The sequence below is a fragment of the Heterodontus francisci genome, chromosome 41 (genome assembly GCF_036365525.1).
Source record: "Heterodontus francisci isolate sHetFra1 chromosome 41, sHetFra1.hap1, whole genome shotgun sequence".
Classification (NCBI taxonomy): domain Eukaryota; kingdom Metazoa; phylum Chordata; class Chondrichthyes; order Heterodontiformes; family Heterodontidae; genus Heterodontus; species Heterodontus francisci.
The window spans coordinates 2,601,801-2,736,326 of record NC_090411.1 but is presented as its reverse complement, the minus strand read 5'-3'; positions in this window follow the sequence as shown (position 1 = coordinate 2,736,326).

Sequence of the window (134,526 nt, the reverse complement as noted above, 5' to 3'; positions counted from 1 at the left end):
GATAGAGAGTGTCTGAGAGTGTCAGAGAGTGTCAGAGAGTGTCTGAGAGTGTCTGAGAGTGACAGAGAGTGTCAGAGTTGTCAGAGAGAGCCAGAGAGTGATTGAGAGAGTCTGAGAGTGTCAGAGGGTGTCTGAGAGTGTCAGAGTCTCAGAGAGTGTCAGAGAGTGATAGAGAGTGATACAGAGTGATAGAGAGTGTCTGAGAGTGTCAGAGAGTGTCAGAGAGTGATCGAGAGTGTCTGAGAGTGTCAGAGAGTGTCAGAGAGTGTCAGAGAGTGACAGAGAGTGTCTGAGAGTGTCTGAGAGTGTCAGAGTGTGTCAGAGAGTGATAGAGAGTGTCTGAGAGTGTCCGAGAGTGTCAGAGAGTGTCAGAGGGTGTCAGAGTGTGTCAGAGAGTGTCAGAGAGTGATAGAGAGTGATAGGGAGTGTCAGAGAGTGTCAGAGAGTTTCAGAGAGTGATAGAGAGTGTCAGAGAGTGATAGAGAGTGTCAGAGAGTGATAGAGAGTGATAGTGAGTGTCTGAGAGTGCCACAGGGTGTCAGAGAGTGATAGAGAGTGATAAGGAGTTTCTGAGAGTGTCAGAGCGTGTCAGAGAGTGTCAGAGCGTGATAGAGAGTGATAGAGAGTGTCAGAGAGTGTCAGAGAGTGATAGAGAGTGATACAGAGTGATAGAGAGTGTCTGAGAGTGTCAGAGAGTGTCAGAGAGTAATAGAGAGTGTCTGAGAGTGTCAGAGAGTGTCTGAGAGTGTCTGAGAGTGTGAGAGAGTGTCAGAGTTGTCAGAGAGAGCCAGAGAGTGATTGAGAGTGTCTGAGAGTGTCAGAGGGTGTCTGAGAGTGTCCGAGAGTGTCAGAGAGTGTCAGAGAGTGGTAGAGAGTGTCTGAGAGTGTCAGAGAGTGTCAGAGAGCGTCAGAGAGTGATAGAGAGTGTCTGAGAGTGTCAGAGAGTGTCAGAGAGTGATAGAGAGTGTCTGAGATTGCCCGAGAGTGGTAGAGAGTGTCAGAGGGTGTCAGAGTGTGTCAGAGAGTAATAGAGAGTGATAGAGAGTGATAGAGAGTGATAGAGAGAGTCAGAGAGTGATAGAGATCGTCTGAGAGTGTCAGAGAGTGTCAGAGAGTGTCAGAGAGTGATAGAGAGTAATAGGGAGTGTCAGAGAGTGTCATTGAGTGTCAGAGAGTGTCAGAGAGTTTCAGAGAGTGATAGAGAGTGTCAGAGAGTGATAGAGAGTGTCAGAGAGTGATAGAGAGTGATAGTGAGTGTCTGAGCGTGCCACAGAGTGTCAGAGAGTGATAGAGAGTGATAGGGAGTTTCTGAGAGTGTCAGAGAGTGTCAGAGAGTGTCAGAGCGTGATAGAGAGTGATAGAGAGTGTCAGAGAGTGTCAGAGAGTGATAGAGAGTGATACAGAGTGATAGAGAGTGTCAGAGAGTGTCAGAGAGTGATAGAGAGTGTCTGAGAGTGTCAGAGAGTGTCTGAGAGTGTCTGAGAGTGTGAGAGAGTGTCAGAGTTGTCAGAGAGAGCCAGAGAGTGATTGAGAGTGTCTGAGAGTGTCAGAGGGTGTCTGAGAGTGTCCGAGAGTGTCAGAGAGTGTCAGAGAGTGATAGAGAGTGTCTGAGAGTGTCAGAGAGTGTCAGAGAGCGTCAGAGAGTGATAGAGAGTGTCTGAGAGTGTCTGAGCGTGTCAGAGAGTGTCAGAGAGTGTCAGAGAGTGATAGAGAGTGTCTGAGATTGTCCGAGAGTGTCAGAGAGTGTCAGAGGGTGTCAGAGTGTGTCAGAGAGTAATAGAGAGTGATAGAGAGTGTCATAGAGTGATAGAGAGTGTCAAAGAGTGTCAGAGAGAGATAGAAAGTGATGGAATGTGTCAGAGAGTGTCAGAGAGTGCCAGAGAGTGATAAGGAGTGATAGAGAGTGTCTGAGAGTGTCAGAGTGTGTCAGAGTGAGTCAGAGAGTGTCAGAGAGTGTCAGAGAGTGATAGAGAGTGTCAGAGAGTGATAGAGAGTGTCTGAGAGTGTCAGAGAGAGTCTGAGAGTGTCAGAGAGTGATAGAGAGTGTCAGAGAGTGATAGAGAGTGTCTGAGAGTGTCAGAGAGAGTCTGAGAGTGTCTGAGAGTGTGAGAGAGTGTCAGAGTGTGTCAGAGAGAGCCAGAGAGTGATTGAGAGTGTCTGAGAGTGTCAGAGGGTGTCTGAGAGTGTCAGAGAGTGTCAGAGAGTGTCAGAGAGTGATAGAGAGTGATACAGAGTGATAGAGAGTGTCTGAGAGTGATAGAGAGTTTCAGAGAGTGATAGAGAGTGTCTGAGAGTGTCAGAGAGAGTCTGAGAGTGTCAGAGAGTGATTGAGAGTGTCTGAGAGTGAAAGAGAGAATCTGAGATTGTCTGAGAGTGTCAGAGAGTGATAGAGAGTGTCAGAGAGTGATAGAGAGTGCCTGAGAGTGTCAGAGAGAGTCTGAGAGTGTCTGAGAGTGTGAGAGAGTGTCAAAGTGTGTCAGAGAGAGCCAGAGAGTGGTTGAGAGTGTCTGAGAGTGTCAGAGGGTGTCTGAGAATGTCAGAGAGTGTCAGAGAGTGTCAGAGAGTGATAGAGAGTGATACAGAGTGATAGAGAGAGTCTGAGAGTGTCAGAGAGTGTCTGAGAGTGTCAGAGAGGGTCAGAGAGTTTCAGAGAGTGATAGAGAGTGTCAGAGATTGATAGAGAGTGATAGAGAGTGTCAGAGAGTGATAGAGAGTGATAGTGAGTGTCTGAGAGTGCCACAGAGTGTCAGAGACTGATAGAGAGTGATAGGGAGTTTCTGAGAGTGTCAGAGAGTGTCAGAGCGTGATAGAGAGTGATAGAGAGTGTCTGAGAGTGTCAGAGAGAATCTGAGAGTGTCAGAGAGTGTCAGAGAGTGATAGAGAGTGTCAGAGAGTGATAGAGAGTGTCTGAGAGAGTCAGAGAGAGTCTGAGAGTGTCAGAGAGTGTCAGAGAGTGATAGAGAGTGTCAGAGAGTGATAGAGAGTGTCAGAGAGTGATAGTGTCTGAGAGTGTCATAGAGAGTCTGAGAGTGTCTGAGAGTGTGAGAGAGTGTCAGAGAGAGCCGGAGAGTGATTGAGAGTGTCTGAGAGTGTCAGAGAGTGTCAGAGAGAGTCTGAGAGTGTCAGAGAGTGTCAGAGAGTGATAGAGAGTGTCAGAGAGTGATAGAGAGTGTCAGAGAGTGATAGTGTCTGAGAGTGTCATAGAGAGTCTGAGAGTGTCTGAGAGTGTGAGAGAGTGTCAGAGAGAGCCGGAGAGTGATTGAGAGTGTCTGAGAGTGTCAGAGGGTGTCTGAGAGTGTCAGAGAGTGTCAGAGAGTGATAGAGAGTGATACAGAGTGATAGAGAGTGATAGAGAGTGTCTGAGAGTGTCTGAGAGTGATACAGAGTGATAGAGAGTGTCTGAGAGTGTTAGAGAGTGTCAGAGAGTGTCAGAGAGTGATACAGAGTGATAGAGAGTGTCAGAGAGTGTCAGAGAGTGTCAGAGAGTGATAGAGAGTGTCTGAGAGTGTCAGAGAGTGTCAGAGAGTGTCTGAGAGTGACAGAGAGTGTCAGAGTTGTCAGAGAGAGCCAGAGAGTGATTGAGAGAGTCTGAGAGTGTCAGAGGGTGTCTGAGAGTGTCAGAGTCTCAGAGAGTGTCAGAGAGTGATAGAGAGTGATACAGAGTGATAGAGAGTGTCTGAGAGTGTCAGAGAGTGTCAGAGAGTGATCGAGAGTGTCTGAGAGTGTCAGAGAGTGTCAGAGAGTGTCAGAGAGTGACAGAGAGTGTCTGAGAGTGTCTGAGAGTGTCAGAGTGTGTCAGAGAGTGATAGAGAGTGTCTGAGAGTGTCCGAGAGTGTCAGAGAGTGTCAGAGGGTGTCAGAGTGTGTCAGAGAGTAATAGAGAGTGATAGAGAGTGTCATAGAGTGATAGAGAGTGATAGAGAGTGTCAGAGAGTGATAGAGATCGTCTGAGAGTGTCAGAGAGTGTCAGAGAGTGTCAGAGAGTGATAGAGAGTGATAGGGAGTGTCAGAGAGTGTCATTGAGTGTCAGAGAGTGTCAGAGAGTTTCAGAGAGTGATAGAGAGTGTCAGAGAGTGATAGAGAGTGTCAGAGAGTGATAGAGAGTGATAGTGAGTGTCTGAGAGTGCCACAGAGTGTCAGAGAGTGATAGAGAGTGATGCAGAGTGATAGAGAGTGTCTGAGAGTGTCAGAGAGTGTCAGAGAGTGATAGAGAGTGTCTGAGAGTGTCAGAGAGTGTCTGAGAGTGTCTGAGAGTGTGAGAGAGTGTCAGAGTTGTCAGAGAGAGCCAGAGAGTGATTGAGAGTGTCTGAGAGTGTCAGAGGGTGTCTGAGAGTGTTCGAGAGTGTCAGAGAGTGTCAGAGAGTGGTAGAGAGTGTCTGAGAGTGTCAGAGAGTGTCAGAGAGCGTCAGAGAGTGATAGAGAGTGTCTGAGAGTGTCAGAGAGTGTCAGAGAGTGATAGAGAGTGTCTGAGATTGTCCGAGAGTGTCAGAGAGTGTCAGAGGGTGTCAGAGTGTGATAGAGATCGTCTGAGAGTGTCATAGAGTGATAGAGAGTGATAGAGAGTGTCAGAGAGTGATAGAGATCGTCTGAGAGTGTCAGAGAGTGTCAGAGAGTGTCAGAGAGTGATAGAGAGTGATAGGGAGTGTCAGAGAGTGTCATTGAGTGTCAGAGAGTGTCAGAGAGTGATAGAGAGTGTCAGAGAGTGATAGAGAGTGTCAGAGAGTGATAGAGAGTGATAGTGAGTGTCTGAGAGTGCCACAGAGTGTCAGAGAGTGATAGAGAGTGATAGGGAGTTTCTGAGAGTGTCAGAGAGTGTCAGAGAGTGTCAGAGCGTGATAGAGAGTGATAGAGAGTGTCAGAGAGTGTCAGAGAGTGATAGAGAGTGATACAGAGTGATAGAGAGTGTCTGAGAGTGTCAGAGAGTGTCAGAGAGTGATAGAGAGTGTCTGAGAGTGTCAGAGAGTGTCTGAGAGTGTCTGAGAGTGTGAGAGAGTGTCAGAGTTGTCAGAGAGAGCCAGAGAGTGATTGAGAGTGTCTGAGAGTGTCAGCGGGTGTCTGAGAGTGTCCGAGAGTGTCAGAGAGTGTCAGAGAGTGATAGAGAGTGTCTGAGAGTGTCAGAGAGTGTCAGAGAGCGTCAGAGAGTGATAGAGAGTGTCTGAGAGTGTCTGAGAGTGTCAGAGAGTGTCAGAGAGTGATAGAGAGTGTCTGAGATTGTCCGAGAGTGTCAGAGAGTGTCAGAGGGTGTCAGAGTGTGTCAGAGAGTAATAGAGAGTGATAGAGAATGTCAGAGAGTGTCATAGAGTGATAGAGAGTGTCAAAGAGTGTCAGAGAGTGTCTGAGAGTGTCAGAGAGTGTCAGAGAGTGATAGAGAGTGTCTGAGATTGTCCGAGAGTGTCAGAGAGTGTCAGAGGGTGTCAGAGTGTGTCAGAGAGTAATAGAGAGTGATAGAGAATGTCAGAGAGTGTCATAGAGTGATAGAGAGTGTCAAAGAGTGTCAGAGAGAGATAGAAAGTGATGGAATGTGTCAGAGAGTGTCAGAGAGTGCCAGAGAGTAATAAGGAGTGATAGAGAGTGTCTGAGAGTGTCAGAGTGTGTCAGAGTGAGTCAGAGAGTGTCAGAGAGTGTCAGAGAGTGATAGAGAGTGTCAGAGAGTGATAGAGAGTGTCTGAGAGTGTCAGAGAGAGTCTGCGAGTGTCAGAGAGTGTCAGAGAGTGATAGAGAGTGTCAGAGAGTGATAGAGAGTGTCTGAGAGTGTCAGAGAGAGTCTGAGAGTGTCTGAGAGTGTGAGAGAGTGTCAGAGTGTGTCAGAGAGAGCCAGAGAGTGATTGAGAGTGTCTGAGAGTGTCAGAGGGTGTCTGAGAGTGTCAGAGAGTGTCAGAGAGTGATAGAGAGTGATAGAGAGTGTCTGAGAGTGTCTGAGAGTGATAGAGAGTGATACAGAGTGATAGAGAGTGTCTGAGAGTGTCAGAGAGAATCTGAGAGTGTCAGAGAGTGTCAGAGAGTGATAGAGAGTGTCAGAGAGTGTCATTGAGTGTCAGAGAGTGTCAGAGAGTGATAGAGAGTGTCAGAGAGTGATAGAGAGTGTCAGAGAGTGATAGAGAGTGATAGTGAGTGTCTGAGAGTGCCACAGGGTGTCAGAGAGTGATAGAGAGTGATAAGGAGTTTCTGAGAGTGTCAGAGCGTGTCAGAGAGTGTCAGAGCGTGATAGAGAGTGATAGAGAGTGTCAGAGAGTGTCAGAGAGTGATAGAGAGTGATACAGAGTGATAGAGAGTGTCTGAGAGTGTCAGAGAGTGTCAGAGAGTAATAGAGAGTGTCTGAGAGTGTCAGAGAGTGTCTGAGAGTGTCTGAGAGTGTGAGAGAGTGTCAGAGTTGTCAGAGAGAGCCAGAGAGTGATTGAGAGTGTCTGAGAGTGTCAGAGGGTGTCTGAGAGTGTCCGAGAGTGTCAGAGAGTGTCAGAGAGTGGTAGAGAGTGTCTGAGAGTGTCAGAGAGTGTCAGAGAGCGTCAGAGAGTGATAGAGAGTGTCTGAGAGTGTCAGAGAGTGTCAGAGAGTGATAGAGAGTGTCTGAGATTGCCCGAGAGTGGTAGAGAGTGTCAGAGGGTGTCAGAGTGTGTCAGAGAGTAATAGAGAGTGATAGAGAGTGATAGAGAGTGATAGAGAGAGTCAGAGAGTGATAGAGATCGTCTGAGAGTGTCAGAGAGTGTCAGAGAGTGTCAGAGAGTGATAGAGAGTAATAGGGAGTGTCAGAGAGTGTCATTGAGTGTCAGAGAGTGTCAGAGAGTTTCAGAGAGTGATAGAGAGTGTCAGAGAGTGATAGAGAGTGTCAGAGAGTGATAGAGAGTGATAGTGAGTGTCTGAGCGTGCCACAGAGTGTCAGAGAGTGATAGAGAGTGATAGGGAGTTTCTGAGAGTGTCAGAGAGTGTCAGAGAGTGTCAGAGCGTGATAGAGAGTGATAGAGAGTGTCAGAGAGTGTCAGAGAGTGATAGAGAGTGATACAGAGTGATAGAGAGTGTCTGAGAGTGTCAGAGAGTGATAGAGAGTGTCTGAGAGTGTCAGAGAGTGTCTGAGAGTGTCTGAGAGTGTGAGAGAGTGTCAGAGTTGTCAGAGAGAGCCAGAGAGTGATTGAGAGTGTCTGAGAGTGTCAGAGGGTGTCTGAGAGTGTCCGAGAGTGTCAGAGAGTGTCAGAGAGTGATAGAGAGTGTCTGAGAGTGTCAGAGAGTGTCAGAGAGCGTCAGAGAGTGATAGAGAGTGTCTGAGAGTGTCTGAGCGTGTCAGAGAGTGTCAGAGAGTGTCAGAGAGTGATAGAGAGTGTCTGAGATTGTCCGAGAGTGTCAGAGAGTGTCAGAGGGTGTCAGAGTGTGTCAGAGAGTAATAGAGAGTGATAGAGAGTGTCATAGAGTGATAGAGAGTGTCAAAGAGTGTCAGAGAGAGATAGAAAGTGATGGAATGTGTCAGAGAGTGTCAGAGAGTGCCAGAGAGTGATAAGGAGTGATAGAGAGTGTCTGAGAGTGTCAGAGTGTGTCAGAGTGAGTCAGAGAGTGTCAGAGAGTGTCAGAGAGTGATAGAGAGTGTCAGAGAGTGATAGAGAGTGTCTGAGAGTGTCAGAGAGAGTCTGAGAGTGTCAGAGAGTGATAGAGAGTGTCAGAGAGTGATAGAGAGTGTCTGAGAGTGTCAGAGAGAGTCTGAGAGTGTCTGAGAGTGTGAGAGAGTGTCAGAGTGTGTCAGAGAGAGCCAGAGAGTGATTGAGAGTGTCTGAGAGTGTCAGAGGGTGTCTGAGAGTGTCAGAGAGTGTCAGAGAGTGTCAGAGAGTGATAGAGAGTGATACAGAGTGATAGAGAGTGTCTGAGAGTGATAGAGAGTTTCAGAGAGTGATAGAGAGTGTCTGAGAGTGTCAGAGAGAGTCTGAGAGTGTCAGAGAGTGATTGAGAGTGTCTGAGAGTGAAAGAGAGAATCTGAGATTGTCTGAGAGTGTCAGAGAGTGATAGAGAGTGTCAGAGAGTGATAGAGAGTGCCTGAGAGTGTCAGAGAGAGTCTGAGAGTGTCTGAGAGTGTGAGAGAGTGTCAAAGTGTGTCAGAGAGAGCCAGAGAGTGGTTGAGAGTGTCTGAGAGTGTCAGAGGGTGTCTGAGAATGTCAGAGAGTGTCAGAGAGTGTCAGAGAGTGATAGAGAGTGATACAGAGTGATAGAGAGAGTCTGAGAGTGTCAGAGAGTGTCTGAGAGTGTCAGAGAGGGTCAGAGAGTTTCAGAGAGTGATAGAGAGTGTCAGAGATTGATAGAGAGTGATAGAGAGTGTCAGAGAGTGATAGAGAGTGATAGTGAGTGTCTGAGAGTGCCACAGAGTGTCAGAGACTGATAGAGAGTGATAGGGAGTTTCTGAGAGTGTCAGAGAGTGTCAGAGCGTGATAGAGAGTGATAGAGAGTGTCTGAGAGTGTCAGAGAGAATCTGAGAGTGTCAGAGAGTGTCAGAGAGTGATAGAGAGTGTCAGAGAGTGATAGAGAGTGTCTGAGAGAGTCAGAGAGAGTCTGAGAGTGTCAGAGAGTGTCAGAGAGTGATAGAGAGTGTCAGAGAGTGATAGAGAGTGTCAGAGAGTGATAGTGTCTGAGAGTGTCATAGAGAGTCTGAGAGTGTCTGAGAGTGTGAGAGAGTGTCAGAGAGAGCCGGAGAGTGATTGAGAGTGTCTGAGAGTGTCAGAGAGTGTCAGAGAGAGTCTGAGAGTGTCAGAGAGTGTCAGAGAGTGATAGAGAGTGTCAGAGAGTGATAGAGAGTGTCAGAGAGTGATAGTGTCTGAGAGTGTCATAGAGAGTCTGAGAGTGTCTGAGAGTGTGAGAGAGTGTCAGAGAGAGCCGGAGAGTGATTGAGAGTGTCTGAGAGTGTCAGAGGGTGTCTGAGAGTGTCAGAGAGTGTCAGAGAGTGTCAGAGAGTGATAGAGAGTGATACAGAGTGATAGAGAGTGATAGAGAGTGTCTGAGAGTGTCTGAGAGTGATACAGAGTGATAGAGAGTGTCTGAGAGTGTTAGAGAGTGTCAGAGAGTGTCAGAGAGTGATACAGAGTGATAGAGAGTGTCAGAGAGTGTCAGAGAGTGTCAGAGAGTGATAGAGAGTGTCTGAGAGTGTCAGAGAGTGTCAGAAAGTGTCTGAGAGTGACAGAGAGTGTCAGAGTTGTCAGAGAGAGCCAGAGAGTGATTGAGAGAGTCTGAGAGTGTCAGAGGGTGTCTGAGAGTGTCAGAGTCTCAGAGAGTGTCAGAGAGTGATAGAGAGTGATACAGAGTGATAGAGAGTGTCTGAGAGTGTCAGAGAGTGTCAGAGAGTGATCGAGAGTGTCTGAGAGTGTCAGAGAGTGTCAGAGAGTGTCAGAGAGTGACAGAGAGTGTCTGAGAGTGTCTGAGAGTGTCAGAGTGTGTCAGAGAGTGATAGAGAGTGTCTGAGAGTGTCCGAGAGTGTCAGAGAGTGTCAGAGGGTGTCAGAGTGTGTCAGAGAGTAATAGAGAGTGATAGAGAGTGTCATAGAGTGATAGAGAGTGATAGAGAGTGTCAGAGAGTGATAGAGATCGTCTGAGAGTGTCAGAGAGTGTCAGAGAGTGTCAGAGAGTGATAGAGAGTGATAGGGAGTGTCAGAGAGTGTCATTGAGTGTCAGAGAGTGTCAGAGAGTTTCAGAGAGTGATAGAGAGTGTCAGAGAGTGATAGAGAGTGTCAGAGAGTGATAGAGAGTGATAGTGAGTGTCTGAGAGTGCCACAGAGTGTCAGAGAGTGATAGAGAGTGATGCAGAGTGATAGAGAGTGTCTGAGAGTGTCAGAGAGTGTCAGAGAGTGATAGAGAGTGTCTGAGAGTGTCAGAGAGTGTCTGAGAGTGTCTGAGAGTGTGAGAGAGTGTCAGAGTTGTCAGAGAGAGCCAGAGAGTGATTGAGAGTGTCTGAGAGTGTCAGAGGGTGTCTGAGAGTGTTCGAGAGTGTCAGAGAGTGTCAGAGAGTGGTAGAGAGTGTCTGAGAGTGTCAGAGAGTGTCAGAGAGCGTCAGAGAGTGATAGAGAGTGTCTGAGAGTGTCAGAGAGTGTCAGAGAGTGATAGAGAGTGTCTGAGATTGTCCGAGAGTGTCAGAGAGTGTCAGAGGGTGTCAGAGTGTGATAGAGATCGTCTGAGAGTGTCATAGAGTGATAGAGAGTGATAGAGAGTGTCAGAGAGTGATAGAGATCGTCTGAGAGTGTCAGAGAGTGTCAGAGAGTGTCAGAGAGTGATAGAGAGTGATAGGGAGTGTCAGAGAGTGTCATTGAGTGTCAGAGAGTGTCAGAGAGTGATAGAGAGTGTCAGAGAGTGATAGAGAGTGTCAGAGAGTGATAGTGAGTGATAGTGAGTGTCTGAGAGTGCCACAGAGTGTCAGAGAGTGATAGAGAGTGATAGGGAGTTTCTGAGAGTGTCAGAGAGTGTCAGAGAGTGTCAGAGCGTGATAGAGAGTGTCAGAGAGTGTCAGAGAGTGATAGAGAGTGATACAGAGTGATAGAGAGTGTCTGAGAGTGTCAGAGAGTGTCAGAGAGTGATAGAGAGTGTCTGAGAGTGTCAGAGAGTGTCTGAGAGTGTCTGAGAGTGTGAGAGAGTGTCAGAGTTGTCAGAGAGAGCCAGAGAGTGATTGAGAGTGTCTGAGAGTGTCAGCGGGTGTCTGAGAGTGTCCGAGAGTGTCAGAGAGTGTCAGAGAGTGATAGAGAGTGTCTGAGAGTGTCAGAGAGTGTCAGAGAGCGTCAGAGAGTGATAGAGAGTGTCTGAGAGTGTCTGAGAGTGTCAGAGAGTGTCAGAGAGTGATAGAGAGTGTCTGAGATTGTCCGAGAGTGTCAGAGAGTGTCAGAGGGTGTCAGAGTGTGTCAGAGAGTAATAGAGAGTGATAGAGAATGTCAGAGAGTGTCATAGAGTGATAGAGAGTGTCAAAGAGTGTCAGAGAGTGTCTGAGAGTGTCAGAGAGTGTCAGAGAGTGATAGAGAGTGTCTGAGATTGTCCGAGAGTGTCAGAGAGTGTCAGAGGGTGTCAGAGTGTGTCAGAGAGTAATAGAGAGTGATAGAGAATGTCAGAGAGTGTCATAGAGTGATAGAGAGTGTCAAAGAGTGTCAGAGAGAGATAGAAAGTGATGGAATGTGTCAGAGAGTGTCAGAGAGTGCCAGAGAGTAATAAGGAGTGATAGAGAGTGTCTGAGAGTGTCAGAGTGTGTCAGAGTGTGTCAGAGAGTGTCAGAGAGTGTCAGAGAGTGATAGAGAGTGTCAGAGAGTGATAGAGAGTGTCTGAGAGTGTCAGAGAGAGTCTGCGAGTGTCAGAGAGTGTCAGAGAGTGATAGAGAGTGTCAGAGAGTGATAGAGAGTGTCTGAGAGTGTCAGAGAGAGTCTGAGAGTGTCTGAGAGTGTGAGAGAGTGTCAGAGTGTGTCAGAGAGAGCCAGAGAGTGATTGAGAGTGTCTGAGAGTGTCAGAGGGTGTCTGAGAGTGTCAGAGAGTGTCAGAGAGTGTCAGAGAGTGATAGAGAGTGATACAGAGTGATAGAGAGTGATAGAGAGTGATAGAGAGTGATACAGAGTGATAGAGAGTGTCTGAGAGTGTCAGAGAGAGTCTGAGAGTGTCAGAGAGTGATTGAGAGTGTCTGAGAGTGAAAGAGAGAATCTGAGATTGTCTGAGAGTGTCAGAGAGTGATAGAGAGTGTCAGAGAGTGATAGAGAGTGTCTGAGAGTGTCAGAGAGAGTCTGAGAGTGTCTGAGAGTGTGAGAGAGTGTCAAAGTGTGTCAGAGAGAGCCAGAGAGTGGTTGAGAGTGTCAGAGAGCGTCAGAGAGTGATAGAGAGTGTCTGAGAGTGTCTGAGAGTGTCAGAGAGTGTCAGAGAGTGATAGAGAGTGTCTGAGATTGTCCAAGAGTGTCAGAGAGTGTCAGAGGGTGTCAGAGTGTGTCAGAGAGTAATAGAGAGTGATAGAGAGTGTCAGAGAGTGTCATAGAGTGATAGAGAGTGATAGAGAGTGTCAGAGAGTGATAGAGATCGTCAGAGAGTGTCTGAGAGTGTCTGAGAGTGACAGAGAGTGTCAGAGTTGTCAGAGAGAGCCAGAGAGTGATTGAGAGAGTCTGAGAGTGTCAGAGGGTGTCTGAGAGTGTCAGAGTCTCAGAGAGTGTCAGAGAGTGATAGAGAGTGATACAGAGTGATAGAGAGTGTCTGAGAGTGTCAGAGAGTGTCAGAGAGTGATCGAGAGTGTCTGAGAGTGTCAGAGAGTGTCAGAGAGTGTCAGAGAGTGACAGAGAGTGTCTGAGAGTGATAGAGAGTGTCTGAGAGTGTCAGAGAGTGTCAGAGAGTGATAGAGAGTGTCTGAGAGTGTCAGAGAGTGTCAGAGAGCGTCAGAGAGTGATAGAGAGTGTCTGAGAGTGTCAGAGAGTGTCAGAGAGTGATAGAGAGTGTCTGAGAGTGTCAGAGAGTGTCAGAGAGTGGTAGAGAGTGTCTGAGAGTGTCTGAGAGTGTCCGAGAGTGTCAGAGAGTGTCAGAGAGTGGTAGAGAGTGTCAGAGAGAGCCGGAGAGTGATTGAGAGTGTCTGAGAGTGTCAGAGGGTGTCTGAGAGTGTCAGAGGGTGTCAGAGGGTGTCTGAGAGTGTCCGAGAGTGTCAGAGAGTGTCAGAGAGTGGTAGAGAGTGTCTGAGAGTGTCAGAGAGTGTCAGAGAGCGTCAGAGAGTGATAGAGAGTGTCTGAGAGTGTCAGAGAGTGTCAGAGAGTGATAGAGAGTGTCTGAGAGTGTCAGAGAGTGTCAGAGAGTGGTAGAGAGTGTCTGAGAGTGTCTGAGAGTGTCCGAGAGTGTCAGAGAGTGTCAGAGAGTGGTAGAGAGTGTCTGAGAGTGTCAGAGAGTGTCAGAGAGCGTCAGAGAGTGATAGAGAGTGTCTGAGAGTGTCAGAGAGTGTCAGAGAGTGATAGAGAGTGTCTGAGATTGTCCGAGAGTGTCAGAGAGTGTCAGAGGGTGTCAGAGTGTGTCAGAGAGTAATAGAGAGTGATAGAGAGTGTCAGAGAGTGTCATAGAGTGATAGAGAGTGATAGAGAGTGTCAGAGAGTGATAGAGATCATCTGAGAGTGTCAGAGAGTGTCAGAGAGTGTCAGAGAGTGATAGAGAGTGATAGGGAGTGTAAGAGAGTGTCATTGAGTGTCAGAGAGTGTCAGAGAGTGATAGAGAGTGTCAGAGAGTGATAGAGAGTGTCAGAGAGTGATAGAGAGTGATAGTGAGTGTCTGAGAGTGCCACAGAGTGTCAGAGAGTGATAGAGAGTGATAGGGAGTTTCTGAGAGTGTCAGAGAGTGTCAGAGCGTGATAGAGAGTGATAGAGAGTGTCAGAGATTGATAGAGAGTGATAGAGAGTGTCAGAGAGTGATAGAGAGTGATAGTGAGTGTCTGAGAGTGCCACAGAGTGTCAGAGACTGATAGAGAGTGATAGGGAGTTTCTGAGAGTGTCAGAGAGTGTCAGAGCGTGATAGAGAGTGATAGAGAGTGTCTGAGAGTGTCAGAGAGAATCTGAGAGTGTCAGAGAGTGTCAGAGAGTGATAGAGAGTGTCAGAGAGTGATAGAGAGTGTCTGAGAGAGTCAGAGAGAGTCTGAGAGTGTCAGAGAGTGTCAGAGAGTGATAGAGAGTGTCAGAGAGTGATAGAGAGTGTCAGAGAGTGATAGTGTCTGAGAGTGTCATAGAGAGTCTGAGAGTGTCTGAGAGTGTGAGAGAGTGTCAGAGAGAGCCGGAGAGTGATTGAGAGTGTCTGAGAGTGTCAGAGAGTGTCAGAGAGAGTCTGAGAGTGTCAGAGAGTGTCAGAGAGTGATAGAGAGTGTCAGAGAGTGATAGAGAGTGTCAGAGAGTGATAGTGTCTGAGAGTGTCATAGAGAGTCTGAGAGTGTCTGAGAGTGTGAGAGAGTGTCAGAGAGAGCCGGAGAGTGATTGAGAGTGTCTGAGAGTGTCAGAGGGTGTCTGAGAGTGTCAGAGAGTGTCAGAGAGTGATAGAGAGTGATACAGAGTGATAGAGAGTGTCTGAGAGTGTTAGAGAGTGTCAGAGAGTGTCAGAGAGTGATACAGAGTGATAGAGAGTGTCAGAGAGTGTCAGAGAGTGTCAGAGAGTGATAGAGAGTGTCTGAGAGTGTCAGAGAGTGTCAGAGAGTGTCTGAGAGTGACAGAGAGTGTCAGAGTTGTCAGAGAGAGCCAGAGAGTGATTGAGAGAGTCTGAGAGTGTCAGAGGGTGTCTGAGAGTGTCAGAGTCTCAGAGAGTGTCAGAGAGTGATAGAGAGTGATACAGAGTGATAGAGAGTGTCTGAGAGTGTCAGAGAGTGTCAGAGAGTGATCGAGAGTGTCTGAGAGTGTCAGAGAGTGTCAGAGAGTGTCAGAGAGTGACAGAGAGTGTCTGAGAGTGTCTGAGAGTGTCAGAGTGTGTCAGAGAGTGATAGAGAGTGTCTGAGAGTGTCCGAGAGTGTCAGAGAGTGTCAGAGGGTGTCAGAGTGTGTCAGAGAGTAATAGAGAGTGATAGAGAGTGTCATAGAGTGATAGAGAGTGATAGAGAGTGTCAGAGAGTGATAGAGATCGTCTGAGAGTGTCAGAGAGTGTCAGAGAGTGTCAGAGAGTGATAGAGAGTGATAGGGAGTGTCAGAGAGTGTCATTGAGTGTCAGAGAGTGTCAGAGAGTTTCAGAGAGTGATAGAGAGTGTCAGAGAGTGATAGAGAGTGTCAGAGAGTGATAGAGAGTGATAGTGAGTGTCTGAGAGTGCCACAGAGTGTCAGAGAGTGATAGAGAGTGATGCAGAGTGATAGAGAGTGTCTGAGAGTGTCAGAGAGTGTCAGAGAGTGATAGAGAGTGTCTGAGAGTGTCAGAGAGTGTCTGAGAGTGTCTGAGAGTGTGAGAGAGTGTCAGAGTTGTCAGAGAGAGCCAGAGAGTGATTGAGAGTGTCTGAGAGTGTCAGAGGGTGTCTGAGAGTGTTCAAGAGTGTCAGAGAGTGTCAGAGAGTGGTAGAGAGTGTCTGAGAGTGTCAGAGAGTGTCAGAGAGCGTCAGAGAGTGATAGAGAGTGTCTGAGAGTGTCAGAGAGTGTCAGAGAGTGATAGAGAGTGTCTGAGATTGTCCGAGAGTGTCAGAGAGTGTCAGAGGGTGTCAGAGTGTGATAGAGATCGTCTGAGAGTGTCATAGAGTGATAGAGAGTGATAGAGAGTGTCAGAGAGTGATAGAGATCGTCTGAGAGTGTCAGAGAGTGTCAGAGAGTGTCAGAGAGTGATAGAGAGTGATAGGGAGTGTCAGAGAGTGTCATTGAGTGTCAGAGAGTGTCAGAGAGTGATAGAGAGTGTCAGAGAGTGATAGAGAGTGTCAGAGAGTGATAGAGAGTGATAGTGAGTGTCTGAGAGTGCCACAGAGTGTCAGAGAGTGATAGAGAGTGATTGGGAGTTTCTGAGAGTGTCAGAGAGTGTCAGAGAGTGTCAGAGCGTGATAGAGAGTGATAGAGAGTGTCAGAGAGTGTCAGAGAGTGATAGAGAGTGATACAGAGTGATAGAGAGTGTCTGAGAGTGTCAGAGAGTGTCAGAGAGTGATAGAGAGTGTCTGAGAGTGTCAGAGAGTGTCTGAGAGTGTCTGAGAGTGTGAGAGAGTGTCAGAGTTGTCAGAGAGAGCCAGAGAGTGATTGAGAGTGTCTGAGAGTGTCAGCGGGTGTCTGAGAGTGTCCGAGAGTGTCAGAGAGTGTCAGAGAGTGATAGAGAGTGTCTGAGAGTGTCAGAGAGTGTCAGAGAGCGTCAGAGAGTGATAGAGAGTGTCTGAGAGTGTCTGAGAGTGTCAGAGAGTGTCAGAGAGTGATAGAGAGTGTCTGAGATTGTCCGAGAGTGTCAGAGAGTGTCAGAGGGTGTCAGAGTGTGTCAGAGAGTAATAGAGAGTGATAGAGAATGTCAGAGAGTGTCATAGAGTGATAGAGAGTGTCAAAGAGTGTCAGAGAGTGTCTGAGAGTGTCAGAGAGTGTCAGAGAGTGATAGAGAGTGTCTGAGATTGTCCGAGAGTGTCAGAGAGTGTCAGAGGGTGTCAGAGTGTGTCAGAGAGTAATAGAGAGTGATAGAGAATGTCAGAGAGTGTCATAGAGTGATAGAGAGTGTCAAAGAGTGTCAGAGAGAGATAGAAAGTGATGGAATGTGTCAGAGAGTGTCAGAGAGTGCCAGAGAGTAATAAGGAGTGATAGAGAGTGTCTGAGAGTGTCAGAGTGTGTCAGAGTGAGTCAGAGAGTGTCAGAGAGTGTCAGAGAGTGATAGAGAGTGTCAGAGAGTGATAGAGAGTGTCTGAGAGTGTCAGAGAGAGTCTGCGAGTGTCAGAGAGTGTCAGAGAGTGATAGAGAGTGTCAGAGAGTGATAGAGAGTGTCTGAGAGTGTCAGAGAGAGTCTGAGAGTGTCTGAGAGTGTGAGAGAGTGTCAGAGTGTGTCAGAGAGAGCCAGAGAGTGATTGAGAGTGTCTGAGAGTGTCAGAGGGTGTCTGAGAGTGTCAGAGAGTGTCAGAGAGTGTCAGAGAGTGATAGAGAGTGATACAGAGTGATAGAGAGTGATAGAGAGTGATAGAGAGTGATACAGAGTGATAGAGAGTGTCTGAGAGTGTCAGAGAGAGTCTGAGAGTGTCAGAGAGTGATTGAGAGTGTCTGAGAGTGAAAGAGAGAATCTGAGATTGTCTGAGAGTGTCAGAGAGTGATAGAGAGTGTCAGAGAGTGATAGAGAGTGTCTGAGAGTGTCAGAGAGAGTCTGAGAGTGTCTGAGAGTGTGAGAGAGTGTCAAAGTGTGTCAGAGAGAGCCAGAGAGTGGTTGAGAGTGTCAGAGAGCGTCAGAGAGTGATAGAGAGTGTCTGAGAGTGTCTGAGAGTGTCAGAGAGTGTCAGAGAGTGATAGAGAGTGTCTGAGATTGTCCAAGAGTGTCAGAGAGTGTCAGAGGGTGTCAGAGTGTGTCAGAGAGTAATAGAGAGTGATAGAGAGTGTCAGAGAGTGTCATAGAGTGATAGAGAGTGATAGAGAGTGTCAGAGAGTGATAGAGATCGTCAGAGAGTGTCTGAGAGTGTCTGAGAGTGACAGAGAGTGTCAGAGTTGTCAGAGAGAGCCAGAGAGTGATTGAGAGAGTCTGAGAGTGTCAGAGGGTGTCTGAGAGTGTCAGAGTCTCAGAGAGTGTCAGAGAGTGATAGAGAGTGATACAGAGTGATAGAGAGTGTCTGAGAGTGTCAGAGAGTGTCAGAGAGTGATCGAGAGTGTCTGAGAGTGTCAGAGAGTGTCAGAGAGTGTCAGAGAGTGACAGAGAGTGTCTGAGAGTGTCTGAGAGTGTCAGAGTGTGTCAGAGAGTGATAGAGAGTGTCTGAGAGTGTCAGAGAGTGTCAGAGAGCGTCAGAGAGTGATAGAGAGTGTCTGAGAGTGTCAGAGAGTGTCAGAGAGTGATAGAGAGTGTCTGAGAGTGTCAGAGAGTGTCAGAGAGTGGTAGAGAGTGTCTGAGAGTGTCTGAGAGTGTCCGAGAGTGTCAGAGAGTGTCAGAGAGTGGTAGAGAGTGTCAGAGAGAGCCGGAGAGTGATTGAGAGTGTCTGAGAGTGTCAGAGGGTGTCTGAGAGTGTCAGAGGGTGTCAGAGGGTGTCTGAGAGTGTCCGAGAGTGTCAGAGAGTGTCAGAGAGTGGTAGAGAGTGTCTGAGAGTGTCAGAGAGTGTCAGAGAGCGTCAGAGAGTGATAGAGAGTGTCTGAGAGTGTCAGAGAGTGTCAGAGAGTGATAGAGAGTGTCTGAGAGTGTCAGAGAGTGTCAGAGAGTGGTAGAGAGTGTCTGAGAGTGTCTGAGAGTGTCCGAGAGTGTCAGAGAGTGTCAGAGAGTGGTAGAGAGTGTCTGAGAGTGTCAGAGAGTGTCAGAGAGCGTCAGAGAGTGATAGAGAGTGTCTGAGAGTGTCAGAGAGTGTCAGAGAGTGATAGAGAGTGTCTGAGATTGTCCGAGAGTGTCAGAGAGTGTCAGAGGGTGTCAGAGTGTGTCAGAGAGTAATAGAGAGTGATAGAGAGTGTCAGAGAGTGTCATAGAGTGATAGAGAGTGATAGAGAGTGTCAGAGAGTGATAGAGATCATCTGAGAGTGTCAGAGAGTGTCAGAGAGTGTCAGAGAGTGATAGGGAGTGTCAGAGAGTGTCATTGAGTGTCAGAGAGTGTCAGAGAGTGATAGAGAGTGTCAGAGAGTGATAGAGAGTGTCAGAGAGTGATAGAGAGTGATAGTGAGTGTCTGAGAGTGCCACAGAGTGTCAGAGAGTGATAGAGAGTGATAGGGAGTTTCTGAGAGTGTCAGAGAGTGTCAGAGAGTGTCAGAGCGTGATAGAGAGTGATAGAGAGTGTCAGAGAGTGTCAGAGAGTGATAGAGAGTGATACAGAGTGATAGAGAGTGTCTGAGAGTGTCAGAGAGTGTCAGAGAGTGATAGAGAGTGTCTGAGAGTGTCAGAGAGTGTCTGAGAGTGTCTGAGAGTGTGAGAGAGTGTCAGAGTTGTCAGAGAGAGCCAGAGAGTGATTGAGAGTGTCTGAGAGTGTCAGCGGGTGTCTGAGAGTGTCCGAGAGTGTCAGAGAGTGTCAGAGAGTGATAGAGAGTGTCTGAGAGTGTCAGAGAGTGTCAGAGAGCGTCAGAGAGTGATAGAGAGTGTCTGAGAGTGTCTGAGAGTGTCAGAGAGTGTCAGAGAGTGATAGAGAGTGTCTGAGATTGTCCGAGAGTGTCAGAGAGTGTCAGAGGGTGTCAGAGTGTGTCAGAGAGTAATAGAGAGTGATAGAGAATGTCAGAGAGTGTCATAGAGAGTCTGAGAGTGTCTGAGAGTGTGAGAGAGTGTCAGAGAGAGCCGGAGAGTGATTGAGAGTGTCTGAGAGTGTCAGAGGGTGTCTGAGAGTGTCAGAGGGTGTCAGAGGGTGTCTGAGAGTGTCCGAGAGTGTCAGAGAGTGTCAGAGAGTGGTAGAGAGTGTCTGAGAGTGTCAGAGAGTGTCAGAGAGCGTCAGAGAGTGATAGAGAGTGTCTGAGAGTGTCAGAGAGTGTCAGAGAGTGATAGAGAGTGTCTGAGAGTGTCAGAGAGTGTCAGAGAGTGGTAGAGAGTGTCTGAGAGTGTCTGAGAGTGTCTGAGAGTGTCCGAGAGTGTCAGAGAGTGTCAGAGAGTGGTAGAGAGTGTCAGAGAGAGCCGGAGAGTGATTGAGAGTGTCTGAGAGTGTCAGAGGGTGTCTGAGAGTGTCAGAGGGTGTCAGAGGGTGTCTGAGAGTGTCCGAGAGTGTCAGAGAGTGTCAGAGAGTGGTAGAGAGTGTCTGAGAGTGTCAGAGAGTGTCAGAGAGCGTCAGAGAGTGATAGAGAGTGTCTGAGAGTGTCAGAGAGTGTCAGAGAGTGATAGAGAGTGTCTGAGAGTGTCAGAGAGTGTCAGAGAGTGGTAGAGAGTGTCTGAGAGTGTCTGAGAGTGTCCGAGAGTGTCAGAGAGTGGTAGAGAGTGTCTGAGAGTGTCAGAGAGTGTCAGAGAGCGTCAGAGAGTGATAGAGAGTGTCTGAGAGTGTCAGAGAGTGTCAGAGAGTGATAGAGAGTGTCTGAGATTGTCCGAGAGTGTCAGAGAGTGTCAGAGGGTGTCAGAGTGTGTCAGAGAGTAATAGAGAGTGATAGAGAGTGTCAGAGAGTGTCATAGAGTGATAGAGAGTGATAGAGAGTGTCAGAGAGTGATAGAGATCGTCTGAGAGTGTCAGAGAGTGTCAGAGAGTGTCAGAGAGTGATAGAGAGTGATAGGGAGTGTCAGAGAGTGTCATTGAGTGTCAGAGAGTGTCAGAGAGTGATAGAGAGTGTCAGAGAGTGATAGAGAGTGTCAGAGAGTGATAGAGAGTGATAGTGAGTGTCTGAGAGTGCCACAGAGTGTCAGAGAGTGATAGAGAGTGATAGGGAGTTTCTGAGAGTGTCAGAGAGTGTCAGAGAGTGTCAGAGCGTGATAGAGAGTGATAGAGAGTGTCAGAGAGTGTCAGAGAGTGATAGAGAGTGATACAGAGTGATAGAGAGTGTCTGAGAGTGTCAGAGAGTGTCAGAGAGTGATAGAGAGTGTCTGAGAGTGTCAGAGAGTGTCTGAGAGTGTCTGAGAGTGTGAGAGAGTGTCAGAGTTGTCAGAGAGAGCCAGAGAGTGATTGAGAGTGTCTGAGAGTGTCAGCGGGTGTCTGAGAGTGTCCGAGAGTGTCAGAGAGTGTCAGAGAGTGATAGAGAGTGTCTGAGAGTGTCAGAGAGTGTCAGAGAGCGTCAGAGAGTGATAGAGAGTGTCTGAGAGTGTCTGAGAGTGTCAGAGAGTGTCAGAGAGTGATAGAGAGTGTCTGAGATTGTCCGAGAGTGTCAGAGAGTGTCAGAGGGTGTCAGAGTGTGTCAGAGAGTAATAGAGAGTGATAGAGAATGTCAGAGAGTGTCATAGAGTGATAGAGAGTGTCAAAGAGTGTCAGAGAGAGATAGAAAGTGATGGAATGTGTCAGAGAGTGTCAGAGAGTGCCAGAGAGTAATAAGGAGTGATAGAGAGTGTCTGAGAGTGTCAGAGTGTGTCAGAGTGAGTCAGAGAGTGTCAGAGAGTGTCAGAGAGTGATAGAGAGTGTCAGAGAGTGATAGAGAGTGTCTGAGAGTGTCAGAGAGAGTCTGCGAGTGTCAGAGAGTGTCAGAGAGTGATAGAGAGTGTCAGAGAGTGATAGAGAGTGTCTGAGAGTGTCAGAGAGAGTCTGAGAGTGTCTGAGAGTGTGAGAGAGTGTCAGAGTGTGTCAGAGAGAGCCAGAGAGTGATTGAGAGTGTCTGAGAGTGTCAGAGGGTGTCTGAGAGTGTCAGAGAGTGTCAGAGAGTGTCAGAGAGTGATAGAGAGTGATACAGAGTGATAGAGAGTGTCTGAGAGTGATAGAGAGTGATACAGAGTGATAGAGAGTGTCTGAGAGTGTCAGAGAGAGTCTGAGAGTGTCAGAGAGTGATTGAGAGTGTCTGAGAGTGAAAGAGAGAATCTGAGATTGTCTGAGAGTGTCAGAGAGTGATAGAGAGTGTCAGAGAGTGATAGAGAGTGTCTGAGAGTGTCAGAGAGAGTCTGAGAGTGTCTGAGAGTGTGAGAGAGTGTCAAAGTGTGTCAGAGAGAGCCAGAGAGTGGTTGAGAGTGTCAGAGAGCGTCAGAGAGTGATAGAGAGTGTCTGAGAGTGTCTGAGAGTGTCAGAGAGTGTCAGAGAGTGATAGAGAGTGTCTGAGATTGTCCAAGAGTGTCAGAGAGTGTCAGAGGGTGTCAGAGTGTGTCAGAGAGTAATAGAGAGTGATAGAGAGTGTCAGAGAGTGTCATAGAGTGATAGAGAGTGATAGAGAGTGTCAGAGAGTGATAGAGATCGTCAGAGAGTGTCTGAGAGTGTCTGAGAGTGACAGAGAGTGTCAGAGTTGTCAGAGAGAGCCAGAGAGTGATTGAGAGAGTCTGAGAGTGTCAGAGGGTGTCTGAGAGTGTCAGAGTCTCAGAGAGTGTCAGAGAGTGATAGAGAGTGATACAGAGTGATAGAGAGTGTCTGAGAGTGTCAGAGAGTGTCAGAGAGTGATCGAGAGTGTCTGAGAGTGTCAGAGAGTGTCAGAGAGTGTCAGAGAGTGACAGAGAGTGTCTGAAAGTGTCTGAGAGTGTCAGAGTGTGTCAGAGAGTGATAGAGAGTGTCTGAGAGTGTCAGAGAGTGTCAGAGAGTGTCAGAGGGTGTCAGAGTGTGTCAGAGAGTAATAGAGAGTGATAGAGAGTGTCATAGAGTGATAGAGAGTGATAGAGAGTGTCAGAGAGTGATAGAGATCGTCTGAGAGTGTCAGAGAGTGTCAGAGAGTGTCAGAGAGTGATAGAGAGTGATAGGGAGTGTCAGAGAGTGTCATTGAGTGTCAGAGAGTGTCAGAGAGTTTCAGAGAGTGATAGAGAGTGTCAGAGAGTGATAGAGAGTGTCAGAGAGTGATAGAGAGTGATAGTGAGTGTCTGAGAGTGCCACAGAGTGTCAGAGAGTGATAGAGAGTGATAAGGAGTTTCTGAGAGTGTCAGAGCGTGTCAGAGAGTGTCAGAGCGTGATAGAGAGTGATAGAGAGTGTCAGAGAGTGTCAGAGAGTGATAGAGAGTGATGCAGAGTGATAGAGAGTGTCTGAGAGTGTCAGAGAGTGTCAGAGAGTGATAGAGAGTGTCTGAGAGTGTCAGAGAGTGTCTGAGAGTGTCTGAGAGTGTGAGAGAGTTTCAGAGTTGTCAGAGAGAGCCAGAGAGTGATTGAGAGTGTCTGAAAGTGTCAGAGGGTGTCTGAGAGTGTTCGAGAGTGTCAGAGAGTGTCAGAGAGTGGTAGAGAGTGTCTGAGAGTGTCAGAGAGTGTCAGAGAGCGTCAGAGAGTGATAGAGAGTGTCTGAGAGTGTCAGAGAGTGTCAGAGAGTGATAGAGAGTGTCTGAGATTGTCCGAGAGTGTCAGAGAGTGTCAGAGGGTGTCAGAGTGTTTCAGAGAGTAATAGAGAGTGATAGAGAGTGTCAGAGAGTGTCATAGAGTGATAGAGAGTGATAGAGAGTGTCAGAGAGTGATAGAGATCGTCTGAGACTGTCAGAGAGTGTCAGAGAGTGTCAGAGAGTGATAGAGAGTGATAGGGAGTGTCAGAGAGTGTCATTGAGTGTCAGAGAGTGTCAGAGAGTGATAGAGAGTGTCAGAGAGTGATAGAGAGTGTCAGAGAGTGATAGAGAGTGATAGTGAGTGTCTGAGAGTGCCACAGAGTGTCAGAGAGTGATAGAGAGTGATAGGGAGCTTCTGAGAGTGTCAGAGAGTGTCAGAGCGTGATAGAGAGTGATAGAGAGTGTCAGAGAGTGTCAGAGAGTGATAGAGAGTGATACAGAGTGATAGAGAGTGTCTGAGAGTGTCAGAGAGTGTCAGAGAGTGATAGAGAGTGTCTGAGAGTGTCAGAGAGTGTCTGAGAGTGTCTGAGAGTGTGAGAGAGTGTCAGAGTTGTCAGAGAGAGCCAGAGAGTGATTGAGAGTGTCTGAGAGTGTCTGCGGGTGTCTGAGAGTGTCCGAGAGTGTCAGAGAGTGTCAGAGAGTGATAGAGAGTGTCTGAGAGTGTCAGAGAGTGTCAGAGAGCGTCAGAGAGTGATAGAGAGTGTCTGAGAGTGTCTGAGAGTGTCAGAGAGTGTCAGAGAGTGATAGAGAGTGTCTGAGATTGTCCGAGAGTGTCAGAGAGTGTCAGAGGGTGTCAGAGTGTGTCAGAGAGTAATAGAGAGTGTCTGAGAGTGTCAGAGAGAGTCTGAGAGTGTCTGAGAGTGTGAGAGAGTGTCAAAGTGTGTCAGAGAGAGCCAGAGAGTGGTTGAGAGTGTCTGAGAGTGTCAGAGGGTGTCTGAGAATGTCAGAGAGTGTCAGAGAGTGTCAGAGAGTGATAGAGAGTGATACAGAGTGATAGAGAGAGTCTGAGAGTGTCAGAGAGTGTCTGAGAGTGTCAGAGAGGGTCAGAGAGTTTCAGAGAGTGATAGAGAGTGTCAGAGATTGATAGAGAGTGATAGAGAGTGTCAGAGACTGATAGAGAGTGATAGGGAGTTTCTGAGAGTGTCAGAGAGTGTCAGAGCGTGATAGAGAGTGATAGAGAGTGTCTGAGAGTGTCAGAGAGAATCTGAGAGTGTCAGAGAGTGTCAGAGAGTGATAGAGAGTGTCAGAGAGTGATAGAGAGTGTCTGAGAGTGTCAGAGAGAGTCTGAGAGTGTCAGAGAGTGTCAGAGAGTGATAGAGAGTGTCAGAGAGTAATAGAGAGTGTCAGAGAGTGATAGTGTCTGAGAGTGTCATAGAGAGTCTGAGAGTGTCTGAGAGTGTGAGAGAGTGTCAGAGAGAGCCGGAGAGTGATAGAGAGTGTCTGAGAGTGTCAGAGGGTGTCTGAGAGTGTCAGAGAGTGTCAGAGAGTGTCAGAGAGTGTCAGAGAGTGATAGAGAGTGATACAGAGTGATAGAGAGTGATAGAGAGTGTCTGAGAGTGTCTGAGAGTGATAGAGAGTGATACAGTGTGATAGAGAGTGTCTGAGAGTGTCAGAGAGCATCTGATTTTGTCAGAGAGTGTCAGAGAGTGATAGAGAGTGTCAGAGAGTGATAGAGTGTCTGAGAGTGTCAAAGAGAATCTGAGAGTGTCAGAGAGTGTCAGAGAGTGATTGAGAGTGTCTGAGAGTGAAAGAGAGAATCTGAGAGTGTCAGAGAGTGTCAGAGAGTGATAGAGAGTGTCAGAGAGTGATAGAGAGTGCCTGAGAGTGTCAGAGAGAGTCTGAGAGTGTCTGAGAGTGTGAGAGAGTGTCAAAGTGTGTCAGAGAGAGCCAGAGAGTGGTTGAGAGTGTCTGAGAGTGTCAGAGGGTGTCTGAGAATGTCAGAGAGTGTCAGAGAGTGTCACAGAGTGATAGAGAGTGATACTGAGTGATAGAGAGAGTCTGAGAGTGTCAGAGAGTGTCAGAGAGTGATAGAGAGTGTCAGCGAGTGATAGAGAGTGTCTGAGCGTGTCAGAGAGAGTCTGAGAGTGTCTGAGAGTGTGAGAGAGTGTCAGAGTGTGTCAGAGAGAGCCAGAGAGTGATTGAGAGTGTCTGAGAGTGTCAGAGGGTGTCTGAGAGTGTCAGAGAGTGTCAGAGAGTGTCAGAGAGTGATAGAGAGTGATACAGAGTGATAGAGAGTGTCTGAGAGTGTCTGAGAGTGATACAGAGTGATACAGAGTGATAGAGAGTGTCTGAGAGTGTCAGAGAGAATCTGAGAGTGTCAGAGAGTGTCAGAGAGTGATAGAGAGTGTCAGAGAGTGGCATTGAGTGAGAGAGAGTGTCAGAGAGTTTCCGAGAGTGATAGAGATTGTCAGAGAGTGATAGAGAGAGTCAGAAAGTGACAAAGATTGATAAAGAGTGTCAGAGATTGATAGAGAGTGATAGAGAGTGTCAGAGTGTGATAGAGAGTGATAGTGAGTGTCAGAGAGTGATTAAGAGTGATAGGGATTTTCAGAGAGTGTCATTGAGTGTCAGCGAGGGTCAGAGAGTTTCAGAGAGTGATAGAGAGTGTCAGAGATTGATAGAGAGTGATAGAGAGTGTCAGAGAGTGATAGAGAGTGATAGGGAGTTTCTGAGAGTGTCAGAGAGTGTCAGAGCGTGATAGAGAGTGATAGAGAGTGTCAGAGAGTGTCAGAGAGTGATACAGAGTGATAGAGAGTGTCTGAGAGTGTCAGAGAGTGTCAGAGAGTGATAGAGAGTGTCTGAGAGTGTCAGAGAGTGTCAGAGAGTGTCTGAGAGTGTCTGAGAGTGACAGAGAGTGTCAGAGTTGTCAGAGAGAGCCAGAGAGTGATTGAGAGAGTCTGAGAGTGTCAGAGGGTGTCTGAGAGTGTCAGAGTCTCAGAGAGTGTCAGAGAGTGATAGAGAGTGATACAGAGTGATAGAGAGTGTCTGAGAGTGTCAGAGAGTGTCAGAGAGTGATCGAGAGTGTCTGAGAGTGTCAGAGAGTGTCAGAGAGTGTCAGAGAGTGACAGAGAGTGTCTGAGAGTGCCTGAGAGTGTCAGAGTGTGTCAGAGAGTGATAGAGAGTGTCTGAGAGTGTCCGAGAGTGTCAGAGAGTGTCAGAGGGTGTCAGAGTGTGTCAGAGAGTAATAGAGAGTGATAGAGTGTGTCATAGAGTGATAGAGAGTCTCAGAGAGTGATAGAGATCGTCTGAGAGTGTCAGAGAGTGTCAGAGAGTGTCAGAGAGTGATAGAGAGTGATAGGGAGTGTCAGAGAGTGTCATTGAGTGTCAGAGAGTGTCAGAGAGTTTCAGAGAGTGATAGAGAGTGTCAGAGAGTGATAGAGAGTGTCAGAGAGTGATAGAGAGTGATAGTGAGTGTCTGAGAGTGCCACAGAGTGTCAGAGAGTGATAGAGAGTGATAAGGAGTTTCTGAGAATGTCAGAGCGTGTCAGAGAGTGTCAGAGCGTGATAGAGAGTGATAGAGAGTGTCAGAGAGTGTCAGAGAGTGATAGAGAGTGATACAGAGTGATAGAGAGTGTCTGAGAGTGTCAGAGAGTGTCAGAGAGTAATAGAGAGTGTCTGAGAGTGTCAGAGAGTGTCTGAGAGTGTCTGAGATTGTGAGAGAGTGTCAGAGTTGTCAGAGAGAGCCAGAGAGTGATTGAGAGTGTCTGAGAGTGTCAGAGGGTGTCTGAGAGTGTCCGAGAGTGTCAGAGAGTGTCAGAGAGTGGTAGAGAGTGTCTGAGAGTGTCAGAGAGTGTCAGAGAGCGTCAGAGAGTGATAGAGAGTGTCTGAGAGTGTCAGAGAGTGTCAGAGAGTGATAGAGAGTGTCTGAGATTGCCCGAGAGTGGTAGAGAGTGTCAGAGGGTGTCAGAGTGTGTCAGAGAGTAATAGAGAGTGATAGAGAGTGATAGAGAGTGATAGACAGAGTCAGAGAGTGATAGAGATCGTCTGAGAGTGTCAGAGAGTGTCAGAGAGTGTCAGAGAGTGATAGAGAGTAATAGGGAGTGTCAGAGAGTGTCATTGAGTGTCAGAGAGTGTCAGAGAGTTTCAGAGAGTGATAGAGAGTGTCAGAGAGTGATAGAGAATGTCAGAGAGTGATAGAGAGTGATAGTGAGTGTCTGAGCGTGCCACAGAGTGTCAGAGAGTGATAGAGAGTGATAGGGAGTTTCTGAGAGTGTCAGAGAGTGTCAGAGAGTGTCAGAGCGTGATAGAGAGTGATAGAGAGTGTCAGAGAGTGTCAGAGAGTGATAGAGAGTGATACAGAGTGATAGAGAGTGTCTGAGAGTGTCAGAGAGTGATAGAGAGTGTCTGAGAGTGTCAGAGAGTGTCTGAGAGTGTCTGAGAGTGTGAGAGAGTTTCAGAGTTGTCAGAGAGAGCCAGAGAGTGATTGAGAGTGTCTGAGAGTGTCAGAGGGTGTCTGAGAGTGTCCGAGAGTGTCAGAGAGTGTCAGAGAGTGATAGAGAGTGTCTGAGAGTGTCAGAGAGTGTCAGAGAGCGTCAGAGAGTGATAGAGAGTGTCTGAGAGTGTCTGAGCGTGTCAGAGAGTGTCAGAGAGTGTCAGAGAGTGATAGAGAGTGTCTGAGATTGTCCGAGAGTGTCAGAGAGTGTCAGAGGGTGTCAGAGTGTGTCAGAGAGTAATAGAGAGTGATAGAGAGTGTCATAGAGTGATAGAGAGTGTCAAAGAGTGTCAGAGAGAGATAGAAAGTGATGGAATGTGTCAGAGAGTGTCATTGAGTGCCAGAGAGTGATAAGGAGTGATAGAGAGTGTCTGAGAGTGTCAGAGTGTGTCAGAGTGAGTCAGAGAGTGTCAGAGAGTGTCAGAGAGTGATAGAGAGTGTCAGAGAGTGATAGAGAGTGTCTGAGAGTGTCAGAGAGAGTCTGAGAGTGTCAGAGAGTGATAGAGAGTGTCAGAGAGTGATAGAGAGTGTCTGAGAGTGTCAGAGAGAGTCTGAGAGTGTCTGAGAGTGTGAGAGAGTGTCAGAGTGTGTCAGAGAGAGCCAGAGAGTGATTGAGAGTGTCTGAGAGTGTCAGAGGGTGTCTGAGAGTGTCAGAGAGTGTCAGAGAGTGTCAGAGAGTGATAGAGAGTGATACAGAGTGATAGAGAGTGTCTGAGAGTGATAGAGAGTGATACAGAGTGATAGAGAGTGTCTGAGAGTGTCAGAGAGCATCTGAGAGTGTCAGAGAGTGTCAGAGAGTGATAGAGAGTTTCAGAGAGTGATAGAGAGTGTCTGAGAGTGTCAGAGAGAGTCTGAGAGTGTCAGAGAGTGATTGAGAGTGTCTGAGAGTGAAAGAGAGAATCTGAGATTGTCTGAGAGTGTCAGAGAGTGATAGAGAGTGTCAGAGAGTGATAGAGAGTGCCTGAGAGTGTCAGAGAGAGTCTGAGAGTGTCTGAGAGTGTGAGAGAGTGTCAAAGTGTGTCAGAGAGAGCCAGAGAGTGGTTGAGAGTGTCTGAGAGTGTCAGAGGGTGTCTGAGAATGTCAGAGAGTGTCAGAGAGTGTCAGAGAGTGATAGAGAGTGATACAGAGTGATAGAGAGAGTCTGAGAGTGTCAGAGAGTGTCTGAGAGTGTCAGAGAGGGTCAGAGAGTTTCAGAGAGTGATAGAGAGTGTCAGAGATTGATAGAGAGTGATAGAGAGTGTCAGAGAGTGATAGAGAGTGATAGTGAGTGTCTGAGAGTGCCACAGAGTGTCAGAGACTGATAGAGAGTGATAGGGAGTTTCTGAGAGTGTCAGAGAGTGTCAGAGCGTGATAGAGAGTGATAGAGAGTGTCTGAGAGTGTCAGAGAGAATCTGAGAGTGTCAGAGAGTGTCAGAGAGTGATAGAGAGTGTCAGAGAGTGATAGAGAGTGTCTGAGAGAGTCAGAGAGAGTCTGAGAGTGTCAGAGAGTGTCAGAGAGTGATAGAGAGTGTCAGAGAGTGATAGAGAGTGTCAGAGAGTGATAGTGTCTGAGAGTGTCATAGAGAGTCTGAGAGTGTCTGAGAGTGTGAGAGAGTGTCAGAGAGAGCCGGAGAGTGATTGAGAGTGTCTGAGAGTGTCAGAGAGTGTCAGAGAGAGTCTGAGAGTGTCAGAGAGTGTCAGAGAGTGATAGAGAGTGTCAGAGAGTGATAGAGAGTGTCAGAGAGTGATAGTGTCTGAGAGTGTCATAGAGAGTCTGAGAGTGTCTGAGAGTGTGAGAGAGTGTCAGAGAGAGCCGGAGAGTGATTGAGAGTGTCTGAGAGTGTCAGAGGGTGTCTGAGAGTGTCAGAGAGTGTCGGAGAGTGTCAGAGAGTGTCAGAGAGTGTCACAGAGTGATAGAGAGTGATAGAGAGTGTCTGAGAGTGTCTGAGAGTGATACAGAGTGATAGAGAGTGTCTGAGAGTGTTAGAGAGTGTCAGAGAGTGTCAGAGAGTGATACAGAGTGATAGAGAGTGTCTGAGAGTGTCAGAGAGTGTCAGAGAGTGATAGAGAGTGTCTGAGAGTGTCAGAGAGTGTCAGAGAGTGTCTGAGAGTGTCTGAGAGTGACAGAGAGTGTCAGAGTTGTCAGAGAGAGCCAGAGAGTGATTGAGAGAGTCTGAGAGTGTCAGAGGGTGTCTGAGAGTGTCAGAGTCTCAGAGAGTGTCAGAGAGTGATAGAGAGTGATACAGAGTGATAGAGAGTGTCTGAGAGTGTCAGAGAGTGTCAGAGAGTGATCGAGAGTGTCTGAGAGTGTCAGAGAGTGTCAGAGAGTGTCAGAGAGTGTCAGAGAGTGACAGAGAGTGTCTGAGAGTGTCTGAGAGTGTCAGAGTGTGTCAGAGAGTGATAGAGAGTGTCTGAGAGTGTCCGAGAGTGTCAGAGAGTGTCAGAGGGTGTCAGAGTGTGTCAGAGAGTAATAGAGAGTGATAGAGAGTGTCATAGAGTGATAGAGAGTGATAGAGAGTGTCAGAGAGTGATAGAGATCGTCTGAGAGTGTCAGAGAGTGTCAGAGAGTGTCAGAGAGTGATAGAGAGTGATAGGGAGTGTCAGAGAGTGTCATTGAGTGTCAGAGAGTGTCAGAGAGTTTCAGAGAGTGATAGAGAGTGTCAGAGAGTGATAGAGAGTGTCAGAGAGTGATAGAGAGTGATAGTGAGTGTCTGAGAGTGCCACAGAGTGTCAGAGAGTGATAGAGAGTGATAAGGAGTTTCTGAGAGTGTCAGAGCGTGTCAGAGAGTGTCGGAGCGTGATAGAGAGTGATAGAGAGTGTCAGAGAGTGTCAGAGAGTGATAGAGAGTGATGCAGAGTGATAGAGAGTGTCTGAGAGTGTCAGAGAGTGTCAGAGAGTGATAGAGAGTGTCTGAGAGTGTCAGAGAGTGTCTGAGAGTGTCTGAGAGTGTGAGAGAGTGTCAGAGTTGTCAGAGAGAGCCAGAGAGTGATTGAGAGTGTCAGAGAGTGTCAGAGGGTGTCTGAGAGTGTTCGAGAGTGTCAGAGAGTGTCAGAGAGTGGTAGAGAGTGTCTGAGAGTGTCAGAGAGTGTCAGAGAGCGTCAGAGAGTGATAGAGAGTGTCTGAGAGTGTCAGAGAGTGTCAGAGAGTGATAGAGAGTGTCTGAGATTGTCCGAGAGTGTCAGAGAGTGTCAGAGGGTGTCAGAGTGTTTCAGAGAGTAATAGAGAGTGATAGAGAGTGTCAGAGAGTGTCATAGAGTGATAGAGAGTGATAGAGAGTGTCAGAGAGTGATAGAGATCGTCTGAGAGTGTCAGAGAGTGTCAGAGAGTGTCAGAGAGTGATAGAGAGTGATAGGGAGTGTCAGAGAGTGTCATTGAGTGTCAGAGAGTGTCAGAGAGTGATAGAGAGTGTCAGAGAGTGATAGAGAGTGTCAGAGAGTGATAGAGAGTGATAGTGAGTGTCTGAGAGTGCCACAGAGTGTCAGAGAGTGATAGAGAGTGATAGGGAGTTTCTGAGAGTGTCAGAGAGTGTCAGAGCGTGATAGACAGTGATAGAGAGTGTCAGAGAGTGTCAGAGAGTGATAGAGAGTGATACAGAGTGATAGAGAGTGTCTGAGAGTGTCAGAGAGTGTCAGAGAGTGATAGAGAGTGTCTGAGAGTGTCAGAGAGTGTCTGAGAGTGTCTGAGAGTGTGAGAGAGTGTCAGAGTTGTCAGAGAGAGCCAGAGAGTGATTGAGAGTGTCTGAGAGTGTCAGCGGGTGTCTGAGAGTGTCCGAGAGTGTCAGAGAGTGTCAGAGAGTGATAGAGAGTGTCTGAGAGTGTCAGAGAGTGTCAGAGAGCGTCAGAGAGTGATAGAGAGTGTCTGAGAGTGTCTGAGAGTGTCAGAGAGTGTCAGAGAGTGATAGAGAGTGTCTGAGATTGTCCGAGAGTGTCAGAGAGTGTCAGAGGGTGTCAGAGTGTGTCAGAGAGTAATAGAGAGTGTCTGAGAGTGTCAGAGAGAGTCTGAGAGTGTCTGAGAGTGTGAGAGAGTGTCAAAGTGTGTCAGAGAGAGCCAGAGAGTGGTTGAGAGTGTCTGAGAGTGTCAGAGGGTGTCTGAGAATGTCAGAGAGTGTCAGAGAGTGTCAGAGAGTGATAGAGAGTGATACAGAGTGATAGAGAGAGTCTGAGAGTGTCAGAGAGTGTCTGAGAGTGTCAGAGAGGGTCAGAGAGTTTCAGAGAGTGATAGAGAGTGTCAGAGATTGATAGAGAGTGATAGAGATTGTCAGAGACTGATAGAGAGTGATAGGGAGTTTCTGAGAGTGTCAGAGAGTGTCAGAGCGTGATAGAGAGTGATAGAGAATGTCTGAGAGTGTCAGAGAGAATCTGAGAGTGTCAGAGAGTGTCAGAGAGTGATAGAGAGTGTCAGAGAGTGATAGAGAGTGTCTGAGAGTGTCAGAGAGAGTCTGAGACTGTCAGAGAGTGTCAGAGAGTGATAGAGAGTGTCAGAGAGTGATAGAGAGTGTCAGAGAGTGATAGTGTCTGAGAGTGTCATAGAGAGTCTGAGAGTGTCTGAGAGTGTGAGAGAGTGTCAGAGAGAGCCGGAGAGTGATTGAGAGTGTCTGAGAGTGTCAGAGAGTGTCAGAGAGAGTCTGAGTGTGTCAGAGAGTGTCAGAGAGTGATAGAGAGTGTCAGAGAGTGATAGAGAGTGTCAGAGAGTGATAGTGTCTGAGAGTGTCATAGAGAGTCTGAGAGTGTCTGAGAGTGTGAGAGAGTGTCAGAGAGAGCCGGAGAGTGATTGAGAGTGTCTGAGAGTGTCAGAGGGTGTCTGAGAGTGTCAGAGGGTGTCAGAGGGTGTCTGAGAGTGTCCGAGAGTGTCAGAGAGTGTCAGAGAGTGGTAGAGAGTGTCTGAGAGTGTCAGAGAGTGTCAGAGAGCGTCAGAGAGTGATAGAGAGTGTCTGAGAGTGTCAGAGAGTGTCAGAGAGTGATAGAGAGTGTCTGAGATTGTCCGAGAGTGTCAGAGAGTGTCAGAGGGTGTCAGAGTGTGTCAGAGAGTAATAGAGAGTGATAGAGAGTGTCAGAGAGTGTCATAGAGTGATAGAGAGTGATAGAGAGTGTCAGAGAGTGATAGAGATCGTCTGAGAGTGTCAGAGAGTGTCAGAGAGTGTCAGAGAGTGATAGAGAGTGATAGGGAGTGTCAGAGAGTGTCATTGAGTGTCAGAGAGTGTCAGAGAGTGATAGAGAGTGTCAGAGAGTGATAGAGAGTGTCAGAGAGTGATAGAGAGTGATAGTGAGTGTCTGAGAGTGCCACAGAGTGTCAGAGAGTGATAGAGAGTGATAGGGAGTTTCTGAGAGTGTCAGAGAGTGTCAGAGAGTGTCAGAGCGTGATAGAGAGTGATAGAGAGTGTCAGAGAGTGTCAGAGAGTGATAGAGAGTGATACAGAGTGATAGAGAGTGTCTGAGAGTGTCAGAGAGTGTCAGAGAGTGATAGAGAGTGTCTGAGAGTGTCAGAGAGTGTCTGAGAGTGTCTGAGAGTGTGAGAGAGTGTCAGAGTTGTCAGAGAGAGCCAGAGAGTGATTGAGAGTGTCTGAGAGTGTCAGCGGGTGTCTGAGAGTGTCCGAGAGTGTCAGAGAGTGTCAGAGAGTGATAGAGAGTGTCTGAGAGTGTCAGAGAGTGTCAGAGAGCGTCAGAGAGTGATAGAGAGTGTCTGAGAGTGTCTGAGAGTGTCAGAGAGTGTCAGAGAGTGATAGAGAGTGTCTGAGATTGTCCGAGAGTGTCAGAGAGTGTCAGAGGGTGTCAGAGTGTGTCAGAGAGTAATAGAGAGTGATAGAGAATGTCAGAGAGTGTCATAGAGTGATGGAGAGTGTCAAAGAGTGTCAGAGAGAGATAGAAAGTGATGGAATGTGTCAGAGAGTGTCAGAGAGTGCCAGAGAGTAATAAGGAGTGATAGAGAGTGTCTGAGAGTGTCAGAGTGTGTCAGAGTGAGTCAGAGAGTGTCAGAGAGTGTCATAGAGTGATAGAGAGTGATAGAGAGTGTCAGAGAGTGATAGAGATCGTCTGAGAGTGTCAGAGAGTGTCAGAGAGTGTCAGAGAGTGATAGAGAGTGATAGGGAGTGTCAGAGAGTGTCATTGAGTGTCAGAGAGTGTCAGAGAGTGATAGAGAGTGTCAGAGAGTGATAGAGAGTGTCAGAGAGTGATAGAGAGTGATAGTGAGTGTCTGAGAGTGCCACAGAGTGTCAGAGAGTGATAGAGAGTGATAGGGAGTTTCTGAGAGTGTCAGAGAGTGTCAGAGAGTGTCAGAGCGTGATAGAGAGTGATAGAGAGTGTCAGAGAGTGTCAGAGAGTGATAGAGAGTGATACAGAGTGATAGAGAGTGTCTGAGAGTGTCAGAGAGTGTCAGAGAGTGATAGAGAGTGTCTGAGAGTGTCAGAGAGTGTCTGAGAGTGTCTGAGAGTGTGAGAGAGTGTCAGAGTTGTCAGAGAGAGCCAGAGAGTGATTGAGAGTGTCTGAGAGTGTCAGCGGGTGTCTGAGAGTGTCAGAGAGTGTCAGAGAGTGATAGAGAGTGTCAGAGAGTGATAGAGAGTGTCTGAGAGTGTCAGAGAGTGTCAGAGAGCGTCAGAGAGTGATAGAGAGTGTCTGAGAGTGTCTGAGAGTGTCAGAGAGTGTCAGAGAGTGATAGAGAGTGTCTGAGATTGTCCGAGAGTGTCAGAGAGTGTCAGAGGGTGTCAGAGTGTGTCAGAGAGTAATAGAGAGTGATAGAGAATGTCAGAGAGTGTCATAGAGTGATAGAGAGTGTCAAAGAGTGTCAGAGAGAGATAGAAAGTGATGGAATGTGTCAGAGAGTGTCAGAGAGTGCCAGAGAGTAATAAGGAGTGATAGAGAGTGTCTGAGAGTGTCAGAGTGTGTCAGAGTGAGTCAGAGAGTGTCAGAGAGTGTCAGAGAGTGATAGAGAGTGTCAGAGAGTGATAGAGAGTGTCTGAGAGTGTCAGAGAGAGTCTGAGAGTGTCAGAGAGTGTCAGAGAGTGATAGAGAGTGTCAGAGAGTGAGAGAGAGTGTCTGAGAGTGTCAGAGAGAGTCTGAGAGTGTCTGAGAGTGTGAGAGAGTGTCAGAGTGTGTCAGAGAGAGCCAGAGAGTGATTGAGAGTGTCTGAGAGTGTCAGAGGGTGTCTGAGAGTGTCAGAGAGTGTCAGAGAGTGTCAGAGAGTGATAGAGAGTGATACAGAGTGATAGAGAGTGTCTGAGAGTGATAGAGAGTGATACAGAGTGATAGAGAGTGTCTGAGAGTGTCAGAGAGAGTCTGAGAGTGTCAGAGAGTGATTGAGAGTGTCTGAGAGTGAAAGAGAGAATCTGAGATTGTCTGAGAGTGTCAGAGAGTGATAGAGAGTGTCTGAGAGTGTCAGAGAGAGTCTGAGAGTGTCTGAGAGTGTGAGAGAGTGTCAAAGTGTGTCAGAGAGAGCCAGAGAGTGGTTGAGAGTGTCAGAGAGCGTCAGAGAGTGATAGAGAGTGTCTGAGAGTGTCTGAGAGTGTCAGAGAGTGTCAGAGAGTGATAGAGAGTGTCTGAGATTGTCCAAGAGTGTCAGAGAGTGTCAGAGGGTGTCAGAGTGTGTCAGAGAGTAATAGAGAGTGATAGAGAGTGTCAGAGAGTGTCATAGAGTGATAGAGAGTGATAGAGAGTGTCAGAGAGTGATAGAGATCGTCAGAGAGTGTCTGAGAGTGTCTGAGAGTGACAGAGAGTGTCAGAGTTGTCAGAGAGAGCCAGAGAGTGATTGAGAGAGTCTGAGAGTGTCAGAGGGTGTCTGAGAGTGTCAGAGTCTCAGAGAGTGTCAGAGAGTGATAGAGAGTGATACAGAGTGATAGAGAGTGTCTGAGAGTGTCAGAGAGTGTCAGAGAGTGATCGAGAGTGTCTGAGAGTGTCAGAGAGTGTCAGAGAGTGTCAGAGAGTGACAGAGAGTGTCTGAGAGTGTCTGAGAGTGTCAGAGTGTGTCAGAGAGTGATAGAGAGTGTCTGAGAGTGTCCGAGAGTGTCAGAGAGTGTCAGAGGGTGTCAGAGTGCGTCAGAGAGTAATAGAGAGTGATAGAGAGTGTCATAGAGTGATAGAGAGTGATAGAGAGTGTCAGAGAGTGATAGAGATCGTCTGAGAGTGTCAGAGAGTGTCAGAGAGTGTCAGAGAGTGATAGAGAGTGATAGGGAGTGTCAGAGAGTGTCATTGAGTGTCAGAGAGTGTCAGAGAGTTTCAGAGAGTGATAGAGAGAGTCAGAGAGTGATAGAGAGTGTCAGAGAGTGATAGAGAGTGATAGTGAGTGTCTGAGAGTGCCACAGAGTGTCAGAGAGTGATAGAGAGTGATAAGGAGTTTCTGAGAGTGTCAGAGCGTGTCAGAGAGTGTCAGAGCGTGATAGAGAGTGATAGAGAGTGTCAGAGAGTGTCAGAGAGTGATAGAGAGTGATGCAGAGTGATAGAGAGTGTCTGAGAGTGTCAGAGAGTGTCAGAGAGTGATAGAGAGTGTCTGAGAGTGTCAGAGAGTGTCTGAGAGTGTCTGAGAGTGTGAGAGAGTGTCAGAGTTGTCAGAGAGAGCCAGAGAGTGATTGAGAGTGTCTGAGAGTGTCAGAGGGTGTCTGAGAGTGTTCGAGAGTGTCAGAGAGTGTCAGAGAGTGGTAGAGAGTGTCTGAGAGTGTCAGAGAGTGTCAGAGAGCGTCAGAGAGTGATAGAGAGTGTCTGAGAGTGTCAGAGAGTGTCAGAGAGTGATAGAGAGTGTCTGAGATTGTCCGAGAGTGTCAGAGAGTGTCAGAGGGTGTCAGAGTGTTTCAGAGAGTAATAGAGAGTGATAGAGAGTGTCAGAGAGTGTCATAGAGTGATAGAGAGTGATAGAGAGTGTCAGAGAGTGATAGAGATCGTCTGAGAGTGTCAGAGAGTGTCAGAGAGTGTCAGAGAGTGATAGAGAGTGATAGGGAGTGTCAGAGAGTGTCATTGAGTGTCAGAGAGTGTCAGAGAGTGATAGAGAGTGTCAGAGAGTGATAGAGAGTGTCAGAGAGTGATAGAGAGTGATAGTGAGTGTCTGAGAGTGCCACAGAGTGATAGAGAGTGATAGAGAGTGATAGGGAGTTTCTGAGAGTGTCAGAGAGTGTCAGAGCGTGATAGAGAGTGATAGAGAGTGTCAGAGAGTGTCAGAGAGTGATAGAGAGTGATACAGAGTGATAGAGAGTGTCTGAGAGTGTCAGAGAGTGTCACAGAGTGATAGAGAGTGTCTGAGAGTGTCAGAGAGTGTCTGAGAGTGTCTGAGAGTGTGAGAGAGTGTCAGAGTTGTCAGAGAGAGCCAGAGAGTGATTGAGAGTGTCTGAGAGTGTCAGCGGGTGTCTGAGAGTGTCCGAGAGTGTCAGAGAGTGTCAGAGAGTGATAGAGAGTGTCTGAGAGTGTCAGAGAGTGTCAGAGAGCGTCAGAGAGTGATAGAGAGTGTCTGAGAGTGTCTGAGAGTGTCAGAGAGTGTCAGAGAGTGATAGAGAGTGTCTGAGATTGTCCGAGAGTGTCAGAGAGTGTCAGAGGGTGTCAGAGTGTGTCAGAGAGTAATAGAGAGTGTCTGAGAGTGTCAGAGAGTGTCAGAGAGTGATAGAGAGTGTCAGAGAGTGATAGAGAGTGTCTGAGAGTGTCAGAGAGAGTCTGAGACTGTCAGAGAGTGTCAGAGAGTGATAGAGAGTGTCAGAGAGTGATAGAGAGTGTCAGAGAGTGATAGTGTCTGAGAGTGTCATAGAGAGTCTGAGAGTGTCTGAGAGTGTGAGAGAGTGTCAGAGAGAGCCGGAGAGAGTCTGAGTGTGTCAGAGAGTGTCAGAGAGTGATAGAGAGTGTCAGAGAGTGATAGAGAGTGTCAGAGAGTGATAGTGTCTGAGAGTGTCATAGAGAGTCTGAGAGTGTCTGAGAGTGTGAGAGAGTGTCAGAGAGAGCCGGAGAGTGATTGAGAGTGTCTGAGAGTGTCAGAGGGTGTCTGAGAGTGTCAGAGGGTGTCAGAGGGTGTCTGAGAGTGTCCGAGAGTGTCAGAGAGTGTCAGAGAGTGGTAGAGAGTGTCTGAGAGTGTCAGAGAGTGTCCGAGAGCGTCAGAGAGTGATAGAGAGTGTCTGAGAGTGTCAGAGAGTGTCAGAGAGTGATAGAGAGTGTCTAAGATTGTCCGAGAGTGTCAGAGTGTGTCAGAGAGTAATAGAGAGTGATAGAGAGTGTCAGAGAGTGTCATAGAGTGATAGAGAGTGATAGAGAGTGTCAGAGAGTGATAGAGATCGTCTGAGAGTGTCAGAGAGTGTCAGAGAGTGTCAGAGAGTGATAGAGAGTGATAGGGAGTGTCAGAGAGTGTCATTGAGTGTCAGAGAGTGTCAGAGAGTGATAGAGAGTGTCAGAGAGTGATAGAGAGTGTCAGAGAGTGATAGAGAGTGATAGTGAGTGTCTGAGAGTGCCACAGAGTGTCAGAGAGTGATAGAGAGTGATAGGGAGTTTCTGAGAGTGTCAGAGAGTGTCAGAGAGTGTCAGAGCGTGATAGAGAGTGATAGAGAGTGTCAGAGAGTGTCAGAGAGTGATAGAGAGTGATACAGAGTGATAGAGAGTGTCTGAGAGTGTCAGAGAGTGTCAGAGAGTGATAGAGAGTGTCTGAGAGTGTCAGAGAGTGTCTGAGAGTGTCTGAGAGTGTGAGAGAGTGTCAGAGTTGTCAGAGAGAGCCAGAGAGTGATTGAGAGTGTCTGAGAGTGTCAGCGGGTGTCTGAGAGTGTCCGAGAGTGTCAGAGAGTGTCAGAGAGTGATAGAGAGTGTCTGAGAGTGTCAGAGAGTGTCAGAGAGCGTCAGAGAGTGATAGAGAGTGTCTGAGAGTGTCTGAGAGTGTCAGAGAGTGTCAGAGAGTGATAGAGAGTGTCTGAGATTGTCCGAGAGTGTCAGAGAGTGTCAGAGGGTGTCAGAGTGTGTCAGAGAGTAATAGAGAGTGATAGAGAATGTCAGAGAGTGTCATAGAGTGATAGAGAGTGTCAAAGAGTGTCAGAGAGAGATAGAAAGTGATGGAATGTGTCAGAGAGTGTCAGAGAGTGCCAGAGAGTAATAAGGAGTGATAGAGAGTGTCTGAGAGTGTCAGAGTGTGTCAGAGTGAGTCAGAGAGTGTCAGAGAGTGTCAGAGAGTGATAGAGAGTGTCAGAGAGTGATAGAGAGTGTCTGAGAGTGTCAGAGAGAGTCTGAGAGTGTCAGAGAGTGTCAGAGTGTGTCAGAGAGAGCCAGAGAGTGATTGAGAGTGTCTGAGAGTGTCAGAGGGTGTCTGAGAGTGTCAGAGAGTGTCAGAGAGTGTCAGAGAGTGATAGAGAGTGATACAGAGTGATAGAGAGTGTCTGAGAGTGATAGAGAGTGATACAGAGTGATAGAGAGTGTCTGAGAGTGTCAGAGAGAGTCTGAGAGTGTCAGAGAGTGATTGAGAGTGTCTGAGAGTGAAAGAGAGAATCTGAGATTGTCTGAGAGTGTCAGAGAGTGATAGAGAGTGTCAGAGAGTGATAGAGAGTGTCTGAGAGTGTCAGAGAGAGTCTGAGAGTGTCTGAGAGTGTGAGAGAGTGTCAAAGTGTGTCAGAGAGAGCCAGAGAGTGGTTGAGAGTGTCTGAGAGTGTCAGAGGTTGTCTGAGAATGTCAGAGAGTGTCAGAGAGTGTCAGAGAGTGATAGAGAGTGATACAGAGTGATAGAGAGAGTCTGAGAGTGTCAGAGAGTGTCTGAGAGTGTCAGAGAGGGTCAGAGAGTTTCAGAGAGTGATAGAGAGTGTCAGAGATTGATAGAGAGTGATAGAGAGTGTCAGAGAGTGATAGAGAGTGATAGTGAGTGTCTGAGAGTGCCACAGAGTGTCAGAGACTGATAGAGAGTGATAGGGAGTTTCTGAGAGTGTCAGAGAGTGTCAGAGCGTGATAGAGAGTGATAGAGAGTGTCTGAGAGTGTCAGAGAGTGATTGAGAGTGTCTGAGAGTGAAAGAGAGAATCTGAGATTGTCTGAGAGTGTCAGAGAGTGATAGAGAGTGTCTGAGAGTGTCAGAGAGAGTCTGAGAGTGTCTGAGAGTGTGAGAGAGTGTCAAAGTGTGTCAGAGAGAGCCAGAGAGTGGTTGAGAGTGTCAGAGAGCGTCAGAGAGTGATAGAGAGTGTCTGAGAGTGTCTGAGAGTGTCAGAGAGTGTCAGAGAGTGATAGAGAGTGTCTGAGATTGTCCAAGAGTGTCAGAGAGTGTCAGAGGGTGTCAGAGTGTGTCAGAGAGTAATAGAGAGTGATAGAGAGTGTCAGAGAGTGTCATAGAGTGATAGAGAGTGATAGAGAGTGTCAGAGAGTGATAGAGATCGTCAGAGAGTGTCTGAGAGTGTCTGAGAGTGACAGAGAGTGTCAGAGTTGTCAGAGAGAGCCAGAGAGTGATTGAGAGAGTCTGAGAGTGTCAGAGGGTGTCTGAGAGTGTCAGAGTCTCAGAGAGTGTCAGAGAGTGATAGAGAGTGATACAGAGTGATAGAGAGTGTCTGAGAGTGTCAGAGAGTGTCAGAGAGTGATCGAGAGTGTCTGAGAGTGTCAGAGAGTGTCAGAGAGTGTCAGAGAGTGACAGAGAGTGTCTGAGAGTGTCTGAGAGTGTCAGAGTGTGTCAGAGAGTGATAGAGAGTGTCTGAGAGTGTCCGAGAGTGTCAGAGAGTGTCAGAGGGTGTCAGAGTGCGTCAGAGAGTAATAGAGAGTGATAGAGAGTGTCATAGAGTGATAGAGAGTGATAGAGAGTGTCAGAGAGTGATAGAGATCGTCTGAGAGTGTCAGAGAGTGTCAGAGAGTGTCAGAGAGTGATAGAGAGTGATAGGGAGTGTCAGAGAGTGTCATTGAGTGTCAGAGAGTGTCAGAGAGTTTCAGAGAGTGATAGAGAGAGTCAGAGAGTGATAGAGAGTGTCAGAGAGTGATAGAGAGTGATAGTGAGTGTCTGAGAGTGCCACAGAGTGTCAGAGAGTGATAGAGAGTGATAAGGAGTTTCTGAGAGTGTCAGAGCGTGTCAGAGAGTGTCAGAGCGTGATAGAGAGTGATAGAGAGTGTCAGAGAGTGTCAGAGAGTGATAGAGAGTGATGCAGAGTGATAGAGAGTGTCTGAGAGTGTCAGAGAGTGTCAGAGAGTGATAGAGAGTGTCTGAGAGTGTCAGAGAGTGTCTGAGAGTGTCTGAGAGTGTGAGAGAGTGTCAGAGTTGTCAGAGAGAGCCAGAGAGTGATTGAGAGTGTCTGAGAGTGTCAGAGGGTGTCTGAGAGTGTTCGAGAGTGTCAGAGAGTGTCAGAGAGTGGTAGAGAGTGTCTGAGAGTGTCAGAGAGTGTCAGAGAGCGTCAGAGAGTGATAGAGAGTGTCTGAGAGTGTCAGAGAGTGTCAGAGAGTGATAGAGAGTGTCTGAGATTGTCCGAGAGTGTCAGAGAGTGTCAGAGGGTGTCAGAGTGTTTCAGAGAGTAATAGAGAGTGATAGAGAGTGTCAGAGAGTGTCATAGAGTGATAGAGAGTGATAGAGAGTGTCAGAGAGTGATAGAGATCGTCTGAGAGTGTCAGAGAGTGTCAGAGAGTGTCAGAGAGTGATAGAGAGTGATAGGGAGTGTCAGAGAGTGTCATTGAGTGTCAGAGAGTGTCAGAGAGTGATAGAGAGTGTCAGAGAGTGATAGAGAGTGTCAGAGAGTGATAGAGAGTGATAGTGAGTGTCTGAGAGTGCCACAGAGTGATAGAGAGTGATAGAGAGTGATAGGGAGTTTCTGAGAGTGTCAGAGAGTGTCAGAGCGTGATAGAGAGTGATAGAGAGTGTCAGAGAGTGTCAGAGAGTGATAGAGAGTGATACAGAGTGATAGAGAGTGTCTGAGAGTGTCAGAGAGTGTCACAGAGTGATAGAGAGTGTCTGAGAGTGTCAGAGAGTGTCTGAGAGTGTCTGAGAGTGTGAGAGAGTGTCAGAGTTGTCAGAGAGAGCCAGAGAGTGATTGAGAGTGTCTGAGAGTGTCAGCGGGTGTCTGAGAGTGTCCGAGAGTGTCAGAGAGTGTCAGAGAGTGATAGAGAGTGTCTGAGAGTGTCAGAGAGTGTCAGAGAGCGTCAGAGAGTGATAGAGAGTGTCTGAGAGTGTCTGAGAGTGTCAGAGAGTGTCAGAGAGTGATAGAGAGTGTCTGAGATTGTCCGAGAGTGTCAGAGAGTGTCAGAGGGTGTCAGAGTGTGTCAGAGAGTAATAGAGAGTGTCTGAGAGTGTCAGAGAGTGTCAGAGAGTGATAGAGAGTGTCAGAGAGTGATAGAGAGTGTCTGAGAGTGTCAGAGAGAGTCTGAGACTGTCAGAGAGTGTCAGAGAGTGATAGAGAGTGTCAGAGAGTGATAGAGAGTGTCAGAGAGTGATAGTGTCTGAGAGTGTCATAGAGAGTCTGAGAGTGTCTGAGAGTGTGAGAGAGTGTCAGAGAGAGCCGGAGAGAGTCTGAGTGTGTCAGAGAGTGTCAGAGAGTGATAGAGAGTGTCAGAGAGTGATAGAGAGTGTCAGAGAGTGATAGTGTCTGAGAGTGTCATAGAGAGTCTGAGAGTGTCTGAGAGTGTGAGAGAGTGTCAGAGAGAGCCGGAGAGTGATTGAGAGTGTCTGAGAGTGTCAGAGGGTGTCTGAGAGTGTCAGAGGGTGTCAGAGGGTGTCTGAGAGTGTCCGAGAGTGTCAGAGAGTGTCAGAGAGTGGTAGAGAGTGTCTGAGAGTGTCAGAGAGTGTCCGAGAGCGTCAGAGAGTGATAGAGAGTGTCTGAGAGTGTCAGAGAGTGTCAGAGAGTGATAGAGAGTGTCTAAGATTGTCCGAGAGTGTCAGAGTGTGTCAGAGAGTAATAGAGAGTGATAGAGAGTGTCAGAGAGTGTCATAGAGTGATAGAGAGTGATAGAGAGTGTCAGAGAGTGATAGAGATCGTCTGAGAGTGTCAGAGAGTGTCAGAGAGTGTCAGAGAGTGATAGAGAGTGATAGGGAGTGTCAGAGAGTGTCATTGAGTGTCAGAGAGTGTCAGAGAGTGATAGAGAGTGTCAGAGAGTGATAGAGAGTGTCAGAGAGTGATAGAGAGTGATAGTGAGTGTCTGAGAGTGCCACAGAGTGTCAGAGAGTGATAGAGAGTGATAGGGAGTTTCTGAGAGTGTCAGAGAGTGTCAGAGAGTGTCAGAGCGTGATAGAGAGTGATAGAGAGTGTCAGAGAGTGTCAGAGAGTGATAGAGAGTGATACAGAGTGATAGAGAGTGTCTGAGAGTGTCAGAGAGTGTCAGAGAGTGATAGAGAGTGTCTGAGAGTGTCAGAGAGTGTCTGAGAGTGTCTGAGAGTGTGAGAGAGTGTCAGAGTTGTCAGAGAGAGCCAGAGAGTGATTGAGAGTGTCTGAGAGTGTCAGCGGGTGTCTGAGAGTGTCCGAGAGTGTCAGAGAGTGTCAGAGAGTGATAGAGAGTGTCTGAGAGTGTCAGAGAGTGTCAGAGAGCGTCAGAGAGTGATAGAGAGTGTCTGAGAGTGTCTGAGAGTGTCAGAGAGTGTCAGAGAGTGATAGAGAGTGTCTGAGATTGTCCGAGAGTGTCAGAGAGTGTCAGAGGGTGTCAGAGTGTGTCAGAGAGTAATAGAGAGTGATAGAGAATGTCAGAGAGTGTCATAGAGTGATAGAGAGTGTCAAAGAGTGTCAGAGAGAGATAGAAAGTGATGGAATGTGTCAGAGAGTGTCAGAGAGTGCCAGAGAGTAATAAGGAGTGATAGAGAGTGTCTGAGAGTGTCAGAGTGTGTCAGAGTGAGTCAGAGAGTGTCAGAGAGTGTCAGAGAGTGATAGAGAGTGTCAGAGAGTGATAGAGAGTGTCTGAGAGTGTCAGAGAGAGTCTGAGAGTGTCAGAGAGTGTCAGAGTGTGTCAGAGAGAGCCAGAGAGTGATTGAGAGTGTCTGAGAGTGTCAGAGGGTGTCTGAGAGTGTCAGAGAGTGTCAGAGAGTGTCAGAGAGTGATAGAGAGTGATACAGAGTGATAGAGAGTGTCTGAGAGTGATAGAGAGTGATACAGAGTGATAGAGAGTGTCTGAGAGTGTCAGAGAGAGTCTGAGAGTGTCAGAGAGTGATTGAGAGTGTCTGAGAGTGAAAGAGAGAATCTGAGATTGTCTGAGAGTGTCAGAGAGTGATAGAGAGTGTCAGAGAGTGATAGAGAGTGTCTGAGAGTGTCAGAGAGAGTCTGAGAGTGTCTGAGAGTGTGAGAGAGTGTCAAAGTGTGTCAGAGAGAGCCAGAGAGTGGTTGAGAGTGTCTGAGAGTGTCAGAGGTTGTCTGAGAATGTCAGAGAGTGTCAGAGAGTGTCAGAGAGTGATAGAGAGTGATACAGAGTGATAGAGAGAGTCTGAGAGTGTCAGAGAGTGTCTGAGAGTGTCAGAGAGGGTCAGAGAGTTTCAGAGAGTGATAGAGAGTGTCAGAGATTGATAGAGAGTGATAGAGAGTGTCAGAGAGTGATAGAGAGTGATAGTGAGTGTCTGAGAGTGCCACAGAGTGTCAGAGACTGATAGAGAGTGATAGGGAGTTTCTGAGAGTGTCAGAGAGTGTCAGAGCGTGATAGAGAGTGATAGAGAGTGTCTGAGAGTGTCAGAGAGAATCTGAGAGTGTCAGAAAGTGTCAGAGAGTGATAGAGAGTGTCAGAGAGAGTCTGAGACTGTCAGAGAGTGTCAGAGAGTGATAGAGAGTGTCAGAGAGTGATAGAGAGTGTCAGAGAGTGATCGTGTCTGAGAGTGTCTGAGAGTGTGAGAGAGTGTCAGAGAGAGCCGGAGAGTGATTGAGAGTGTCTGAGAGTGTCAGAGAGTGTCAGAGAGAGTCTGAGTGTGTCAGAGAGTGTCAGAGAGTGATAGAGAGTGTCAGAGAGTGATAGAGAGTGTCAGAGAGTGATAGTGTCTGAGAGTGTCATAGAGAGTCTGAGAGTGTCTGAGAGTGTGAGAGAGTGTCAGAGAGAGCCGGAGAGTGATTGAGAGTGTCTGAGAGTGTCAGAGGGTGTCTGAGAGTGTCAGAGAGTGTCAGAGAGTGTCAGAGAGTGATAGAGAGTGTCTGAGAGTTTCTGGGAGTGATAGAGAGTGATACAGTGTGATAGAGAGTGTCTGAGAGTGTCAGAGAGCATCTGATTTTGTCAGAGAGTGTCAGAGAGTGATAGAGAGTGTCAGAGAGTGATAGAGAGTGTCTGAGAGTGTCAGAGAGTCTGAGAGTGTCAGAGAGTGTCAGAGAGTGATTGAGAGTGTCTGAGAGTGAAAGAGAGAATCTGAGAGTGTCAGAGAGTGTCAGAGAGTGATAGAGAGTGTCAGAGAGTGATAGAGAGTGCCTGAGAGTGTCAGAGAGAGTCTGAGAGTGTCTGAGAGTGTGAGAGAGTGTCAAAGTGTGTCAGAGAGAGCCAGAGAGTGGTTGAGAGTGTCTGAGAGTGTCAGAGGGTGTCTGAGAATGTCAGAGAGTGTCAGAGAGTGTCACAGAGTGATATAGAGTGATACAGAGTGATAGAGAGAGTCTGAGAGTGTCAGAGAGTGTCAGAGAGTGATGGAGAGTGTCATCGAGTGATAGAGAGTGTCTGAAAGTGTCAGAGAGAGTCTGAGAGTGTGAGAGAGTGTCAGAGTGTGTCAGAGAGAGCCAGAGAGTGATTGAGAGTGTCTGAGAGTGTCAGAGGGTGTCTGAGAGTGTCAGAGAGTGTCAGAGAGTGTCAGAGAGTGATAGAGAGTGATACAGAGTGATAGAGAGTGTCTGAGAGTGTCTGAGAGTGATACAGAGTGATACAGAGTGATAGAGAGTGTCTGAGAGTGTCAGAGAGAATCTGAGAGTGTCAGAGAGTGATAGAGAGTGTCAGAGAGTGGCATTGAGTGAGAGAGAGTGTCAGAGAGTTTCCGAGAGTGATAGAGATTGTCAGAGAGTGATAGAGAGTGTCAGAAAGTGACAGAGATTGATAGAGAGTGTCAGAGATTGATAGAGAGTGATAGAGAGTGTCAGAGTGTGATAGAGAGTGATAGTGAGTGTCAGAAAGTGATTAAGAGTGATAGGGATTTTCAGAGAGTGTCATTGAGTGTCAGCGAGGGTCAGAGAGTTTCAGAGAGTGATAGAGAGTGTCAGAGATTGATAGAGAGTGATAGAGAGTGTCAGAGAGTGATAGAGAGTGATAGTGAGTGTCTGAGAGTGCCACAGAGTGTCAGAGAGTGATAGAGAGTGATAGGGAGTTTCTGAGAGTGTCAGAGAGTGTCAGAGCGTGATAGAGAGTGATAGAGAGTGTCAGAGAGTGTCAGAGAGTGATACAGAGTGATAGAGAGTGTCTGAGAGTGTCAGAGAGTGTCAGAGAGTGATAGAGAGTGTCTGAGAGTGTCAGAGAGTGTCAGAGAGTGTCTGAGAGTGTCTGAGAGTGTGAGAGAGTGTCAGAGTTGTCAGAGAGAGCCAGAGAGTGATTGAGAGTGTCTGAGAGTGTCAGAGGGTGTCTGAGAGTGTCAGAGTCTCAGAGAGTATCAGAGAGTGATAGAGAGTGATACAGAGTGATAGAGAGTGTCTGAGAGTGTCAGAGAGTGTCAGAGAGTGTCAGAGAGTGATCGAGAGTGTCTGAGAGTGTCAGAGAGTGTCAGAGAGTGTCAGAGAGTGACAGAGAGTGTCTGAGAGTGTCTGAGAGTGTCAGAGTGTGTCAGAGAGTGATAGAGAGTGTCTGAGAGTGTCCGAGAGTGTCAGAGAGTGTCAGAGGGTGTCAGAGTGTGTCAGAGAGTAATAGAGAGTGATAGAGAGTGTCAGAGAGTGTCATAGAGTGATAGAGAGTGATAGAGAGTGTCAGAGAGTGATAGAGATCGTCTGAGAGTGTCAGAGAGTGTCAGAGAGTGTCAGAGAGTGATAGAGAGTGATAGGGAGTGTCAGAGAGTGTCATTGAGTGTCAGAGAGTGTCAGAGAGTTTCAGAGAGTGATAGAGAGTGTCAGAGAGTGATAGAGAGTGTCAGAGAGTGATAGAGAGTGATAGTGAGTGTCTGAGAGTGCCACAGAGTGTCAGATAGTGATAGAGAGTGATAAGGAGTTTCTGAGAGTGTCAGAGCGTGTCAGAGAGGGTCAGAGCGTGATAGAGAGTGATAGAGAGTGTCAGAGAGTGTCAGAGAGTGATAGAGAGTGATACAGAGTGATAGAGAGTGTCTGAGAGTGTCAGAGTGTGTCAGAGAGTGATAGAGAGTGTCTGAGAGTGTCAGAGAGTGTCTGAGAGTGTCTGAGAGTGTGAGAGAGTGTCAGAGTTGTCAGAGAGAGCCAGAGAGTGATTGAGAGTGTCTGAGAGTGTCAGAGGGTGTCTGAGAGTGTCCGAGAGTGTCAGAGAGTGTCAGAGAGTGGTAGAGAGTGTCTGAGAGTGTCAGAGAGTGTCAGAGAGCGTCAGAGAGTGATAGAGAGTGTCTGAGAGTGTCTGAGAGTGTCAGAGAGTGTCAGAGAGTGATAGAGAGTGTCTGAGATTGTCCAAGAGTGTCAGAGAGTGTCAGAGGGTGTCAGAGTGTGTCAGAGAGTAATAGAGAGTGATAGAGAGTGATAGAGAGTGTCAGAGAGTGATAGAGAGTGATAGAGAGTGTCAGAGAGTGATAGAGATCGTCTGAGAGTGTCAGAGAGTGTCAGAGAGTGTCAGAGAGTGATAGAGAGTGATAGGGAGTGTCAGAGAGTGTCATTGAGGGTCAGAGAGTGTCAGAGAGTTTCAGAGAGTGATAGAGAGTGTCAGAGAGTGATAGAGAGTGTCAGAGAGTGATAGAGAGTGATAGTGAGTGTCTGAGAGTGCCACAGAGTGTCAGAGAGTGATAGAGAGTGATAGGGAGTTTCTGAGAGTGTCAGAGAGTGTCAGAGAGTGTCAGAGCGTGATAGAGAGTGATAGAGAGTGTCAGAGAGTGTCAGAGAGTGATAGAGAGTGATACAGAGTGATAGAGAGTGTCTGAGAGTGTCAGAGAGTGTCAGAGAGTGATAGAGAGTGTCTGAGAGTGTCAGAGAGTGTCTGAGAGTGTCTGAGAGTGTCTGAGAGTGTGAGAGAGTGTCAGAGTTGTCAGAGAGAGCCAGAGAGTGATTGAGAGTGTCTGAGAGCGTCAGAGGGTGTCTGAGAGTGTCCGAGAGTGTCAGAGAGTGTCAGAGAGTGTCAGAGAGTGATAGAGAGTGTCTGAGAGTGTCAGAGAGTGTCAGAGAGCGTCAGAGAGTGATAGAGAGTGTCTGAGAGTGTCTGAGAGTGTCAGAGAGTGTCAGAGAGTAATAGAGAGTGATAGAGAGTGTCAGAGAGTGTCATAGAGTGATAGAGAGTGTCAAAGAGTGTCAGAGAGAGATAGAAAGTGATGGAATGTGTCAGAGAGTGTCAGAGAGTGCCAGAGAGTGATAAGGAGTGATAGAGAGTGTCTGAGAGTGTCAGAGTGAGTCAGAGAGTGTCAGAGAGTGTCAGAGAGTGATAGAGAGTGTCAGAGTGTGTCATTGAGTGATAGAGAGTGTCAGAGAGTTTCAGAGAGTGATAGAGAGTGTCAGAAAGTGATAGAGAGTGTCAGAAAGTGATAGAGAGTGATAGAGAGTGTCAGAGAGTGATAGAGATCGTCTGAGAGTGTCAGAGAGTGTCAGAGAGTGATAGCGAGTGATAGGGAGTGTCAGAGAGTGTCATTGAATGTCAGAGAGTGTCAGAGAGTTTCAGAGAGTGATAGAGAGAGTCAGAGAGTGATAGAGAGTGATAGAGAGTGTCAGAGAGTGATAGAGAGTGATAGTGAGTGTCTGAGAGTGTCTGAGAGTGTCACAGATTGTCAGAGTGTGTCAGAGAGTGATAGAGAGTGTCTGAGACTGTCAGAGAGTGTCAGAGAGTGATAGACAGTGATAGAGAGTGTCAGAGAGTGTCAGAGAGTGTTAGAGAGTGTCAGAGAGTGGCATTGAGTGAGAGAGAGTGTCAGAGAGTTTCGGAGAGTGATAGAGATTGTCAGAGAGTGATAGAGAGTGTCAGAAAGTGATAGAGAGTGATAGAGAGTGTCAGAGAGTGATAGAGAGTGATAGAGAGTGTCAGAGTGTGATGGAGAGTGATAGTGAGTGTCGGAGAGTGATTAAGAGTGATAGGGAGTTTCAGAGAGTGTCATTGAGTGTCAGAGAGGGTCAGAGAGTTTCAGAGAGTGATAGAGAGTGTCAGAGATTGATAGAGAGTGATAGAGAGTGTCAGAGAGTGATAGAGAGTGATAGTGAGTGTCTGAGAGTGCCAGAGAGTGTCAGAGAGTGATAGAGATTGATAGGGAGATTCTGAGAGTGTCAGAGAGTGTCAGAGCGTGATAGAGAGTGATAGAAAGTGTCAGAGAGTGTCTGAGAGTGTCAGAGAGTGTCAGAGCGCGTCAGAGAGTGTCAGAGAGTGATAAAGAGTGATAGAGAGTGTCTGAGAGTGTCAGAGAGTGTCAGAGCGTTTCAGAGTGTGTCACAGAATGTCTGAGAGTGTTAGAGAGTGTCAGAGAGTGATAAAGAGTGATAGAGCGTGAAAGAGTGTGTCAGAGTGTGTCAGAGAGTGTCAGAGTGTGATAGAGAGTGATAGAGAGCGTCAGAGAGTGTCATAGAGTGATAGAGAGTGTCAGAGTGTGTCACAGAATGTCTGAGAGTGTCAGAGAGTGTCAGAGAGTGATAAGGAGTGATAGAGAGTGTCTGAGAGTGTCAGAGTGTGTCAGAGAGTGTCAGAGAGCGATAGAGAGTGATAGAGATTGTCATAGAGTGTCATTGAGTGATAGAGAGTGACAGAGAGTGATCGAGAGAGTCAGAGAGTGATAGAGAGTGTCAGTGATTGATAGAGAGTGTCAGAGAGTGATTAAGAGTGTCAGTGAGTGTCAGAGAGTGATAGAGAGTGATAGAGAGTGTCTGAGAGTGTCTGAGAGTGTCAGAGAGTGTCTGAGAGTGTCTGAGTGTGTCAGAGAGTGTCTAAGAGTTTCAGAGGGTGTCAGAGAGTGTCAGAGAGTGATTGAGAGTGTCAGAGAGTGATAGAGAGTGTTAGAGAGTGTCTGAGAGTGTCTGCGAGTGTCTGAGAGTGTCAGAGAGTGTCAGAGAGCGATAGAGAATGATAGAGAGTGTCTGAGAGCGGCATTGAGTGGTAGAGAGTGACAGAGAGTGTCTGCGAGTGTCAGAGAGTGTCAGAGAATGATAAAGAGTGATAAAGAGTGATAGAGAGTGTCTGAGAGTGTCAGAAAGTGTCAGAGAGTGATAGAGAGTGACAGAGAGAGTCAGAGTGTGGCATTGAGTGATGGAGAGTGATAGAGAGTGTCTGAGAGTGTCAGAGATAGTCTGAGAGTGTCTGAGAGTGTCAGAGAGTGATAGAGAGTGTCAGAGAGTGATAGAGAGTGTCTGAGAGTGTCAGAAAGTGTTAGAGAGTGATAGAGAGTGTCAGAGAGTGGCATTGAGTGATGGAGAGTGATAGAGAGTGTCTGAGAGTGTCAGAGAGAGTCTGAGAGTGTCTGAGAGTGTCAGAGAGTGATAGAGAGTGTCAGAGAGTGTCAGAGAGTGATAGAGAGTGTCTGAGAGTGTCAGAGAGTGTCAGAGGGTGTCTGAGATTGTCAGAGAGTGATAGAGAGTGTCAGAAAGTGATAGAGATTGATGGAGAGTGTCAGAGATTGATAGAGAGTGCTAGAGAGTGTCAGAGTGTGATAGACAGTGATAGTGAGTGTCAGAGAGTGATTAAGAGTGATACAGAGTGATAGAGAGTGTCTGAGAGTGATACAGAGTGATACAGAGTGATAGAGAGTGTCTGTTAGTGTCAGAGAGAATCTGAGAGTGTCAGAGAGTGTCAGAGAGTGATAGAGAGTGTCAGAGAGTAGCATTGAGTGAGAGAGAGTGTCAGAGAGTTTCCGAGAGTGATAGAGATTGTCAGAGAGTGATAGAGAGTGTCAGAAAGTGATAGAGATTGATAGAGAGTGTCAGAGATTGATAGAGAGTGATAGAGAGTGTCAGAGTGTGATAGAGAGTGATAGTGAGTGTCAGAGAGTGATTAAGAGTGATAGGGATTTTCAGAGAGTGTCATTGAGTGTCAGAGAGGGTCAGAGAGTTTCAGAGAGTGATAGAGAGTGTCAGAGATTGATAGAGAGTGATAGAGAGTGTCAGAGAGTGATAGAGAGTGATAGTGAGTGTCTGAGAGTGCCACAGAGTGTCAGAGAGTGATAGAGAGTGATAGGGAGTTTCTGAGAGTGTCAGAGAGTGTCAGAGCGTGATAGAGAGTGATAGTGAGTGTCAGAGAGTGATTAAGAGTGATACAGAGTGATAGAGAGTGTCTGAGAGTGATACAGAGTGATACAGAGTGATAGAGAGTGTCTGTTAGTGTCAGAGAGAATCTGAGAGTGTCAGAGAGTGTCAGAGAGTGATAGAGAGTGTCAGAGAGTAGCATTGAGTGAGAGAGAGTGTCAGAGAGTTTCCGAGAGTGATAGAGATTGTCAGAGAGTGATAGAGAGTGTCAGAAAGTGATAGAGATTGATAGAGAGTGTCAGAGATTGATAGAGAGTGATAGAGAGTGTCAGAGTGTGATAGAGAGTGATAGTGAGTGTCAGAGAGTGATTAAGAGTGATAGGGATTTTCAGAGAGTGTCATTGAGTGTCAGAGAGGGTCAGAGAGTTTCAGAGAGTGATAGAGAGTGTCAGAGATTGATAGAGAGTGATAGAGAGTGTCAGAGAGTGATAGAGAGTGATAGTGAGTGTCTGAGAGTGCCACAGAGTGTCAGAGAGTGATAGAGAGTGATAGGGAGTTTCTGAGAGTGTCAGAGAGTGTCAGAGCGTGATAGAGAGTGATAGAGAGTGTCAGAGAGTGTCAGAGAGTGATACAGAGTGATAGAGAGTGTCTGAGAGTTTCAGAGAGTGATAGAGAGTGTCAGAGAGTGATAGAGAGTGTCAGAGAGTGATAGAGAGTGATAGTGAGTGTCTGAGAGTGCCACAGAGTGTCAGAGAGTGATAGAGAGTGATAAGGAGTTTCTGAGAGTGTCAGAGCGTGTCAGAGAGTGTCAGAGCGTGATAGAGAGTGATAGAGAGTGTCAGAGAGTGATAGAGAGTGTCTGAGAGTGTCAGAGAGTGTCAGAGAGTGATAGAGAGTGTCTGAGAGTGTCAGAGAGTGTCTGAGAGTGTCTGAGAGTGTGAGAGAGTGTCAGAGTTGTCAGAGAGAGCCAGAGAGTGATTGAGAGTGTCTGAGAGTGTCAGAGGGTGTCTGAGAGTGTCCGAGAGTGTCAGAGAGTGGTAGAGAGTGTCTGAGAGTGTCAGAGAGTGTCAGAGAGCGTCAGAGAGTGATAGAGAGTGTCTGAGAGTGTCTGAGAGTGTCAGAGAGTGTCAGATAGTGATAGAGAGTGTCTGAGATTGTCCGAGAGTGTCAGAGAGTGTCAGAGTGTGTCAGAGAGTAATAGAGAGTGATAGAGAGTGTCAGAGAGTGTCATAGAGTGATAGAGAGTGATAGAGAGTGTCAGAGCGTGATAGAGAGTGATAGAGAGTGTCAGAGAGTGTCAGAGAGTGATAGAGAGTGATACAGAGTGATAGAGAGTGTCTGAGAGTGTCAGAGAGTGTCAGAGAGTGATAGAGAGTGTCTGAGAGTGTCAGAGAGTGTCTGAGAGTGTCTGAGAGTATGAGAGAGTGTCAGAGTTGTCAGAGAGAGCCAGAGAGTGATTGAGAGTGTCTGAGAGTGTCAGAGGGTGTCTGAGAGTGTCCGAGAGTGTCAGAGAGTGTCAGAGAGTGATAGAGAGTGTCTGAGAGTGTCAGAGAGTGTCAGAGAGCGTCAGAGACTGATAGAGAGTGTCTGAGAGTGTCTGAGAGTGTCAGAGAGTGTCAGAGAGTGTCAGAGAGTGATAGAGAGTGTCTGAGATTGTCCGAGAGTGTCAGAGAGTGTCAGAGGGTGTCAGAGTGTGTCAGAGAGTAATAGAGAGTGATAGAGAGTGTCAGAGAGTGTCATAGAGTGATAGAGAGTGTCAAAGAGTGTCAGAGAGAGATAGAAAGTGATGGAATGTGTCAGAGAGTGTCAGAGAGTGCCAGAGAGTGATAAGGAGTGATAGAGAGTGTCTGAGAGTGTCAGAGTGTGTCAGAGTGAGTCAGAGAGTGTCAGAGAGTGTCAGAGAGTGATAGAGAGTGTCAGAGAGTGTCATTGAGTGATAGAGAGTGTCAGAGAGTTTCAGAGAGTGATAGAGAGTGTCAGAAAGTGATAGAGAGTGTCAGAAAGTGATAGAGAGTGATAGAGAGTGTCAGAGAGTGATAGAGATCGTCTGAGAGTGTCAGAGAGTGTCAGAGAGTGATAGAGAGTGATAGGGAGTGTCAGAGAGTGTCATTGAATGTCAGAGAGTGTCAGAGAGTTTCAGAGAGTGATAGAGAGAGTCAGAGAGTGATAGAGAGTGATAGAGAGTGTCAGAGAGTGATAGAGAGTGATAGTGAGTGTCTGAGAGTGTCTGAGAGTGTCACAGATTGTCAGAGTGTGTCAGAGAGTGATAGAGAGTGTCTGAGACTGTCAGAGAGTGTCAGAGAGTGATAGACAGTGATAGAGAGTGTCAGAGAGTGTCAGAGAGTGTTAGAGAGTGTCAGAGAGTGGCATTGAGTGAGAGAGAGTGTCAGAGAGTTTCCGAGAGTGATAGAGATTGTCAGAGAGTGATAGAGAGTGTCAGAAAGTGATAGAGAGTGATAGAGAGTGATAGAGAGTGTCAGAGTGTGATGGAGAGTGATAGTGAGTGTCGGAGAGTGATTAAGAGTGATAGGGAGTTTCAGAGAGTGTCATTGAGTGTCAGAGAGGGTCAGAGAGTTTCAGAGAGTGATAGAGAGTGTCAGAGATTGATAGAGAGTGATAGAGAGTGTCAGAGAGTGATAGAGAGTGATAGTGAGTGTCTGAGAGTGCCAGAGAGTGTCAGAGAGTGATAGAGATTGATAGGGAGATTCTGAGAGTGTCAGAGAGTGTCAGAGCGTGATAGAGAGTGATAGAAAGTGTCAGAGAGTGTCTGAGAGTGTCAGAGAGTGTCAGAGCGTGTCAGAGAGTGTCAGAGAGTGATAAAGAGTGATAGAGAGTGTCTGAGAGTGTCAGAGAGTGTCAGAGCGTTTCAGAGTGTGTCACAGAATGTCTGAGAGTGTTAGAGAGTGTCAGAGAGTGATAAAGAGTGATAGAGCGTGAAAGAGTGTGTCAGAGTGTGTCAGAGAGTGTCAGAGTGTGATAGAGAGTGATAGAGAGCGTCAGAGAGTGTCATAGAGTGATAGAGAGTGTCAGAGTGTGTCACAGAATGTCTGAGAGTGTCAGAGAGTGTCAGAGAGTGATAAGGAGTGATAGAGAGTGTCTGAGAGTGTCAGAGTGTGTCAGAGAGTGTCAGAGAGCGATAGAGAGTGATAGAGATTGTCATAGAGTGTCATTGAGTGATAGAGAGTGACAGAGAGTGATCGAGAGAGTCAGAGAGTGATAGAGAGTGTCAGTGATTGATAGAGAGTGTCAGAGAGTGATTAAGAGTGTCAGTGAGTGTCAGAGAGTGATAGAGAGTGATAGAGAGTGTCTGAGAGTGTCTGAGAGTGTCAGAGAGTGTCTGAGAGTGTCTGAGTGTGTCAGAGAGTGTCTAAGAGTGTCAGAGGGTGTCAGAGAGTGTCAGAGAGTGATTGAGAGTGTCAGAGAGTGATAGAGAGTGTTAGAGAGTGTCTGAGAGTGTCTGCGAGTGTCTGAGAGTGTCAGAGAGTGTCAGAGAGCGATAGAGAATGATAGAGAGTGTCTGAGAGCGGCATTGAGTGGTAGAGAGTGATAGAGAGTGTCTGAGAGTGTCAGAAAGTGTCAGAGAGTGATAGAGAGTGACAGAGAGAGTCAGAGTGTGGCATTGAGTGATGGAGAGTGATAGAGAGTGTCTGAGAGTGTCAGAGAGAGTCTGAGAGTGTCTGAGAGTGTCAGAGAGTGATAGAGAGTGTCAGAGAGTGATAGAGAGTGTCTGAGAGTGTCAGAAAGTGTCAGAGAGTGATAGAGAGTGACAGAGAGAGTCAGAGAGTGGCATTGAGTGATGGAGAGTGATATAGAGTGTCTGAGAGTGTCAGAGAGAGTCTGAGAGTGTCTGAGAGTGTCAGAGAGTGATAGAGAGTGTCAGAGAGTGTCAGAGAGTGATAGAGAGTGTCTGAGAGTGTCAGAGAGTGTCAGAGGGTGTCTGAGAGTGTCAGAGAGTGATAGAGAGTGTCAGAAAGTGATAGAGATTGATAGAGAGTGTCAGAGATTGATAGAGAGTGCTAGAGAGTGTCAGAGTGTGATAGACAGTGATAGTGAGTGTCAGAGAGTGATTAAGAGTGATACAGAGTGATAGAGAGTGTCTGAGAGTGATACAGAGTGATACAGAGTGATAGAGAGTGTCTGTTAGTGTCAGAGAGAATCTGAGAGTGTCAGAGAGTGTCAGAGAGTGATAGAGAGTGTCAGTGAGTAGCATTGAGTGAGAGAGAGTGTCAGAGAGTTTCCGAGAGTGATAGAGATTGTCAGAGAGTGATAGAGAGTGTCAGAGTGTGATAGAGAGTGATAGTGAGTGTCAGAGAGTGATTAAGAGTGATAGGGATTTTCAGAGAGTGTCATTGAGTGTCAGAGAGGGTCAGAGAGTTTCAGAGAGTGATAGAGAGTGTCAGAGATTGATAGAGAGTGATAGAGAGTGTCAGAGAGTGATAGAGAGTGATAGTGAGTGTCTGAGAGTGCCACAGAGTGTCAGAGAGTGATACAGAGTGATAGAGAGTGTCTGAGAGTTTCAGAGAGTGATAGAGAGTGTCAGAGAGTGATAGAGAGTGTCAGAGAGTGATAGAGAGTGATAGTGAGTGTCTGAGAGTGCCACAGAGTGTCAGAGAGTGATAGAGAGTGATAAGGAGTTTCTGAGAGTGTCAGAGCGTGTCAGAGAGTGTCAGAGCGTGATAGAGAGTGATAGAGAGTGTCAGAGAGTGATAGAGAGTGTCTGAGAGTGTCAGAGAGTGTCAGAGAGTGATAGAGAGTGTCTGAGAGTGTCAGAGAGTGTCTGAGAGTGTCTGAGAGTGTGAGAGAGTGTCAGAGTTGTCAGAGAGAGCCAGAGAGTGATTGAGAGTGTCTGAGAGTGTCAGAGGGTGTCTGAGAGTGTCCGAGAGTGTCAGAGAGTGGTAGAGAGTGTCTGAGAGTGTCAGAGAGTGTCAGAGAGCGTCAGAGAGTGATAGAGAGTGTCTGAGAGTGTCTGAGAGTGTCAGAGAGTGTCAGATAGTGATAGAGAGTGTCTGAGATTGTCCGAGAGTGTCAGAGAGTGTCAGAGTGTGTCAGAGAGTAATAGAGAGTGATAGAGAGTGTCAGAGAGTGTCATAGAGTGATAGAGAGTGATAGAGAGTGTCAGAGCGTGATAGAGAGTGATAGAGAGTGTCAGAGAGTGTCAGAGAGTGATAGAGAGTGATACAGAGTGATAGAGAGTGTCTGAGAGTGTCAGAGAGTGTCAGAGAGTGATAGAGAGTGTCTGAGAGTGTCAGAGAGTGTCTGAGAGTGTCTGAGAGTATGAGAGAGTGTCAGAGTTGTCAGAGAGAGCCAGAGAGTGATTGAGAGTGTCTGAGAGTGTCAGAGGGTGTCTGAGAGTGTCCGAGAGTGTCAGAGAGTGTCAGAGAGTGATAGAGAGTGTCTGAGAGTGTCAGAGAGTGTCAGAGAGCGTCAGAGACTGATAGAGAGTGTCTGAGAGTGTCTGAGAGTGTCAGAGAGTGTCAGAGAGTGTCAGAGAGTGATAGAGAGTGTCTGAGATTGTCCGAGAGTGTCAGAGAGTGTCAGAGGGTGTCAGAGTGTGTCAGAGAGTAATAGAGAGTGATAGAGAGTGTCAGAGAGTGTCATAGAGTGATAGAGAGTGTCAAAGAGTGTCAGAGAGAGATAGAAAGTGATGGAATGTGTCAGAGAGTGTCAGAGAGTGCCAGAGAGTGATAAGGAGTGATAGAGAGTGTCTGAGAGTGTCAGAGTGTGTCAGAGTGAGTCAGAGAGTGTCAGAGAGTGTCAGAGAGTGATAGAGAGTGTCAGAGAGTGTCATTGAGTGATAGAGAGTGTCAGAGAGTTTCAGAGAGTGATAGAGAGTGTCAGAAAGTGATAGAGAGTGTCAGAAAGTGATAGAGAGTGATAGAGAGTGTCAGAGAGTGATAGAGATCGTCTGAGAGTGTCAGAGAGTGTCAGAGAGTGATAGAGAGTGATAGGGAGTGTCAGAGAGTGTCATTGAATGTCAGAGAGTGTCAGAGAGTTTCAGAGAGTGATAGAGAGAGTCAGAGAGTGATAGAGAGTGATAGAGAGTGTCAGAGAGTGATAGAGAGTGATAGTGAGTGTCTGAGAGTGTCTGAGAGTGTCACAGATTGTCAGAGTGTGTCAGAGAGTGATAGAGAGTGTCTGAGACTGTCAGAGAGTGTCAGAGAGTGATAGACAGTGATAGAGAGTGTCAGAGAGTGTCAGAGAGTGTTAGAGAGTGTCAGAGAGTGGCATTGAGTGAGAGAGAGTGTCAGAGAGTTTCCGAGAGTGATAGAGATTGTCAGAGAGTGATAGAGAGTGTCAGAAAGTGATAGAGAGTGATAGAGAGTGATAGAGAGTGTCAGAGTGTGATGGAGAGTGATAGTGAGTGTCAGAGAGTGATTAAGAGTGATAGGGAGTTTCAGAGAGTGTCATTGAGTGTCAGAGAGGGTCAGAGAGTTTCAGAGAGTGATAGAGAGTGTCAGAGATTGATAGAGAGTGATAGAGAGTGTCAGAGAGTGATAGAGAGTGATAGTGAGTGTCTGAGAGTGCCAGAGAGTGTCAGAGAGTGATAGAAAGTGTCAGAGAGTGTCTGAGAGTGTCAGAGAGTGTCAGAGCGTGTCAGAGAGTGTCAGAGAGTGATAAAGAGTGATAGAGAGTGTCTGAGAGTGTCAGAGAGTGTCAGAGCGTTTCAGAGTGTGTCACAGAATGTCTGAGAGTGTTAGAGAGTGTCAGAGAGTGATAAAGAGTGATAGAGCGTGAAAGAGTGTGTCAGAGTGTGTCAGAGAGTGTCAGAGTGTGATAGAGAGTGATAGAGAGCGTCAGAGAGTGTCATAGAGTGATAGAGAGTGTCAGAGTGTGTCACAGAATGTCTGAGAGTGTCAGAGAGTGTCAGAGAGTGATAAGGAGTGATAGAGAGTGTCTGAGAGTGTCAGAGTGTGTCAGAGAGTGTCAGAGAGCGATAGAGAGTGATAGAGATTGTCATAGAGTGTCATTGAGTGATAGAGAGTGACAGAGAGTGATCGAGAGAGTCAGAGAGTGATAGAGAGTGTCAGTGATTGATAGAGAGTGTCAGAGAGTGATTAAGAGTGTCAGTGAGTGTCAGAGAGTGATAGAGAGTGATAGAGAGTGTCTGAGAGTGTCTGAGAGTGTCAGAGAGTGTCTGAGAGTGTCTGAGTGTGTCAGAGAGTGTCTAAGAGTGTCAGAGGGTGTCAGAGAGTGTCAGAGAGTGATTGAGAGTGTCAGAGAGTGATAGAGAGTGTTAGAGAGTGTCTGAGAGTGTCTGCGAGTGTCTGAGAGTGTCAGAGAGTGTCAGAGAGCGATAGAGAATGATAGAGAGTGTCTGAGAGCGGCATTGAGTGGTAGAGAGTGATAGAGAGTGTCTGAGAGTGTCAGAAAGTGTCAGAGAGTGATAGAGAGTGACAGAGAGAGTCAGAGTGTGGCATTGAGTGATGGAGAGTGATAGAGAGTGTCTGAGAGTGTCAGAGAGAGTCTGAGAGTGTCTGAGAGTGTCAGAGAGTGATAGAGAGTGTCAGAGAGTGATAGAGAGTGTCTGAGAGTGTCAGAAAGTGTCAGAGAGTGATAGAGAGTGACAGAGAGAGTCAGAGAGTGGCATTGAGTGATGGAGAGTGATATAGAGTGTCTGAGAGTGTCAGAGAGAGTCTGAGAGTGTCTGAGAGTGTCAGAAAGTGATAGAGAGTGATAGAGAGTGTCAGAGAGTGATAGAGATCGTCTGAGAGTGTCAGAGAGTGTCAGAGAGTGATAGAGAGTGATAGGGAGTGTCAGAGAGTGTCATTGAATGTCAGAGAGTGTCAGAGAGTTTCAGAGAGTGATAGAGAGAGTCAGAGAGTGATAGAGAGTGATAGAGAGTGTCAGAGAGTGATAGAGAGTGATAGTGAGTGTCTGAGAGTGTCTGAGAGTGTCACAGATTGTCAGAGTGTGTCAGAGAGTGATAGAGAGTGTCTGAGACTGTCAGAGAGTGTCAGAGAGTGATAGACAGTTATAGAGAGTGTCAGAGAGTGTCAGAGAGTGTTAGAGAGTGTCAGAGAGTGGCATTGAGTGAGAGAGAGTGTCAGAGAGTTTCCGAGAGTGATAGAGATTGTCAGAGAGTGATAGAGAGTGTCAGAAAGTGATAGAGAGTGATAGAGAGTGATAGAGAGTGTCAGAGTGTGATGGAGAGTGATAGTGAGTGTCGGAGAGTGATTAAGAGTGATAGGGAGTTTCAGAGAGTGTCATTGAGTGTCAGAGAGGGTCAGAGAGTTTCAGAGAGTGATAGAGAGTGTCAGAGATTGATAGAGAGTGATAGAGAGTGTCAGAGAGTGATAGAGAGTGATAGTGAGTGTCTGAGAGTGCCAGAGAGTGTCAGAGAGTGATAGAAAGTGTCAGAGAGTGTCTGAGAGTGTCAGAGAGTGTCAGAGCGTGTCAGAGAGTGTCAGAGAGTGATAAAGAGTGATAGAGAGTGTCTGAGAGTGTCAGAGAGTGTCAGAGCGTTTCAGAGTGTGTCACAGAATGTCTGAGAGTGTTAGAGAGTGTCAGAGAGTGATAAAGAGTGATAGAGCGTGAAAGAGTGTGTCAGAGTGTGTCAGAGAGTGTCAGAGTGTGATAGAGAGTGATAGAGAGCGTCAGAGAGTGTCATAGAGTGATAGAGAGTGTCAGAGTGTGTCACAGAATGTCTGAGAGTGTCAGAGAGTGTCAGAGAGTGATAAGGAGTGATAGAGAGTGTCTGAGAGTGTCAGAGTGTGTCAGAGAGTGTCAGAGAGCGATAGAGAGTGATAGAGATTGTCATAGAGTGTCATTGAGTGATAGAGAGTGACAGAGAGTGATCGAGAGAGTCAGAGAGTGATAGAGAGTGTCAGTGATTGATAGAGAGTGTCAGAGAGTGATTAAGAGTGTCAGTGAGTGTCAGAGAGTGATAGAGAGTGATAGAGAGTGTCTGAGAGTGTCTGAGAGTGTCAGAGAGTGTCTGAGAGTGTCTGAGTGTGTCAGAGAGTGTCTAAGAGTGTCAGAGGGTGTCAGAGAGTGTCAGAGAGTGATTGAGAGTGTCAGAGAGTGATAGAGAGTGTTAGAGAGTGTCTGAGAGTGTCTGCGAGTGTCTGAGAGTGTCAGAGAGTGTCAGAGAGCGATAGAGAATGATAGAGAGTGTCTGAGAGCGGCATTGAGTGGTAGAGAGTGATAGAGAGTGTCTAAGAGTGTCAGAAAGTGTCAGAGAGTGATAGAGAGTGACAGAGAGAGTCAGAGTGTGGCATTGAGTGATGGAGAGTGATAGAGAGTGTCTGAGAGTGTCAGAGAGAGTCTGAGAGTGTCTGAGAGTGTCAGAGAGTGATAGAGAGTGTCAGAGAGTGATAGAGAGTGTCTGAGAGTGTCAGAAAGTGTCAGAGAGTGATAGAGAGTGACAGAGAGAGTCAGAGAGTGGCATTGAGTGATGGAGAGTGATATAGAGTGTCTGAGAGTGTCAGAGAGAGTCTGAGAGTGTCTGAGAGTGTCAGAGAGTGATAGAGAGTGTCAGAGAGTGTCAGAGAGTGATAGAGAGTGTCTGAGAGTGTCAGAGAGTGTCAGAGGGTGTCTGAGAGTGTCAGAGAGTGATAGAGAGTGTCAGAAAGTGATAGAGATTGATAGAGAGTGTCAGAGATTGATAGAGAGTGCTAGAGAGTGTCAGAGTGTGATAGACAGTGATAGTGAGTGTCAGAGAGTGATTAAGAGTGATACAGAGTGATAGAGAGTGTCTGAGAGTGATACAGAGTGATACAGAGTGATAGAGAGTGTCTGTTAGTGTCAGAGAGAATCTGAGAGTGTCAGAGAGTGTCAGAGAGTGATAGAGAGTGTCAGTGAGTAGCATTGAGTGAGAGAGAGTGTCAGAGAGTTTCCGAGAGTGATAGAGATTGTCAGAGAGTGATAGAGAGTGTCAGAAAGTGATAGAGATTGATAGAGAGTGTCAGAGATTGATAGAGAGTGATAGAGAGTGTCAGAGTGTGTCAGAGAGTGATAGAGAGTGTCTGAGAGTGTCAGAGAGAGTCTGAGAGTGTCTGAGAGTGTCAGAGAGTGATAGAGAGTGTCAGAGAGTGTCAGAGAGTGATAGAGAGTGTCTGAGAGTGTCAGAGAGTGTCAGAGGGTGTCTGAGAGTGTCAGAGAGTGATAGAGAGTGTCAGAAAGTGATAGAGATTGATAGAGAGTGTCAGAGATTGATAGAGAGTGCTAGAGAGTGTCAGAGTGTGATAGACAGTGATAGTGAGTGTCAGAGAGTGATTAAGAGTGATACAGAGTGATAGAGAGTGTCTGAGAGTGATACAGAGTGATACAGAGTGATAGAGAGTGTCTGTTAGTGTCAGAGAGAATCTGAGAGTGTCAGAGAGTGTCAGAGAGTGATAGAGAGTGTCAGTGAGTAGCATTGAGTGAGAGAGAGTGTCAGAGAGTTTCCGAGAGTGATAGAGATTGTCAGAGAGTGATAGAGAGTGTCAGAGTGTGATAGAGAGTGATAGTGAGTGTCAGAGAGTGATTAAGAGTGATAGGGATTTTCAGAGAGTGTCATTGAGTGTCAGAGAGGGTCAGAGAGTTTCAGAGAGTGATAGAGAGTGTCAGAGATTGATAGAGAGTGATAGAGAGTGTCAGAGAGTGATAGAGAGTGATAGTGAGTGTCTGAGAGTGCCACAGAGTGTCAGAGAGTGATACAGAGTGATAGAGAGTGTCTGAGAGTTTCAGAGAGTGATAGAGAGTGTCAGAGAGTGATAGAGAGTGATAGTGAGTGTCTGAGAGTGCCACAGAGTGTCAGAGAGTGATAGAGAGTGATAAGGAGTTTCTGAGAGTGTCAGAGCGTGTCAGAGAGTGTCAGAGCGTGATAGAGAGTGATAGAGAGTGTCAGAGAGTGATAGAGAGTGTCTGAGAGTGTCAGAGAGTGTCAGAGAGTGATAGAGAGTGTCTGAGAGTGTCAGAGAGTGTCTGAGAGTGTCTGAGAGTGTGAGAGAGTGTCAGAGTTGTCAGAGAGAGCCAGAGAGTGATTGAGAGTGTCTGAGAGTGTCAGAGGGTGTCTGAGAGTGTCCGAGAGTGTCAGAGAGTGGTAGAGAGTGTCTGAGAGTGTCAGAGAGTGTCAGAGAGCGTCAGAGAGTGATAGAGAGTGTCTGAGAGTGTCTGAGAGTGTCAGAGAGTGTCAGATAGTGATAGAGAGTGTCTGAGATTGTCCGAGAGTGTCAGAGAGTGTCAGAGTGTGTCAGAGAGTAATAGAGAGTGATAGAGAGTGTCAGAGAGTGTCATAGAGTGATAGAGAGTGATAGAGAGTGTCAGAGCGTGATAGAGAGTGATAGAGAGTGTCAGAGAGTGTCAGAGAGTGATAGAGAGTGATACAGAGTGATAGAGAGTGTCTGAGAGTGTCAGAGAGTGTCAGAGAGTGATAGAGAGTGTCTGAGAGTGTCAGAGAGTGTCTGAGAGTGTCTGAGAGTATGAGAGAGTGTCAGAGTTGTCAGAGAGAGCCAGAGAGTGATTGAGAGTGTCTGAGAGTGTCAGAGGGTGTCTGAGAGTGTCCGAGAGTGTCAGAGAGTGTCAGAGAGTGATAGAGAGTGTCTGAGAGTGTCAGAGAGTGTCAGAGAGCGTCAGAGACTGATAGAGAGTGTCTGAGAGTGTCTGAGAGTGTCAGAGAGTGTCAGAGAGTGTCAAAGAGTGATAGAGAGTGTCTGAGATTTGTCCGAGAGTGTCAGAGAGTGTCAGAGGGTGTCAGAGTGTGTCAGAGAGTAATAGAGAGTGATAGAGAGTGTCAGAGAGTGTCATAGAGTGATAGAGAGTGTCAAAGAGTGTCAGAGAGAGATAGAAAGTGATGGAATGTGTCAGAGAGTGTCAGAGAGTGCCAGAGAGTGATAAGGAGTGATAGAGAGTGTCTGAGAGTGTCAGAGTGTGTCAGAGTGAGTCAGAGAGTGTCAGAGAGTGTCAGAGAGTGATAGAGAGTGTCAGAGAGTGTCATTGAGTGATAGAGAGTGTCAGAGAGTTTCAGAGAGTGATAGAGAGTGTCAGAAAGTGATAGAGAGTGTCAGAAAGTGATAGAGAGTGATAGAGAGTGTCAGAGAGTGATAGAGATCGTCTGAGAGTGTCAGAGAGTGTCAGAGAGTGATAGAGAGTGATAGGGAGTGTCAGAGAGTGTCATTGAATGTCAGAGAGTGTCAGAGAGTTTCAGAGAGTGATAGAGAGAGTCAGAGAGTGATAGAGAGTGATAGAGAGTGTCAGAGAGTGATAGAGAGTGATAGTGAGTGTCTGAGAGTGTCTGAGAGTGTCACAGATTGTCAGAGTGTGTCAGAGAGTGATAGAGAGTGTCTGAGACTGTCAGAGAGTGTCAGAGAGTGATAGACAGTGATAGAGAGTGTCAGAGAGTGTCAGAGAGTGTTAGAGAGTGTCAGAGAGTGGCATTGAGTGAGAGAGAGTGTCAGAGAGTTTCCGAGAGTGATAGAGATTGTCAGAGAGTGATAGAGAGTGTCAGAAAGTGATAGAGAGTGATAGAGAGTGATAGAGAGTGTCAGAGTGTGATGGAGAGTGATAGTGAGTGTCGGAGAGTGATTAAGAGTGATAGGGAGTTTCAGAGAGTGTCATTGAGTGTCAGAGAGGGTCAGAGAGTTTCAGAGAGTGATAGAGAGTGTCAGAGATTGATAGAGAGTGATAGAGAGTGTCAGAGAGTGATAGAGAGTGATAGTGAGTGTCTGAGAGTGCCAGAGAGTGTCAGAGAGTGATAGAGATTGATAGGGAGATTCTGAGAGTGTCAGAGAGTGTCAGAGCGTGATAGAGAGTGATAGAAAGTGTCAGAGAGTGTCTGAGAGTGTCAGAGAGTGTCAGAGCGTGTCAGAGAGTGTCAGAGAGTGATAAAGAGTGATAGAGAGTGTCTGAGAGTGTCAGAGAGTGTCAGAGCGTTTCAGAGTGTGTCACAGAATGTCTGAGAGTGTTAGAGAGTGTCAGAGAGTGATAAAGAGTGATAGAGCGTGAAAGAGTGTGTCAGAGTGTGTCAGAGAGTGTCAGAGTGTGATAGAGAGTGATAGAGAGCGTCAGAGAGTGTCATAGAGTGATAGAGAGTGTCAGAGTGTGTCACAGAATGTCTGAGAGTGTCAGAGAGTGATAAGGAGTGATAGAGAGTGTCTGAGAGTGTCAGAGTGTGTCAGAGAGTGTCAGAGAGCGATAGAGAGTGATAGAGATTGTCATAGAGTGTCATTGAGTGATAGAGAGTGACAGAGAGTGATCGAGAGAGTCAGAGAGTGATAGAGAGTGTCAGTGATTGATAGAGAGTGTCAGAGAGTGATTAAGAGTGTCAGTGAGTGTCAGAGAGTGATAGAGAGTGATAGAGAGTGTCTGAGAGTGTCTGAGAGTGTCAGAGAGTGTCTGAGAGTGTCTGAGTGTGTCAGAGAGTGTCTAAGAGTGTCAGAGGGTGTCAGAGAGTGTCAGAGAGTGATTGAGAGTGTCAGAGAGTGATAGAGAGTGTTAGAGAGTGTCTGAGAGTGTCTGCGAGTGTCTGAGAGTGTCAGAGAGTGTCAGAGAGCGATAGAGAATGATAGAGAGTGTCTGAGAGCGGCATTGAGTGGTAGAGAGTGATAGAGAGTGTCTGAGAGTGTCAGAAAGTGTCAGAGAGTGATAGAGAGTGACAGAGAGAGTCAGAGTGTGGCATTGAGTGATGGAGAGTGATAGAGAGTGTCTGAGAGTGTCAGAGAGAGTCTGAGAGTGTCTGAGAGTGTCAGAGAGTGATAGAGAGTGTCAGAGAGTGATAGAGAGTGTCTGAGAGTGTCAGAAAGTGTCAGAGAGTGATAGAGAGTGACAGAGAGAGTCAGAGAGTGGCATTGAGTGATGGAGAGTGATATAGAGTGTCTGAGAGTGTCAGAGAGAGTCTGAGAGTGTCTGAGAGTGTCAGAGAGTGATAGAGAGTGTCAGAGAGTGTCAGAGAGTGATAGAGAGTGTCTGAGAGTGTCAGAGAGTGTCAGAGGGTGTCTGAGAGTGTCAGAGAGTGATAGAGAGTGTCAGAAAGTGATAGAGATTGATAGAGAGTGTCAGAGATTGATAGAGAGTGCTAGAGAGTGTCAGAGTGTGATAGACAGTGATAGTGAGTGTCAGAGAGTGATTAAGAGTGATACAGAGTGATAGAGAGTGTCTGAGAGTGATACAGAGTGATACAGAGTGATAGAGAGTGTCTGTTAGTGTCAGAGAGAATCTGAGAGTGTCAGAGAGTGTCAGAGAGTGATAGAGAGTGTCAGTGAGTAGCATTGAGTGAGAGAGAGTGTCAGAGAGTTTCCGAGAGTGATAGAGATTGTCAGAGAGTGATAGAGAGTGTCAGAAAGTGATAGAGATTGATAGAGAGTGTCAGAGATTGATAGAGAGTGATAGAGAGTGTCAGAGTGTGATAGAGAGTGATAGTGAGTGTCAGAGAGTGATTAAGAGTGATAGGGATTTTCAGAGAGTGTCATTGAGTGTCAGAGAGGGTCAGAGAGTTTCAGAGAGTGATAGAGAGTGTCAGAGATTGATAGAGAGTGATAGAGAGTGTCAGAGAGTGATAGAGAGTGATAGTGAGTGTCTGAGAGTGCCACAGAGTGTCAGAGAGTGATAGAGAGTGATAGGGAGTTTCTGAGAGTGTCAGAGCGTGATAGAGAGTGATAGAGAGTGTCAGAGAGTGTCAGAGAGTGATACAGAGTGATAGAGAGTGTCTGAGAGTTTCAGAGAGTGATAGAGAGTGTCAGAGAGTGATAGAGAGTGTCAGAGAGTGATAGAGAGTGATAGTGAGTGTCTGAGAGTGCCACAGAGTGTCAGAGAGTGATAGAGAGTGATAAGGAGTTTCTGAGAGTGTCAGAGCGTGTCAGAGAGTGTCAGAGCGTGATAGAGAGTGATAGAGAGTGTCAGAGAGTGATAGAGAGTGTCTGAGAGTGTCAGAGAGTGTCAGAGAGTGATAGAGAGTGTCTGAGAGTGTCAGAGAGTGTCTGAGAGTGTCTGAGAGTGTGAGAGAGTGTCAGAGTTGTCAGAGAGAGCCAGAGAGTGATTGAGAGTGTCTGAGAGTGTCAGAGGGTGTCTGAGAGTGTCCGAGAGTGTCAGAGAGTGTCAGAGAGTGGTAGAGAGTGTCAGAGAGTGGTATAGAGTGTCTGAGAGTGTCAGAGAGTGTCAGAGAGCGTCAGAGAGTGATAGAGAGAGTCTGAGAGTGTCTGAGAGTGTCTGAGAGTGTCAGAGAGTGTCAGAGAGTGATAGAGAGTGTCTGAGATTGTCCGAGAGTGTCAGAGAGTGTCAGAGGGTGTCAGAGTGTGTCAGAGAGTAATAGAGAGTGATAGAGAGTGTCAGAGAGTGTCATAGAGTGATAGAGAGTGATAGAGAGTGTCAGAGAGTGATAGAGATCGTCTGAGAGTGTCAGAGAGTGTCAGAGAGTGTCAGAGAGTGATAGAGAGTGATAGGGAGTGTCAGAGAGTGTCATTGAGTGTCAGAGAGTGTCAGAGAGTGTCAGAGAGTGATAGAGAGTGTCAGAGAGTGATAGAGAGTGTCAGAGAGTGATAGAGAGTGATAGTGAGTGTCTGAGAGTGCCACAGAGTGTCAGAGAGTGATAGAGAGTGATAGGGAGTTTCTGAGAGTGTCAGAGAGTGTCAGAGAGTGTCAGAGCGTGATAGAGAGTGATAGAGAGTGTCAGAGAGTGTCAGAGAGTGATAGAGAGTGATACAGAGTGATAGAGAGTGTCTGAGAGTGTCAGAGAGTGTCAGAGAGTGATAGAGAGTGTCTGAGAGTGTCAGAGAGTGTCTGAGAGTGTCTGAGAGTGTGAGAGAGTGTCAGAGTTGTCAGAGAGAGCCAGAGAGTGATTGAGAGTGTCTGAGAGTGTCAGAGGGTGTCTGAGAGTGTCCGAGAGTGTCAGAGAGTGTCAGAGAGTGTCAGAGAGTGATAGAGAGTGTCTGAGAGTGTCAGAGAGTGTCAGAGAGTGTCAGAGAGCGTCAGAGAGTGATAGAGAGTGTCTGAGAGTGTCTGAGAGTGTCAGAGAGTGTCAGAGAGTGTCAGAGAGTGATAGAGAGTGTCTGAGATTGTCCGAGAGTGTCAGAGAGTGTCAGAGGGTGTCAGAGTGTGTCAGAGAGTAATAGAGAGTGATAGAGAGTGTCATAGAGTGATAGAGAGTGTCAAAGAGTGTCAGAGAGAGATAGAAAGTGATGGAATGTGTCAGAGAGTGTCAGAGAGTGCCAGAGAGTGATAAGGAGTGATAGAGAGTGTCTGAGAGTGTCAGAGTGTGTCAGAGTGAGTCAGAGAGTGACAGAGAGTGTCAGAGAGTGATAGAGAGTGTCAGAGAGTGATAGAGAGTGTCTGAGAGTGTCAGAGAGAGTCTGAGAGTGTCAGAGAGTGTCAGAGAGTGATAGAGAGTGTCAGAGAGTGATAGAGAGTGTCTGAGAGTGTCAGAGAGAGTCTGAGAGTGTCTGAGAGTGTGAGAGAGTGTCAGAGTGTGTCAGAGAGAGCCAGAGAGTGATTGAGAGTGTCTGAGAGTGTCAGAGGGTGTCTGAGAGTGTCGGAGAGTGTCAGAGAGTGTCAGAGAGTGATAGAGAGTGATACAGAGTGATAGAGAGTGTCTGAGAGTGATAGAGAGTGATACAGAGTGATAGAGAGTGTCTGAGAGTGTCAGAGAGCATCTGAGAGTGTCAGAGAGTGTCAGAGAGTGATAGAGAGTTTCAGAGAGTGATAGAGAGTGTCTGAGAGTGTCAGAGAGAGTCTGAGAGTGTCAGAGAGTGATTGAGAGTGTCTGAGAGTGAAAGAGAGAATCTGAGATTGTCAGAGAGTGTCAGAGAGTGATAGAGAGTGTCAGAGAGTGATAGAGAGTGTCTGAGAGTGTCAGAGAGAGTCTGAGAATGTCTGAGAGTGTGAGAGAGTGTCAAAGTGTGTCAGAGAGAGCCAGAGAGTGGTTGAGAGTGTCTGAGAGTGTCAGAGGGTGTCTGAGAATGTCAGAGAGTGTCAGAGAGTGTCAGAGAGTGATAGAGAGTGATACAGAGTGATAGAGAGAGTCTGAGAGTGTCAGAGAGTGTCTGAGAGTGTCAGAGAGGGTCAGAGAGTTTCAGAGAGTGATAGAGAGTGTCAGAGATTGATAGAGAGTGATAGAGAGTGTCAGAGAGTGATAGAGAGTGATAGTGAGTGTCTGAGAGTGCCACAGAGTGTCAGAGACTGATAGAGAGTGATAGGGAGTTTCTGAGAGTGTCAGAGAGTGTCAGAGCGTGATAGAGAGTGATAGAGAGTGTCTGAGAGTGTCAGAGAGAATCTGAGAGTGTCAGAGAGTGTCAGAGAGTGATAGAGAGTGTCAGAGAGTGATAGAGAGTGTCTGAGAGTGTCAGAGAGAGTCTGAGAGTGTCAGAGAGTGTCAGAGAGTGATAGAGAGTGTCAGAGAGTGATAGAGAGTGTCAGAGAGTGATAGTGTCTGAGAGTGTCATAGAGAGTCTGAGAGTGTCTGAGAGTGTGAGAGAGTGTCAGAGAGAGCCGGAGAGTGATTGAGAGTGTCTGAGAGTGTCAGAGGGTGTCTGAGAGTGTCAGAGAGTGTCAGAGAGTGTCAGAGAGTGTCAGAGAGTGATAGAGAGTGATACAGAGTGATAGAGAGTGATAGAGAGTGTCTGAGAGTGTCTGAGAGTGATAGAGAGTGATACAGAGTGATAGAGAGTGTCTGAGAGTGTCAGAGAGCATCTGAGAGTGTCAGAGAGTGTCAGAGAGTGATAGAGAGTGATACAGAGTGATAGAGAGAGTCTGAGAGTGTCAGAGAGTGTCAGAGAGTGATAGAGAGTGTCTGAGAGTGTCAAAGAGAGTCTGAGAGTGTCAGAGAGTGTCAGAGAGTGATTGAGAGTGTCTGAGAGTGAAAGAGAGAATCTGAGAGTGTCAGAGAGTGTCAGAGAGTGATAGAGAGTGTCAGAGAGTGATAGAGAGTGCCTGAGAGTGTCAGAGAGAGTCTGAGAGTGTCTGAGAGTGTGAGAGAGTGTCAAAGTGTGTCAGAGAGAGCCAGAGAGTGGTTGAGAGTGTCTGAGAGTGTCAGAGGGTGTCTGAGAATGTCAGAGAGTGTCTGAGAGTGTCACAGAGTGATAGAGAGTGATACAGAGTGATAGAGAGAGTCTGAGAGTGTCAGAGAGTGTCAGAGAGTGATAGAGAGTGTCAGCGAGTGATAGAGAGTGTCTGAGAGTGTCAGAGAGAGTCTGAGAGTGTCTGAGAGTGTGAGAGAGTGTCAAAGTGTGTCAGAGAGAGCCAGAGAGTGGTTGAGAGTGTCTGAGAGTGTCAGAGGGTGTCTGAGAATGTCAGAGAGTGTCTGAGAGTGTCACAGAGTGATAGAGAGTGATACAGAGTGATAGAGAGAGTCTGAGAGTGTCAGAGAGTGTCAGAGAGTGATAGAGAGTGTCAGCGAGTGATAGAGAGTGTCTGAGAGTGTCAGAGAGAGTCTGAGAGTGTCTGAGAGTGTGAGAGAGTGTCAGAGTGTGTCAGAGAGAGCCAGAGAGTGATTGAGAGTGTCTGAGAGTGTCAGAGGGAATCTGAGAGTGTCAGAGAGTGTCAGAGAGTGTCAGAGAGTGATAGAGAGTGATACAGAGTGATAGAGAGTGTCTGAGAGTGTCTGAGAGTGATACAGAGTGATACAGAGTGATAGAGAGTGTCTGAGAGTGTCAGAGAGAATCTGAGAGTGTCAGAGAGTGTCAGAGAGTGATAGAGAGTGTCAGAGAGTGGCATTGAGTGAGAGAGAGTGTCAGAGAGTTTCCGAGAGTGATAGAGATTGTCAGAGAGTGATAGAGAGTGTCAGAAAGTGACAGAGATTGATAGAGAGTGTCAGAGATTGATAGAGAGTGATAGAGAGTGTCAGAGTGTGATAGAGAGTGATAGTGAGTGTCAGAGAGTGATTAAGAGTGATAGGGATTTTCAGAGAGTGTCATTGAGTGTCAGCGAGGGTCAGAGAGTTTCAGAGAGTGATAGAGAGTGTCAGAGATTGATAGAGAGTGATAGCTTGTGTCAGAGAGTGATAGAGAGTGATAGTGAGTGTCTGAGAGTGCCACAGAGTGTCAGAGAGTGATAGAGAGTGATAGGGAGTTTCTGAGAGTGTCAGAGCGTGATAGAGAGTGATAGAGAGTGTCAGAGAGTGTCAGAGAGTGATACAGAGTGATAGAGAGTGTCTGAGAGTGTCAGAGAGTGATAGAGAGTGTCTGAGAGTGTCAGAGAGTGTCAGAGAGTGTCTGAGAGTGTCTGAGAGTGACAGAGAGTGTCAGAGTTGTCAGAGAGAGCCAGAGAGTGATTGAGAGTGTCTGAGAGTGTCAGGGGGTGTCTGAGAGTGTCAGAGTCTCAGAGAGTGTCAGAGAGTGATAGAGAGTGATACAGAGTGATAGAGAGTGTCTGAGAGTGTCAGAGAGTGTCAGAGAGTGATCGAGAGTGTCTGAGAGTGTCAGAGAGTGTCAGAGAGTGTCAGAGCGTGACAGAGAGTGTCTGAGAGTGTCTGAGAGTGTCAGAGTGTGTCAGAGAGTGATAGAGAGTGTCTGAGAGTGTCTGAGAGTGTCAGAGTGTGTCAGAGAGTGATAGAGAGTGTCTGAGAGAGTCCGAGAGTGTCAGAGAGTGTCAGAGGGTGTCAGAGAGTGATAGAGAGTGATAGGGAGTGTCAGAGAGTGTCAGAGAGTGTCAGAGAGTGTCAGAGAGTGATAGAGAGTGATAGGGAGTGTCAGAGAGTGTCATTGAGTGTCAGAGAGTGCCAGAGAGATTCAGAGAGTGATAGAGAGTGTCAGAGAGTGATAGAGAGTGTCAGAGAGTGATAGAGAGTGATAGTGAGTGTCTGAGAGTGCCACAGAGTGTCAGAGAGTGATAGAGAGTGATAAGGAGTTTCTGAGAGTGTCAGAGCGTGTCAGAGAGTGTCAGAGCGTGATAGAGAGTGATAGAGAGTGGCAGAGAGTGTCGGAGAGTGATAGAGAGTGATACAGAGTGATAGAGAGTGTCAGAGAGTGTCAGAGAGTGATAGAGAGTGTCTGAGAGTGTCAGAGAGTGTCTGAGAGTGTCTGAGAGTGTGAGAGAGTGTCAGAGTTGTCAGAGAGAGCCAGAGAGTGATTGAGAGTGTCTGAGAGTGTCAGAGGGTGTCTGAGAGTGTCCGAGAGTGTCAGAGAGTGTCAGAGAGTGGTAGAGAGTGTCTGAGAGTGTCAGAGAGTGTCAGAGAGCGTCAGAGAGTGATAGAGAGTGTCTGAGACTGTCTGAGAGTGTCAGAGAGTGTCAGAGAGTGATAGAGAGTGTCTGAGATTGTCCGAGAGTGTCAGAGAGTGTCAGAGGGTGTCAGAGTGTGTCAGAGAATAATAGAGAGTGATAGAGAGTGTCAGAGAGTGTCATAGAGTGATAGAGAGTGATAGAGAGTGTCAGAGAGTGATAGAGATCGTCTGAGAGTGTCAGAGAGTGTCAGAGAGTGTCAGAGAGTGATAGAGAGTGATAGGGAGTGTCAGAGAGTGTCATTGAGTGTCAGAGAGTGTCAGAGAGTTTCAGAGAGTGATAGAGAGTGTCAGAGAGTGATAGAGAGTGTCAGAGAGTGATAGAGAGTGATAGTGAGTGTCTGAGAGTGCCACAGAGTGTCAGAGAGTGATAGAGAGTGATAGGGAGTTTCTGAGAGTGTCAGAGAGTGTCAGAGAGTGTCAGAGCGTGATAGAGAGTGATAGAGAGTGTCAGAGAGTGTCAGAGAGTGATAGAGAGTGATACAGAGTGATACAGAGTGATAGAGAGTGTCTGAGAGTGTCAGAGAGTGTCAGAGAGTGATAGAGAGTGTCTGAGAGTGTGAGGGAATGTCTGAGAGTGTCTGAGAGTGTGAGAGAGTGTCAGAGTTGTCAGAGAGAGCCAGAGAGTGATTGAGAGTGTCTGAGAGTGTCAGAGGGTGTCTGAGAGTGTCCGAGAGTGTCAGAGAGTGTCAGAGAGTGATAGAGAGTGTCTGAGAGTGTCAGAGAGTGTCAGAGAGCGTCAGAGAGTGATAGAGAGTGTCTGAGAGTGTCTGAGAGTGTCAGAGAGTGTCAGAGAGTGATAGAGAGTGTCTGAGATTGTCCGAGAGTGTCAGAGAGTGTCAGAGGGTGTCAGAGTGTGTCAGAGAGTAATAGAGAGTGATAGAGAATGTCAGAGAGTGTCATAGAGTGATAGAGAGTGTCAAAGAGTGTCAGAGAGAGATAGAAAGTGATGGAATGTGTCAGAGAGTGTCAGAGAGTGCCAGAGAGTGATAAGGAGTGATAGAGAGTGTCTGAGAGTGTCAGAGTGTGTCAGAGTGAGTCAGAGAGTGTCAGAGAGTGTCAGAGAGTGATAGAGAGTGTCAGAGAGTGATAGAGAGTGTCTGAGAGTGTCAGAGAGAGTCTGAGAGTGTCAGAGAGTGTCAGAGAGTGATAGAGAGTGTCAGAGAGTGATAGAGAGTGTCTGAGAGTGTCAGAGAGAGTCTGAGATTGTCTGAGAGTGTGAGAGAGTGTCAGAGTGTGTCAGAGAGAGCCAGAGAGTGATTGAGAGTGTCTGAGAGTGTCAGAGGGTGTCTGAGAGTGTCAGAGAGTGTCAGAGAGTGATAGAGAGTGATACAGAGTGATAGAGAGTGTCTGAGAGTGATAGAGAGTGATACAGAGTGATAGAGAGAGTCTGAGAGTGTCAGAGAGCATCTGAGAGTGTCAGAGAGTGTCAGAGAGTGATAGAGAGTTTCAGAGAGTGATAGAGAGTGTCTGAGAGTGTCAGAGAGAGTCTGAGAGCGTCAGAGAGTGATAGAGAGTGTCTGAGAGTGTCTGAGAGTGTCAGAGAGTGTCAGAGAGTGATAGCGAGTGTCTGAGATTGTCCGAGAGTGTCAGAGAGTGTCAGAGGGTGTCAGAGTGTGTCAGAGAGTAATAGAGAGTGATAGAGAATGTCAGAGAGTGTCATAGAGTGATAGAGAGTGTCAAAGAGTGTCAGAGAGAGATAGAAAGTGATGGAATGTGTCAGAGAGTGTCAGAGAGTGCCAGAGAGTGATAAGGAGTGATAGAGAGTGTCTGAGAGTGTCAGAGTGTGTCAGAGTGAGTCAGAGAGTGTCAGAGAGTGTCAGAGACTGATAGAGAGTGTCAGAGAGTGATAGAGAGTGTCTGAGAGTGTCAGAGAGAGTCTGAGAGTGTCAGAGAGTGTCAGAGAGTGATAGAGAGTGTCAGAGAGTGATAGAGAGTGTCTGAGAGTGTCAGAGAGAGTCTGAGAGTGTCTGAGAGTGTGAGAGAGTGTCAGAGTGTGTCAGAGAGAGCCAGAGAGTGATTGAGAGTGTCTGAGAGTGTCAGAGGGTGTCTGAGAGTGTCAGAGAGTGTCAGAGAGTTTCAGAGAGTGATAGAGAGTGATACAGAGTGATAGAGAGTGTCTGAGAGTGATAGAGAGTGTCTGAGAGTGTCAGAGAGCATCTGAGAGTGTCAGAGAGTGTCAGAGAGTGATAGAGAGTTTCAGAGAGTGATAGAGAGTGTCTGAGAGTGTCAGAGAGAGTCTGAGAGTGTCAGAGAGTGATTGAGAGTGTCAGAGAGTGATTGAGAGTGTCAGAGAGTGATAGAGAGTGTCTGAGAGTGTCAGAGAGAGTCTGAGAGAGCCAGAGAGTGGTTGAGAGTGTCTGAGAGTGTCAGAGGGTGTCTGAGAATGTCAGAGAGTGTCAGAGAGTGTCAGAGAGTGATAGAGAGTGATACAGAGTGATAGAGAGAGTCTGAGAGTGTCAGAGAGTGTCTGAGAGTGTCAGAGAGTTTCAGAGAGTGATAGAGAGTGTCAGAGATTGATAGAGAGTGATAGAGAGTGTCAGAGAGTGATAGAGAGTGATAGTGAGTGTCTGAGAGTGCCACAGAGTGTCAGAGACTGATAGAGAGTGATAGGGAGTTTCTGAGAGTGTCAGAGAGTGTCAGAGAGTGATAGAGAGTGATAGAGAGTGTCTGAGAGTGTCAGAGAGAATCTGAGAGTGTCAGAGAGTGTCAGAGAGTGATAGAGAGTGTCAGAGAGTGATAGAGAGTGTCTGAGTGTGTCAGAGAGAGTCTGAGAGTGTCAGAGAGTGTCAGAGAGTGATAGAGAGTGTCAGAGAGTGATAGAGAGTGTCAGAGAGTGATAGTGTCTGAGAGTGTCATAGAGAGTCTGAGAGTGTCAGAGAGTGTGAGAGAGTGTCAGAGAGAGCCAGAGAGTGATTGAGAGTGTCTGAGAGTGTCAGAGAGTGTCAGAGAGAGTCTGAGAGTGTCAGAGAGTGTCAGAGAGTGATAGAGAGTGTCAGAGAGTGATAGAGAGTGTCTGAGAGTGTCAGAGAGAGTCTGAGAGTGTCTGAGAGTGTGAGAGAGTGTCAGAGTGTGTCAGAGAGAGCCAGAGAGTGATTGAGAGTGTCTGAGAGTGTCAGAGGGTGTCTGAGAGTGTCGGAGAGTGTCAGAGAGTGTCAGAGAGTGATAGAGAGTGATACAGAGTGATAGAGAGTGTCTGAGAGTGATAGAGAGTGATACAGAGTGATAGAGAGTGTCTGAGAGTGTCAGAGAGCATCTGAGAGTGTCAGAGAGTGTCAGAGAGTGATAGAGAGTTTCAGAGAGTGATAGAGAGTGTCTGAGAGTGTCAGAGAGAGTCTGAGAGTGTCAGAGAGTGATTGAGAGTGTCTGAGAGTGAAAGAGAGAATCTGAGATTGTCAGAGAGTGTCAGAGAGTGATAGAGAGTGTCAGAGAGTGATAGAGAGTGTCTGAGAGTGTCAGAGAGAGTCTGAGAATGTCTGAGAGTGTGAGAGAGTGTCAAAGTGTGTCAGAGAGAGCCAGAGAGTGGTTGAGAGTGTCTGAGAGTGTCAGAGGGTGTCTGAGAATGTCAGAGAGTGTCAGAGAGTGTCAGAGAGTGATAGAGAGTGATACAGAGTGATAGAGAGAGTCTGAGAGTGTCAGAGAGTGTCTGAGAGTGTCAGAGAGGGTCAGAGAGTTTCAGAGAGTGATAGAGAGTGTCAGAGATTGATAGAGAGTGATAGAGAGTGTCAGAGAGTGATAGAGAGTGATAGTGAGTGTCTGAGAGTGCCACAGAGTGTCAGAGACTGATAGAGAGTGATAGGGAGTTTCTGAGAGTGTCAGAGAGTGTCAGAGCGTGATAGAGAGTGATAGAGAGTGTCTGAGAGTGTCAGAGAGAATCTGAGAGTGTCAGAGAGTGTCAGAGAGTGATAGAGAGTGTCAGAGAGTGATAGAGAGTGTCTGAGAGTGTCAGAGAGAGTCTGAGAGTGTCAGAGAGTGTCAGAGAGTGATAGAGAGTGTCAGAGAGTGATAGAGAGTGTCAGAGAGTGATAGTGTCTGAGAGTGTCATAGAGAGTCTGAGAGTGTCTGAGAGTGTCAGAGGGTGTCTGAGAGTGTCAGAGAGTGTCAGAGAGTGTCAGAGAGTGTCAGAGAGTGATAGAGAGTGATACAGAGTGATAGAGAGTGATAGAGAGTGTCTGAGAGTGTCTGAGAGTGATAGAGAGTGATACAGAGTGATAGAGAGTGTCTGAGAGTGTCAGAGAGCATCTGAGAGTGTCAGAGAGTGTCAGAGAGTGATAGAGAGTGTCAGAGAGTGATAGAGAGTGTCTGAGAGTGTCAAAGAGAGTCTGAGAGTGTCAGAGAGTGTCAGAGAGTGATTGAGAGTGTCTGAGAGTGAAAGAGAGAATCTGAGAGTGTCAGAGAGTGTCAGAGAGTGATAGAGAGTGTCAGAGAGTGATAGAGAGTGCCTGAGAGTGTCAGAGAGAGTCTGAGAGTGTCTGAGAGTGTGAGAGAGTGTCAAAGTGTGTCAGAGAGAGCCAGAGAGTGGTTGAGAGTGTCTGAGAGTGTCAGAGGGTGTCTGAGAATGTCAGAGAGTGTCTGAGAGTGTCACAGAGTGATAGAGAGTGATACAGAGTGATAGAGAGAGTCTGAGAGTGTCAGAGAGTGTCAGAGAGTGATAGAGAGTGTCAGCGAGTGATAGAGAGTGTCTGAGAGTGTCAGAGAGAGTCTGAGAGTGTCTGAGAGTGTGAGAGAGTGTCAGAGTGTGTCAGAGAGAGCCAGAGAGTGATTGAGTGTGTCTGAGAGTGTCAGAGGGTGTCTGAGAGTGTCAGAGAGTGTCAGAGAGTGTCAGAGAGTGATAGAGAGTGATACAGAGTGATAGAGAGTGTCTGAGAGTGTCTGAGAGTGATACAGAGTGATACAGAGTGATAGAGAGTGTCTGAGAGTGTCAGAGAGAATCTGAGAGTGTCAGAGAGTGTCAGAGAGTGATAGAGAGTGTCAGAGAGTGGCATTGAGTGAGAGAGAGTGTCAGAGAGTTTCCGAGAGTGATAGAGATTTTCAGAGAGTGATAGAGAGTGTCAGAAAGTGACAGAGATTGATAGAGAGTGTCAGAGATTGATAGAGAGTGATAGAGAGTGTCAGAGTGTGATAGAGAGTGATAGTGAGTGTCAGAGAGTGATTAAGAGTGATAGGGATTTTCAGAGAGTGTCATTGAGTGTCAGCGAGGGTCAGAGAGTTTCAGAGAGTGATAGAGAGTGTCAGAGATTGATAGAGAGTGATAGATTGTGTCAGAGAGTGATAGAGAGTGATAGTGAGTGTCTGAGAGTGCCACAGAGTGTCAGAGAGTGATAGAGAGTGTTAGGGAGTTTCTGAGAGTGTCAGAGCGTGATAGAGAGTGATAGAGAGTGTCAGAGAGTGTCAGAGAGTGATACAGAGTGATAGAGAGTGTCTGAGAGTGTCAGAGAGTGATAGAGAGTGTCTGAGAGTGTCAGAGAGTGTCAGAGAGTGTCTGAGAGTGTCTGAGAGTGACAGAGAGTGTCAGAGTTGTCAGAGAGAGCCAGAGAGTGATTGAGAGTGTCTGAGAGTGTCAGAGGGTGTCTGAGAGTGTCAGAGTCTCAGAGAGTGTCAGAGAGTGATAGAGAGTGATACAGAGTGATAGAGAGTGTCTGAGAGTGTCAGAGAGTGTCAGAGAGTGATCGAGAGTGTCTGAGAGTGTCAGAGAGTGTCAGAGAGTGTCAGAGCGTGACAGAGAGTGTCTGAGAGTGTCTGAGAGTGTCAGAGTGTGTCAGAGAGTGATAGAGAGTGTCTGAGAGTGTCCGAGAGTGTCAGAGAGTGTCAGAGGGTGTCAGAGTGTGTCAGAGAGTAATAGAGAGTGATAGAGAGTGTCATAGAGTGATAGAGAGTGATAGAGAGTGTCAGAGAGTGATAGAGATCGTCTGAGAGTGTCAGAGAGTGTCAGAGAGTGTCAGAGAGTGATAGAGAGTGATAGGGAGTGTCAGAGAGTGTCATTGAGTGTCAGAGAGTGTCAGAGAGATTCAGAGAGTGATAGAGAGTGTCAGAGAGTGATAGAGAGTGTCAGAGAGTGATAGAGAGTGATAGTGAGTGTCTGAGAGTGCCACAGAGTGTCAGAGAGTGATAGAGAGTGATAAGGAGTTTCTGAGAGTGTCAGAGCGTGTCAGAGAGTGTCAGAGCGTGATAGAGAGTGATAGAGAGTGGCAGAGAGTGTCGGAGAGTGATAGAGAGTGATACAGAGTGATAGAGAGTGTCAGAGAGTGTCAGAGAGTGATAGAGAGTGTCTGAGAGTGTCAGAGAGTGTCTGAGAGTGTCTGAGAGTGTGAGAGAGTGTCAGAGTTGTCAGAGAGAGCCAGAGAGTGATTGAGAGTGTCTGAGAGTGTCAGAGGGTGTCTGAGAGTGTCCGAGAGTGTCAGAGAGTGTCAGAGAGTGGTAGAGAGTGTCTGAGAGTGTCAGAGAGTGTCAGAGAGCGTCAGAGAGTGATAGAGAGTGTCTGAGACTGTCTGAGAGTGTCAGAGAGTGTCAGAGAGTGATAGAGAGTGTCTGAGATGGTCCGAGAGTGTCAGAGAGTGTCAGAGGGTGTCAGAGTGTGTCAGAGAATAATAGAGAGTGATAGAGAGTGTCAGAGAGTGTCATAGAGTGATAGAGAGTGATAGAGAGTGTCAGAGAGTGATAGAGATCGTCTGAGAGTGTCAGAGAGTGTCAGAGAGTGTCAGAGAGTGATAGAGAGTGATAGGGAGTGTCAGAGAGTGTCATTGAGTGTCAGAGAGTGTCAGAGAGTTTCAGAGAGTGATAGAGAGTGTCAGAGAGTGATAGAGAGTGTCAGAGAGTGATAGAGAGTGATAGTGAGTGTCTGAGAGTGCCACAGAGTGTCAGAGAGTGATAGAGAGTGATAGGGAGTTTCTGAGAGTGTCAGAGAGTGTCAGAGAGTGTCAGAGCGTGATAGAGAGTGATAGAGAGTGTCAGAGAGTGTCAGAGAGTGATAGAGAGTGATACAGAGTGATAGAGAGTGTCTGAGAGTGTCAGAGAGTGTCAGAGAGTGATAGAGAGTGTCTGAGAGTGTGAGGGAAGGTCTGAGAGTGTCTGAGAGTGTGAGAGAGTGTCAGAGTTGTCAGAGAGAGCCAGAGAGTGATTGAGAGTGTCTGAGAGTGTCAGAGGGTGTCTGAGAGTGTCCGAGAGTGTCAGAGAGTGTCAGAGAGTGATAGAGAGTGTCTGAGAGTGTCAGAGAGTGTCAGAGAGCGTCAGAGAGTGATAGAGAGTGTCTGAGAGTGTCTGAGAGTGTCAGAGAGTGTCAGAGAGTGATAGAGAGTGTCTGAGATTGTCCGAGAGTGTCAGAGAGTGTCAGAGGGTGTCAGAGTGTGTCAGAGAGTAATAGAGAGTGATAGAGAATGTCAGAGAGTGTCATAGAGTGTCATAGAGTGATAGAGAGTGTCAAAGAGTGTCAGAGAGAGATAGAAAGTGATGGAATGTGTCAGAGAGTGTCAGAGAGTGCCAGAGAGTGATAAGGAGTGATAGAGAGTGTCTGAGAGTGTCAGAGTGTGTCAGAGTGAGTCAGAGAGTGTCAGAGAGTGTCAGAGAGTGATAGAGAGTGTCAGAGAGTGATAGAGAGTGTCTGAGAGTGTCAGAGAGAGTCTGAGAGTGTCAGAGAGTGTCAGAGAGTGATAGAGAGTGTCAGAGAGTGATAGAGAGTGTCTGAGAGTGTCAGAGAGAGTCTGAGAGTGTCTGAGAGTGTGAGAGAGTGTCAGAGTGTGTCAGAGAGAGCCAGAGAGTGATTGAGAGTGTCTGAGAGTGTCAGAGGGTGTCTGAGAGTGTCAGAGAATGTCAGAGAGTGTCAGAGAGCGATAGAGAGAGATACAGAGTGATAGAGAGTGTCTGAGAGTGATAGAGAGTGATACAGAGTGATAGAGAGTGTCTGAGAGTGTCAGAGAGCATCTGAGAGTGTCAGAGAGTGTCAGAGAGTGATAGAGAGTTTCAGAGAGTGATAGAGAGTGTCTGAGAGTGTCAGAGAGAGTCTGAGAGTGTCAGAGAGTGATTGAGAGTGTCAGAGAGTGATTGAGAGTGTCAGAGAGTGATAGAGAGTGTCTGAGAGTGTCAGAGAGAGTCTGAGAGAGCCAGAGAGTGGTTGAGAGTGTCTGAGAGTGTCAGAGGGTGTCTGAGAATGTCAGAGAGTGTCAGAGAGTGTCAGAGAGTGATAGAGAGTGATACAGAGTGATAGAGAGAGTCTGAGAGTGTCAGAGAGTGTCTGAGAGTGTCAGAGAGTTTCAGAGAGTGATAGAGAGTGTCAGAGATTGATAGAGAGTGATAGAGAGTGTCAGAGAGTGATAGAGAGTGATAGTGAGTGTCTGAGAGTGCCACAGAGTGTCAGAGACTGATAGAGAGTGATAGGGAGTTTCTGAGAGTGTCAGAGAGTGTCAGAGCGTGTCAGAGTGAGTCAGAGAGTGTCAGAGAGTGTCAGAGAGTGATAGAGAGTGTCAGAGAGTGATAGAGAGTGTCTGAGAGTGTCAGAGAGAGTCTGAGAGTGTCAGAGAGTGTCAGAGAGTGATAGAGAGTGTCAGAGAGTGATAGAGAGTGTCTGAGAGTGTCAGAGAGAGTCTGAGAGTGTCTGAGAGTGTGAGAGAGTGTCAGAGTGTGTCAGAGAGAGCCAGAGAGTGATTGAGAGTGTCTGAGAGTGTCAGAGGGTGTCTGAGAGTGTCAGAGAATGTCAGAGAGTGTCAGAGAGCGATAGAGAGAGATACAGAGTGATAGAGAGTGTCTGAGAGTGATAGAGAGTGATACAGAGTGATAGAGAGTGTCTGAGAGTGTCAGAGAGCATCTGAGAGTGTCAGAGAGTGTCAGAGAGTGATAGAGAGTTTCAGAGAGTGATAGAGAGTGTCTGAGAGTGTCAGAGAGAGTCTGAGAGTGTCAGAGAGTGATTGAGAGTGTCAGAGAGTGATTGAGAGTGTCAGAGAGTGATAGAGAGTGTCTGAGAGTGTCAGAGAGAGTCTGAGAGAGCCAGAGAGTGGTTGAGAGTGTCTGAGAGTGTCAGAGGGTGTCTGAGAATGTCAGAGAGTGTCAGAGAGTGTCAGAGAGTGATAGAGAGTGATACAGAGTGATAGAGAGAGTCTGAGAGTGTCAGAGAGTGTCTGAGAGTGTCAGAGAGTTTCAGAGAGTGATAGAGAGTGTCAGAGATTGATAGAGAGTGATAGAGAGTGTCAGAGAGTGATAGAGAGTGATAGTGAGTGTCTGAGAGTGCCACAGAGTGTCAGAGACTGATAGAGAGTGATAGGGAGTTTCTGAGAGTGTCAGAGAGTGTCAGAGCGTGATAGAGAGTGATAGAGAGTGTCTGAGAGTGTCAGAGAGAATCTGAGAGTGTCAGAGAGTGTCAGAGAGTGATAGAGAGTGTCAGAGAGTGATAGAGAGTGTCTGAGTGTGTCAGAGAGAGTCTGAGAGTGTCAGAGAGTGTCAGAGAGTGATAGAGAGTGTCAGAGAGTGATAGAGAGTGTCAGAGAGTGATAGTGTCTGAGAGTGTCATAGAGAGTCTGAGAGTGTCAGAGAGTGTGAGAGAGTGTCAGAGAGAGCCGGAGAGTGATTGAGAGTGTCTGAGAGTGTCAGAGAGTGTCAGAGAGAGTCTGAGAGTGTCAGAGAGTGTCAGAGAGTGATAGAGAGTGTCAGAGAGTGATAGAGAGTGTCAGAGAGTGATAGTGTCTGAGAGTGTCATAGAGAGTCTGAGAGTGTCTGAGAGTGTGAGAGAGTGTCAGAGAGAGCCGGAGAGTGATTGAGAGTGTCTGAGAGTGTCAGAGAGTGTCAGAGAGTGTCAGAGAGTGTCAGAGAGTGATAGAGAGTGATACAGAGTGATAGAGAGTGATAGAGAGTGTCTGAGAGTGTCTGAGAGTGATAGAGAGTGATACAGAGTGATAGAGAGTGTCTGAGAGTGTCAGAGAGCATCTGAGAGTGTCAGAGAGTGTCAGAGAGTGATAGAGAGTGTCAGAGAGTGATAGAGAGTGTCTGAGAGTGTCAAAGAGAGTCTGAGAGTGTCAGAGAGTGTCAGAGAGTGATTGAGAGTGCCTGACAGTGAAAGAGAGAATCTGAGAGTGTCAGAGAGTGTCAGAGAGTGATAGAGAGTGCCTGAGAGTGTCAGAGAGAGTCTGAGAGTGTCTGAGAGTGTGAGAGAGTGTCAAAGTGTGTCAGAGAGAGCCAGAGAGTGGTTGAGAGTGTCTGAGAGTGTCAGAGGGTGTCTGAGAATGTCAGAGAGTGTCAGAGAGTGTCACAGAGTGATAGAGAGTGATACAGAGTGATAGAGAGAGTCTGAGAGTGTCAGAGAGTGTCAGAGAGTGATAGAGAGTGTCAGCGAGTGATAGAGAGTGTCTGAGAGTGTCAGAGAGAGTCTGAGAGTGTCTGAGAGTGTGAGAGAGTGTCAGAGTGTGTCAGAGAGAGCCAGAGAGTGATTGAGAGTGTCTGAGAGTGTCAGAGGGTGTCTGAGAGTGTCAGAGAGTGTCAGAGAGTGTCAGAGAGTGATAGAGAGTGATACAGAGTGATAGAGAGTGTCTGAGAGAGTCTGAGAGTGATACAGAGTGATACAGAGTGATAGAGAGTGTCTGAGAGTGTCAGAGAGAATCTGAGAGTGTCAGAGAGTGTCAGAGAGTGATAGAGAGTGTCAGAGAGTGGCATTGAGTGAGAGAGAGTGTCAGAGAGTTTCCGAGAGTGATAGCGATTGTCAGAGAGTGATAGAGAGTGATACAGAGTGATAGAGAGTGTCTGAGAGTGATAGAGAGTGATACAGAGTGATAGAGAGTGTCTGAGAGTGTCAGAGAGCATCTGAGAGTGTCAGAGAGTGTCAGAGAGTGATAGAGAGTTTCAGAGAGTGATAGGGAGTGTCTGAGAGTGTCAGAGAGAGTCTGAGAGTGTCAGAGAGTGATTGAGAGTATCAGAGAGTGATAGAGAGTGTCTGAGAGTGTCAGAGAGAGTCTGAGAGAGCCAGAGAGTGGTTGAGAGTGTCTGAGAGTGTCAGAGGGTGTCTGAGAATGTCAGAGAGTGTCAGAGAGTGTCAGAGAGTGATAGAGAGTGATACAGAGTGATAGAGAGAGTCTGAGATTGTCAGAGAGTGTCTGAGAGTGTCAGAGAGTTTCAGAGAGTGATAGAGAGTGTCAGAGATTGATAGAGAGTGATAGAGAGTGTCAGAGAGTGATAGAGAGTGATAGTGAGTGTCTGAGAGTGCCACAGAGTGTCAGAGACTGATAGAGAGTGATAGGGAGTTTCTGAGGGTGTCCGAGAATGTCAGAGCGTGATAGAGAGTGATAGAGAGTGTCTGAGAGTGTCAGAGAGAATCTGAGAGTGTCAGAGAGTGTCAGAGAGTGATAGAGAGTGTCAGAGAGTGATAGAGAGTGTCTGAGTGTGTCAGAGAGAGTCTGAGAGTGTCAGAGAGTGTCAGAGAGTGTCAGAGAGTGATAGAGAGTGTCAGAGAGTGATAGAGAGTGTCAGAGAGTGATAGTGTCTGAGAGTGTCATAGAGAGTCTGAGAGTGTCAGAGAGTGTGAGAGTGTGTCAGAGAGAGCCGGAGAGTGATTGAGAGTGTCTGAGAGTGTCAGAGAGTGTCAGAGAGAGTCTGAGAGTGTCAGAGAGTGTCAGAGAGTGATAGAGAGTGTCAGAGAGTGATAGAGAGTGTCAGAGAGTGATAGTGTCTGAGAGTGTCATAGAGAGTCTGAGAGTGTCTGAGAGTGTGAGAGAGTGTCAGAGAGAGCCGGAGAGTGATTGAGAGTGTCTGAGAGTGTCAGAGGGTTTCTGAGAGTGTCAGAGAGTGTCAGAGAGTGTCAGAGAGTGATAGAGAGTGATACAGAGTGATAGAGAGTGATAGAGAGTGTCTGAGAGTGTCTGAGAGTGATAGAGAGTGATACAGAGTGATAGAGAGTGTCTGAGAGTGTCAGAGAGCATCTGAGAGTGTCAGAGAGTGTCAGAGAGTGATAGAGAGTGTCAGAGAGTGATAGAGAGTGTCTGAGAGTGTCAAAGAGAGTCTGAGAGTGTCAGAGAGTGTCAGAGAGTGATTGAGAGTGTCTGAGAGTGAAAGAGAGAATCTGAGAGTGTCAGAGAGTGTCAGAGAGTGATAGAGAGTGCCTGAGAGTGTCAGAGAGAGTCTGAGAGTGTCTGAGAGTGTGAGAGAGTGTCTAAGTGTGTCAGAGAGAGCCAGAGAGTGATTGAGAGTGTTTGAGAGTGTCAGAGGGTGTCTGAGAATGTCAGAGAGTGTCAGAGAGTGTCACAGAGTGATAGAGAGTGATACAGAGTGATAGAGAGAGTCTGAGAGTGTCAGAGAGTGTCAGAGAGTGATAGAGAGTGTCAGCGAGTGATAGAGAGTGTCTGAGAGTGTCAGAGAGAGTCTGAGAGTGTCTGAGAGTGTGAGAGTGTGTCAGAGAGAGCCAGAGAGTGATTGAGAGTGTCTGAGAGTGTCAGAGGGTGTCTGAGAGTGTCAGAGAGTGTCAGAGAGTGTCAGAGAGTGATAGAGAGTGATACAGAGTGATAGAGAGTGTCTGAGAGTGTCTGAGAGTGATACAGAGTGATACAGAGTGATAGAGAGTGTCTGAGAGTGTCAGAGAGAATCTGAGAGTGTCAGAGAGTGTCAGAGAGTGATCGAGAGTGTCAGAGAGTGGCATTGAGTGAGAGAGAGTGTCAGAGAGTTTCCGAGAGTGATAGAGATTGTCAGAGAGTGATAGAGAGTGTCAGAAAGTGACAGAGATTGATAGAGAGTGTCAGAGATTGATAGAGAGTGATAGAGAGTGTCAGAGTGTGATAGAGAGTGATAGTGAGTGTCAGAGAGTGATTAAGAGTGATAGGGATTTTCAGAGAGTGTCATTGAGTGTCAGCGAGGGTCAGAGAGTTTCAGAGAGTGATAGAGAGTGTCAGAGATTGATAGAGAGTGATAGAGAGTGTCAGAGAGTGATAGAGAGTGATAGTGAGTGTCTGAGAGTGCCACAGAGTGTCAGAGAGTGATAGAGAGTGATAGGGAGTTTCTGAGAGTGTCAGAGAGTATCAGAGCGTGATAGAGAGTGATAGAGAGTGTCAGAGAGTGTCAGAGAGTGATACAGAGTGATAGAGAGTGTCTGAGAGTGTCAGAGAGTGTCAGAGAGTGATAGAGAGTGTCTGAGAGTGTCAGAGAGTGTCAGAGAGTGTCTGAGAGTGTCTGAGAGTGTGAGAGAGTGTCAGAGTTGTCAGAGAGAGCCAGAGAGTGATTGAGAGTGTCTGAGAGTGTCAGAGGGTGTCTGAGAGTGTCAGAGTCTCAGAGAGTGTCAGAGAGTGATAGAGTGTGATACAGAGTGATAGAGAGTGTCTGAGAGTGTCAGAGAGTGTCAGAGAGTGATTGAGAGTGTCTGAGAGTGTCAGAGAGTGTCAGAGAGTGACAGAGAGTGTCTGAGAGTGTCTGAGAGTGTCAGAGTGTGTCAGAGAGTGATAGAGAGTGTCTGAGAGTGTCCGAGAGTGTCAGAGAGTGTCAGAGGGTGTCACAGTGTGTCAGAGAGTAATAGAGAGTGATAGAGAGTGTCAGAGAGTGATAGAGATCGTCTGAGAGTGTCAGAGAGTGTCAGAGAGTGTCAGAGAGTGTCAGAGAGTGATAGAGAGTGATAGGGAGTGTCAGAGAGTGTCATTGAGTGTCAGAGAGTGTCAGAGAGTTTCAGAGAGTGATAGAGAGTGTCAGAGAGTGATAGAGAGTGATAGAGAGTGTCGGAGAGTGATAGAGAGTGATAGTGAGTGTCTGAGAGTGCCACAGAGTGTCAGAGAGTGATAGAGAGTGATAAGGAGTTTCTGAGAGTGTCAGAGCGTGTCAGAGAGGGTCAGAGCGTGATAGAGAGTGATAGAGAGTGTCAGAGAGTGTCAGAGAGTGATAGAGAGTGATACAGAGTGATAGAGAGTGTCTGAGAGTGTCAGAGAGTGTCAGAGAGTGATAGAGAGTGTCTGAGAGTGTCAGAGAGTGTCTGAGAGTGTCTGAGAGTGTGAGAGAGTGTCAGAGTTGTCAGAGAGAGCCAGAGAGTGATTGAGAGTGTCTGAGAGTGTCAGAGGGTGTCTGAGAGTGTCCGAGAGTGTCAGAGAGTGTCAGAGAGTGGTAGAGAGTGTCTGAGAGTGTCAGAGAGTGTCAGAGAGCGTCAGAGAGTGATAGAGAGTGTCTGAGAGTGTCTGAGAGTGTCAGAGAGTGTCAGAGAGTGATAGAGAGTGTCTGAGATTGTCCGAGAGTGTCAGAGAGTGTCAGAGGGTGTCAGAGTGTGTCAGAGAGTAATAGAGAGTGATAGAGAGTGTCAGAGAGTGTCATAGAGTGATAGAGAGTGATAGAGAGTGTCAGAGAGTGATAGAGATCGTCTGAGAGTGTCAGAGAGTGTCAGAGAGTGTCAGAGAGTGATAGAGAGTGATAGGGAGTGTCAGAGAGTGTCATTGAGTGTCAGAGAGTGTCAGAGAGTTTCAGAGAGTGATAGAGAGTGTCAGAGAGTGATAGAGAGTGATAGAGAGTGATAGTGAGTGTCTGAGAGTGCCACAGAGTGTCAGAGAGTGATAGAGAGTGATAGGGTGTTTCTGAGAGTGTCAGAGAGTGTCAGAGAGTGTCAGAGCGTGATAGAGAGTGATAGAGAGTGTCAGAGAGTGTCAGAGAGTGATAGAGAGTGATACAGAGTGATAGAGAGTGTCTGAGAGTGTCAGAGAGTGTCAGAGAGTGATAGAGAGTGTCTGAGAGTGTCAGAGAGTGTCTGAGAGTGTCTGAGAGTGTGAGAGAGTGTCAGAGTTGTCAGAGAGAGCCAGAGAGTGATTGAGAGTGTCTGAGAGTGTCAGAGGGTGTCTGAGAGTGTCCGAGAGTGTCAGAGAGTGTCAGAGAGTGATAGAGAGTGTCTGAGAGTGTCAGAGAGCGTCAGAGAGTGATAGAGAGTGTCTGAGAGTGTCTGAGAGTGTCAGAGAGTGTCAGAGAGTGTCAGAGAGTGATAGAGAGTGTCTGAGATTGTCCGAGAGTGTCAGAGAGTGTCAGAGTGTGTCAGAGAGTAATAGAGAGTGATAGAGAGTGTCAGAGAGTGTCATAGAGTGATAGAGAGTGTCAAAGAGTGTCAGAGAGAGATAGAAAGTGATGGAATGTGTCAGAGAGTGTCAGAGAGTGCCAGAGAGTGATAAGGAGTGATAGAGAGTGTCTGAGAGTGTCAGAGTGTGTCAGAGTGAGTCAGAGAGTGTCAGAGAGTGTCAGAGAGTGATAGAGAGTGTCAGAGAGTGTCATTGAGTGATAGAGAGTGTCAGAGAGTTTCAGAGAGTGATAGAGAGTGTCAGAAAGTGATAGAGAGTGTCAGAAAGTGATAGAGAGTGATAGAGAGTGTCAGAGAGTGATAGAGATCGTCTGAGAGTGTCAGAGAGTGTCAGAGAGTGATAGAGAGTGATAGGGAGTGTCAGAGAGTGTCATTGAATGTCAGAGAGTGTCAGAGAGTTTCAGAGAGTGATAGAGAGAGTCAGAGAGTGATAGAGAGTGATAGAGAGTGTCAGAGAGTGATAGAGAGTGATAGTGAGTGTCTGAGAGTGTCTGAGAGTGTCACAGATTGTCAGAGTGTGTCAGAGAGTGATAGAGAGTGTCTGAGACTGTCAGAGAGTGTCAGAGAGTGATAGACAGTGATAGAGAGTGTCAGAGAGTGTCAGAGAGTGTTAGAGAGTGTCAGAGAGTGGCATTGAGTGAGAGAGAGTGTCAGAGAGTTTCCGAGAGTGATAGAGATTGTCAGAGAGTGATAGAGAGTGTCAGAAAGTGATAGAGAGTGATAGAGAGTGTCAGAGAGTGATAGAGAGTGATAGAGAGTGTCAGAGTGTGATGGAGAGTGATAGTGAGTGTCGGAGAGTGATTAAGAGTGATAGGGAGTTTCAGAGAGTGTCATTGAGTGTCAGAGAGGGTCAGAGAGTTTCAGAGAGTGATAGAGAGTGTCAGAGATTGATAGAGAGTGATAGAGAGTGTCAGAGAGTGATAGAGAGTGATAGTGAGTGTCTGAGAGTGCCAGAGAGTGTCAGAGAGTGATAGAGATTGATAGGGAGATTCTGAGAGTGTCAGAGAGTGTCAGAGCGTGATAGAGAGTGATAGAAAGTGTCAGAGAGTGTCTGAGAGTGTCAGAGAGTGTCAGAGCGTGTCAGGGAGTGTCAGAGAGTGATAACGAGTGATAGAGAGTGTCTGAGAGTGTCAGAGAGTGTCAGAGCGTTTCAGAGTGTGTCACAGAATGTCTGAGAGTGTTAGAGAGTGTCAGAGAGTGATAAAGAGTGATAGAGCGTGAAAGAGTGTGTCAGAGTGTGTCAGAGAGTGTCAGAGTGTGATAGAGAGTGATAGAGAGCGTCAGAGAGTGTCATAGAGTGATAGAGAGTGTCAGAGTGTGTCACAGAATGTCTGAGAGTGTCAGAGAGTGTCAGAGAGTGATAAGGAGTGATAGAGAGTGTCTGAGAGTGTCAGAGTGTGTCAGAGAGTGTCAGAGAGCGATAGAGAGTGATAGAGATAGTCATAGAGTGTCATTGAGTGATAGAGAGTGACAGAGAGTGATCGAGAGAGTCAGAGAGTGATAGAGAGTGTCAGTGATTGATAGAGAGCGTCAGAGAGTGATTAAGAGTGTCAGTGAGTGTCAGAGAGTGATAGAGAGTGATAGAGAGTGCCTGAGAGTGTCTGAGAGTGTCAGAGAGTGTCTGAGAGTGTCTGAGTGTGTCAGAGAGTGTCTAAGAGTGTCAGAGGGTGTCAGAGAGTGTCAGAGAGTGATTGAGAGTGTCAGAGAGTGATAGAGAGTGTTAGAGAGTGTCTGAGAGTGTCTGCGAGTGTCTGAGAGTGTCAGAGAGTGTCAGAGAGCGATAGAGAATGATAGAGAGTGTCTGAGAGCGGCATTGAGTGGTAGAGAGTGACAGAGAGTGTCTGCGAGTGTCAGAGAGTGTCAGAGAATGATAAAGAGTGATAAAGAGTGATAGAGAGTGTCTGAGAGTGTCAGAAAGTGTCAGAGAGTGATAGAGAGTGACAGAGAGAGTCAGAGTGTGGCATTGAGTGATGGAGGGTGATAGAGAGTGTCTGAGATTGTCAGAGAGAGTCTGAGAGTGTCTGAGAGTGTCAGAGAGTGATAGAGAGTGTCAGAGAGTGATAGAGAGTGTCTGAGAGTGTCAGAAAGTGTCAGAGAGTGATAGAGAGTGACAGAGAGAGTCAGAGAGTGGCATTGAGTGATGGAGAGTGATAGAGAGTGTCTGAGAGTGTCAGAGAGAGTCTGAGAGTGTCTGAGAGTGTCAGAGAGTGATAGAGAGTGTCAGAGAGTGTCAGAGAGTGATAGAGAGTGTCTGAGAGTGTCAGAGAGTGTCAGAGGGTGTCTGAGAGTGTCAGAGAGTGATAGAGAGTGTCAGAAAGTGATAGAGATTGATAGAGAGTGTCAGAGATTGATAGAGAGTGCTAGAGAGTGTCAGAGTGTGATAGACAGTGATAGTGAGTGTCAGAGAGTGATTAAGAGTGATACAGAGTGATAGAGAGTGTCTGAGAGTGATACAGAGTGATACAGAGTGATAGAGAGTGTCTGTTAGTGTCAGAGAGAATCTGAGAGTGTCAGAGAGTGTCAGAGAGTGATAGAGAGTGTCAGAGAGTAGCATTGAGTGAGAGAGAGTGTCAGAGAGTTTCCGAGAGTGATAGAGATTGTCAGAGAGTGATAGAGAGTGTCAGAAAGTGATAGAGATTGATAGAGAGTGTCAGAGATTGATAGAGAGTGATAGAGAGTGTCAGAGTGTGATAGAGAGTGATAGTGAGTGTCAGAGAGTGATTAAGAGTGATAGGGATTTTCAGAGAGTGTCATTGAGTGTCAGAGAGGGTCAGAGAGTTTCAGAGAGTGATAGAGAGTGTCAGAGATTGATAGAGAGTGATAGAGAGTGTCAGAGAGTGATAGAGAGTGATAGTGAGTGTCTGAGAGTGCCACAGAGTGTCAGAGAGTGATAGAGAGTGATAGGGAGTTTCTGAGAGTGTCAGAGAGTGTCAGAGCGTGATAGAGAGTGATAGAGAGTGTCAGAGAGTGTCAGAGAGTGATACAGAGTGATAGAGAGTGTCTGAGAGTGTCAGAGAGTGTGAGAGAGTGTCAGAGTTGTCAGAGAGAGCCAGAGAGTGATTGAGAGTGTCTGAGAGTGTCAGAGAGTGTCTGAGAGTGTCAGAGATGCTCAGAGAGTGTCAGAGAGTGATACAGAGTGATACAGAGTGATAGAGAGTGTCTGAGAGTGTCAGAGAGTGTCAGAGAGTGATAGAGAGTGTCTGAGAGTGTCAGAGAGTGTCAGAGAGTGATAGAGATTGTCTGAGAGTGTCTGAGAGTGTCAGAGAGTGTCAGAGGGTGTCAGAGTGTGTCAGAGAGTAATAGAGAGTGATATAGAGTGTCAGAGAGCGTCATAGAGTGATAGAGAGTGATAGAGAGTGTCAGAGAGTGATAGAGATCGTCTGAGAGTATCAGAGAGTGTCAGAGAGTGTCAGAGAGTGATAGAGAGTGATAGGGAGTGTCAGAGAGTGTCATTGAGTGTCAGAGTGTGTCAGAGAATTTCAGAGAGTGATAGAGAGTGTCAGAGAGTGATAGAGAGTGTCAGAGAGTGATAGAGAGTGATAGTGAGTGTCTGAGAGTGCCACAGAGTGTCAGAGAGTGATAGAGAGTGATAGGGAGTTTCTGAGAGTGTCAGAGAGTTTCAGAGAGTGTCAGAGCTTGATAGAGAGTGATAGAGAGTGTCAGAGAGTGTCAGAGAGTGATAGAGAGTGATACACGGTGATAGAGAGTGTCTGAGAGTGTCAGAGAGTGTCAGAGAGTGATAGAGAGTGTCTGAGAGTGTCAGAGAGTGTCTGAGAGTGTCTGAGAGTGTGAGAGAGTGTCAGAGTTGTCAGAGAGAGCCAGAGAGTGATTGAGAGTGTCTGAGAGTGTCAGAGGGTGTCTGAGAGTGTCTGAGAGTGTCAGAGAGTGTCAGAGAGTGATAGAGAGTGATAGAGAGTGTCTGAGAGTGTCAGAGAGTGTCAGAGAGTGTCAGAGAGTGATAGAGAGTGTCTGAGAGTGTCAGAGAGTGTCAGAGAGTGATAGAGAGTGTCTGAGATTGTCCGAGAGTGTCAGAGAGTGTCAGAGGGTGTCAGAGTGTGTCAGAGAGTAATAGAGAGTGATAGAGAGTGTCAGAGTGTGATAGAGAGTGATAGTGAGTGTCAGAGAGTGATTAAGAGTGATAGGGATTTTCAGAGAGTGTCATTGAGTGTCAGAGAGGGTCAGAGAGTTTCAGAGAGTGATAGAGAGTGTCAGAGATTGATAGAGAGTGATAGAGAGTGTCAGAGAGTGATAGAGAGTGATAGTGAGTGTCTGAGAGTGCCACAGAGTGTCAGAGAGTGATAGAGAGTGATAGGGAGTTTCTGAGAGTGTCAGAGAGTGTCAGAGCGTGATAGAGAGTGATAGAGAGTGTCAGAGAGTGTCAGAGAGTGATACAGAGTGATAGAGAGTGTCTGAGAGTGTCAGAGAGTGTGAGAGAGTGTCAGAGTTTTCAGAGAGAGCCAGAGAGTGATTGAGAGTGTCTGAGAGTGTCAGAGAGTGTCTGAGAGTGTCAGAGAGTCTCAGAGAGTGTCAGAGAGTGATACAGAGTGATACAGAGTGATAGAGAGTGTCTGAGAGTGTCAGAGAGTGTCAGAGAGTGATAGAGAGTGTCTGAGAGTGTCAGAGAGTGTCAGAGAGTGATAGAGATTGTCTGAGAGTGTCTGAGAGTGTCAGAGAGTGTCAGAGGGTGTCAGAGTGTGTCAGAGAGTAATAGAGAGTGATAGAGAGTGTCAGAGAGCGTCATAGAGTGATAGAGAGTGATAGAGAGTGTCAGAGAGTGATAGAGATCGTCTGAGAGTATCAGAGAGTGTCAGAGAGTGTCAGAGAGTGATAGAGAGTGATAGGGAGTGTCAGAGAGTGTCATTGAGTGTCAGAGTGTGTCAGAGAATTTCAGAGAGTGATAGAGAGTGTCAGAGAGTGATAGAGAGTGTCAGAGAGTGATAGAGAGTGATAGTGAGTGTCTGAGAGTGCCACAGAGTGTCAGAGAGTGATAGAGAGTGATAGGGAGTTTCTGAGAGTGTCAGAGAGTTTCAGAGAGTGTCAGAGCTTGATAGAGAGTGATAGAGAGTGTCAGAGAGTGTCAGAGAGTGATAGAGAGTGATACACGGTGATAGAGAGTGTCTGAGAGTGTCAGAGAGTGTCAGAGAGTGATAGAGAGTGTCTGAGAGTGTCAGAGAGTGTCTGAGAGTGTCTGAGAGTGTGAGAGAGTGTCAGAGTTGTCAGAGAGAGCCAGAGAGTGATTGAGAGTGTCTGAGAGTGTCAGAGGGTGTCTGAGAGTGTCTGAGAGTGTCAGAGAGTGTCAGAGAGTGATAGAGAGTGATAGAGAGTGTCTGAGAGTGTCAGAGAGTGTCAGAGAGTGTCAGAGAGTGATAGAGAGTGTCTGAGAGTGTCAGAGAGTGTCAGAGAGTGATAGAGAGTGTCTGAGATAGTCCGAGAGTGTCAGAGAGTGTCAGAGGGTGTCAGAGTGTGTCAGAGAGTAATAGAGAGTGATAGAGAGTGTCAGAGAGTGTCATAGAGTGATAGAGAGTGTCAAAGAGTGTCAGAGAGAGATAGAAAGTGATTGAATGTGTCAGAGAGTGTCAGAGAGTGCCAGAGATTGATAAAGAGTGATAGAGAGTGTCTGAGAGTGTCAGAGTGTGTCAGAGAGTGTCAGAGAGTGTCAGAGAGTGATAGAGAGTGATAGAGAGTGTCAGAGAGTGTCAGAGAGTGTCAGAGAGTGATAGAGAGTGTCTGAGATTGTCCGAGAGTGTCAGAGAGTGTCAGAGGGTGTCAGAGTGTGTCAGAGAGTAATAGAGAGTGATAGAGAGTGTCAGAGAGTGTCATAGAGTGATAGAGAGTGTCAAAGAGTGTCAGAGAGAGATAGAAAGTGATTGAATGTGTCAGAGAGTGTCAGAGAGTGCCAGAGATTGATAAAGAGTGATAGAGAGTGTCTGAGAGTGTCAGAGTGTGTCAGAGTGTGTCAGAGAGTGTCAGAGAGTGTCAGAGAGTGATCGAGAGTGATAGAGAGTGTCAGAGAGTGTCAGAGAGTGTCATTGAGTGATAGAGAGTGTCAGAGAGTTTCAGAGAGTGATAGAGAGTGTCAGAGAGTGATAGAGAGTGTCAGAAAGTGATAGAGAGTGATAGAGAGTGTCAGAGAGTGATAGAGATCATCTGAGAGTGTCAGAGAGTGTCAGAGAGTGATAGAGAGTGATAGGGAGTGTCAGAGAGTGTCATTGAATGTCAGAGAGTTTCAGAGAGTGATAGAGAGAGTCAGAGAGTGATAGAGAGTGATAGAGAGTGTCAGAGAGTGATAGAGAGTGATAGTGAGTGTCTGAGAGTGTCTGAGAGTGTCACAGATTGTCAGAGTGTGTCAGAGAGTGATAGAGAGTGTCTGAGACTGTCAGAGAGTGTCAGAGAGTGATAGACAGTGATAGAGAGTGTCAGAGAGTGTCAGAGAGTGATAGAGAGTGTCAGAGAGTGGCATTGAGTGAGAGAGAGTGTCAGAGAGTTTCCGAGAGTGATAGAGATTGTCAGAGAGTGATAGAGAGTGTCAGAAAGTGATAGAGAGTGATAGAGAGTGTCAGAGAGTGATAGAGAGTGTCAGAGTGTGATAGAGAGTGATAGTGAGTGTCAGAGAGTGATTAAGAGTGATAGGGAGTTTCAGAGAGTGTCATTGAGTGTCAGAGAGGGTCAGAGAGTTTCAGAGAGTGATAGAGAGTGTCAGAGATTGATAGAAAGTGATAGAGAGTGTCAGAGAGTGATAGAGAGTGATAGTGAGTGTCGGAGAGTGCCAGAGAGTGTCAGAGAGTGATAGAGAGTGATAGGGAGATTCTGAGAGTGTCAGAGAGTGTCAGAGCGTGATAGAGAGTGATAGAGAGTGTTAGAGAGTGTCTGAGAGTGTCAGAGAGTGTCAGAGCGTGTCAGAGAGTGTCAGAGAGTGATAAAGAGTGATAGAGAGAGTCTGAGAGTGTCAGAGAGTGTCAGAGCGTTTCAGAGTGTGTCACAGAATGTCTGAGAGTGTTAGAGAGTGTCAGAGAGTGATAAAGAGTGATAGAGCGTGAAAGAGTGTGTCAGAGTGTGTCAGAGAGTGTCAGAGTGTGATAGAGAGTGATAGAGAGCGTCAGAGAGTGTCATAGAGTGATAGAGAGTGTCAGAGTGTGTCACAGAATGTCTGAGAGTGTCAGAGAGTGTCAGAGAGTGATAAGGAGTGATAGAGAGTGTCTGAGAGTGTCAGAGTGTGTCAGAGAGTGTCAGAGAGCGATAGAGAGTGATAGAGAGTGTCATAGAGTGTCATTGAGTGATAGAGAGTGTCAGAGAGTGATCGAGAGAGTCAGAGAGTGATAGAGAGTGTCAGTGATTGATAGAGAGTGTCAGAGAGTGATTAAGAGTGTCAGTGAGTGTCAGAGAGTGATAGAGAGTGTCTGAGAGTGTCTGAGAGTGTCAGAGAGTGTCAGAGAGTGTCTGAGTGTGTCAGAGAGTGTCTAAGAGTGTCAGAGGGTGTCAGAGAGTGTCAGAGAGTGATTGAGAGTGTCAGAGAGTGATAGAGAGTGTTAGAGAGTGTCTGAGAGTGTCTGAGAGTGTCTGAGAGTGTCAGAGAGTGTCAGAGAGCGATAGAGAATGATAGAGAGTGTCTGAGAGCGGCATTGAGTGGTAGAGAGTGACAGAGAGTGTCTGCGAGTGTCAGAGAGTGTCAGAGAGTGATAAAGAGTGATAAAGAGTGATAGAGAGTGTCTGAGAGTGTCAGAAAGTGTCAGAGAGTGATAGAGAGTGACAGAGAGAGTCAGAGAGTGTCAGAGAGCGATAGAGAATGATAGAGAGTGTCTGAGAGCGGCATTGAGTGGTAGAGAGTGACAGAGAGTGTCTGCGAGTGTCAGAGAGTGTCAGAGAGTGATAAAGAGTGATAAAGAGTGATAGAGAGTGTCTGAGAGTGTCAGAAAGTGTCAGAGAGTGATAGAGAGTGACAGAGAGAGTCAGAGAGTGGCATTGAGTGATGGCGAGTGATAGAGAGTGTCTGAGAGTGTCAGAGAGTGTCAGAGAGTGTCAGAGAGTGATAGAGAGTGTCAGAGAGTGATTAAGATTGTCAGAGAGTGATAGAGAGTGTCTGAGAGTGTCAGAGAGTGTCAGAGTGTGTCAGAGAGTGTCAGAGAGTGATAGAGAGTGATAGAGAGTGTCAGAGAGTGGCATTGAGTGACAGAGAGGGTCAGAGAGTTTCCGAGAGTGATAGAGATTGTCAGAGAGTGATAGAGAGTGTCAGAAAGTGATAGAGAGTGATAGAGAGTGTCAGAGAGTGATAGGGAGTGATAGAGAGTGTCAGAGAGAGTCAGAGAGTGTCAGCCAGTGATAGAGAGTGTCTGAGAGTGTCAGAGAGTGTCAGAGAGTGTCTGAGAGTGTCATAGAGAGTCTGAGAGTGTCTGAGAGTGTGAGAGAGTGTCAGAGTTGTCAGAGAGAGCCACAGAGTGATTGAGAGTGTCTGAGAGTGTCAGAGGGTGTCTGAGAGTGTCTGAGAGTGTCAGAGAGTTTCAGAGAGTGTCAGAGAGTGATAGAGAGTGATACAGACTGATACAGAGTGATAAAGAGTGATACAAAGAACAAAGAACAAAGAACAAAGATAATTACAGCACAGGAACAGGCCCTTCGTCCCTCCAAGCCTGCGCCGATCCAGATCCTCTCTCTAAACATGTCGCCTATTTTCTAAGCTTCTGTATCTCTTTTCTTCCTGCCCATTCATGTATCTGTCTAGATACATCTTAAAAGACTCCATCGTGCCCGCATCTACCACCTCCGCTGGCAATGCAGAGTGATAGAGAGTGTCAGAGAGTGATAGTGAGTGTCTGAGAGTGTCAGAGTGTCAGAGAGTGATAGAGAGTGTCTGAGAGTGTCAGAGAGTGTCAGAGAGTGTCAGAGAGTGTCAGAGAGTGATAGAGAGTGTCTGAGAGTGTCTGAGAGTGTCGGAGAGTGTCAGAGGGTGTCAGAGTGTGTCAGAGAGTAATAGAGAGTGATAGAGAGTGTCAGAGAGTGTCAGAGAGTGATACAGAGTGATAGAGAGTGTCTGAGAGTGTCAGAGAGTGTGAGAGAGTGTCAGAGTTGTCAGAGAGAGCCAGAGAGTGATTGAGAGTGTCTGAGAGTGTCGGAGAGTGTCTGAGAGTGTCAGAGAGTCTCAGAGAGTGTCAGAGAGTGATACAGAGTGATACAGAGTGATAGAGAGTGTCTGAGAGTGTCAGAGAGTGTCAGAGAGTGATAGAGAGTGTCTGAGAGTGTCAGAGAGTGTCAGAGAGTGTCAGAGAGTGTCAGAGAGTGATAGAGATTGTCTGAGAGTGTCTGAGAGTGTCAGAGAGTGTCAGAGGGTGTCAGAGTGTGTCAGAGAGTAATAGAGAGTGATAGAGAGTGTCAGAGAGCGTCATAGAGTGATAGAGAGTGATAGAGAGTGTCAGAGAGTGATAGAGATCGTCTGAGAGTATCAGAGAGTGTCAGAGAGTGTCAGAGAGTGATAGAGAGTGATAGGGAGTGTCAGAGAGTGTCATTGAGTGTCAGAGTGTGTCAGAGAATTTCAGAGAGTGATAGAGAGTGTCAGAGAGTGATAGAGAGTGTCAGAGAGTGATAGAGAGTGATAGTGAGTGTCTGAGAGTGCCACAGAGTGTCAGAGAGTGATAGAGAGTGATAGGGAGTTTCTGAGAGTGTCAGAGAGTTTCAGAGAGTGTCAGAGCTTGATAGAGAGTGATAGAGAGTGTCAGAGAGTGTCAGAGAGTGATAGAGAGTGATACACGGTGATAGAGAGTGTCTGAGAGTGTCAGAGAGTGTCAGAGAGTGATAGAGAGTGTCTGAGAGTGTCAGAGAGTGTCTGAGAGTGTCTGAGAGTGTGAGAGAGTGTCAGAGTTGTCAGAGAGAGCCAGAGAGTGATTGAGAGTGTCTGAGAGTGTCAGAGGGTGTCTGAGAGTGTCTGAGAGTGTCAGAGAGTGTCAGAGAGTGATAGAGAGTGATAGAGAGTGTCTGAGAGTGTCAGAGAGTGTCAGAGAGTGTCAGAGAGTGATAGAGAGTGTCTGAGAGTGTCAGAGAGTGTCAGAGAGTGATAGAGAGTGTCTGAGATTGTCCGAGAGTGTCAGAGAGTGTCAGAGGGTGTCAGAGTGTGTCAGAGAGTAATAGAGAGTGATAGAGAGTGTCAGAGAGTGTCATAGAGTGATAGAGAGTGTCAAAGAGTGTCAGAGAGAGATAGAAAGTGATTGAATGTGTCAGAGAGTGTCAGAGAGTGCCAGAGATTGATAAAGAGTGATAGAGAGTGTCTGAGAGTGTCAGAGTGTGTCAGAGTGTGTCAGAGAGTGTCAGAGAGTGTCAGAGAGTGATAGAGAGTGATAGAGAGTGTCAGAGAGTGTCAGAGAGTGTCATTGAGTGATAGAGAGTGTCAGAGAGTTTCAGAGAGTGATAGAGAGTGTCAGAGAGTGATAGAGAGTGTCAGAAAGTGATAGAGAGTGATAGAGAGTGTCAGAGAGTGATAGAGATCATCTGAGAGTGTCAGAGAGTGTCAGAGAGTGATAGAGAGTGATAGGGAGTGTCAGAGAGTGTCATTGAATGTCAGAGAGTGTCAGAGAGTTTCAGAGAGTGATAGAGAGAGTCAGAGAGTGATAGAGAGTGAAAGAGAGTGTCAGAGAGTGATAGAGAGTGATAGTGAGTGTCTGAGAGTGTCACAGATTGTCAGAGTGTGTCAGAGAGTGATAGAGAGTGTCTGAGACTGTCAGAGAGTGTCAGAGAGTGATAGACAGTGATAGAGAGTGTCAGAGAGTGTCAGAGAGTGATAGAGAGTGTCAGAGAGTGGCATTGAGTGAGAGAGAGTGTCAGAGAGTTTCAGAGAGTGTCATTGAGTGATAGAGAGTGTCAGAGAGATTCAGAGAGTGATAGAGAGTGTCAGAGAGTGATAGAGAGTGTAAGAAAGTGATAGAGAGTGATAGAGAGTGTCAGAGAGTGATAGAGATCATCTGAGAGTGTCAGAGAGTGTCAGAGAGTAATAGAGAGTGATAGGGAGTGTCAGAGAGTGTCATTGAATGTCAGAGAGTGTCAGAGAGTTTCAGAGAGTGATAGAGAGAGTCAGAGAGTGATAGAGAGTGATAGAGAGTGTCAGAGAGTGATAGAGAGTGATAGTGAGTGTCTGAGAGTGTCTGAGAGTGTCACAGATTGTTAGAGTGTGTCAGAGATTGATAGAGAGTGTCTGAGACTGTCAGAGAGTGTCAGAGAGTGATAGACAGTGATAGAGAGTGTCAGAGAGTGTCAGAGAGTGATAGAGAGTGTCAGAGAGTGGCATTGAGTGAGAGAGAGTGTCAGAGAGTTTCCGAGAGTGATAGAGATTGTCAGAGAGTGATAGAGAGTGTCAGAAAGTGATAGAGAGTGATAGAGAGTGTCAGAGAGTGATAGAGAGTGTCAGAGTGTGATAGAGAGTGATAGTGAGTGTCAGAGAGTGATTAAGAGTGATAGGGAGTTTCAGAGAGTGTCATTGAGTGTCAGAGAGGGTCAGAGAGTTTCAGAGAGTGATAGAGAGTGTCAGAGATTGATAGAAAGTGATAGAGAGTGTCAGAGAGTGATAGAGAGTGATAGTGAGTGTCGGAGAGTGCCAGAGAGTGTCAGAGAGTGATAGAGAGTGATAGGGAGATTCTGAGAGTGTCAGAGAGTGTCAGAGCGTGTCAGAGAGTGTCAGAGAGTGATAAAGAGTGATAGAGAGAGTCTGAGAGTGTCAGAGAGTGTCAGAGCGTTTCAGAGTGTGTCACAGAATGTCTGAGAGTGTTAGAGAGTGTCAGAGAGTGATAAAGAGTGATAGAGCGTGAAAGAGTGTGTCAGAGTGTGTCAGAGAGTGTCAGAGTGTGATAGAGAGTGATAGAGAGCGTCAGAGAGTGTCATAGAGTGATAGAGAGTGTCAGAGTGTGTCACAGAATGTCTGAGAGTGTCAGAGAGTGTCAGAGAGTGATAAGGAGTGATAGAGAGTGTCTGAGAGTGTCAGAGTGTGTCAGAGAGTGTCAGAGAGCGATAGAGAGTGATAGAGAGTGTCATAGAGTGTCATTGAGTGATAGAGAGTGTCAGAGAGTGATCGAGAGAGTCAGAGAGTGATAGAGAGTGTCAGTGATTGATAGAGAGTGTCAGAGAGTGATTAAGAGTGTCAGTGAGTGTCAGAGAGTGATAGAGAGTGTCTGAGAGTGTCTGAGAGTGTCAGAGAGTGTCAGAGAGTGTCTGAGTGATAGAGAGTGTCAAAGAGTGTCAGAGAGAGATAGAAAGTGATTGAATGTGTCAGAGAGTGTCAGAGAGTGCCAGAGATTGATAAAGAGTGATAGAGAGTGTCTGAGAGTGTCAGAGTGTGTCAGAGTGTGTCAGAGAGTGTCAGAGAGTGTCAGAGAGTGATAGAGAGTGATAGAGAGTGTCAGAGAGTGTCAGAGAGTGTCATTGAGTGATAGAGAGTGTCAGAGAGTTTCAGAGAGTGATAGAGAGTGTCAGAGAGTGATAGAGAGTGTCAGAAAGTGATAGAGAGTGATAGAGAGTGTCAGAGAGTGATAGAGATCATCTGAGAGTGTCAGAGAGTGTCAGAGAGTGATAGAGAGTGATAGGGAGTGTCAGAGAGTGTCATTGAATGTCAGAGAGTGTCAGAGAGTTTCAGAGAGTGATAGAGAGAGTCAGAGAGTGATAGAGAGTGATAGAGAGTGTCAGAGAGTGATAGAGAGTGATAGTGAGTGTCTGAGAGTGTCTGAGAGTGTCACAGATTGTCAGAGTGTGTCAGAGAGTGATAGAGAGTGTCTGAGACTGTCAGAGAGTGTCAGAGAGTGATAGACAGTGATAGAGAGTGTCAGAGAGTGATAGAGATCATCTGAGAGTGTCAGAGAGTGTCAGAGAGTGATAGAGAGTGATAGGGAGTGTCAGAGAGTGTCATTGAATGTCAGAGAGTGTCAGAGAGTTTCAGAGAGTGATAGAGAGAGTCAGAGAGTGATAGAGAGTGATAGAGAGTGTCAGAGAGTGATAGAGAGTGATAGTGAGTGTCTGAGAGTGTCTGAGAGTGTCACAGATTGTCAGAGTGTGTCAGAGAGTGATAGAGAGTGTCTGAGACTGTCAGAGAGTGTCAGAGAGTGATAGACAGTGATAGAGAGTGTCAGAGAGTGTCAGAGAGTGATAGAGAGTGTCAGAGAGTGGCATTGAGTGAGAGAGAGTGTCAGAGAGTTTCCGAGAGTGATAGAGATTGTCAGAGAGTGATAGAGAGTGTCAGAAAGTGATAGAGAGTGATAGAGAGTGTCAGAGAGTGATAGAGAGTGTCAGAGTGTGATAGAGAGTGATAGTGAGTGTCAGAGAGTGATTAAGAGTGATAGGGAGTTTCAGAGAGTGTCATTGAGTGTCAGAGAGGGTCAGAGAGTTTCAGAGAGTGATAGAGAGTGTCAGAGATTGATAGAAAGTGATAGAGAGTGTCAGAGAGTGATAGAGAGTGATAGTGAGTGTCGGAGAGTGCCAGAGAGTGTCAGAGAGTGATAGAGAGTGATAGGGAGATTCTGAGAGTGTCAGAGAGTGTCAGAGCGTGATAGAGAGTGATAGAGAGTGTCAGAGAGTGTCTGAGAGTGTCAGAGAGTGTCAGAGCGTGTCAGAGAGTGTCAGAGAGTGATAAAGAGTGATAGAGAGAGTCTGAGAGTGTCAGAGAGTGTCAGAGCGTTTCAGAGTGTGTCACAGAATGTCTGAGAGTGTTAGAGAGTGTCAGAGAGTGATAAAGAGTGATAGAGCGTGAAAGAGTGTGTCAGAGTGTGTCAGAGTGTCAGAGTGTGATAGAGAGTGATAGAGAGCGTCAGAGAGTGTCATAGAGTGATAGAGAGTGTCAGAGTGTGTCACAGAATGTCTGAGAGTGTCAGAGAGTGTCAGAGAGTGATAAGGAGTGATAGAGAGTGTCTGAGAGTGTCAGAGTGTGTCAGAGAGTGTCAGAGAGCGATAGAGAGTGATAGAGAGTGTCATAGAGTGTCATTGAGTGATAGAGAGTGTCAGAGAGTGATCGAGAGAGTCAGAGAGTGATAGAGAGTGTCAGTGATTGATAGAGAGTGTCAGAGAGTGATTAAGAGTGTCAGTGAGTGTCAGAGAGTGATAGAGAGTGTCTGAGAGTGTCTGAGAGTGTCAGAGAGTGTCAGAGAGTGTCTGAGTGTGTCAGAGAGTGATTGAGAGTGTCAGAGAGTGATAGAGAGTGTTAGAGAGTGTCTGAGAGTGTCTGAGAGTGTCTGAGAGTGTCAGAGAGTGTCAGAGAGCGATAGAGAATGATAGAGAGTGTCTGAGAGCGGCATTGAGTGGTAGAGAGTGACAGAGAGTGTCTGCGAGTGTCAGAGAGTGTCAGAGAGTGATAAAGAGTGATAAAGAGTGATCGAGAGTGTCTGAGAGTGTCAGAAAGTGTCAGAGAGTGATAGAGAGTGACAGAGAGAGTCAGAGAGTGTCAGAGAGCGATAGAGAATGATAGAGAGTGTCTGAGAGCGGCATTGAGTGGTAGAGAGTGACAGAGAGTGTCTGCGAGTGTCAGAGAGTGTCAGAGAGTGATAAAGAGTGATAAAGAGTGATAGAGAGTGTCTGAGAGTGTCAGAAAGTGTCAGAGAGTGATAGAGAGTGACAGAGAGAGTCAGAGAGTGGCATTGAGTGATGGCGAGTGATAGAGAGTGTCTGAGAGTGTCAGAGAGTGTCAGAGAGTGTCAGAGAGTGATAGAGAGTGTCAGAGAGTGATTAAGATTGTCAGAGAGTGATAGAGAGTGTCTGAGAGTGTCAGAGAGTGTCAGAGTGTGTCAGAGAGTGTCAGAGAGTGATAGAGAGTGATAGAGAGTGTCAGAGAGTGGCATTGAGTGACAGAGAGGGTCAGAGAGTTTCCGAGAGTGATAGAGATTGTCAGAGAGTGATAGAGAGTGTCAGAAAGTGATAGAGAGTGATAGAGAGTGTCAGAGAGTGATAGGGAGTGATAGAGAGTGTCAGAGAGAGTCAGAGAGTGTCAGCCAGTGATAGAGAGTGTCTGAGAGTGTCAGAGAGTGTCAGAGAGTGTCTGAGAGTGTCATAGAGAGTCTGAGAGTGTCTGAGAGTGTGAGAGAGTGTCAGAGTTGTCAGAGAGAGCCACAGAGTGATTGAGAGTGTCTGAGAGTGTCAGAGGGTGTCTGAGAGTGTCTGAGAGTGTCAGAGAGTTTCAGAGAGTGTCAGAGAGTGATAGAGAGTGATACAGACTGATACAGAGTGATAAAGAGTGATACAAAGAACAAAGAACAAAGAACAAAGATAATTACAGCACAGGAACAGGCCCTTCGTCCCTCCAAGCCTGCGCCGATCCAGATCCTCTCTCTAAACATGTCGCCTATTTTCTAAGCTTCTGTATCTCTTTTCTTCCTGCCCATTCATGTATCTGTCTAGATACATCTTAAAAGACTCCATCGTGCCCGCATCTACCACCTCCGCTGGCAATGCAGAGTGATAGAGAGTGTCAGAGAGTGATAGTGAGTGTCTGAGAGTGTCAGAGTGTCAGAGAGTGATAGAGAGTGTCTGAGAGTGTCAGAGAGTGTCAGAGAGTGTCAGAGAGTGATAGAGAGTGTCTGAGAGTGTCTGAGAGTGTCGGAGAGTGTCAGAGGGTGTCAGAGTGTGTCAGAGAGTAATAGAGAGTGATAGAGAGTGTCAGAGAGTGTCATAGAGTGATAGAGAGTGTCAAAGAGTGTCAGAGAGAGATAGAAAGTGATTGAATGTGTCTGAGAGTGTTAGAGAGTGTCAGAGAGTGCCAGAGAGTGATAAAGAGTGATAGAGAGTGTCTGAGAGTGTCAGTGAGTGTCAGAGTGTGTCAGAGAGTGTCAGAGAGTGTCATTGAGTGATAGAGAGTGTCAAAGAGTTTCAGAGAGTGATAGAGAGTGTCAGAGAGTGATAGAGAGTGTCAGAAAGTGATAGAGAGTGAGAGAGAGTGTCAGAGAGTGATAGAGATCGTCTGAGAGTGTCAGAGAGTGTCAGAGAGTGATAGAGAGTGATAGGGAGTGTCAGAGAGTGTCAGAGAGTGATAGAGAGTGATAGAGAGTGTCAGAGAGTGTCATTGAGTGATATTGAGTGTCAGACAGTTTCAGAGAGTGATAGAGAGTGTCAGAGAGTGATAGAGAGTGTCAGAAAGTGATAGAGAGTGATATAGAGAGTCAGAGAGTGATAGAGAGTGTCTGAGACTGTCAGAGAGCGTCAGAGAGTGATAGAGAGTGATACAGAGGGATAGAGAGTGTCTGAGAGGGTCAGAGAGTGATAGAGAGTGTCAGAGAGTGTCAGAGAGTGTCAGAGAGTGATAGAGAGTGTCAGAGAGTGATAGAGAGTGTCTGAGAGTGTCAGAGTGAGTCTGAGAGTGTCTGAGAGTGTGAGAGAGTGTCAAAGTGTGTCAGAGAGAGCCAGAGAGTGGTTGAGAGTGTCTGAGAGTGTCAGAGGGTGTCTGAGAATGTCAGAGAGTGTCAGAGAGTGTCAGAGAGTGATAGAGAGTGATACAGAGTGATAGAGAGAGTCTGAGAGTGTCAGAGAGTGTCAGAGAGTGATAGAGAGTGTCAGCGAGTGATAGAGAGTGTCTGAGAGTGTGAGAGAGAGTCTGAGAGTGTCTGAGAGTGTGAGAGAGTGTCAGAGTGTGTCAGAGAGAGCCAGAGAGTGATTGAGAGTGTCTGAGAGTGTCAGAGGGTGTCTGAGAGTGTCAGAGAGTGTCAGAGAGTGTCAGAGAGTGATAGAGAGTGATACAGAGTGATAGAGAGTGACTGAGAGTGTCTGAGAGGGATAGAGAGTGATACAGAGTGATAGAGAGTGTCTGAGACTGTCAGAGAGAATCTTAGAGTGTCAGAGAGTGTCAGAGAGTGATAGAGAGTGTCAGAGAGTGGCATTGAGTGAGAGAGAGTGTCAGAGAGTGTCCGAGAGTGATAGAGATTGTCAGAGAGTGATAGAGAGTGTCAGAAAGTGATAGAGATTGATAGAGAGTGTCAGATATTGATAGAGAGTGCTAGAGAGTGTCAGAGTGTGATAGACAGTGATAGTGAGTGTCAGAGAGTGATTAAGAGTGATAGGGATTTTCAGAGAGTGTCATTGAGTGTCAGAGAGGGTCAGAGAGTTTCAGAGAGTGATAGAGAGTGTCAGAGAGTGATAGAGAGTGTCAGAGAGTGATAGAGAGTGATAGTGAGTGTCTGAGAGTGCCACAGAGTGTCAGAGAGTGATCGAGAGTGATAGGGAGTTTCTGAGAGTGTCAGAGAGTGTCAGAGCGTGATAGAGAGTGACACAGAGTGATAGAGAGAGTCTGAGAGTGTCAGAGAGTGTCAGAGAGTGATAGAGAGTGTCAGCGAGTGATAGAGAGTGTCTGAGAGTGTGAGAGAGAGTCTGAGAGTGTCTGAGAGTGTGAGAGAGTGTCAGAGTGTGTCAGAGAGAGCCAGAGAGTGATTGAGAGTGTCTGAGAGTGTCAGAGGGTGTCTGAGAGTGTCAGAGAGTGTCAGAGAGTGTCAGAGAGAGATAGAGAGTGACACAGAGTGATAGAGAGTGTCTGAGAGTGTCAGAGAGTGTCAGAGCGTTTCAGAGTGTGTCACAGAATGTCTGAGAGTGTTAGAGAGTGTCAGAGAGTGATAAAGAGTGATAGAGCGTGAAAGAGTGTGTCAGAGTGTGTCAGAGAGTGTCAGAGTGTGATAGAGAGTGATAGAGAGCGTCAGAGAGTGTCATAGAGTGATAGAGAGTGTCAGAGTGTGTCACAGAATATCTGAGAGTGTCAGAGAGTGTCAGAGAGTGATAAAGAGTGATAGAGAGTGTCTGAGAGTGTCAGAGTGTGTCAGAGAGTGTCAGAGAGCGATAGAGAGTGATAGAGAGTGTCATAGAGTGTCATTGAGTGATAGAGAGTGTCAGAGAGTGATCGAGAGAGTCAGAGAGTGATAGAGAGTGTCAGTGATTGATAGAGAGTGTCAGAGAGTGATTAAGAGTGTCAGTGAGTGTCAGAGAGTGATAGAGAGTGTCTGAGAGTGTCAGAGAGTGTCAGAGAGTGTCTGAGAGTGTCTGAGTGTGTCAGAGAGTGTCTAAGAGTGTCAGAGGGTGTCAGAGAGTGTCAGAGAGTGATTGAGAGTGTCAGAGAGTGATAGAGAGTGTTAGAGAGTGTCTGAGAGTGTCTGAGAGTGTCTGAGAGTGTCAGAGAGTGTCAGCGAGCGATAGAGAATGATAGAGAGTGTCTGAGAGCGGCATTGAGTGGTAGAGAGTGACAGAGAGTGTCTGCGAGTGTCAGAGAGTGTCAGAGAGTGATAAAGAGTGATAAAGAGTGATAGAGAGTGTCTGTGAGTGTCAGAAAGTGTCAGAGAGTGATAGAGAGTGACAGAGAGTGTCAGAGAGTGTCAGAGAGCGATAGAGAATGATAGAGACTGTCTGAGAGCGGCATTGAGTGGTAGAGAGTGACAGAGAGTGTCTGCGAGTGTCAGAGAGTGTCAGAGAGTGATAAAGAGTGATAAAGAGTGATAGAGAATGTCTGAGAGTGTCAGAAAGTGTCAGAGAGTTTCAGAGAGTGATAGAGAGTGTCAGAGAGTGATTAAGATTGTCAGAGAGTGATAGAGAGTGTCTGAGAGTGTCAGAAAGTGTCAGAGAGTGTCAGAGAGTGACAGAGAGATTCAGAGAGTGGCAATGAGTGATGGCGACAGATAGAGAGTGTCTGAGAGTGTCAGAGAGTGTCAGAGAGTGTCAGAGAGTGATAGAGAGTGTCAGAGAGTGATTAAGATTGTCAGAGAGTGATAGAGAGTGTCTGAGAGTGTCAGAGAGTGTCAGAGTGTGTCAGAGAGTGTCAGAGAGTGATAGAGAGTGTCAGAAAGTGATAGAGATTGATAGAGAGTGTCAGAGATTGATAGAGAGTGCTAGAGAGTGTCAGAGTGTGATAGACAGTGATAGTGAGTGTCAGAGAGTGATTAAGAGTGATAGGGATTTTCAGAGAGTGTCATTGAGTGTCAGAGAGGGTCAGAGAGTTTCAGAGAGTGATAGAGAGTGTCAGAGAGTGATAGAGAGTGTCAGAGAGTGATAGAGAGTGATAGTGAGTGTCTGAGATTGCCACAGAGTGTCAGAGAGTGATAGAGAGTGATAGGGAGTTTCTGAGAGTGTCAGAGAGTGTCAGAGCGTGATAGAGAGTGACACAGAGTGATAGAGAGAGTCAGAGAGTGTCAGAGAGTGTCAGAGAGTGATAGAGAGTGTCACCGAGTGATAGAGAGTGTCTGAGAGTGTGAGAGAGAGTCTGAGAGTGTCTGAGAGTGTGAGAGAGTGTCAGAGTGTGTCAGAGAGAGCCAGAGAGTGATTGAGAGTGTCTGAGAATGTCAGAGGGTGTCTGAGAGTGTCAGAGAGTGTCAGAGAGTGTCAGAGAGTGATAGAGAGTGATACAGAGTGATAGAGAGTGTCTGAGAGTGTCAGAGAGTGTCAGAGCGTTTCAGAGTGTGTCACAGAATGTCTGAGAGTGTTAGAGAGTGTCAGAGAGTGATAAAGAGTGATAGAGCGTGAAAGAGTGTGTCAGAGTGTGTCAGAGAGTGTCAGAGTGTGATAGAGAGTGATAGAGAGCGTCAGAGAGTGTCATAGAGTGATAGAGAGTGTCAGAGTGTGTCACAGAATGTCTGAGAGTGTCAGAGAGTGTCAGAGAGTGATAAGGAGTGATAGAGAGTGTCTGAGAGTGTCAGAGTGTGTCAGAGAGTGTCAGAGAGCGATAGAGAGTGATAGACTGTGTCATAGAGTGTCATTGAGCGATAGAGAGTGTCAGAGAGTGATCGAGAGAGTCACAGAGTGATAGAGAGTGTCAGTGATTGATAGAGAGTGTCAGAGAGTGATTAAGAGTGTCAGTGAGTGTCAGAGAGTGATAGAGAGTGTCTGAGAGTGTCTGAGAGTGTCAGAGAGTGTCTGAGAGTGTCTGAGTGTGTCAGAGAGTGTCTAAGAGTGTCAGAGGGTGTCAGAGAGTGTCAGAGAGTGATTGAGAGTGTCAGAGAGTGATAGAGAGTGTTAGAGAGTGTCTGAGAGTGTCTGAGAGTGTCTGAGAGTGTCAGAGAGTGTCAGAGAGCGATAGAGAATGATAGAGAGTGTCTGAGAGCGGCATTGAGTGGTAGAGAGTGACAGAGAGTGTCTGCGAGTGTCAGAGAGTGTCAGAGAGTGATAAAGAGTGATAAAGAGTGATAGAGAGTATCTGAGAGTGTCAGAAAGTGTCAGAGAGTGATAGAGAGTGACAGAGAGAGTCAGAGAGTGTCAGAGAGCGATAGAGAATGATAGAGAGTGTCTGAGAGCGGCATTGAGTGGTAGAGAGTGACAGAGAGTGTCTGCGAGTGTCAGAGAGTGTCAGAGAGTGATAAAGAGTGATAAAGAGTGATAGAGAGTGTCTGAGAGTGTCAGAAAGTGTCAGAGAGTGACAGAGAGAGTCAGAGAGTGGCATTGAGTGATGGCGAGTGATAGAGAGTGTCTGAGAGTGTCAGAGAGTGCCAGAGAGTGTCAGAGAGTGATAGAGAGTGTCAGAGAGTGATTAAGATTGTCAGAGAGTGATAGAGAGTGTCTGAGAGTGTCAGAGAGTGTCAGAGTGTGTCAGAGAGTGTCAGAGAGTGATAGAGAGTGATAGAGAGTGTCAGAGAGTGGCATTGAGTGACAGAGAGGGTCAGAGAGTTTCCGAGAGTGATAGAGATTGTCAGAGAGTGATAGAGAGTGTCAGAAAGTGATAGAGAGTGATAGAGAGTGTCAGAGAGCGATAGAGAGTGATAGACTGTGTCATAGAGTGTCATTGAGCGATAGAGAGTGTCAGAGAGTGATCGAGAGAGTCACAGAGTGATAGAGAGTGTCAGTGATTGATAGAGAGTGTCAGAGAGTGATTAAGAGTGTCAGTGAGTGTCAGAGAGTGATAGAGAGTGTCTGAGAGTGTCTGAGAGTGTCAGAGAGTGTCTGAGAGTGTCTGAGTGTGTCAGAGAGTGTCTAAGAGTGTCAGAGGGTGTCAGAGAGTGTCAGAGAGTGATTGAGAGTGTCAGAGAGTGATAGAGAGTGTTAGAGAGTGTCTGAGAGTGTCTGAGAGTGTCTGAGAGTGTCAGAGAGTGTCAGAGAGCGATAGAGAATGATAGAGAGTGTCTGAGAGCGGCATTGAGTGGTAGAGAGTGACAGAGAGTGTCTGTGAGTGTCAGAGAGTGTCAGAGAGTGATAAAGAGTGATAAAGAGTGATAGAGAGTGTCTGAGAGTGACAGAAAGTGTCAGAGAGTGATAGAGAGTGACAGAGAGAGTCAGAGAGTGTCAGAGAGCGATAGAGAATGATAGAGAGTGTCTGAGAGCGGCATTGAGTGGTAGAGAGTGACAGAGAGTGTCTGCGAGTGTCAGAGAGTGTCAGAGAGTGATAAAGAGTGATAAAGAGTGATAGAGAGTGTCTGAGAGTGTCAGAAAGTGTCAGAGAGTGACAGAGAGAGTCAGAGAGTGGCATTGAGTGATGGCGAGTGATAGAGAGTGTCTGAGAGTGTCAGAGAGTGCCAGAGAGTGTCAGAGAGTGATAGAGAGTGTCAGAGAGTGATTAAGATTGTCAGAGAGTGATAGAGAGTGTCTGAGAGTGTCAGAGAGTGTCAGAGTGTGTCAGAGAGTGTCAGAGAGTGATAGAGAGTGATAGAGAGTGTCAGAGAGTGGCATTGAGTGACAGAGAGGGTCAGAGAGTTTCCGAGAGTGATAGAGATTGTCAGAGAGTGATAGAGAGTGTCAGAAAGTGATAGAGAGTGATAGAGAGTGTCAGAGAGTGATAGGGAGTGATAGAGAGTGTCAGAGAGAGTCAGAGAGTGTCAGACAGTGATAGAGAGTGTCTGAGAGTGTCAGAGAGTGTCAGAGAGTGTCTGAGAGTGTCATAGAGAGTCTGAGAGTGTCTGAGAGTGTGAGAGAGTGTCAGAGTTGTCAGAGAGAGCCACAGAGTGATTGAGAGTGTCTGAGAGTGTCAGAGGGTGTCTGAGAGTGTCTGAGAGTGTCAGAGAGTTTCAGAGAGTGTCAGAGAGTGATAGAGAGTAATACAGACTGATACAGAGTGATAAAGAGTGATACAAAGAACAAAGAACAAAGAACAAAGATAATTACAGCACAGGAACAGGCCCTTCGGCCCTCCAAGCCTGCGCCGATCCAGATCCTCTCTCTAAACATGTCGCCTATTTTCTAAGCTTCTGTATCTCTTTTCTTCCTGCCCATTCATGTATCTGTCTAGATACATCTTAAAAGACTCCATCGTGCCCGCATCTACCACCTCCGCTGGCAATGCAGAGTGATAGAGAGTGTCAGAGAGTGATAGTGAGTGTCTGAGAGTGTCAGAGTGTCAGAGAGTGATAGAGAGTGTCTGAGAGTGTCTGAGAGTGTCAGAGAGTGTCAGAGAGTGTCAGAGAGGGTCAGAGAGTTTCAGAGAGTGATAGAGAATGTCAGAGAGTGATAGAGAGTGTCAGAGAGTGATAGAGAGTGATAGTGAGTGTCTGAGAGTGCCACAGAGTGTCAGAGAGTGATCGAGAGTGATAGGGAGTTTCTGAGAGTGCCAGAGAGTATCAGAGCGTGATAGAGAGTGACACAGAGTGATAGAGAGAGTCTGAGAGTGTCAGAGAGTGTCAGAGAGTGATAGAGAGTGTCAGCGAGTGATAGAGAGTGTCTGAGAGTGTGAGAGAGAGTCTGAGAGTGTCTGAGAGTGTGAGAGAGTGTCAGAGAGAGCCAGAGAGTGATTGAGAGTGTCTGAGAGTGTCAGAGGGTGTCTGAGAGTGTCAGAGAGTGTCAGAGAGTGTCAGAGAGTGATAGAGAGTGATACAGAGTGATAGAGAGTGTCTGAGAGTGTCAGAGAGTGTCAGAGCGTTTCAGAGTGTGTCACAGAATGTCTGAGAGTGTTAGAGAGTGTCAGAGAGTGATAAAGAGTGATAGAGCGTGAAAGAGTGTGTCAGAGTGTGTCAGAGAGTGTCAGAGTGTGATAGAGAGTGATAGAGAGCGTCAGAGAGTGTCATAGAGTGATAGAGAGCGTCAGAGTGTGTCACAGAATATCTGAGAGTGTCAGAGAGTGTCAGAGAGTGATAAAGAGTGATAGAGAGTGTCTGAGAGTGTCAGAGTGTGACAGAGAGTGTCAGAGAGCGATAGAGAGTGATAGAGAGTGTCATAGAATGTCATTGAGTGATAGAGAGTGTCAGAGAGTGATCGAGAGAGTCAGAGAGTGATAGAGAGTGTCAGTGATTGATAGAGAGTGTCAGAGAGTGATTAAGAGTGTCAGTGAGTGTCAGAGACTGATAGAGAGTGTCTGAGAGTGTCTGAGAGTGTCAGAGAGTGTCTGAGAGTGTCTGAGTGTGTCAGAGAGTGTCTAAGAGTGTCAGAGGGTGTCAGAGAGTGTCAGAGAGTGATTGAGAGTGTCAGAGAGTGATAAAGAGTGTTAGAGAGTGTCTGAGAGTGTCTGAGAGTGTCTGAGAGTGTCAGAGAGTGTCAGCGAGCGATAGAGAATGATAGAGAGTGTCTGAGAGCGGCATTGAGTGGTAGAGAGTGACAGAGAGTGTCTGCGAGTGTCAGAGAGTGTCAGAGAGTGATAAAGAGTGATAAAGAGTGATAGAGAGTGTCTGAGAGTGTCAGAAAGTGTCAGAGAGTGATAGAGAGTGACAGAGAGTGTCAGAGAGTGTCAGAGAGCGATAGAGAATGATAGAGACTGTCTGAGAGCGGCATTGAGTGGTAGAGAGTGACAGAGAGTGTCTGCGAGTGTCAGAGAGTGTCAGAGAGTGATAAAGAGTGATAAAGAGTGATAGAGAGTGTCTGAGAGTGTCAGAAAGTGTCAGAGAGTGTCAGAGAGTGATAGAGAGTGTCAGAGAGTGATTAAGATTGTCAGAGAGTGATAGAGAGTGTCTGAGAGTGTCAGAAAGTGTCAGAGAGTGTCAGAGAGTGACAGAGAGATTCAGAGAGTGGCAATGAGTGATGGCGAGTGATAGAGAGTGTCTGAGAGTGTCAGAGAGTGTCAGAGAGTGTCAGAGAGTGATAGAGAGTGTCAGAGAGTGATTAAGATTGTCAGAGAGTGATAGAGAGTGTCTGAGAGTGTCAGAGAGTGTCAGAGTGTGTCAGAGAGTGTCAGAGAGTGATAGAGAGTGTCAGAAAGTGATAGAGATTGATAGAGAGTGTCAGAGATTGATAGAGAGTGCTAGAGAGTGTCAGAGTGTGATAGACAGTGATAGTGAGTGTCAGAGAGTGATTAAGAGTGATAGGGATTTTCAGAGAGTGTCATTGAGTGTCAGAGAGGGTCAGAGAGTTTCAGAGAGTGATAGAGAGTGTCAGAGAGTGATAGAGAGTGTCAGAGAGTGATAGAGAGTGATAGTGAGTGTCTGAGAGTGCCACAGAGTGTCAGAGAGTGATAGAGAGTGATAGGGAGTTTCTGAGAGTGTCAGAGAGTGTCAGAGCGTGATAGAGAGTGACACAGAGTGATAGAGAGAGTCTGAGAGTGTCAGAGAGTGTCAGAGAGTGATAGAGAGTGTCAGCGAGTGATAGAGAGTGTCTGAGAGTGTGAGAGAGAGTCTGAGAGTGTCTGAGAGTGTGAGAGAGTGTCAGAGTGTGTCAGAGAGAGCCAGAGAGTGATTGAGAGTGTCTGAGAGTGTCAGAGGGTGTCTGAGAGTGTCAGAGAGTGTCAGAGAGTGTCAGAGAGTGATAGAGAGTGATACAGAGTGATAGAGAGTGTCTGAGAGTGTCAGAGAGTGTCAGAGCGTTTCAGAGTGTGTCACAGAATGTCTGAGAGTGTTAGAGAGTGTCAGAGAGTGATAAAGAGTGATAGAGCGTGAAAGAGTGTGTCAGAGTGTGTCAGAGAGTGTCAGAGTGTGATAGAGAGTGATAGAGAGCGTCAGAGAGTGTCATAGAGTGATAAGGAGTGATAGAGAGTGTCTGAGAGTGTCAGAGTGTGTCAGAGAGTGTCAGAGAGCGATAGAGAGTGATAGAGATTGTCATAGAGTGTCATTGAGTGATAGAGAGTGTCAGAGAGTGATTAAGATTGTCAGAGAGTGATAGAGAGTGTCTGAGAGTGTCAGAGAGTGTCAGAGTGTGTCAGAGAGTGTCAGAGAGTGATAGAGAGTGATAGAGAGTGTCAGAGAGTGGCATTGAGTGACAGAGAGGGTCAGAGAGTTTCCGAGAGTGATAGAGATTGTCAGAGAGTGATAGAGAGTGTCAGAAAGTGATAGAGAGTGATAGAGAGTGTCAGAGAGCGATAGAGAGTGATAGACTGTGTCATAGAGTGTCATTGAGCGATAGAGAGTGTCAGAGAGTGATCGAGAGAGTCACAGAGTGATAGAGAGTGTCAGTGATTGATAGAGAGTGTCAGAGAGTGATTAAGAGTGTCAGTGAGTGTCAGAGAGTGATAGAGAGTGTCTGAGAGTGTCTGAGAGTGTCAGAGAGTGTCTGAGAGTGTCTGAGTGTGTCAGAGAGTGTCTAAGAGTGTCAGAGGGTGTCAGAGAGTGTCAGAGAGTGATTGAGAGTGTCAGAGAGTGATAGAGAGTGTTAGAGAGTGTCTGAGAGTGTCTGAGAGTGTCTGAGAGTGTCAGAGAGTGTCAGAGAGCGATAGAGAATGATAGAGAGTGTCTGAGAGCGGTATTGAGTGGTAGAGAGTGACAGAGAGTGTCTGCGAGTGTCAGAGAGTGTCAGAGAGTGATAAAGAGTGATAAAGAGTGATAGCGAGTGTCTGAGAGTGTCAGAAAGTGTCAGAGAGTGATAGAGAGTGACAGAGAGAGTCAGAGAGTGTCAGAGAGCGATAGAGAATGATAGAGAGTGTCTGAGAGCGGCATTGAGTGGTAGAGAGTGACAGAGAGTGTCTGCGAGTGTCAGAGAGTGTCAGAGAGTGATAAAGAGTGATAAAGAGTGATAGAGAGTGTCTGAGAGTGTCAGAAAGTGTCAGAGAGTGACAGAGAGAGTCAGAGAGTGGCATTGAGTGATGGCGAGTGACAGAGAGTGTCTGAGAGTGTCAGAGAGTGCCAGAGAGTGTCAGAGAGTGATAGAGAGTGTCAGAGAGTGATTAAGATTGTCAGAGAGTGATAGAGAGTGTCTGAGAGTGTCAGAGAGTGTCAGAGTGTGTCAGAGAGTGTCAGAGAGTGATAGAGAGTGATAGAGAGTGTCAGAGAGTGGCATTGAGTGACAGAGAGGGTCAGAGAGTTTCCGAGAGTGATAGAGATTGTCAGAGAGTGATAGAGAGTGTCAGAAAGTGATAGAGAGTGATAGAGAGTGTCAGAGAGTGATAGGGAGTGATAGAGAGTGTCAGAGAGAGTCAGAGAGTGTCAGACAGTGATAGAGAGTGTCTGAGAGTGTCAGAGAGTGTCAGAGAGTGTCTGAGAGTGTCATAGAGAGTCTGAGAGTGTCTGAGAGTGTGAGAGAGTGTCAGAGAGTGTCAGAGAGTGTCAGAGAGTGATAGAGAGTTTCTGAGAGTGTCTGAGAGTGTTGGAGAGGGTCAGAGGGTGTCAGAGTGTGTCAGAGAGTAATAGAGAGTGATAGAGAGTGTCAGAGAGTGTCATAGAGTGATAGAGAGTGTCAAAGAGTGTCAGAGAGAGATAGAAAGTGATTGAATGTGTCTGAGAGTGTCAGAGAGTGCCAGAGAGTGATAATGAGTGATAGAGAGTGTCTGAGAGTGTCAGTGAGTGTCAGAGTGTGTCAGAGAGTGTCAGAGAGTGTCATTGAGTGATAGAGTGTCAGAGAGTGTCACTGAGTGATTGAGATTGTCAAAGAGTTTCAGAGAGTGTCAGAGAGTGTCAGAGAGTGCCAGAGAGTGATAAAGAGTGATAGAGAGTGTCTGAGAGTGTCAGTGAGTGTCAGAGTGTGTCAGAGAGTGTCAGAGAGTGTCATTGAGTGATAGAGTGTCAGAGAGTGTCACTGAGTGATTGAGAGTGTCAAAGAGTTTCAGAGAGTGATAGAGAGTGTCAGAGAGTGATAGAGAGTGTCAGAAAGTGATAGAGAGTGATAGAGAGTGTCAGAGAGTGATTGAGATCGTCTGAGAGTGTCAGAGAGTGTCAGAGAGTGATAGAGAGTGATAGGGAGTGTCAGAGAGTGTCAGAGAGTGATAGAGAGTGATAGAGAGTGTCAGAGAGTGTCATTGAGTGATATTGAGTGTCAGACAGTTTCAGAGAGTGATAGAGAGTGTCAGAGAGTGATAGAGAGTGTCAGAAAGTGATAGAGAGTGATATAGAGTGTCAGAGAGTGATAGAGAGTGTCTGAGACTGTCAGAGAGCGTCAGAGTGTGTCAGAGTGTGTCAGATTGTGTCAGAGAGCGATAGAGATTGATAGAGAGTGTTTGAGAGTGTCAGAGAGTGTCTGAGAGTGTCAGAGAGTGTCAGAGAGTGATAGAGAGTTTCTGAGAGTGTCAGAGAGAATCTGAGAGTGTCAGAGAGTGTCAGAGAGTGATAGAGAGTGTCAGAGAGTGATAGCGAGTGTCTGAGCGTGTCAGAGAGAGTCTGAGAGTGTCAGAGAGTGTCAGAGAGTGATAGAGAGTGTCTGAGAGTGTCAGAGTGAGTCTGAGAGTGTCTGAGAGTGTGAGAGAGTGTCAGAGTGTGTCAGAGAGAGCCAGAGAGTGATTGAGAGTGTCTGAGAGTGTCAGAGGGTGTCTGAGAGTGTCAGAGAGTGTCAGAGAGTGTCAGAGAGTGATAGAGAGTGATACAGAGGGATAGAGAGTGTCTGAGAGTGTCTGAGAGTGATAGAGATTGATACAGAGTGATAGAGAGTGTCTGAGAGTGTCAGAGAGCATCTGAGAGTGCCAGAGAGTGTCAGAGAGTGATAGAGAGTGTCAGAGAGTGATAGAGAGTGTCTGAGAGTGTCAGAGAGAGTCTGAGAGTCTCAGAGAGTGTCAGAGAGTGATAGAGAGTGTCTGAGAGTGTCAGAGAGTGTCTGAGAGTGTCAGAGAGTGTCAGAGAGTGATAGAGAGTGTCAGAGAGTGATAGAGAGTGATAGAGAGTGTCTGAGAGTGTGAGAGAGTGTCAGAGTTGTCAGAGAGTGTCAGAGAGTGTCAGAGAGTGTCAGAGAGTGATAGAGAGTGATAGAGAGTGATAGAGAGTGTCAGAGAGTGATAGAGAGTGATAGAGAGTGTCAGAGTGAGTCTGAGAGTGTCTGAGAGTGTGAGAGAGTGTCAGAGTGTGTCAGAGAGAGCCAGAGAGTGATTGAGAGTGTCTGAGAGTGTCAGAGGGTGTCTGAGAGTGTCAGAGAGTGTCAGAGAGTGTCAGAGAGAGATAGAGAGTGATACAGAGTGATAGAGAGTGTCTGAGAGTGTCTGAGAGTGATACAGAGTGATAGAGAGTGTCTGAGAGTGTCAGAGAGCATCTGAGAGTGTCAGAGAGTGTCAGAGAGTGATAGAGAGTGTCAGAGAGTGATAGAGAGTGTCTGAGAGTGTCAGAGAGAGTCTGAGAGTGTCAGAGAGTGTCAGAGAGTGATTGAGAGTGTGTGAGATTGAAAGAGAGCATCTGAGAGTGTCAGAGAGTGATAGAGAGTGTCAAAGAGTGATAGAGAGTGTCTGAGAGTGTCAGAGAGAGTCTGAGAGTGTCTGAGAGTGTGAGAGATTGTCAAAGTGTGTCAGAGAGAGCCAGAGAGTGGTTGAGAGTGTCTGAGAGTGTCAGAGGGTGTCTGAGAATGTCAGAGAGTGGCAGAGAGAGTCAGAGAGTGATAGAGAGTGATACAGAGTGATAGAGGGAGTCTGAGAGTGTTTGAGAGTGTCAGAGAGTGATAGAGAGTGTCAGCGAGTGATAGAGAGTGTCTGAGAGTGTGAGAGAGAGTCTGAGAGTGTCTGAGAGTGTGAGAGAGTGTCAGAGTGTGTCAGAGAGAGCCAGAGAGTGATTGAGAGTGTCTGAGAGTGTCAGAGGGTGTCTGAGAGTGTCAGAGAGTGTCAGAGAGTGTCAGAGAGTGATACAGAGTGATACAGAGTGATAGAGAGTGTCTGAGAGTGTCTGAGAGGGATAGAGAGTGATACAGAGTGATAGAGAGTGTCTGAGAGTGTCAGAGAGAATCTTAGAGTGTCAGAGAGTGATAGAGAGTGTCAGAGAGTGGCATTGAGTGAGAGAGAGTGTCAGAGAGTTTCCGAGAGTGATAGAGATTGTTTGAGAGGGATAGAGAGTGTCAGAAAGTGATAGAGAGTGTCAGAGAGTGATAGAGAGTGATAGTGAATGTCTGAGAGTGCCACAGAGTGTCAGAGAGTGATAGAGAGTGATAGGGAGTTTCTGAGAGTGTCAGAGAGTGTCAGAGCGTGATAGAGAGTGACACAGAGTGATAGAGAGAGTCTGAGAGTGTCAGAGTGTGTCAGAGAGTGATAGAGAGTGTCAGCGAGTGATAGAGAGTGTCTGAGAGTGTGAGAGAGAGTCTGAGAGTGTCTGAGAGTGTGAGAGAGTGTCAGAGTGTGTCAGAGAGAGCCAGAGAGTGATTGAGAGTGTCTGAGAGTGTCAGAGGGTGTCTCAGAGTGTCAGAGAGTGTCAGAGAGTGTCAGAGAGTGATAGAGAGTGATACAGAGTGATAGAGAGTGTCTGAGAGTATCTGAGAGTGATAGAGAGTGATACAGAGTGATAGAGAGTGTCTGAGAGTGTCAGAGAGAATCTGAGAGTGTCAGAGAGTGTCAGAGAGTGATAGAGAGTGTCAGAGAGTGGCATTGAGTGAGAGAGAGTGTCAGAGAGTTTCCGAGAGTGATAGAGATTGTCAGAGAGTGATAGAGAGTGTCAGAAAGTGATAGAGATTGATAGAGAGTGATAGAGAGTGTCAGAGAGGGTCAGAGAGTGATAGTGAGTGTCTGAGAGTGCCACCGAGTGTCAGAGAGTGATAGAGAGTGATAGGGAGTTTCTGAGAGTGTCAGAGAGTGTCAGAGCGTGATAGAGAGTGATACAGAGTGATAGAGAGAGTCTGAGAGTGTCAGAGAGTGTCAGCGAGTGATAGAGAGTGTCTGAGAGTGTGAGAGAGAGTCTGAGAGTGTCTGAGAGTGTGAGAGAGTGTCAGAGTGTGTCAGAGAGAGCCAGAGAGTGATTGAGAGTGTCTGAGAGTGTCAGAGAGTGTCAGAGAGTGATAGAGAGTGATACAGAGTGATAGAGAGTGTCTGAGAGTGTCTGAGAGTGATAGAGAGTGATACAGAGTGATAGAGAGTGTCTGAGAGTGTCAGAGATAATCTTAGAGTGTCAGAGAGTGTCAGAGAGTGATAGAGAGTGTCAGAGAGTGGCATTGAGTGAGAGAGAGTGTCACAGAGTTTCCGAGAGTGATAGAGATTGTCAGAGAGTGATAGAGAGTGTCAGAAAGTGATAGAGATTGATAGAGAGTGTCAGAGATTGATAGAGAGTGCTAGAGAGTGTCAGAGTGTGATAGAGAGTGATAGTGAGTGTCAGAGAGTGATTAAGAGTGATAGGGACTTTCAGAGAGTGTCATTGAGTGTCAGAGAGGGTCAGAGAGTTTCAGAGAGTGATAGAGAGTGTCAGAGATTGATAGAGAGTGATAGAGAGTGTCAGAGAGTGATAGAGAGTGATAGTGAGTGTCAGAGAGTGATTAAGAGTGATAGGGATTTTCAGAGAGTGTCATTCAGTGTCAGAGAGGGTCAGAGAGTTTCAGAAAGTTATAGAGAGTGTCAGAGATTGATAGAGAGTGATAGAGAGTGTCAGAGACTGATAGAGAGTGATAGAGAGTGTCTGAGAGTGTCAGAGAGAATCTGAGAGAGTCAGAGAGTGTCAGAGAGTGATAGAGAGTGTCAGAGAGTGATAGAGAGTGATAGAGAGTGTCTGAGAGTGTCAGAGAGAGTCTGAGAGTGTCCGAGAGTGTGAGAGAGTGTCAAAGTGTGTCAGAGAGAGCCAGAGAGTGGTTGAGAGTGTCTGAGAGTGTCAGAGGGTGTCTGAGAATGTCAGAGAGTGTCAGATAGTGTCAGAGAGTGATAGAGAGTGATACAGAGTGATAGAGAGTCTGAGAGTGTCAGAGAGTGTCAGAGAGTGATAGAGAGTGTCAGCGAGTGATAGAAAGTGTCTGAGAGTGTCAGAGAGTGTCAGAGAGAGTCTGAGAGTGTCTGAGAGTGTGAGAGAGTGTCAGAGTGTGTCAGAGAGAGCCAGAGAGTGATTGAGACGTCTGAGAGTGTCAGAGGGTGTCTGAGAGTGTCAGAGAGTTTCAGAGAGTGTCAGAGAGTGATAGAGAGTGATACAGAATGATAGAGAGTGTCTGAGAGTGTCTGAGAGTGATAGAGAGTGATACAGAGTGATAGAGAGTGTCTGAGAGTGTCAGAGGATGTCTGAGAGTGTCAGAGAGTGTAAGAGAGTGTCAGAGAGTGATAGAGAGTGATACAGTTTGATAGAGAGTGTCTGAGAGTGTCTGAGAGTGATAGAGAGTGATAGAGAGTGTCTGAGAGTGTCAGAGAGCATCTGAGAGTGTCAGAGAGTGTCAGAGAGTGATAGAGAGTGATAGAGAGTGTCAGAGAGTGATAGAGAGTGTCTGAGAGTGTCAAAGAGAGTCTGAGAGTGTCAAAGAGAGTCTGAGAGTGTCAGAGAGTGTCAGAGAGTGATTGGGAGTGTCTGAGAGTGAAAGAGAGAACTGAGAGTGTCAGAGAGTGTCAGAGAGTGATAGAGAGTGTCAGAGAGTGATAGAGAGTGTCTGAGAGTGTCAGAGAGAGTCTGAGAGTGTCTGAGAGTGTGAGAGAGTGTCAAAGTGTGTCAGAGAGAGCCAGAGAGTGGTTGAGAGTGTCTGAGAGTGTCAGAGGGTGTCTGAGAATGTCAGAGAGTGTCAGAGAGTGTCAGAGAGTGATAGAGAGTGATACAGAGTGATAGAGAGAGTCTGAGAGTGTCAGAGAGTGTCAGAGAGTGATAGAGAGTGTCAGCGAGTGATAGAGAGTGTCTGAGAGTGTCAGAGAGAGTCTGAGAGTGTCTGAGAGTGTGAGAGAGTGTCAGAGTGTGTCAGAGAGAGCCAGAGAGTGATTGAGAGTGTCTGAGAGTGTCAGAGGGTGTCTGAGAGTGTCAGAGAGTGTCAGAGAGTGTCAGAGAGTGATAGAGAGTGATACAGAGTGATAGAGAGTGTCTGAGAGTGTCTGAGAGTGATAGAGAGTGGTACAGAGTGATAGAGAGTGTCTGAGAGTGTCAGAGAGAATCTGAGAGTGTCAGAGAGTGTCAGAGAGTGATAGAGAGTGTCAGAGAGTGGCATTGAGTGAGAGAGAGTGTCAGAGAGTTTCCGAGAGTGATAGAAATTGTCAGAGAGTGATAGAGAGTGTCAGAGTGTGATAGAGAGTGATAGTGAGTGTCAGAGAGTGATTAAGAGTGATAGGGATTTTCAGAGAGTGTCATTGAGTGTCAGAGAGGGTCAGAGAGATTCAGAGAGTGATAGAGAGTGTCAGAGATTGATAGAGAGTGATAGAGTGTCAGAGAGTGATAGAGAGTGATAGTGAGTGTCTGAGAGTGCCACAGAGTGTCAGAGAGTGTCTGAGAGTGTCTGAGAGTGTGAGAGAGTGTCAGAGTTGTCAGAGAGAGCCAGAGAGTGATTGAGAGTGTCTGAGAGTGTCAGAGAGTGTCAGAGAGTGATAGAGAGTGATACAGAGTGATAGAGAGTGTCTGAGAGTGTCAGAGAGTGTCAATGAGTGATAGAGAGTGTCTGAGAGTGTCAGAGAGTGTCAGAGAGTGTCAGAGAGTGATAGAGAGTGTCTGAGAGTGTCTGAGAGTGTCAGAGTGTGACAGAGAGTGATAGAGAGTGTCTGAGAGTGTCTGAGAGTGTCAGAGTGTGTCAGAGAGTGATAGAGAGTGTCTGAGAGTGTCCGAGAGTGTCAGAGAGTGTCAGAGGGTGTCAGAGTGTGTCAGAGAGTAATAGAGAGTGATAGAGAGTGTCAGAGAGTGTCATAGAGTGATAGAGAGTGATAGAGAGTGTCAGAGAGTGATAGAGATCGTCTGAGAGTGTCAGAGAGTGTCAGAGAGTGATAGAGAGTGATAGGGAGTGTCAGAGAGTGTCATTGAGTGTCAGAGTGTGTCAGAGAGTTTCAGAGAGTGATAGAGAGTGTCAGAGAGTGATAGAGAGTGTCAGATAGTGATAGAGAGTGATAGTGAGTGTCTGAGAGTGTCTGAGAGTGTCAGAGATTGTCAGAGTGTGTCAGAGAGTGATAGAGAGTGTCTGAGACTGTCAGAGAGTGTCAGAGAGTGATAGATAGTGATATAGAGTGTCAGTGAGTGATAGAGAGTGTCAGAGAGTGGCATTGAGTGAGAGAGAGTGTCAGAGAGTTTCCGAGAGTGATAGAGATTGTCAGAGAGAGATAGAGAGTGTCAGAAAGTGATAGAGATTGATAGAGAGTGTCAGAGATTGAGAGAGAGTGATAGAGAGTGTCAGAGTGTGATAGAGAGTGATAGTGAGTGTCAGAGAGTGATTAAGAGTGATAGGAAGTTTCAGAGAGTGTCATTGAGTGTCAGAGAGTGATAGGGAGTGATAGAGAGTGTCAGAGAGTGTCAGAGAGTGATAGAGAGTGATACAGAGTGATAGAGAGTGTCTGAGAGTGTCAGAGAGTGTCAGAGAGTGATAGAGAGTGTCTGAGAGTGTCAGAGAGTGTCAGAGAGTGTCTGAGAGTGTCTGAGAGTGTGAGAGAGTGTCAGAGTTGTCAGAGAGAGCCAGAGAGTGATTGAGAGTGTGTGAGGGTGTCTGAGAGTGTCAGAGAGTGTCAGAGAGTGTCAGAGAGTTATAGAGAGTAATACAGAGTGATAGAGAGTGTCTGAGAGTGTCAGAGAGTGTCAGAGAGTGATAGAGAGTGTCTGAGAGTGTCAGAGATTGATAGAGAGTGTCTGAGAGTGTCTGAGAGTGTCAGAGAGTGTCTGAGAGTGTCAGAGGGTGTCAGAGAGTGTCAAAGAGTGTCAGAGAGAGATAGAAAGTGATTGAATGTGTCAGAGGGTGTCAGAGTGTGTCAGAGAGTAATAGAGAGTGATAGAGAGTGTCAGAGAGTGTCATAGAGTGATAGGCAGTGTCAAAGAGTGTCAGAGAGAGATAGAAAGTGATTGAATGTGTCTGAGAGTGTCACAGAGTGTCAGAGAGTGCCAGAGAGTGATAAAGAGTGATAGAGAGTGTCTGAGAGTGTCAGAGAGTGTCAGAGTGTGTCGGAGAGTGTCAGAGAGTGTCAGAGAGTGTCAGAGAGTGATAGAGAGTGATACAGAGTGATAGAGAGTCTGAGAGTGTCAGAGAGTGTCAGAGAGTGATAGAGAGTGTCAGCGAGTGATAGAGAGTGTCTGAGAGTGTCAGAGAGAGTCTGAGAGTGTCTGAGAGTGTGAGAGAGTGTCAGAGTGTGTCAGAGAGAGCCAGAGAGTGATTGAGAGTGTCTGAGAGTGTCAGAGGGTGTCTGAGAGTGTCAGAGAGTTTCAGAGAGTGTCAGAGAGTGATAGAGAGTGATACAGAGTGATAGAGAGTGTCTGAGAGTGTCTGAGAGTGATAGAGAGTGATACAGAGTGATAGAGAGTGTCTGAGAGTGTCAGAGAGAGTCTGAGAGTGTCTGAGAGTGTGAGAGAGTGTCAAAGTGTGTCAGAGAGAGCCAGAGAGTGGTTGAGAGTTTCTGAGAGTGTCAGAGGGTGTCTGAGAATGTCAGAGAGTGTCAGAGAGTGTCAGAGAGTGATAGAGAGTGATACAGAGTGATAGAGAGAGTCTGAGAGTGTCAGAGAGTGTCAGAGAGTGATAGAGAGTGTCAGCGAGTGATAGAGAGTGTCTGAGAGTGTCAGAGAGAGTCTGAGAGTGTCTGAGAGTGTGAGAGAGTGTCTGAGAGTGTCTGAGAGTGATAGAGAGTGATAGAGAGTGTCTGAGAGTGTCAGAGAGCATCTGAGAGTGTCAGAGAGTGTCAGAGAGTGATAGAGAGTGATAGAGAGTGTCAGAGAGTGATAGAGAGTGTCTGAGAGTGTCAAAGAGAGTCTGAGAGTGTCAAAGAGAGTCTGAGAGTGTCAGAGAGTGTCAGAGAGTGATAGAGAGTGTCTGAGAGTGTCAGAGAGAGTCTGAGAGTGTCTGAGAGTGTGAGAGAGTGTCAAAGTGTGTCAGAGAGAGCCAGAGAGTGGTTGAGAGTGTCTGAGAGTGTCAGAGGGTGTCTGAGAATGTCAGAGAGTGTCAGAGAGTGTCAGAGAGTGATAGAGAGTGATACAGAGTGATAGAGAGAGTCTGAGAGTGTCAGAGAGTGTCAGAGAGTGATAGAGAGTGTCAGCGAGTGATAGAGAGTGTCTGAGAGTGTCAGAGAGAGTCTGAGAGTGTCTGAGAGTGTGAGAGAGTGTCAGAGTGTGTCAGAGAGAGCCAGAGAGTGATTGAGAGTGTCTGAGAGTGTCAGAGGGTGTCTGAGAGTGTCAGAGAGTGTCAGAGAGTGATAGAGAGTGATACAGAGTGATAGAGAGTGTCTGAGAGTGTCTGAGAGTGATAGAGAGTGGTACAGAGTGATAGAGAGTGTCTGAGAGTGTCAGAGAGAATCTGAGAGTGTCAGAGAGTGTCAGAGAGTGATAGAGAGTGTCAGAGAGTGGCATTGAGTGAGAGAGAGTGTCAGAGAGTTTCCGAGAGTGATAGAGATTGTCAGAGAGTGATAGAGAGTGTCAGAAAGTGATAGAGATTGATAGAGAGTGTCAGAGATTGATAGAGAGTGATAGAGAGTGTTAGAGTGTGATAGAGAGTGATAGTGAGTGTCAGAGAGTGATTAAGAGTGATAGGGACTTTCAGAGAGTGTCATTGAGTGTCAGAGAGTGTCAGAGAGTTTCAGAGAGTGATAGAGAGTGTCAGAGATTGATAGAGAGTGATAGAGAGTGTCAGAGAGTGATAGAGAGTGATAGTGAGTGTCAGAGAGTGATTAAGAGTGATAGGGATTTTCAGAGAGTGTCATTGAGTGTCAGAGAGGGTCAGAGAGTTTCAGAAAGTTATAGAGAGTGTCAGAGATTGATAGAGAGTGATAGAGAGTGTCAGAGAGTGATAGAGAGTGATAGAGAGTGTCTGAGAGTGTCAGAGAGAATCTGAGAGTGTCAGAGAGTGTCAGAGAGTGAAAGAGAGTGTCAGAGTGTGATAGAGAGTGATAGAGAGTGTCTGAGAGTGTCAGAGAGAGTCTGAGAGTGTCAGAGAGTGTCAGAGAGTGATAGAGAGTGTCAGGGAGTAATAGAGAGTGTCTGAGAGTGTCAGAGAGAGTCTGAGAGTGTCTGAGAGTGTGAGAGAGTGTCAGAGTGTGTCAGAGAGAGCCAGAGAGTGATTGAGAGTGTCTGAGAGTGTCAGAGGATGTCTGAGAGTGTCAGAGAGTGTCAGAGAGTGATAGAGAGTGATAGAGAGTGTCTGAGAGTGTCTGAGAGTGATAGAGAGTGATACAGAGTGATAGAGAGTGTCTGAGAGTGTCAGAGAGAATCTGAGAGTGTCAGAGAGTGTCAGAGAGTGATAGAGAGTGTCAGAGAGTGGCATTGAGTGAGAGAGAGTGTCAGAGAGTTTCCGAGAGTGATAGAGATTGTCAGAGAGTGATAGAGAGTGTCAGAAAGTGATAGAGATTGATAGAGAGTGTCAGAGATTGATAGAGTGCTAGAGAGTGTCAGAGTGTGTCAGAGAGAGTCTGAGAGTGTCTGAGAGTGTGAGAGAGTGTCAGAGTGTGTCAGAGAGAGCCAGAGAGTGATTGAGAGTGTCTGAGAGTGTCAGAGGATGTCTGAGAGTGTCAGAGAGTGATAGAGAGTGATACAGAGTGATAGAGAGTGTCTGAGAGTGTCTGAGAGTGATAGAGAGTGATAGAGAGTGTCTGAGAGTGTCAGAGAGCATCTGAGAGTGTCAGAGAGTGTCAGAGAGTGTCAAAGAGAGTCTGAGAGTGTCAAAGAGAGTCTGAGAGGGTCAGAGTGTCAGAGAGTGATTGGGAGTGTCTGAGAGAGAAAGAGAGAACTGAGAGTGTCAGAGAGTGATAGAGAGTGTCAGAGAGTGATAGAGAGTGTCTGAGAGTGTCAGAGAGAGTCTGAGAGTGTCTGAGAGTGTGAGAGAGTGTCAAAGTGTGTCAGAGAGAGCCAGAGAGTGGTTGAGAGTGTCTGAGAGTGTCAGAGGGTGTCTGAGAATGTCAGAGAGTGTCAGAGAGTGTCAGAGAGTGATAGAGAGTGATACAGAGTGATAGAGAGTCTGAGAGTGTCAGAGAGTGTCAGAGAGTGATAGAGAGTGTCAGCGAGTGATAGAGAGTGTCTGAGAGTGTCAGAGAGTGTCAGAGAGAGTCTGAGAGTGTCTGAGAGTGTGAGAGAGTGTCAGAGTGTGTCAGAGAGAGCCAGAGAGTGATTGAGAGTGTCTGAGAGTGTCAGAGGGTGTCTGAGAGTGTCAGAGAGTTTCAGAGAGTGTCAGAGAGTGATAGAGAGTGATACAGAGTGATAGAGAGTGTCTGAGAGTGTCTGAGAGTGATTGAGAGTGATACAGAGTGATAGAGAGTGTCTGAGAGTGTCAGAGGATGTCTGAGAGTGTCAGAGAGTGTAAGAGAGTGTCAGAGAGTGATAGAGAGTGATACAGTTTGATAGAGAGTGTCTGAGAGTGTCTGAGAGTGATAGAGAGTGATAGAGAGTGTCTGAGAGTGTCAGAGAGCATCTGAGAGTGTCAGAGAGTGTCAGAGAGTGATAGAGAGTGATAGAGAGTGTCAGAGAGTGATAGAGAGTGTCTGAGAGTGTCAAAGAGAGTCTGAGAGTGTCAAAGAGAGCCTGAGAGTGTCAGAGAGTGTCAGAGAGTGATTGGGAGTGTCTGAGAGTGAAAGAGAGAACTGAGAGTGTCAGAGAGTGTCAGAGAGTGATAGAGAGTGTCAGAGAGTGATAGAGAGTGTCAGAGAGTGTCAGAGAGAGTCTGAGAGTGTCTGAGAGTGTGAGAGAGTGTCAAAGTGTGTCAGAGAGAGCCAGAGAGTGGTTGAGAGTGTCTGAGAGTGTCAGAGTGTGTCTGAGAATGTCAGAGAGTGACAGAGAGTGTCAGAGAGTGGTAGAGAGTGATACAGAGTGATAGAGAGAGTCTGAGAGTGTCAGAGAGTGTCAGAGAGTGATAGAGAGTGTCAGCGAGTGATAGAGAGTGTCTGAGAGTGTCAGAGAGAGTCTGAGAGTGTCTGAGAGTGTGAGAGAGTGTCAGAGTGTGTCAGAGAGAGCCAGAGAGTGATTGAGAGTGTCTGAGAGTGTCAGAGGGTGTCTGAGAGTGTCAGAGAGTGTCAGAGAGTGTCAGAGAGTGTCAGAGAGTGATAGAGAGTGATACAGAGTGATAGAGAGTGTCTGAGAGTGTCTGAGAGTGATAGAGAGTGGTACAGAGTGATAGAGAGTGTCTGAGAGTGTCAGAGAGAATCTGAGAGTGTCAGAGAGTGTCAGAGAGTGATAGAGAGTGTCAGAGAGTGGCATTGAGTGAGAGAGAGTGTCAGAGAGTTTCCGAGAGTGATAGAGATTGTCAGAGAGTGATAGAGAGTGTCAGAAAGTGATACAGATTGATAGAGAGTGTCAGAGATTGATAGAGAGTGATAGAGAGTGTCAGAGTGTGATAGAGAGTGATAGTGAGTGTCAGAGAGTGATTAAGAGTGATAGGGATTTTCAGAGAGTGTCATTGAGTGTCAGAGAGGGTCAGAGAGTTTCAGAGAGTGATAGAGAGTGTCAGTGATTGATAGAGAGTGATAGAGTGTCAGAGAGTGATAGAGAGTGATAGTGAGTGTCTGAGAGTGATTAAGAGTGATAGGGACTTTCAGAGAGTGTCATTGAGTGTCAGAGAGGGTCAGAGAGTTTCAGAGAGTGCTAGAGAGTGTCAGAGATTGATAGAGAGTGATAGAGAGTGTCAGAGAGTGATAGAGAGTGATAGTGAGTGTCAGAGAGTGATTAAGAGTGATAGGGATTTTCAGAGAGTGTCATTGAGTGTCAGAGAGGGTCAGAGAGTTTCAGAAAGTTATAGAGAGTGTCAGAGATTGATAGAGAGTGATAGAGAGTGTCAGAGAGTGATAGAGAGTGATAGAGAGTGTCTGAGAGTGTCAGAGAGAATCTGAGAGTGTCAGAGAGTGTCAGAGAGTGAAAGAGAGTGTCAGAGTGTGATAGAGAGTGATAGAGAGCGTCTGAGAGTGTCAGAGAGAGTCTGAGAGTGTCAGAGAGTGTCAGAGAGTGATAGAGAGTGTCAGGGAGTAATAGAGAGTGTCTGAGAGTGTCAGAGAGAGTCTGAGAGTGTCTGAGAGTGTGAGAGAGTGTCAGAGTGTGTCAGAGAGAGCCAGAGAGTGATTGAGAGTGTCTGAGAGTGTCAGAGGATGTCTGAGAGTGTCAGAGAGTGTCAGAGAGTGATAGAGAGTGATAGAGAGTGTCTGAGAGTGTCTGAGAGTGATAGAGAGTGATACAGAGTGATAGAGAGTGTCTGAGAGTGTCAGAGAGAATCTGAGAGTGTCAGAGAGTGTCAGAGAGTGATAGAGAGTGTCAGAGAGTGGCATTGAGTGAGAGAGAGTGTCAGAGAGTTTCCGAGAGTGATAGAGATTGTCAGAGAGTGATAGAGAGTGTCAGAAAGTGATAGAGATTGATAGAGAGTGTCAGAGATTGATAGAGTGCTAGAGAGTGTCAGAGTGTGTCAGAGAGAGTCTGAGAGTGTCTGAGAGTGTGAGAGAGTGTCAGAGTGTGTCAGAGAGAGCCAGAGAGTGATTGAGAGTGTCTGAGAGTGTCAGAGGATGTCTGAGAGTGTCAGAGAGTGATAGAGAGTGATACAGAGTGATAGAGAGTGTCTGAGAGTGTCTGAGAGTGATAGAGAGTGATAGAGAGTGTCTGAGAGTGTCAGAGAGCATCTGAGAGTGTCAGAGAGTGTCAGAGAGTGTCAAAGAGAGTCTGAGAGTGTCAAAGAGAGTCTGAGAGGGTCAGAGTGTCAGAGAGTGATTGGGAGTGTCTGAGAGAGAAAGAGAGAACTGAGAGTGTCAGAGAGTGATAGAGAGTGTCAGAGAGTGATAGAGAGTGTCTGAGAGTGTCAGAGAGAGTCTGAGAGTGTCTGAGAGTGTGAGAGAGTGTCAAAGTGTGTCAGAGAGAGCCAGAGAGTGGTTGAGAGTGTCTGAGAGTGTCAGAGGGTGTCTGAGAATGTCAGAGAGTGTCAGAGAGTGTCAGAGAGTGATAGAGAGTGATACAGAGTGATAGAGAGTCTGAGAGTGTCAGAGAGTGTCAGAGAGTGATAGAGAGTGTCAGCGAGTGATAGAGAGTGTCTGAGAGTGTCAGAGAGTGTCAGAGAGAGTCTGAGAGTGTCTGAGAGTGTGAGAGAGTGTCAGAGTGTGTCAGAGAGAGCCAGAGAGTGATTGAGAGTGTCTGAGAGTGTCAGAGGGTGTCTGAGAGTGTCAGAGAGTTTCAGAGAGTGTCAGAGAGTGATAGAGAGTGATACAGAGTGATAGAGAGTGTCTGAGAGTGTCTGAGAGTGATTGAGAGTGATACAGAGTGATAGAGAGTGTCTGAGAGTGTCAGAGGATGTCTGAGAGTGTCAGAGAGTGTAAGAGAGTGTCAGAGAGTGATAGAGAGTGATACAGTTTGATAGAGAGTGTCTGAGAGTGTCTGAGAGTGATAGAGAGTGATAGAGAGTGTCTGAGAGTGTCAGAGAGCATCTGAGAGTGTCAGAGAGTGTCAGAGAGTGATAGAGAGTGATAGAGAGTGTCAGAGAGTGATAGAGAGTGTCTGAGAGTGTCAAAGAGAGTCTGAGAGTGTCAAAGAGAGCCTGAGAGTGTCAGAGAGTGTCAGAGAGTGATTGGGAGTGTCTGAGAGTGAAAGAGAGAACTGAGAGTGTCAGAGAGTGTCAGAGAGTGATAGAGAGTGTCAGAGAGTGATAGAGAGTGTCAGAGAGTGTCAGAGAGAGTCTGAGAGTGTCTGAGAGTGTGAGAGAGTGTCAAAGTGTGTCAGAGAGAGCCAGAGAGTGGTTGAGAGTGTCTGAGAGTGTCAGAGTGTGTCTGAGAATGTCAGAGAGTGACAGAGAGTGTCAGAGAGTGATAGAGAGTGATACAGAGTGATAGAGAGAGTCTGAGAGTGTCAGAGAGTGTCAGAGAGTGATAGAGAGTGTCAGCGAGTGATAGAGAGTGTCTGAGAGTGTCAGAGAGAGTCTGAGAGTGTCTGAGAGTGTGAGAGAGTGTCAGAGTGTGTCAGAGAGAGCCAGAGAGTGATTGAGAGTGTCTGAGAGTGTCAGAGGGTGTCAGAGAGTGTCAGAGAGTGTCAGAGAGTGTCAGAGAGTGATAGAGAGTGATACAGAGTGATAGAGAGTGTCTGAGAGTGTCTGAGAGTGATAGAGAGTGGTACAGAGTGATAGAGAGTGTCTGAGAGTGTCAGAGAGAATCTGAGAGTGTCAGAGAGTGTCAGAGAGTGATAGAGAGTGTCAGAGAGTGGCATTGAGTGAGAGAGAGTGTCAGAGAGTTTCCGAGAGTGATAGAGATTGTCAGAGAGTGATAGAGAGTGTCAGAAAGTGATACAGATTGATAGAGAGTGTCAGAGATTGATAGAGAGTGATAGAGAGTGTCAGAGTGTGATAGAGAGTGATAGTGAGTGTCAGAGAGTGATTAAGAGTGATAGGGATTTTCAGAGAGTGTCATTGAGTGTCAGAGAGGGTCAGAGAGTTTCAGAGAGTGATAGAGAGTGTCAGAGATTGATAGAGAGTGATAGAGTGTCAGAGAGTGATAGAGAGTGATAGTGAGTGTCTGAGAGTGCCACAGAGTGTCAGAGAGTGTCTGAGAGTGTCTGAGAGTGTGAGAGAGTGTCAGAGTTGTCAGAGAGAGGCAGAGAGTGATTGAGAGTGTCTGAGAGTGTCAGAGAGTGTCAGAGAGTGATAGAGAGTGATACAGAGTGATAGAGAGTGTCTGAGAGTGTCAGAGAGTGTCAATGAGTGATAGAGAGTGTCTGAGAGTGTCAGAGAGTGTCAGAGAGTGTCAGAGAGTGATAGAGTGTGTCTGAGAGTGTCTGAGAGTGTCAGAGTGTGACAGAGAGTGATAGAGAGTGTCTGAGAGTGTCAGAGTGTGTCAGAGAGTGATAGAGAGTGTCTGAGTGTGTCCGAGAGTGTCAGAGAGTGTCAGAGGGTGTCACAGTGTGTCAGAGAGTAATAGAGAGTGATAGAGAGTGTCAGAGAGTGTCATAGAGTGATAGAGAGTGATAGAGAGTGTCAGAGAGTGATAGAGATCGTCTGAGAGTGTCAGAGAGTGTCAGAGAGTGATAGAGAGTGATAGGGAGTGTCAGAGAGTGTCATTGAGTGTCAGAGAGTGTCAGAGAGTTTCAGAGAGTGATAGAGAGTGTCAGAGAGTGATAGAGAGTGTCAGAGAGTGATAGAGAGTGATAGTGAGTGTCTGAGAGTGTCTGAGAGTGTCAGAGATTGTCAGAGTGTGTCAGAGAGTGATAGAGAGTGTCTGAGACTGTCAGAGAGTGTCAGAGAGTGATAGATAGTGATATAGAGTGTCAGAGAGTGATAGAGAGTGTCAGAGAGTGGCATTGAGTGAGAGAGAGTGTCAGAGAGTTTCCGAGAGTGATAGAGATTGTCAGAGAGAGATAGAGAGTGTCAGAAAGTGATAGAGATTGATAGAGAGTGTCAGAGATTGAGAGAGAGTGATAGAGAGTGTCAGAGTGTGATAGAGAGTGATAGTGAGTGTCAGAGAGTGATAGAGAGTGATACAGAGTGATAGAGAGTGATACAGAGTGATAGAGAGTGTCTGAGAGTGTCAGAGAGTGTCAGAGAGTGATAGAGAGTGTCTGAGAGTGTCAGAGAGTGTCTGAGAGTGTCTGAGAGTGTCTGAGAGTGTGAGAGAGTGTCAGAGTTGTCAGAGAGAGCCAGAGAGTGATTGAGAGTGTGTGAGGGTGTCTGAGAGTGTCAGAGAGTGTCAGAGAGTTATAGAGAGTGATACAGAGTGATAGAGAGTGTCTGAGAGTGTCAGAGAGTGTCAGAGAGTGATAGAGAGTGTCTGAGAGTGTCAGAGAGTGATAGAGAGTGTCTGAGAGTGTCTGAGAGTGTCAGAGAGTGTCTGAGAGTGTCAGAGAGTGTCAGAGAGTGTCAAAGAGTGTCAGAGAGAGTTAGAAAGTGATTGAATGTGTCAGAGGGTGTCAGAGTGTGTCAGAGAGTAATAGAGAGTGATAGAGAGTGTCAGAGAGTGTCATAGAGTGATAGGCAGTGTCAAAGCGTGTCAGAGAGAGATAGAAAGTGATTGAATGTGTCTGAGAGTGTCACAGAGTGTCAGAGAGTGCCAGAGAGTGATAAAGAGTGATAGAGAGTGTCTGAGAGTGTCAGAGAGTGTCAGAGTGTGTCAGAGAGTGTCAGAGAGTGTCAGAGAGTGTCAGAGAGTGATAGAGAGTGATACAGAGTGATAGAGAGTCTGAGAGTGTCAGAGAGTGTCAGAGAGTGATAGAGAGTGTCAGCGAGTGATAGAGAGTGTCTGAGAGTGTCAGAGAGAGTCTGAGAGTGTCTGAGAGTGTGAGAGAGTGTCAGAGTGTGTCAGAGAGAGCCAGAGAGTGATTGAGAGTGTCTGAGAGTGTCAGAGGGTGTCTGAGAGTGTCAGAGAGTTTCAGAGAGTGTCAGAGAGTGATAGAGAGTGATACAGAGTGATAGAGAGTGTCTGAGAGTGTCTGAGAGTGATAGAGAGTGATACAGAGTGATAGAGAGTGTCTGAGAGTGTCAGAGAGAGTCTGAGAGTGTCTGAGAGTGTGAGAGAGTGTCAAAGTGTGTCAGAGAGAGCCAGAGAGTGGTTGAGAGTGTCTGAGAGTGTCAGAGGGTGTCTGAGAATGTCAGAGAGTGTCAGAGAGTGTCAGAGAGTGATGGAGAGTGATACAGAGTGATAGAGAGAGTCTGAGAGTGTCAGAGAGTGATAGAGAGTGTCAGCGAGTGATAGAGAGTGTCTGAGAGTGTCAGAGAGAGTCTGAGAGTGTCTGAGAGTGTGAGAGAGTGTCTGAGAGTGTCTGAGAGTGATAGAGAGTGATAGAGAGTGTCTGAGAGTGTCAGAGAGCATCTGAGAGTGTCAGAGAGTGTCAGAGAGTGATAGAGAGTGATAGAGAGTGTCAGAGAGTGATAGAGAGTGTCTGAGAGTGTCAAAGAGAGTCTGAGAGTGTCAAAGAGAGTCTGAGAGTGTCAGAGAGTGTCAGAGAGTGATAGAGAGTGTCTGAGAGTGTCAGAGAGAGTCTGAGAGTGTCTGAGAGTGTGAGAGAGTGTCAAAGTGTGTCAGAGAGAGCCAGAGAGTGGTTGAGAGTGTCTGAGAGTGTCAGAGGGTGTCTGAGAATGTCAGAGAGTGTCAGAGAGTGTCAGAGAGTGATAGAGAGTGATACAGAGTGATAGAGAGAGTCTGAGAGTGTCAGAGAGTGTCAGAGAGTGATAGAGAGTGTCAGCGAGTGATAGAGAGTGTCTGAGAGTGTCAGAGAGAGTCTGAGAGTGTCTGAGAGTGTGAGAGAGTGTCAGAGTGTGTCAGAGAGAGCCAGAGAGTGATTGAGAGTGTCTGAGAGTGTCAGAGGGTGTCTGAGAGTGTCAGAGAGTGTCAGAGAGTGTCAGAGAGTGTCAGAGAGTGATAGAGAGTGATACAGAGTGATAGAGAGTGTCTGAGAGTGTCTGAGAGTGATAGAGAGTGGTACAGAGTGATAGAGAGTGTCTGAGAGTGTCAGAGAGAATCTGAGAGTGTCAGAGAGTGTCAGAGAGTGATAGAGAGTGTCAGAGAGTATCATTGAGTGAGAGAGAGTGTCAGAGAGTTTCCGAGAGTGATAGAGATTGTCAGAGAGTGATAGAGAGTGTCAGAAAGTGATACAGATTGATAGAGAGTGTCAGAGATTGATAGAGAGTGATAGAGAGTGTCAGAGTGTGATAGAGAGTGATAGTGAGTGTCAGAGAGTGATTAAGAGTGATAGGGATTTTCAGAGAGTGTCATTGAGTGTCAGAGAGGGTCAGAGAGTTTCAGAGAGTGATAGAGAGTGTCAGAGATTGATAGAGAGTGATAGAGTGTCAGAGAGTGATAGAGAGTGATAGTGAGTGTCTGAGAGTGCCACAGAGTGTCAGAGAGTGTCTGAGAGTGTCTGAGAGTGTGAGAGAGTGTCAGAGTTGTCAGAGACAGCCAGAGAGTGATTGAGAGTGTCTGAGAGTGTCAGAGAGTGTCAGAGAGTGATAGAGAGTGATACAGAGTGATAGAGAGTGTCTGAGAGTGTCAGAGAGTGTCAATGAGTGATAGAGAGTGTCTGAGAGTGTCAGAGAGTGTCAGAGAGTGTCAGAGAGTGATAGAGAGTGTCTGAGAGTGTCTGAGAGTGTCAGAGTGTGACAGAGAGTGATAGAGAGTGTCTGAGAGTGTCTGAGAGTGTCAGAGTGTGTCAGAGAGTGATAGAGAGTGTCTGAGAGTGTCCGAGAGTGTCAGAGAGTGACAGAGGGTGTCAGAGTGTGTCAGAGAGTAATAGAGAGTGATAGAGAGTGTCAGAGAGTGTCATAGAGTGATAGAGAGTGATAGAGAGTGTCAGAGAGTGATAGAGATCGTCTGAGAGTGTCAGAGAGTGTCAGAGAGTGATAGAGAGTGATAGGGAGTGTCAGAGAGTGTCATTGAGTCTCAGAGAGTGTCAGAGAGTTTCAGAGAGTGATAGAGAGTGTCAGAGAGTGATAGAGAGTGTCAGAGAGTGATAGAGAGTGATAGTGAGTGTCTGAGAGTGTCTGAGAGTGTCAGAGATTGTCAGAGTGTGTCAGAGAGTGATAGAGAGTGTCTGAGACTGTCAGAGAGTGTCAGAGAGTGATAGATAGTGATATAGAGTGTCAGAGAGTGATAGAGAGTGTCAGAGAGTGGCATTGAGTGAGAGAGAGTGTCAGAGAGAGATAGAGAGTGTCAGAAAGTGATAGAGATTGATAGAGAGTGTCAGAGATAGAGAGAGAGTGATAGAGAGTGTCAGAGTGTGATAGAGAGTGATAGTGAGTGTCAGAGAGTGATTAAGAGTGATAGGAAGTTTCAGAGAGTGTCATTGAGTGTCAGAGAGTGATAGGGAGTGATAGAGAGTGTCAGAGAGTGTCAGAGAGTGATAGAGAGTGATACAGAGTGATAGAGAGTGTCTGAGAGTGTCAGAGAGTGATAGAGAGTGTCTGAGAGTGTCAGAGAGTGTCAGAGAGTGTCTGAGAGTGTCTGAGAGTGTCTGAGAGTGTCTGAGAGTGTGAGAGAGTGTCAGAGTTGTCAGAGAGAGCCAGAGAGTGATTGAGAGTGTGTGAGGGTGTCTGAGAGTGTCAGAGAGTGTCAGAGAGTTATAGAGAGTGATACAGAGTGATAGAGAGTGTCTGAGAGTGTGAGAGAGTGTCAGAGAGTGATAGAGAGTGTCTGAGAGTGTCAGAGAGTGATAGAGAGTGTCTGAGAGTGTCTGAGAGTGTCAGAGAGTGTCTGAGAGTGTCAGAGAGTGTCAGAGAGTGTCAAAGAGTGTCAGAGAGAGATAGAAAGTGATTGAATGTGTCAGAGGGTGTCAGAGTGTGTCAGAGAGTAATAGAGAGTGATAGAGAGTGTCAGAGAGTGTCATAGAGTGATAGGCAGTGTCAAAGAGTGTCAGAGAGCGATAGAAAGTGATTGAATGTGTCTGAGATTGTCACAGAGTGTCAGAGAGTGCCAGAGAGTGATAAAGAGTGATAGAGAGTGTCTGAGAGTGTCAGAGAGTGTCAGAGTGTGTCAGAGAGTGATAGAGAGTGTCAGCGAGTGATAGAGAGTGTCTGAGAGTGTCAGAGAGAGTCTGAGAGTGTCTGAGAGTGTGAGAGAGTGTCAGAGTGTGTCAGAGAGAGCCAGAGAGTGATTGAGAGTGTCTGAGAGTGTCAGAGGGTGTCTGAGAGTGTCAGAGAGTGTCAGAGAGTGTCAGAGAGTGTCAGAGAGTGATAGAGAGTGATACAGAGTGATAGAGAGTGTCTGAGAGTGTCTGAGAGTGATAGAGAGTGGTACAGAGTGATAGAGAGTGTCTGAGAGTGTCAGAGAGAATCTGAGAGTGTCAGAGAGTGTCAGAGAGTGATAGAGAGTGTCAGAGAGTATCATTGAGTGAGAGAGAGTGTCAGAGAGTTTCCGAGAGTGATAGAGATTGTCAGAGAGTGATAGAGAGTGTCAGAAAGTGATACAGATTGATAGAGAGTGTCAGAGATTGATAGAGAGTGATAGAGAGTGTCAGAGTGTGATAGAGAGTGATAGTGAGTGTCAGAGAGTGATTAAGAGTGATAGGGATTTTCAGAGAGTGTCATTGAGTGTCAGAGAGGGTCAGAGAGTTTCAGAGAGTGATAGAGAGTGTCAGAGATTGATAGAGAGTGATAGAGTGTCAGAGAGTGATAGAGAGTGATAGTGAGTGTCTGAGAGTGCCACAGAGTGTCAGAGAGTGTCTGAGAGTGTCTGAGAGTGTGAGAGAGTGTCAGAGTTGTCAGAGACAGCCAGAGAGTGATTGAGAGTGTCTGAGAGTGTCAGAGAGTGTCAGAGAGTGATAGAGAGTGATACAGAGTGATAGAGAGTGTCTGAGAGTGTCAGAGAGTGTCAATGAGTGATAGAGAGTGTCTGAGAGTGTCAGAGAGTGTCAGAGAGTGTCAGAGAGTGATAGAGAGTGTCTGAGAGTGTCTGAGAGTGTCAGAGTGTGACAGAGAGTGATAGAGAGTGTCTGAGAGTGTCTGAGAGTGTCAGAGTGTGTCAGAGAGTGATAGAGAGTGTCTGAGAGTGTCCGAGAGTGTCAGAGAGTGACAGAGGGTGTCAGAGTGTGTCAGAGAGTAATAGAGAGTGATAGAGAGTGTCAGAGAGTGTCATAGAGTGATAGAGAGTGATAGAGAGTGTCAGAGAGTGATAGAGATCGTCTGAGAGTGTCAGAGAGTGTCAGAGAGTGATAGAGAGTGATAGGGAGTGTCAGAGAGTGTCATTGAGTCTCAGAGAGTGTCAGAGAGTTTCAGAGAGTGATAGAGAGTGTCAGAGAGTGATAGAGAGTGTCAGAGAGTGATAGAGAGTGATAGTGAGTGTCTGAGAGTGTCTGAGAGTGTCAGAGATTGTCAGAGTGTGTCAGAGAGTGATAGAGAGTGTCTGAGACTGTCAGAGAGTGTCAGAGAGTGATAGATAGTGATATAGAGTGTCAGAGAGTGATAGAGAGTGTCAGAGAGTGGCATTGAGTGAGAGAGAGTGTCAGAGAGAGATAGAGAGTGTCAGAAAGTGATAGAGATTGATAGAGAGTGTCAGAGATAGAGAGAGAGTGATAGAGAGTGTCAGAGTGTGATAGAGAGTGATAGTGAGTGTCAGAGAGTGATTAAGAGTGATTGAGAATGATTGACAGTGATGGAGAGTGTCAGAGAGTGATAGAGTGTGCCAGAGAGTGTCTGAGAGTGTCAGAGAGGGTCAGAGAGGGTCAGAGAGTGTGCGAGTTTCAGAGAGTGTCAGAGAGAGTCAGAGAGTGATAGAGAGTGATAGAGAGTGGCAGAGAGTGTCAGAGAGTGTCAGAGACTGATAGAGAGTGTCAGAGAGTGTCAGAGAGTGATAGAGAGTGACAGAGAGTGTCTGAAAGTGTCAGAGATTGATAGAGAGTGTCTGAGTGTGTCAGAGAGTGTGAGAGTGTCCGAGAGTGTGAGAGTGTCAGATAGTGACAGAGAGTGTCAGAGAGGGACAGAGTGTGTCAGAGAGTGTCAGAGGGTGTGAGAGAGTGTCAGAGAGTGTGAGAGTGTCAGAGAGTGTCAGAGAGTGATAGAGAGTGGCAGAGAGTGTCTGAAAGTGTCAGAGAGTGTCAGAGAGTGATAGAGAGTGTCCGAGAGTGTCAGGGAGTGATCGAGAGTGTCAGAGAGTGTCAGAGAGGGTCCGAGAGCGTGAGAGTGTCAGAGTGTGTGAGTGTGTCAGAGTGTGTCAGAGAGTGTCATAGAGTGATAGAAAGTGATAGAGAGTGACAGAGAGTGTCTGAAAGTGTCAGAGATTGATAGAGAGTGTCTGAGTGTGTCAGAGAGTCTGAGAGTGTCCGAGAGTGTGAGAGTGTCAGATAGTGTCAGAGAGTGTCAGAGAGGGACAGAGTGTGTCAGAGAGTGTCAGAGGTTGTGACAGAGTGTCAGAGAGTGTGAGAGTGTCAGAGAGTGTCAGAGAGTGATAGAGAGTGGCAGAGAGTGTCTGAAAGTGTCAGAGAGTGTCAGAGAGTGTGAGAGAGGTTCAGAGAGTGATTGAGAGTGATTGAGAATGATTGACAGTGATAGAGAGTGTCAGAGAGTGATAGAGTGTGCCAGAGAGTGTCTGAGGGTGTCAGAGAGGGTCAGAGAGGGTCAGAGAGCGTGCGAGTGTCAGAGAGTGTCAGAGAGTGATAGAGAGTGATAGAGAGTGGCAGAGACTGTCAGAGAGTGATAGAGAGTGTCAGAGAGTGTCAGAGAGTGTCAGAGAGTGATAGAGAGTGATAGAGAGTGATAGAGAGTGTCTGAAAGTGTCAGAGAGTGATATAGAGTGATAGAGAGTGGCAGAGAGTGTCTGAAAGTGTCAGAGAGTGTCAGAGAGTGTCAGAGAGTGTCAGAGATTGTCAGAAAGGGTCAGAGAGTGTCAGAGAGTGTGAGAGAATGTCAGAGAGCGTGAGAGAGTGTCAGAGAGTGTCAGAGAATGTGAGAGTGTCCGAGAGTGTGAGAGTGTCAGATAGTGTCAGAGAGTGTCAGAGAGTGTGAGAGAGTGGCAGAGAGTGTCTGAAAGTGTCAGAGAGTGATAGAGAGTGTCAGAGAGTGTCTCAGTGTGTATGAGATTGTCAGAGATTGTCAGAGAGAGATCGAGAGTGTCAGAGTGTATTGGAGAGTGTCAGAGAGTATCAGAGAGTGTCTGAGAGTGTCAGCGAGTGTCAGATAGTGATAGAGAGTGTCAGAGAGTGTCTGAGAGTGTTAGGGTGTATCAGAGA